At 39.4% G+C, this 121,896-nt stretch overlaps 1 protein-coding gene across 1 annotated transcript; it reads left to right on the forward strand.

Annotated features, from left to right (window-relative positions):
* The first annotated feature begins 53,760 nt into the window (after positions 1-53,760).
* Positions 53,761-120,866, forward strand: IL3RA (interleukin 3 receptor subunit alpha). The gene is made up of 12 exons (XM_036746635.1): positions 53,761-53,860; positions 66,934-67,037; positions 70,406-70,536; positions 74,684-74,804; positions 74,916-75,045; positions 75,138-75,319; positions 90,702-90,826; positions 98,659-98,688; positions 102,687-102,813; positions 112,107-112,206; positions 119,887-119,968; positions 120,643-120,866. Exons 2-12 carry the CDS (start codon positions 66,962-66,964, stop codon positions 120,727-120,729), a joined length of 1,191 nt encoding a protein of 396 aa, XP_036602530.1. The 5' UTR covers positions 53,761-53,860; positions 66,934-66,961; the 3' UTR covers positions 120,730-120,866.
* The last annotated feature ends 1,030 nt before the right edge of the window (positions 120,867-121,896 follow it).

The following is a 121,896-nucleotide window of genomic DNA, read 5'->3' on the forward strand; positions in this document are numbered from 1 at the left end:
TCATAATAACCCTGTGAAGTAGGTATTATTACTATTATTATAATACTCATTTTACAGCTGAGGAAACTGAGGCAAACAGCAGTTAAATGACTTGTCTAGGACCGTACAGCTAGTAAATGACTGAGGCTGGATGTGGATGCAAGTGGCTCAGTGGATCGAGTGCCAGGCCCAAAGTTAGGAAGTCTATTTTGTATTTGGGTCTTGCTCAGGACATCTACTGTGACTATGGTAGTCATCTTTGGCAAGCATCCATATACCTATCAGTGTCTTGAGTTTGAATCTGGCCTCAGACACTAGCTGTGTGACCCTGGGCAAGCCATTAACACTGTTTGCCTCAGTTTCCTCGGTTGTGAAATGAGCTGGAGAAGGACGTGGCAAACTGCTGTGGTATCTCTGCCAAGAAAACCCCAAACAGGGTCACAAAGAGTCAGACACGACTGAAGAACAACTGAACAACAATTTCCTCACTCCAGGTCCAGCCCTCTGTTCACTGTACCACCGAGGTGCCTATAATCTGACTGATGTGAGTGTTTTGTCCAGTCTCACCTTACTAATACCTACTCCTCCTATGCAATGTTTATCTATATCCTCCAATTAATCAGACACCGGACCACTCTTCTGTGTTGCAGGGCGTCCTCTGAGATGCCTTGTCAATACATGGATACCAATGGAGTTTGTGGGCTAGTCATCTGTTCTTCACACTTGCTGCCTCATGACTCCTCCTTTTCTGGTTATGCTTCTTGATAATAACTTCTAAGGCACTTCTACACAATTCTTTCTTGGTATTATGTTGCAATCTACTCATGTCCACAAATTACCTCCCTGTAGACCTCTGGGTGATGTGCAATTTAAATTCTTTGGGAGATGATATGTCATTATTCGTAGGCACACAGCTTTACTGTGTTTTCAGCCTTGAAAGTGACATATTCCCTAAAAGCACTGAGGGATTATTTTATATAAGACTTTTCAATAAGGATGATATACCTAAACAGTGGGAAAAACTATAGATTATACAATTACCAAAAAGGGGAAATTGGGTAGAATGGTAACAGTTACCCAACCCTACACCTACTTCCTCATCTTTATGAAATTTTTCTCAGAATGACCTATATATATGTATTGAAGGAATCATTGAGAAATAAAGAGGAAAGCTTTTGCAAATAATTTTCTCTTGCAGACCACATCCTTATAGTCAAACATCGACTGAAAGGTACAGAGATTTCAACACTATATTCATGATTCTTTGGTAAACAGCCATAGAGACAATTCTGTTACCCTTTGATTATTATCAAATAAAACACTAACAGGTACATGGATGCTTGCCAAAGATGACTACCATAGTCACAGTAGATGTCCTGAGCAAGATCCAAATACAAAACAAATACCTTATAGATAGTGAGGTTCTCTACACACTCCTAGTTGTGGATGATAATGAGCTGATTACATCAAACTCCAGAACATTAGCATCTATTAAGTGCCTCCTGTATAAATTTTCCATCTGGTTCTGCTTATATCACTTTGTATCAGATCATATAAGTCTTTGCATATCTCATTGAAATAATCTATTTCCTCATTTCTTACAGCAGAATAGCACGGTTATCCCTTCCACATTGTGATTTTCCCCATCACAGTTTCGGTATATCAACTATAGGTCAACATAAGAAATAAAATGAGAATTTGGGGGGAGTCTTGCCCAAGCTGCAGGTGATACGTGAAGGCCAGCAGATGACACAGAAAAAGTTTAGAAATGCATAAAACGTATGTATAGTATTGTATAATATAGCCTAATATAATACCAAAGGTACTGTAAAACCCCATAAAAGAAAAATGAAAAAAATTCAGACTTCTCTGGTTCAAAGGGAGGGACAAAAATTTTACTCAGATTTTCCGGATTATGAGGACACTAACCCCTCTCAGAGTATAACTGTATTCTATCACATTCACATCCCACAACTTATTCAGCCATTCTGTAATTGATAGGCATCGCCTTTTGTTACCACAAAAAGAGTTGCTGTAAATATTTTTTTTACATAAAGGACTTTTTCCACTTGATCTCTTCTGGGGATAGGCCTAATTTTGGTGTAATTACCTGCATAAGAAAAAGCAAAGGGGATTCACATCTTGAAGAAGAATTACAGAGTTTGAATGCAGATTGAAGCAAACTATTTGCTCTCTTTTTTGGGGGGCGGGGTTCTGTTTTGTTTCTTCTTTCTCATGGTTCATTTCATTGGTTAGAGTTCTTCACAACTTGACTATTGTGAAAATATATTTAGTGTGGAGGTATATGTAGAACCTATATGGGATTGCATGACATCTTGGGTTGGGAGAAGGGAGGAGAGGGAGGGGAAGAAAATTTGAAACTCAAAAACATGAGGAATTGAATGTTGTAAACAAAAAAATTAATTAATTAACTAATTTTTAAAAAAGAAAAGAAAAAGCAAAGGGTCAAAAAATACCTATGACATGTAATTGTGTAATTGTATTGGTAGTCCATTAAGTGAGTACATCAGCATATATGTCTGGGACATGCACTACAAATGGACTATGAGTTGGGCCCAGAATAAAAAAAAATTAATTTTTAAGGAAATAAGCTAAATTGCATTTGGGAAATTATTCAATACTTCCAATCTATGATCTCAAACTACTCCCCAGTGCAAAAACCCATCTCTTTATATAGCAGGAATGTTCTCCAGACAATCCTTCTCAAAACCGATTTGTATCAAATTCTTGAAGTCTACTCAAGACCCTCTCTTTCAGAAAATTCTACCCTGACATTTCCAACCCATTCTTTTCTTTCCTCCATTTGAATTTATTCTTCTTAGTACACAATGAATAATCTACCATAGTCTTACCTATTTTTTGTGCTACACATTTAAGCATTTTATTTCCAACCATCATTCTTTCTGCATATACTGTTAGCACCCTAGTTTAGACAATTGTGACCTCTTCCCTAGACAATAGCTTCTTAAATAGTCTCTGTCAACCTGAGAGTTTGGTTAAAGGAGGCAAACAGACTAGGTGAAATCAAATTCATATAGATTTATTCCCTTAGGCTAATTTGTACATGATCATGGAATTGGAAGCAAGCTTCTGATTAACTTGAACAAGAGAGACAGAAGATTTAAGTAACAATTCAGCAGCAGTTTATGATCTCCATACCAAAGAAAGGAAGTTCTCAGGTAAACAAATCAATTGACAAGGTAGGGCCACTTAGAGATGCAAATGTTTCTAGCCCACAGCTCTGGCTGCAGACTTTCTGTCACCACAGACAGTAAAGATACTCCTGGTCTTTGAAGTTGCTGAGACCGGAAAAGGGGATCTTTAGAATAGAGCAAAACCAGTTTGGATTATTGGGGTTCAAATAATCTGAAAGGTTTGACGTCTCCTAGATTTGAATTTCTCTCCCCTAAATCCATTCTTTTTGCAGCCCCCAAAACAATTTTCCAGATTCATAGATTTGACCATCCTCTTCTCCTCAAAAGGCTTAAGGGGCTTCCTGTTGCCTATTGTTGTGTTTGTCCTTCATTTTTGAAGAGGATCATGACGTTAGGGAAATGATGATGTGACTTGCAGTTGACTGATTTGAATGAGGGAGGGCTGTACAAGGTCACCAGCCTCACTTTCTCCTCCTAAGCCATCTGGGTCCAGTGACCAGATATTCACCAAGATGACTGGAGATGGTCCAGGATGCAATGAGAGATCATGGCCCTTTTAGGCTATGGACTTTTCAGGTTCTCTGTTGCCTGTGGAATAAAATACAAATTCCTAAGCTTGGTGTTTAAGGACCTCCATAATATGGTGCCCATCTACCTTTCCAGACAGTCCATATACTCCCCCTAAAGCTGAGTTCAGCAATGCTGAGTTTAAGGTTTCGAGCAGATTGAGTTTGGAGTATAGCTGAGCATAGCTCAATTTAGAGCTCAGAGAAGACCTCTGGTTAGATCTAGGAACAAACCTCAGAGCTTCAACTGACACCTGCTACCTGAGAGCCCAGACAAGGCAGCAGACCTGGCTGGAAAAGTTCTAAAGATCTCAGCCTTAGGGTGTCTATTTTTGCTGAAAGAACTTAAGCTTGCGCCAGAAGAGCAACCAGCAAAGAAACAGATCCACCTGGAAGGAGAAGAAAAGGAGAAAGGTGGCGGGGGGGAAAGGAAAGAAAGAGAGAGACAGAGACAGAAACAGAGACAGAGAGGCAAGGAGAGAGAGAAAGAGAAAGACAGAGACAGAGAGACACATAGAGAGAAGCACTTTGGCAATGACAGGTACCAAGTCAAGTTAAGCCAACAAGTGCTTGTCACGTTATGTGTTAGGTACTATGCTAAGTGCTGGTGTGACAGAGAGATAATATAAGGATTATATAAAGGATTTCCCAGGAAAACATAATGAATGCCATTTTTATAACCTCTCTAGACAACATAAGGATCATTACTTCTTAATGTTCTTAGTGAATGGGATAGAGATCTAATTTTTCAATTCTATACCCATTACTCCAAATTGTATAAGAAAATATATCACGGGATTTTGTGCATATTAATAACTTGGGAGCAAATTAGGTCCAGACCTGCTGGAGAAAGGTCTGTGTGAATCAAAAAAAAAATTGATCACAGTTCTTCAAAAGATCTTCTAAAGGAATATCTAAAGCCCTCTGCTTCCAGGGTGCTCTGGCAAGGCAGAGCTTCTAGGGGCTGGTCTGCTAGAGGCTTAGAAGCTTCCTCAATTGGAATGGCTGTAGCAGCCAGAGAATCTAATTGTTTTGGAAAACAGGGGTCAGATCCTAAGGACTGGATTAGAATTCCCAAAGCCTGTCCTCTCCTTCCTTCAGCAGAGTGAGTGAAGAGTTTTTCTAGATTAGGTAAGGCTAATGCTGGAGTGGTGGTCAGTTTAGTTTTCAAAGTCCCAAAAGCTTATGCTGGGTAGGGGCCCCACTCTAGAGGGAGTGAGTCAGGGCCTTGAGTGCCAATTAATGGTTGCAGCCCCTCCCAAGCCTTGGACTTAATTGGATATTGAAGGCAATGGAGGGGAACTATGGCTGGGGTGGCAGAAGTAGCTTGCCCAGGAATTCCCTGATCCCAAACAATTGGCTCAACCCTCTCCCATGCCTCTGGGGGAACATGGGGAGGTCTGGGAAACAGAGGGAAAAGGGAGTTATGAGGTTTAACTATAGAAAATTGGCTTCCCAACTTCACCATCAGGTCCCTTCCCCAAAAGGCAGGGGCAGAGAAGGAGTGTTCATCCAACAGATCCTTGATGCCCATGACCTGATGGGTCGAGGGGCATGTGGGGCCAAAGCCACTAGTTAAAGTAAGAGAACATAGCCGTGATAAAGTGGGTAACCTTACCTTCTGCCTCGATTTTGCCCAAGGCTCCGCGAGAGAGGTGGAGAAAGTGGGAGCACAGCCAAGCCCCAGGCTTTCCCCTCCTCCCGAGTACTGGAGGACAGGGTGCTGGGAGGAGGCTCTACCACTTTTCCAGCCTCGGGGACATGCTGGGCATGGTCCTGGAGGCGTGGATCCTAGAGGCTTCTTCCAGGGGGGCGCCCTAGAGGGGCACTCCTTAGACCAGTGACCCTCCTTGTGGCATCGAAAGCAGGTTTCCCTTTTGCCAAAGTTGCCAGAAGCACCCTCCGGCAATCTCCTGGCCATGGCAGCCGCCAAGAATTGGGCATGTTCTCTGTCTCTGGCTTTTTCCTCTGCCTGGACTAAGTCTCTATTATTGAACACTCCGAATGCTGTCTCCAGTAACTGGGCCTGAGGTGTTTGGGGTCCCGTTGCCAATTTCTGCAGTTTCCTCCTAATATCTGGGGCAGACTGATTAATGAAATACATGTTAAGTATTGCCACCCCTTCAGTAGAACCAGGATCCAAATTTGTATACTTCTTAATAGCTTCTACTAGCCGGGCTTGGAAAAAGGCAAGGTTTTCTTTTTCTACCTGAGTAATCTTCCTAATTTTTTGAAAATTTATTTGCTTTTGAAATGCAGTTCTTAGGCCTTCTAACAGGCAAATTACCCTATGGTCTCTCTTTTCTCTGTCCTCACTCCTTTGATAATTCCATCCTGGGTCACTAGTGGGAACAGCAGCTGTTCCTGGGGGATAGTTTATGGGGTTATTGCTAGCCAAACTGTCCCCAAATTTTTGAGCATGTTCCCATATTCTCCTCTTCTCCTCAGTGGTACAACAGGTAGAGAAGAGGATATGCAAATCACACCAAGAAAGTTCAAATTGCAGGAACAGATCCCTAAAACCCTCAGTAAACTTAGTGGGATCTTCTGAGTATCTCCCCAGTTTTTCTTTAATTTGGATGAGATCTGAAATGGAGAATGGAACATGCAATCTCCTTGTCCCAGCGGGGAAGGCAGGCATTTCCCTCAGGGGAAAAAGCCTTGAAGGCGCTGTGGGACCTGGAGCTTGGGGCTGAGGTAGATTAGACTGCAAGGCCAGGGCATCTGCCTGGCAAGGGAGATCAGCTAGTACCTGAGGAGGGGTAGAGGTCACAGGGGAAGATACCCCAGAGACCCAAGTGGGTGCTACCTCAGAGAGAGAGGCTAGGGGAGGAGATATTGCCGTGGGGGCAGGGCCCGAGGCTGGAACCTGAGTAGGGATTGCCTTGGGGATAGAGCCCATGGTGATAGATGTTTCAGGGCCTGCAGTAGAGGCAGGGCGTGGGGTCCCTTCGGCTGGAAATTCCTTCCTCCTTAGTAAAGGAGAAGTTAGGAGTAATTGTCGGGAGACAAACAAAATAAAACAAGAAAACAAAATATACAGAAGGTACCTGAAACTTTCCCAAATTCCCAGCGCCGAAACAATTGAAAGGATCTGGCACATGCTTCCGGATGGGGCATCCGTCCATGTCCTTCAACATGACCACTGGACCGAGAACCACCTGATAGCGTCAGGTTGAGTTGACCACGACAGCCTGGCTGTCTGACTCACTGAGACCACTGGACCGAGCTGTCCGAGTGGACCGAGAACCACCTGATAGCGTCAGGTTGACCAGGACAGTGTGACTGTCCGACTCACTGAGACCACTGGACCAAGCTGTCCAACCCACTGGGACCTGCTGAGGTCAGGCCTGAGAAGCACATCCAAAATGTTTGGAGAGCGAGGAGGGAGATTGGGAGAGGGGGAGGCTCACATACCTTCAGTCTTGGCTGGAGAAGAACTTGAGATTAGCAGTGCTTCCCGGTTCAGGGAACCATAAATGATGAGGGTTTGGGGTGAGAGGTGCTCAACACCCCAAAGTACCGACACGCCGGGTCCTGCCGAAAGAATTCAACTCAAGCCTTCTCAGCCAAGGGAAGGGATAAAGTTTATTAAGAGTTAGCCAAATAAGCCTGCCCCGAGAGATCCCATCCCTTGCGACACCTGTAAGGAAAAAGGGCCAGACCCATCTGAGCTAGATTGGTTCTGACCAACCTCATGGAGGCAAGATGGAGATTATATACACAAAGGTTGTGGGAGGGATTGAGGGGTGGTCTGGGGTGGCCAGAAGAGGGGTCTAGGGAGGGACTTAAGGACGAGGTCAGACTCCAGGGTGGGGGAAAATAGCTGAAGGCTATATGGAAATGACAACCCATCAAGGGCTGGGGTAGCAGAGCTAGGGTATAGATATTTTGATCAGGATTAAGGATGGGAAACAGGATTAAGGGTGGGAAACAGCTGGACGATAGAGGACTGGGCAAGGTAGGCATTTGGGCTTAATGTTATAGCCTCAGGCCAAGGCCAGGTCGAGTGGGAAGATTCAAGGAGAGTTCAAGGATTCAAGGGGTTCCCAGAGACTGTGCCCTCATCAATTTGTTGTGGTGGTTGTTGTTTGTCTTTGTTCTTGAAGAGGACCAATGACAACAGGAGGGTAATGTTTTGACTTGCAAGCGAATTGGATTTAAGTGAGAGAGCTGTGCACCGTCACAAGGCATGCACGCTCTCTCTCTCTCTCTCTCTCTCTCTCTCTCTCTCTCTCTCTCTCTCTCTCTCTCTCTCTCTATTTCTCTCTCTCTCTCTCTCCTCCGGAGTCATAGGGTGCAGGGGCAAGAAATAGGTCAGGATGACTGGACATAGAGGGGGTAAACTATGGGTCTTTCTCAAGTCTGGTTTTCTGAGGCAACACCCACTCAGTTATTAAAGGTTTGTTTAGAATTGAGACAAAATAAATTAATTAAAAAAAAAAAAGAATCAAGATGAAAGGTAGCCTAATTTGCCTTCACAAAAGAATCAATCAAGGAGGGGAAGACCCTCAGGGTTTCTGGCCAGAAAAGAAACAATTGCTATTTATACTCACTTTGAGCTGTCAAAACCCAAACTTCGAGCAAGTGAGGCTTGGGCTGGGACCAAAAGTAATTGGCCAATCAGTGAAAGCCAGAATGATTTGGATTTAAAGACATAGCCTAGTAGCTCCATTTGAATCAGAATGGGCTTTTTCCAAGTGTGATTTTCCAGAACTATAGTTCCAGAAGCCTTGGATAAATGAAAACCACATGAGGCAAAAGAGTTAATTGTCTCAGCTTTTTTTAAAAAGATAGTGACAGCATAAACAAAGAGGGAAGAAAAAAATCTACCTGCGTGAGGTAAATAAAATGTGAAGACTTCACAGGGAAGATACGTATAAATACATATCTATATCTATACTAAGAAATGTTTAAAAATCAAGAAATAGGGAAATAGGGAAGTGGAAAAATTTTGAGGCTGTGAGAGTCTGATGGCTCAGCCTCTGGGAAAGTTTACCCTGAAACTTTTTGTTCTTTCTTCTGGTTCTGGTTTAAAGATTTGCTCAGTAAGAATAGGGTCACTGTGACCTGCTTTCCTTTACTGTAAAAGTACTGTAAAAGAATGGAGAGGGTCTCCCCCAACCCTTATCCTATTCTCCTTCTTTAGATTTATAGGTGTCACCTCAGTTGTAATCGTTAACTAGAGGAATGGGAATTGGAGTTTCTGTGCCTCGATTTCCCGGTTCTTTGTCTAGTTTTTCATGCTCAGATTGTAAGCCTGCCTCTCAGCCAATGGTGAGAAGGGTCAGAGGTGGGCGAGAATTCTCTTGCCTTAGGTATACTTATGGGTGCTTTGCCCCTTGTACTCTGCCTCCTTTGCTAGATCTGTTCTGGCAGAGGATGCCCTATTCTCAAGAATTGAATAAAATTTATTTGTGTTCCCACCCTGAGATGTCTCCTTATTATAAATTTAATTGATGAGGATCTTTCATCCCACACATGCCCCATCCCCATCTCAATATGCCCTGCAAAGTATAAGCAATCAAAAATTATATTCGGTTGGAGAGAGCACTCACATATATGGGACAGTGGGAGAATAGGAGGAAGAATAGAAAGAAGAACAAAGGACTGTATATGTTAGACAACAAAATTATGACATTTTGTGTGATAATTTACCTTTATTCATTTCACCTCAAATTTGGTAATATTTCTAATTTTCCTTTGTGCTTATGCCAGGTAGGTTAGTATAATGTCTAGAGAGTTCAGCCTCACAGTCAAGAAGACCTCAGTTCAAATCCTGCTTCTGACACATATCTGCCTGCATATAGTTTAAATTAATTCACTCTATTAGGCAGTGCAGTGAATAGAATGCTGTGCTTAAAGTCAGGAAGACTCAGCTTCCTATCAAATCTGGCCTCAGACACCTACTAGCTGTATAACCCTGAGCAAGTCACTTAACACTGTCTGCCTCAGTTTCTTTATCTACAAAATAAGCCGAAGAAGGAAATGGCAACAAGAAAACCCCAAATGAGGTCACAAAGAGTTAGACACAACTGAACATTATTTATAATTTTGTTTCAGAAAAATACAATCTACCATCAAACTTTACTACAAACTACAATTAAACTGATTTGTTATACAGTGGGAAAATCCCAAACAAATAAATTTCATATCATACCTTAAAATAGCAACTTGAGATAAAAAAAAAAAAAAGTAAAAGCTTGCAACTTTTGAAATGACTCCATCAAAGCCAGAAGATTCACTAATGGATTTGATGGGGACAGGATCTGAACCTCTGAAAGGAAAAGACAATGTCCTTGGGATCTGGACCCAAAAAAGGAATAGTCCCTGGACTTTCCCACATGGTCCAGGTCTCTGGCATTTGCCTGGGGCACTTGGCCCTTCTTCATCCTCTTTTACCTCCCAGTCACTCCAGACTACTTAGCTGCTCCTAGATCCTTCCCATAGTCTTTCTGTACATAAGGTCCATCTTGCCCCCCATTAAATTGCTCAGATTTCTTAAGAATCTGGGCTATTTGCATTACTGACCCAAATGTTCAGATTCCTTAAGAGTCTAGCTGATGGCTCAGATTCAGTCTGGTCAGGTTGTCAACACAAGTGTCACAATAAGACAAATTCTTAAAATCTCACCCACTTTGACCTGTGTTCCAATAAACCTTGTCTCTGACTGAAAGAAGGCTTGGGTCAAATTCATCCGAGGCAGAACCTGCGTCATTTGCCCTTGAATTTCAAGGTCCCAGCACTCTTAGACTTCAACAGATTGATTTATTTTCATTCTGTTTTGCTTTGTTTTCCATCTCTGAATTAACATTCTCTTTCCAAGAGATCAGCCTCTTTATTTAGGTCTCATCTCTTCATCGTCAATGTCAATCTGTTTTAGGAAGATACCTGTTGCTTATTCTCACCCTTTGCCACACTGGTATCCCTAGGCTTTTTTGGTCTATGTAGACCTGTCTCTGAAAGAAAAACCAAGCACTAGAAAGTTCGACCGTGTGGCAGCCTCACATAGCTAACATGTGACAAGTTCCCAGCTGGGTTTAAAATCTGCATTCATTTATCCAGTTCTCCAAGCAGAGGCTGGGAGTTCACTAAAAATTGACACTGCAGAGAAGATTCTTGTTTGTGTATAGGTTAGACCAGGTAGCTTTTGAGGGCTGGTCCAACTGATGAGATTAAAGAAAAATGATGACAGTAGGGAACCATAGGTTTTTAGGGGTGCTCGAGACCCCAAAATGTCGACATGCCGGGTCCTGCCGAAAGAATTCCACTCAAGCCTTCTCAGCCAAGAGAAAAGACAAAGTTTATTAAGGGTTTGCCATAATGGGTTGTCTTAAGAAATCCCACCCTTTGTGACGCCTGTTTTCATGAGGGGGCTACTGAGCTAGATTGAATCTGAGCACCTTCAAGGAGGCAAGATGTAACTTATATACACAAAGATTACGGGGAAGCATCTAGGGTGGTCCTGGGGTGATGGGAGGAGAGGTTTAGGGAGGGTCTTGAGGAGGAGTCTAAGGAGGAGCTTGGTGGGACTGGGATGACGTCAGACTCCAGGGTGGGAAATAGCTGAAGGCTACCTGGAGATGAAAGACAACAGAAGGCTAGGGTAACCTGGCTAGGGTATAGATATTTTGATCAGGATTAAGGGTGGGAAGTAGCTGGACAATAAAGGGCAAGGCTAGGTAGAGATTTGGGCCTAATGATAATTTAAGGTTATAGACTCAGGCCACAGGCAGATCAAGTGGTAAGATTCAAGGAGAGTTCAAGGGGGTTCCCAGAGACTGTACTCCAGGTTCAAGGGGGTTCCCAGAGAATGTGCCCTCATCATTCCCCCCTCAAACAAATAAGACCCAAATTCTTTTGGAGTCCAAGGGGGTTCCCAGAGTCTAAACCCCATCACAACCACATGATTTTCCAGTTCTGTGATTGAATTTAGGGAGACTATGGTGTTATTTAGAGCTATCCCTGTAATAAACTATGTGACTTATTCATGAGATTTAGACCACCTAGGGACTTTAGAGAGGCAAAGTAACTTCATTGCATCACAGATTAAGCTCTGGATTATCTGACTTTGAAGACTGAGTCTAAGGCTCAGGGAGGTTAAGTGATTAGCCAAAAATCAGACAATCCATAAAATACAGAAGTACAGGAAACAATGGAGCAAGTGGAAATGAAGAGGTTTAAGCAAAATGATGGTAGTAGGGAACCATACATTTCTAGGGGTGCTCGAGACCCCAAAATACCGACACGTCGGGTCCTGCCAAAAGAATTCGGCTCAAGCCTTCTCAGCCAAGGGAAAAGACAAAGTTTATCAAGGATTCACCATAATGGATTGTCTTAAGAAATCCCACCCTTTGTTTTCACAAGCTGGCCAGATTCAATCAACTGAGCCAGATTGAATCTGAGCACTTTCATGGAGGCAAGATGGAGATTATATACACAAAGATTGTAGGAGGGATTGAAGGGTGGTCTGGGGTGACTAGAGGAGGGCTTTAGGGAGGGTCTTAAGGAGGAGTCTAAGGAGGAGCTTGATAGGACTGGGGTGAGGTCAGACTCCAGGAACCAAGGGAATGGGATTAAGGGTGGGAAGTAGCTGAAGGCATGGATATTGATAGTATCCAGGGTGGGAAGTAGCTGGACAATAAAGGGCAAGGCTAGGTAGAGATTTGGGTCAAATGATAATGTAAGGCTTATGGTCTTAGGGGAAGGCCAGATCCAGTTGGAAGATTCAAGGGGAGTTCAAGGGGGCTCCCAGAGACTGTTTTCCAGATTCAAGGGGGTTCCCAGAGACTGTGCCCTCATCAGAGGGAATTTACAAAATGTGGTATTGCAGTGAGCCCTTCCACATCACAACATTCCCATTAAGGTTTTGATATATTGAGGGGTAAGCATAAAAAATTATGTGGGAATTTGGGGAGTTTTGCAGAAGCTGCAGATGATACCAGAAGGCCAGCAGAAGACACAGGGCCTATAATATCTAGAGAGTTCAACCTAATACTTCACCCAAATTTTACAATAAGGTACTGGAAACATCCCATACAAAAAAAAAAAAAAGAAAAAAAAAATCAGACTTCTCTGGTACGAAGGCAGGGCCAAAAAATTTTACTAGGATTTTCCTGATCTCAGGGATACCAAGCCCTTAACCCCCACAATGTGGAAAGGATAACTGTACTTTATTTCTTAAATATATGGATAACTCAGAGATATCTTATATATTTAACCCAGCTTATGAGCATGCCTAGTTTTTCTAACATGGAGTTCTCTGTGTCCTCAACCATGTGGGTAGGAGTACCCTCCTTGAATAGCTGTCCACATATTTAAAAGTGGGCAGCTAGGTGGCTCAGCGGATAGTACCGGGCCTGAAGTCAGGAAGACTCATCTTCCTGAGTTCAAATCTGGCCTAGACACTTATTAGTTGTATGACTAAACCCTGTTTTACTTAATTTCCTCATCTGTAAAATGACCTGGAGAAGGAAATGGCAAAACCACTCCAATATCTTTGCCAGGAAAACCCCTTATGGGGTCATGAAGGGTCAGGCACAAATGAACTGCAGAAATCTTCAAAACTGGTACATGCTACCAAGCTGTTTGCTCTCTGCAGTGCTTTTTTCTGGGGTTTCTGTCCGCTGTACTTAGTGGAAACCATGAAGAACCATGAATGGAACCAGTGGGAAAGAAGAGAGATTCTCTTCCTGGGTTCTCCCTCTTTGACCCCAGCTCCAAGAAATGTGCCTGGGGGTGTTTGTTTTTATGTTCTTTGTCCTTAATTTCAGGTACTAGAAGTGATCCCTATAGGACTGAGAATCCTAACCTTGGAGACCTTGGAGTCAGGATTTCAGATAAAATGGCTGAGCCAGGCAGACTAGCATAATAACTCTGAGAAGCCAGAGTGACTGGGAATCAAGCCCCCTGGACTTTCACCTGGGACTCTGCTCTAAGGCAACCAAGCTAAACTAAGAACCTAATCTTAATCCCCTACTAGAGATTAAGGTGGTACAGGGAGGAAGGGAGTTTATGCCTCCCATATATTGGGGAGTTTGTATATTTGTGATTCTTTTGAAGTAAATATTCCTCTTTGTACAAGTTCCACTGTGTTATACATGGGGTCTGGTCTGGGATAAAATTAGGCCTTTTGCTTTTGTGAGGACCACCTGAGAGAGATTTTCTTCCCAAAACTCTTGCCTTTTGATTTTAGATAATCCTAGATTGTAAAATCCTGGAGAAATTTGAAAAAAATTCTTATGTATGTTTATTTTAAACTCTAATCCTACATCTGCCTGGGTTATACTTATTGGCAGATATAGACTAGAAGTGTCTATAATTATCAAGTGTCCACAGCTTTTCCAGATTCCTCTTCCCACTGGGAAAGAAACAGGTGCAAAAATAAGTTTTGATCAAATGTCAATATTAGTACAAGCATCCGAGTGGCCAAAGGGTCATCGATCAAATAGAGGAGCTGGACATAGGAGAAGCCAGGCCCAAGCAAATCTGAATGATCGTTGGGGGTCTGAGGTAAGCACACTACTCAAGATCTGCTCATGCAGGGACCAGAAAAGCCAGCCATGGAGAGGACAGGGCAACCAAGTGGTGTAGTAGTGTGTGGGATGAAAGACCCTCACCAATTAAACTTATAATAAGGAGCCATCTCAGGGTGGGAACAGAAATAAATTTTATTCAGTTCTCGAGAATAGGGCATCCTCTGCCAGAACAGATCTAGCAAGGGAGGCAGAGTACAAGGGGCAAAGCACCCATAAGTATACCTAAGGCAAGAGAATTCTCGCCCACCTCTGACCCTTCTCACCATTGACTGGGAAGTAGACTTAAAATCTGAGCACAAAAGCTAGGCAAAGAACTGGCAAATCGAGGCACAGAAACTCCAATTCCCGTTCCCTTTGTTAATGATTACATCTATAAATCTAAAGAAGGAGAATAGGATAAGGGGAGAGGGAGACCCTCTCCATTCTTTTACAGTACTTTTACAATAATGGAAAACAGGTCACAGTGACCCTATTCTTACTGAGCAAATCTTTAAACCAGAACCAGAAGAAAGAACAAAAAGTTTCAGGGTAAACTTTCCCAGAGGCTGAGCCATCAGACTCTCATAGCCTCGGAATTTTCCACTTCCCTATTTCCCTATTTCTTGATTTTTTAAACATTTCTTAGTATAGATATAGACATGTATCTATACATATCTTCCCTGTGAAGTTTTCACATTTTATTTACCTCACACAGTAGATAAAGCAATGGGCCTGGATTCGGGATACCTGAGCTCAAATCTGGCCTTAGAAACTGATTAGCTATATGGCCCTGGGCAAAACACGTAACCACTGTTTGCCTCAGTTTCCCCATCTGTAAAATTGGGATGATTATAGTACCCACCTCCCAGGGTTGTTGTGAGGATTAAATAGGATAATAATTGCAAAGCACTTAGCCCAGTGCCTGGAATATCTTTGGAGTCCTGTTCAGTCTATCAAATTCATCATGGCCCCATTCTGGGTTTTCTTGGCAGAGATGCTGCAATAGTTCACCATTTCCTTCTCTAGCTCATTTTACAGATGAAGAAACTGAGGCAAACAGGGTTTAATGACTTGCCCAAGGTCACACACCTACTAAGTATCTGAGCCTAGATTAGAACTCAGGAAGGTAAGTCTTTCTGACTCCACCATAGAAATGATAATTATTAATTATTATTGTTATTATTATTAATTATTATGTAGGTCTCTATGGTGAAGTCAGCAGTCAGTAGTATGGCAAACAAGTAGCTATCAGGGCACATTTACCCAGAAATTAGGTCAGGAGAAAAAGGATAATGTAGCAAGAAAGAGATCTGTTGCACCGGCCCTGGAGTCAAGAGAACCTGAGTTCAAATCCAGCCTCAGACACTTGACACACTTACTAGCTGTGTGACCTTGGGCAGGTCACTTAACCCCAATTGCCCCTGCCTTTCCCCCTTCACAAAAAAAAAGTTAAGAAAGGGATCTGTTAGGAAGTTAGTTTGAAGTCTAGAGAGGCAGTCAAGAGTCAAAGGATAGGGACAGTGAGGGACCTAGAATGTATTGAAGTGCCCCTTACGTGCCAGGCACTATGCTAAGTGCTTCACAAATATTATCTCATTCAATCCTCATAATAACCCTAAGAGGTAGGTGCTTCTATTACAACTCTTTTATAGTTGAAGAAATGGAGGCTGAGAGAGTTTTGGTGAATTACCCAGGGTCACAGAGCCCTGAGGCTAGATTTGAACTCAGGTCTTCCAAGACCAAGCCTGTTATTTCATTTTTATGGAGAACTCTCAAATAAAGAAATTCATTCTAACAATATAGGTCAGTCAGTACTTTCTGTGTAATTCAGTATCTCAGAGAGTTGCCTCAGGCCCTATGACTCGTCCCATGTTGACGTAGCCAGTTTGTGTCAGAGAGGTTATGACTTGAACCTAGCCCTTCCTGGCTTCAAGGCCAGCTTCCCTTCCTTTACTCCACTCTGCTTAATCGGTGTCTAGGCCCTTCAGGTATGAGAAAATAGGGCGGGATGAACACCAGCTTTTGGAAGGCAAACCAAGACTGTAATCCAGGTTAGGCCTGCAAGGTAAAGCTTGGAAGTGTTTGGTTCAATGATGCATCTAAATTTAATATAATTCTAACGTGACAAAGGTGTAGCAGGCATGTGAAGCTTACAATACTGCCATAAGCCCATCCTGAAACCTACACTGTAATTAGTTATGGGAAAAAAATGAGTACAATACCCATATTGACCAGCAGGTGGCTCTGTATTCCAGCCACCATCCAAGTGACTGTCAACTATTTTTGTCCTACGCTTCTCAAACTTTTTTTTTTCCTACAGACACAGCATTGCTCCTTGTCTGGAAAAATGGGGCCCACTAAGAGAGAACTGGGCACGTGACTAAAAGTGTAAATTCATGGCATGACCTGTGTAAATTCCACGTATTTACAATCCCACCCAGTACCGCTAGAAAGGACTAGAATCAAATCCCACCTCTGACATTTACTACCTGTGTGACCTTGGACAAAGCATGGGACCTCTCTGAGCCTCATTTTCCTCATTTGTAAAATGAGAAGATTGGACTAGATTGCCTCTAACTCTCTTCTAGCCCTACATCTATGGTCCTATGATATCTGACACTCTCTTTGAAAATTCCAGCTTTAGAACCTCTAAAGACTAATTTTCGTAAAAGTCCACAGGATACTATCTTGTCTGCAGAACACACTCTGAAAATGCTCCAACTTCTCCGCTTCAAATGTCCACTAGACCGTGGCACAGCTGTGCTGACTAGGTTCTGAATTTAAGCTCTAGGAATGATGTAAACTATGCTCAGGATTATGCAAATAAAGTAAAATCTATATATAGCTGGACTTCTGTCCCACATTTGGATTCTCCTTTTTTGGTCCAAAGGGTGAAAATAGGAGATGAAAGGTTTCAGCTCACCTGTAAGGGTTGCTATAGCTACAACCATATCCCCAAAGCTTTATCCTACTTATCCTTTCAGCATTTGGTTTTCTGAGTGCTGGGGGGACAGTCCCAAAGTACTCATATCCCAACACACACACACACTCTCACCCTCAAAGGCTGTGGGAAAGATCATGGGGAAGGATGGTATTTTGGGACCCATGTGGGTTTGTGACCCTACACAAGAGAAAATGGGGAGCATTTTGGGAGACCAATCTCCCAACCTTCTCACTGAACCTATGGGAGTCACAGTAGTAGCCAATCTAGCCCATCCCGGGCCTATCAGATACTTGAGTCTCTATATCACTTCCACAGCGCTAACCTCAGACAGTTTCAACCATGCAGTCATAGACAATCTGTTATTGGAGTAGCTGAGGATGGTGGATCACTTTGTCTTGGGAGTTCTGAGCTTCAGTGGGCATCAGTAAATCTGACAATTTACCCTTTACAGAACCAGTGAGCAAAATCGTTCTCTAATGTTTCATCCTGATGTGGATGTGACTTTGGATCAAAGCTATGGAAGGCCCTATCCAGCTGGAAAGTCTTTGAACATGGGCGCTGTGATAGGCTGAATGTCTCTTGTTTAAGGACCACCAGCTCTGCTAGGTCCAGAGCATCAGGTTCGCTTCAGAGTGATGAATTTTGCCCCTTCCTCCATCCCCAAAGGCCAGCTACTAATCTCTAGGGGAGTTGTTCTGTTTTGAGAGAGCGCCTTCGATTATGAAATCACAGATTCTGGAAACATCGAAGGGGCCGGTTGGGAAACTTCTGCTATTTCTTCTAAAATGGCTTCTAGGCTCACTCCTAGTGGTTTGTTTTTTGTTTTTTCTTTTGAAACTGGGTCTCCCTATCTCACCCAGGTTACTCATAGATAGACCTGATCCCCTGTGGGAACTGATCCCTTCGCTGATTTGCACAGAAGCTTTAGCCTGCCTCCTTGCTGACCTGGGTCAGTTTACTCCTCTTTCTTCAGCCTCTTCACCACCACCACAGGGAAGGGGAAGGAAGGGGTGAGGGGAGTTAGAAAGGGAATTAGCTCCCATAGGGGACCAGTTCTGTGAGTAGCCTGGGTGAGACAGGGAGACCCAGTCTTAAAACAAAATAAAACATAACAGAACACTAGCAGTGGGCCTTGGAGCCAATCTAGAAGAAATAACAGAAGTTTCCCAATTGGCTACTTCCATATTTCCAGCACCTGTGATTATTATCATTGAAGGCACTCTTTCAAAGCAGAACAACTCCTCTAGAGCTTAGTACAGAGATGGGGAACCTGTGGCCTCAAGGCCACGTATAGACCTCCAGGTTCTCAAGTGTGGCCCAGTCAGGGCCACAGGAGACTGCAGGTTCCTGTGGAACATTTTACACCATTTTGTATCATTTTTGTAATTTCAATAAGACTCAGAGCCCGAACTAATTAACCAGAAGAAAAGCCTGATCCTAACAGTCTCTTTGTGCTCTGAGTAAGCTCAGAGATGTCTCTATCTTATGTTAACAAACGCAGATGGAGCATTCCTTTCTCTGTCCATGGCCACTAAGGGTGAAAACCTTAACCCCAGACACCATCTTGAATTGTGTGACTTTTCCTTATCTTAATATTTTATGGGCATATACTATGTTATGGAATGTTAATGGTAAATTAAACACAGAGATCCTGGGTTGTTATTTCAATTCACACCTTGACAACTATCTGATTTGTTGTATTTACAATCTATTCCATTAAGGAAAATCCTTGTCTTGTGTCATAATTAACATACATGGGGGTCATAAAGGTGACATAATGCAGGCTGCTGTGTTGGGACCAAAAAAATATATTTAAGCTTACTCATTTCTTTGTTCAGGGAGTCAGACTTAGTCTGGCCCCCATGCATGCATGTATCCGCTAAGTTTAAAGGGAATGAATCAATGAATAAATAAATAAGCAATATGAATTTTTCTGTCACCTAGCTTGTTTGCCTCCTTCAATCAGCTTTCAGGTTTAACATTCCCCACCCTGATCTTAGTAGATGGCCTTTGGGGATGGAGAAGGGATCAAAATTCATCCCTCTGAAGCCAACCTGTTTAAGGACCACCAGCTGTCCTTAAATAAGAGACATTCAGCCTGTCACAGAGCCCATGTTCAAAGACTTTCCAGCTTGATAGGGCCTTCCATAGCTTTTGTTCTCTACTGCGTCGGATTCAAGGTCACATCTACACCAGGATGAGACATTAGAGGAACACTTTACTCACTGGATCTGTAAAGGGTAAATTACTTGGCCTCTAGGAGTTCTAATCGGCCTGTTCCCCCTTCACTGCCCCAAGCTTTCACCTCTTCAGGGACCCAGGTAAAAATTTTGGCCTTACCAGCAAAATGTTTAGCTCCCTCTATCATACTAACTCTTTAACTAATCTTCAATCTCTCCTTATCTACTAGTTGCTTTTCTACTGCCTATAAACACAACCATGTCTCCTTCATGATTAAAAAACCCTCACTTGAGCATTGTCTTTTCCCATTAGAGTGTAAACTCTTTTGAGGGTATGAACTGTCTAGTCTGCTTGTTTTCATGTTTATTACAGTGCTTGTCACAGAGAGGGCACTTAATAAAATTGGTTGAGCCGAAAATCAAACAAATTGTAAAAAAAAAAAAAACAGGATTTCAGCTACCTTCCAATCCATGAACTCCTAGGGTAGAATTTTCAATTACAAAGAAGACATATTTCCCCTCCCCTCTTTCTTTGTTATGCAGGGTTTCAGGGGAGGGTTATATTTGAAAAAGAAGGTGCTCTGAAAAACAAAAGATATTGCTTTAAAAAAAAAAAAAAGGAAGCCTCTGTCAGGAACTGTCTCCTCTTTGCTTTTGGGCTTTTCTCCAACAGTCTAAAGATCTGGGAATAATGAAGGTTTGCATAGCCAAGTGACTTACTTATCTTTAGCAAAAGATTGACTTTAATCAATATAGAGACAAAGTGCATATCGTTTGTGAAGGCAGTGTTTTTTGTAGTATTTGAGGTTTCTGGTGATAAAACTGCAAAATTTTAGTATCTACTTAACGAAAAACCAGGACTAAAGAGATTGTCAGAGGCAATTTCTTTAAAAGGGCTGGGAGTGGAGGGGGGGAATGGGAAACCTTTAAGAGGTATTGTTTATTCTCTTCCTAAACAGGGGAAAGCATCAGCCGGTATACAAGCATTTGAGAGTGTACTTTCTGCCACACTGAATGAATCAGAAGTCTGTGATTTCAGAAGTACCAGGAAAGCTGACTATGTGCTCACTCCTGGAGTTTTGATGCTGCTTATGTAACTCATAGCTTAAAGCCCACTTGTGTACCGCTTTGAGGGTGATTGATTATTTAGGAATCCATGCATTTGGTGAGAGCTTGAGAGAGAAAAGAGATCAATCTCTCCTACCCTGAAGAGATTCTGGAACCAATCTGTCTTCTTTCTCAACGACGGAAACCAGAGGCCCAGGATCCTACTCTTTTCTCCTCCCCTTACATGGGGCACAGGACCACTTCCAAAGAATAGAAGGCATGAAGCTAAATGCCTCCAGACCATGCTGGTTTTACTCCTTAGCAGAAGAATTGAGTGTTGGAGGATAGGTTTAGAACTAGAATGTTAAAGGAACAATAGAAGATCCGTTGAGGTTTAGGGGTGCTGAGACCCTGAAGTAGCAACACGTGGGTCTTGCCCAAATGAATTCTACCCAAGCCTTCTTTCAGCCAAAGAAAAACAAAGTTTATTAAAGATCTACCATATTGGGTAGATTCTTCAAGAATCTGAGCATTTATGTTAATGCAAAAGGGCCAGATTGAATCTGAGCACTTTTCATGGAAACAAGCTAGATCTTATATACGGAAAGACTGTGGGAGGGATCTAGGAGGTGGTTAAGTAGTCTGGGGTGATTGGCGGAGGGGTCTAGGGAAGATCTTGATAGGAGTGGCCAGTACTGTAGGCTGACTAGAGGTCAGAGGCCAGGAACCAAGAGAATGGGGTTTAGTTAGCATCAAGGGTGGGAAGTAGCCAGAGGGAACCTCAGCCAACAGACTATGAAGGCCTGGGCTAGCTTTGGGGTAACAGAGAATTGGGTTTAGCAATAAGAAAAGGTTTAAAGCCTCAGGCAAACACCAGATCAAGTGGGGAAATTCAAGGAGAGTTCAAGGGGGTTTCCAGCCCCTATACCCCAGCAAATGATCTGCCTCAAAATAGCTTCCAGACCCATTTTACCTCCTCTTTTAGAATCATATTGTCATTATAGTATGGAGAAAGTGGGATACAATGGCAGAAGAGAGAGCAGACAGTACCAGGTGCTACTGGGAGACAGGAGATAACCCTAAGACACTGACTGTACTGTAAGAAACTATGGGCTTGATTGGTAACTAATTGTACCATGACTTCTGTTTAAGGCAGCCAGATGATGGAAAAGTTTCTGAGGTAAATTAAGGACAGAAGTAATTAGATTAGTGGATATGGTGGAGAGAAAAGAGTAGTGGTGAAAATGAATCTTGGGAAGGGTCTGTTAAAGCCCCCTAAAACCACCATACCCACACTGTTAGGTCCTGGTTCTCTTTTCCTTACATCGTCATTGTGGTGTATGTGGGTTTTCACACATGGCTTGACACTGTTCTAGGGCCCAAAATTGGTTTACACTAGAGGTAGGGAAGTACAAATGATGAGGGCACAGTCTCTGGGAACGCCCTTGAACTCTCCTTGAATCTTCCCTCTTGATCTGGCCTTGGCCTGAGGCTATAACCTTACATTATCATTAGGCCCAAATCTCTACCTAGCCTTGCCCTTTATTGTCCAGCTACTTCCCACCCTGGATACTATCAATATCCAGGCCTTCAGCTGCTTCCCACCCTTAATCCCATTCTCTAGGTTCCTGGAGTCTGACCTCATCCAGGTCCCATCAAGCTCCTCCTTAGACTCCTCCTCAAGACCCTCCCTAAACCCTTCCTCTAGTCACCCCAGACCATCCCTCGATCCCTCCCACAATCTTTGTGTATATAATCTCCATCCTGCCTCCAGGAAGGTGCTCAGATTCAATCTAGCTCAGTTTAGATTGAATCTAGCCCGCTTGTGAAAACCAGCTTCAAAAAGGGTGGGATTTCTTAAGACAACCCATTATGGTGAAAACCTAATAAACTTTGTCTTTTTCCTTGGCTGAGAAGGCTTGAGTTGAATTCTTTCGGCAGGACCTGGCACGTCAGTATTTTGGGGTTTTAAGCACCCCTAAAAACCTATGGTTCCCTTACCATCATTTTTTCTTTAACCTCATCACAAAGTCATAGAAATTTAGGTCAGATCTAATCCAATCCTGCTTGCCTGGATTGGACCAGTAGCACTTATTCCTAATTTCTTGCCCCTAGAGAAAAGTCCTTTGAGGTTGGGCCTCAAGCACACTTGACCCAAATATTCCCTGTGGGTGGTGTCAATGTATGAAACACTTAAATCAGAAAGGCATTCAAGCCTTCCTAGTAACTCTATCAGAGCTCCTAGTCTCAGTCACCAGCGGTTTTGATTAAGGAGATTTTAAACAGATATTATTTAAAAGCAGCATGGCTTAAGTCAAAGGACTGACCATCATGGTTGAAATCTTGAAGAGGCTAGTGGTAGCCACACTGCCATATATAGGCATTTCAGTGTCCCTTCAATTATCCTACCCAAGCAACTCTCTATTCTGTTCACTTAGGACCAATGTGGGTTTCAAAGACTTTGCCCTTGAATTCTCAAGAGTGCCGCTGGGTGCTTTAGACTGGCTCCCAGGGCCGTGTGAGGAAAGTAGTGCTCATGAAGTCAGGGAACCATATGTTTTTAGGGTTGCTCAAGCCCCGAAAACACCAATATGCTGGTCCTGCCTTTGACTCAAGCCTTCTCACAGCCAAAGAGAAAAACAAAATTTATTACAGATTCGCCACAACGGACAGTCTTAAGAAATCTCACCATTTTTATGCGAGCCAGATTCAGTCTGAGCACCTTCATGGAGGCAAGATGGAGCTTATATTACAGAAAGATTGTGGGAGAGATCTAGGGTGGTCCTGAGGTGATGGGAGGAAGGGTTTAGGAAGGGTTTTGAGGAGGAGTCTAAGGAGGAGCTTCATGGGACTGGGGTGAGGTCAGACTCCAGGAACCAAGAGAATGGGATTAAGGGTGGGAAGTAGCTGAAGGATACCTGGAGATAACAGACCCTGTAGGGCTAGGCTGGGCTAGGCTAGTTTAAGGGTAACAGATTTGGGCATAGACACTTTGATAAGATCAAGGGTAGAAACTAGCCAGACAATAGAGGGCTAGGCTACATTAAGAGTAACCTAGGGATTCGGGCCTAGACTTAATGAAAGGCTTATGGCCTCAGGCAAAAGCTTCATCTAGTGGGAAGATTCAAGGAGAATTCTAGGGGGCTCCCTGATCCAGTACCCTGTCATTGCCATGCAAAAACTGGGCTTTAAGGCACCTAGATGTGAAGAAACCCATGAGAAATAATCATCTTACCAAAAAATTCCACATGGCCCTCAGTGAATTAAGGAAAGATTTTATTAATTGGTCTCTTACCAGAGATACTGAGACCCTGGAGACCGGCACTTTCAGACAATTATAAAGCCTTTTAAGACCCATCCTGATTCATATTTCCCTCCCTGTATTCCATTGGCTAGGCATTTCAGGGTTCACAGCCTATTCGAAAATACCTAAACCCCAACCCCACGTGGGTCTACACCCCTGTTTACATCTCTCATTTCCACATTCCAATTCCTTGCCCCTTTCACCCTCATTTTCTTTATCCTTTATTTAATAAAGGAAATGCCAAGCCATAAAATGCTTTTAGTCTCATCCCAGGTTGTCTGCATCAGATTTTATGATCTCCATAGCATGAGAAAGGAATTTTCTCAATTGCTAACAGAGTTGACAAAAGTTATGAGTTGAAGATTCAGCCCAGGATATCCATAACAGTCCTATTATCTAAGACAGTGTCTGGGTCAATGGACCTCATCCTTGGTGAGCCACACCTGGTCTTTATTTATTTATTTATTCGTTTATTTATTTATTTATTTATTTATTTTGTAACGTTGGAAAAAGGCCTTCTCAGAACAAAAGAAAGTGTCTGCTCTCAACTTCTGGGCTACATCCCTCACTGCTTTCTTCTGCAACCAGTTTATCTCTTACATTAGCTATCAGTATGATTTTTTAGGTTTCACAAATCGTGTTTCATATAATTTCTGTGGAAATAAAATTCAATCATCTCTTACAAATCTATTCCCTGGGGCAAAAAAATGTCAACTTTTTCAAATTCCATGATAAAGAATTAAGCCTCTGAAACTGAGTCATGGGATTTAGAGCTGGAAAGGACTTAAAGATCATCTATGAAACCCCTTCTTTCAGATGAGGAAGCTGTGGCCCAGAGTGGCTTGTCTGAGGTCACAAAGATAGTATATTGCAGAGCCAGAATTTAAGTCCAGGTCCTCTCTGAAACCAAATTCAGTGTTCTTTCGACTTCGCCATACCTATCTCCACCTCCTGATCCCATCACCTGTCTGGCCCAGGAAGTTCTCATTCATATTCAGAAGCTTTTCAAACACTTCTTAGAAGTTGAACTCCCCAGACTTCATCTTTGGAGGAGGGAAATGCTGATTTACCTCTGGAAAGTTCCCAGAAGGGAAGTTTCTTCACTAGGAATTCCCCACACAGCTGATGTTGTACCAATTAGCCATAGTGTTGGAAGCAACTCATAAATTTACCAATGTTACCTCCCCCTGGTTGTTTTCTTGGATCAAATCCCAAAGTGATTTTCCAATAAAGTCAACTAGAATTTTACATACATGCATACATATACATACATACATGCATACCCACACACGCACATATGCACATATACCTGTGGGTGGTGTACACACATATACATGCATGTTATATGCTGAATATGCATTGCTTATTATTTAAATTTTATTACATGTTTATGTTATTTTACTATGCATTGATCAGCATCGATTGTTATTAAATATTATTTAAATATACGTATATTTATATATCATATATACATATGTATATTTAGCCTTACTATTTATAATGTACATATGTATCTACATGTGTGTCTATATGTATGTATGTACATACGCATATATACATATATATTCCCAAGAGTAGTGTATATAATGTATTATATTATATATTTATTATTAAATTTTATTATTTAAATATACATGTGCTTATTTATATATTATATATACATTTATTCATATAGATATGTATTTATTTTGTCTTACTATATATTATGTACATATGTATCTGTACATGTGTCTATACATATGTGTGTATATGTATGCATACATGCATATTCCCAAGAGTAGTAAAACAAATGTACGTGGTTTTCTGGAGGGAAGAGAGGCTTGAATAAATTTCTATTTTCCAAATCAAAACCCTTAAGAATTTTCAGGTGAGCATTACAAATCTCAGTGGAATTGTCACAAAAGTGTCATTCCCATTCCTAGTGCCACCATCCACTTTGGTCCAAGCCATCTTTACCTCACAACCTCTTGGATGGCCATCCAAAAATATATACTCTCAAATAACTTTTCTAGCTCTTGCCTTCCTCTCCATCTTTATTATAACTATTCTAGGGAATTTCTGGTACCTATTCTGAAAGCCTCCAATAATATGCCATTATGGGCTTCATAACTTAATAACAAGCTGAAGAACTTAAAGGGTAGTTCATGAGAGAGCAATTGGGATCATTCCAAGGCTAGGAAACAGGATTAGTAAAGAATTTTGTTTTAACTGAAATTGTTTACTCAATGGTAACCTGAAGATATCACTGGATTGGGAGTTTGAAGATAGGTATTTTGATCCAGAGTAACTCATTTTACCTCCCCATAAGCCTGAGAACTCTGTAACTCTATCACTCTAAATTTCTTTTTTAAAAAAACCATCCGAACCCCAAGGAGTTCTGAGCCTAGAAGTAAGCTATCTAGGTTTGGGAAAGTGACTAACTTATAAGGATTCTACCAAAAGTTGTGATTTTTTTTTATCATAATGAAAACTAATGTTCTAGCCCTTTGAAGTGTCATTTATACACTATCTTGTCTAAGTGAACTATGTATAAGAGACTAAAGTTACAGGTGAAAAAGAAAGCATCAAATTAATTCTCCTAACAGCCTCACTATGACATTTGAGATAAAATGGTGTGTCCCTGATATTGGTCCCAAAACATCTGGTTTGTTGATTATTGCATGCTTGGGGGTGATGAGGCCAGACAGAAAATGGAGGGAACAGGTGTAGGTTGGCAAAAATAATATTTAAACCTTAGAGTCTTTGTTTTCTTCTTTCTTGAAAAGTATTTGTTGATGGAGAGATTACACCCTCCCATTGCACATATTAAAGCCAGAACTAAGGTAGATAACTCCAACCGCTCCCCCATATCCTACTCCCAAGGGCTCTAGCATACCCAGTTCAAATGGGACTTGGGGATGGAGGGTGGGCTTAGTTCTCTGCAGCACTACCCTAAGGAGATATACCCCTCTTTCTCAATGTCCCACTTAAGTGATCTACAGACCTTTACTTGTTCATTCCTTTTTGCCTTCTCTCCCCTCTTATACTTGCCCTTGGATATTCACTTTCTTTTACACATGAATGGAAACATAATCCATCATTGTCATCTTACCCTACCCGTCCTCAGTGAGCAGTAGCTTCACACAGGTGGAAGGAATGACAAGGGGAATAAGAGAAATGACATAAGTCATATTTATATGAAACCTTGCTGCCAAGATGGTTTACATTACAGTGTTGCATTTGATTTTCATGATAACTTTGTGAAACAGAGTTGTAGGCTCATTTGTCTTATGCAGCATCATGCAGCATCATGGGTAAGAGCAAGAAGGCCAGATATGTTATTTCATTGATGTAGGGAACTCCACATGAGGAAATTCCCTTTACCTATGAAGATAAGCAATTCATACTCTTAAAGGAATTGTCTGAGGGTTGAGAGGTTTGATAGTCACACACTACTTTAATGCAAATAACATAGCTAACAATGGATAAGATCCTAGATCCTCTGATTCCAAAGTCTTTTCTATATCATACTTCCTTCTTTCTCCATAGCAGGTGGGTAACTACAGAAGCAAAGTGATAGACACAGAAGCAAAGACCCAGGGGATCACGACTACTGGGAAAGCTGCACACTGAAAATAGCACAAATGAGAAATTGTAGACAAGACTCTGACAACAGTCACATGACCTTCTGCAAATCACAGCTTTTACAGACCTGAGTTTTTAGACATAGAGTAAATGACGGAGTTGGATTATATGTTCTGTAAAGTCATTTCCTGTTGAAACATTCTAGGATTTTCTGAGATGACACTTCTTTGAAAACTACAGAAGGATCACATGACAGAGAATAGATTGGGCTTGGAACCAAGTCAAGCTGCCCTTTTACCAAGCAATACCACTACTGGATATATATCCCAAAGAAATCAAAGAAAGAAGAAAATGATTCATATGCACAAAAAATATGCACAGCAGTTCTTTTTATGGTGGCAAAGAATTGGAAACTAAGGGTGCCCATCAATTAGGTAATTGCTGAACAAGTTATGGAATATAAATGGAACGTTATTTTGCTGTAAGAAATGATAGGGATGAATTTTTTTTTTCACAAAAACTGGGGGAAATTTATATGAACTAATGAATAATAAAGTAAGCAGAACTAGATGAACCATTTATGCACCAACAATATATGGTAAAAACAAACAACTTTGAAAGACTTCAAAAATATGATCATCCATAATTCCAGAGAATTCACCTCTAGTTGGAAGGAATCAGAATTCACACTAAGGCATTTTTTTAAAGTTGACCAATGCAGGAAATTGTTCTTGATGGACTATACAGGCTTGTAATAAGGTTTTCCTTGGGCAGTTGGGAGGAGGAGGGAGGGAAAGGGGAAAGAAAGAATGTAGGTATGAAAATAAGACAAAATTGAATTTAAAATTAAAAGAGAAAGAAAAGATCAGATAAAGCTGGATTCAAGTCCTACATATAATGGCTATGTGGCTCTGGACAAGTCACTTAACCTCTTAGTTTCTCCCTCTGCTTCTAAACTCTCTAAGACAATAAATTATAGATTTGTTTTGTTAATGAGTGTCTTCACTGGAAGCTCCATAAACAAATTAAATCACAAGTTTGGACTGATCTTCAGCATCTAAAGGGAGGAGTATTGTGGTCAGGCACCTGGAGAGAACATGAATATTCTCCTTTCATTGAAGGGTTGTTTGTTTGTTTAATTCATAAAAGAGATCAAAAAGCCACACACACACACAAAGCCACACACACACACACACACACACACACACACACACACGAGACAAAGCAGGACTACTTTGAAAGTTGTATGTTAAATTGCATATTTTTTAAAATAGAAGTTTTACACAATTGAGATGCTCCGTTTCACAAATAACACTCTTTTCTAGTTATACTATGTATGTAGAAATACTCATTCTATTAGTTAAGATAAACTTTTTAAAAAATTAAAACACAAATATCCTCCTCACCGTTCTTGATGAGTGTCTATCCAGTCTTTACCAGTTGGTCAGGATGTAAATCAAGACCCAGCTTCCTAATGCAATTCGCTGAGGCAACCAATGCATATTTTGGGGTGTCTGGATAAGAACACTATCACTAGAAAGGAATGGATTAAATCTCCAAGCTCCTTTTCAACTCTAGATCTAAGATCCTATAACCTTTCCTCCTTTTCTTTTTCCTCCTGCATTCATTCTTAGCCCATCAGGACGCCTGGATCAGGATTTTTCACCACTTTCTGTCCTGATAACAATGGTTATTCTGTACACAATATGATAAAACCACCTGCCAAAAGACTGGGTCCCTCTGCCTACTCCACCTACCAGTATCTAATCATTCCACCAGTTGTAGTGCCCTCTCCTTAGCCCCATTAAAACAAGACATTGCATAGTCCCTGAATGTGTCAAGATCTCAAGTAGTCTGTATCACCAATATAGTTCTTGAGGCAGCTAGGTGGCACAGTGGGTAGAGAGCTAGACCTGGAGTTGGGAAAACTTGAGTTCAAATCTAGCCTCAGACACTTCCTAGCTGTGTGGCCATTGTTTAGTCAATTAACCTATCTGCCTCAGTTTCCTTAACTTAGTACCTCCCTCCCAGGCTTGTGAGGATCAAATATTTGTAAAGTGCTTCCCACAGTGTGTGGCACATAGTAAGCACTATATAAATGCTAGCTATTATTATTACTTGAGAATAGGAGTATATGCCCATGGAGAAGAAAAGCCATAAGAAAGAAGACAGTGTTCCTGGTAGGGATAACAGTGGGAATAAGAGGAAGAACACCAGTCATTTATACAGGACCCTGTTGCCAAGATGGTGTACATTACATTATTGCATTTGATCTTAATGACAATCTTGTAAAACAGAGTTGTTGGTTTATTTGTCTTGGGGAGGGCAACATTTTGGATGAGGGCAAGAAGGCCAGGATTATTTCATTAATGTAGGGAATTCCAGACAAGGGAATTTCATCTACCAACGTAGACAGGCAACTGTTCTGCAACTTATGTTCTTTAGAGAGTTTTCTGGGCACTAACAAGTTAAATAGTCATCTATTAACCCAGGGTCACACAGCTACTATGTCAGAGGTGGGCTCTGAACCCAGATTTTCCTGATTCTAAAGGCCAGCTCTCTATCCTCTATACAATTAGTCTACAAACTTTTGATCGTGCATCCCTATCCATAAAACTTGTTTGAGCACATACCCCTAATATATGAGTATTTACTTACTTATTCATAGCATATGTAACATATTACAAAAAAAGTTAAAGATAATGTTTGATCCTATAGTCAGTTGGGAACCACTGGAATTTACTAAGTAGGAGAACGACTGCTTTAGGAAAATCACTTTGGTAGTTAGTAGAGAATGGATGGGGGAACGGACTTGAGGAAGGGAAATCGATTAGGAAACTATTGCAATAGCCCAGGTGAGAGATGAGGGCCTGAAACTTGTTAGTGGCTATGAGAGTAAAGACACATGGAGGCAGCACAACATGATGTAGCCATAGATTGGCTAAAGAATCAAAGAAAATGCCAAGGTGATTCATCTGAAAGATAGTGGTACCCTTAACAAAAGTGGGGAAGTTTGGAAGGTGGGAGGGTTGAGTGAAGACAGTGAATTCTGTCTTGAACATGTTGACTCTGAGATGCCTAGTTTATAACCTCTCGTCACATAATCATCACATTTGTCAAGCCGCTTAAAAGTTAAACAGAGCAGCAATGTATTGACCAGTGGCATATGGATACACATTTATCTCTTGCACATTGTGAGCCATGAGCCTAGGCTTCTCAGCACACATTCAATTTCAAGGTATATTGAAGAGAATTCTTTGCATCCTAATCTTGCAGCAAACCAATGTACAGGCATCTCCAAGTCCAACAGGTAGTTAGTGGTATGGGATTAGCATTCAAGAAATTAGGTCTAGATATAGGAATCAGGGTCATCTGCATATAGAATCACACCTAAGGGAGCTAATGAAGTCACCAAATGACAGTGCAAAGAGAAGAAAATAATACCCAAAACAGAGCTTACTCCATAATCGTCACAAATTTTATACCAAATTTTTTTTTGCAAAAAAATGGGCTGTGACCATTATGTGAAGCTTTTAAAAAAAATGTTCTAGTATTACTTAAGAATCATTTATTACTAAACTGTCTTTGGTGCAAGATTAGGATGCACAGAATACTCATGGATACATCTTGAAATTGAATGTGTGCTGAGAAGCCTAGGCTCATGGCTCACAATGTTCAAGAGATAAATGCGCATCCATATGCCACTGGTGAATACATTGCTGCTCTGTTTACCTTTTTAAATGGCCTGCAGAATAGAATTATGCAACATGACAATTATGCAACGAAAGGTTATAAACCAATTTTTGGACCAAAAACACAGGGTACGATGATTATGCAATGAAATATGGTATTAGAAATTAGCAGAAGGATCTGAATAATGACTCCTCCCCCCCCCACACACACCCCAAGGATATGGGGAAAGAGAAATCCAATAGGTAGAAGAAGTGGCAAAGAACCCAAGAGAAAAAGAGGTAGTCAGTGTCAAATGCTGCAAAAAAGTCAAGAAGGATGATGATCGAGCAATGACCATCTAGGTCACTGACAACTTTTAAGCAAACAGTTTCAATTGACTGAGAAGTCAGGGATCACCGGGAGAATGGGAACCTAGGCGATGAAAAGGATAATTATACCACTGAAAGAAAAAAATTAGGTAATTTCAAAAGTGGGGGAGATATTAGAGAAGAATTAATACAATTGCAACCATCTGAGTCTGCTTGTGCTGTGCTACTCTCTATCCCACCAAAAAAAATGTCAATCTGTGTTTGGGGCACTGTGGGGAGGAGGGGAGTTGAGGGGGGCCAGGTTGAAGTAGGGAGGGTACTCACCAATATGCACGGTTTATATGCTAAGAGTAGCTGTGCCTGCCATGAGATGACGTCATGTGTGGCTACTTTGGCTGCCTATGTTCAGATTAGGTTAAAACTGACCTAAGAGTGCTCTATTTGTTCAAGCAGCGGCAGGACTAGCAGTTAATAAGTAAAGACCAAAGGAGGAAGGTAATCTACATCAGGCAAATCTGGAAACTGGCATAAAGGACACCAAAATAGAAAGGAAACTTAAAAAAAAAAGCAATCACTAGAAATCAAGGGACAGGGCAGGAAGGCAGTTATATCCGAAGTGGAATACCAGGAAAGGATCTCAGTCACAGTGGCATATTGTTTATATTGCTGGAATTCTGAGCCATTTTCACGAAATATCCGGCACCAATAGAGAATCATACCCTTGAGAGAATGGTAATTCATCAAGTCCATTGTTATTGCCACCCAGAGATGCAGAGAGATTGGGAATTGTTATAATAGTGCAATTCCCTAACAGGTCCTTTCCTTAGGTACTTGCCACAGGAATGAACAAACCACCTAAGATTACATGCGAGATGTGATCACCAGAATTCAGGGCAATGGTGTGAGAGGTCACAAACAGCCTCATGTGTCTTGCCACATAGCTTCAATATCAGCCTTTCAGTCATGGGGGAGGGAGGAAAAGACAATGACTCCTAGGTGAATAGATAGCTAGACCTGAGGGAAGTCCTGTGTCTATCGGACTAACTCAACAAAGCAGGGCTGTGGGGCTACAGAGTTTTCTGGACACAGTATGGCTTGTGCAGGTGACCAGGTAGTGAGTAATACAGTGGCTTCTGAGATAGATTTGCTTCCTGATAGCAATGACCTGACACACAAGATGAAGTCTAAATGGCTAAATAGCTCTTGTCTTGTATATTGGAACTGAGTTTGAGGGTCCCTTGGAGATACTGCAGGTTTTGTGATCCAACTGGACTACTGAGCTGACCACAAAGAAGAGTATCAAGCCAGAACTGTACTTTCCCAAAAAGGATCTTTTTGTCAGCTGGAGGGAGGGGAGAGGGGAATAGGAGGGGAGGAAGTAGAAATACAACCAAGACTAAAGTACTTCAGGGAAGAGACTACCTTGGAAGCTCATGCTGCTCCATTCCCCACCACTGTGAGTCAGTACACAGCAAAGAAAGGACTTTGCTGGGCCAGGTGCTAGGGTGAACAGTCTTTTCAATTCCCTAAAGGCATTCTCTGCTGCCTGAGATGAAAAATCTTCAGGTGCCATAGGCCTGTGAAGGGAGTGATCAGGGCAGGAAAGTACTGGATAAATCTGTAAGAATTGGCCAGCAAATCCCAGGAATTACTGGAGATAACAGGTGACCCCTATTACCTCCCTCTGCCTCTTAGGAATCCATTTCTAATTCTCTACTCCAGACCTATTCTGCACATCAGAAACTCTAGTTTTGCTAGCTCAAACTTTTGATTCTGGAGTTTCCTAAACAAATGTCTGTCCCCCAGAAGCCTAAGGATAAACTTTACCAAAGAGATATTCTGTGTTAAGTCTTCAGAATGCATGTCTATCTCCATAATGTCTTCAACAACTCCCTGATCCAGCAGCTCTTAGAAAGTACATAAGGCCTAGTTTGGAATAACAGGATTGAAATGTGTCCAAATGGCACGATCACACCTAGAGTTTTTATGTTGAGCTGGTGGACAGGGATTTCTGAAAAAGTAGCCTTCCATTTGTTCCTATTAATCCAGTTAAGATTCAAATCTACAAAAGCCATTCACAAATACATTAATAAAGTACCCAAACAAATCTTAAAAGAAAAATTCTTTGTTATAAGGAATTGCTGGGGGTTGAGATGTATTATATAGTCAACAACAATAAAAAGATAGCAATTTTTTTTAAAGGATGTAGGTCTGGTTTTCATGCTTTATAGATCATGTGCAATAGGGTACCATCCCTAAGAGCAATGAAGGACTAATAGTTGTGACAGAGACCTAGATCAGCTTTTTTTATCCCATATACAAAACTGGAGGGAGAAAACTGGTTGATTCCCTTTGAGGCTTTCTTTGTCTTCTCCCCACCCCACCCCTCAAAAAAATTTATAGTTCTTTCAGAGACCTGATCAGGGAATAAATAACTTTTGGGGGAAGGTGAAGGGAAGCAAGGAGAAAAGGAAACCAAAATAGTAGTATCTGCCTCACTGGCACTCTAGTCTGTATACTAAGGTAGCAGTAGATCTCTGGTTTTAGGGAGGTGGCTTGGCATTAAGGTCTTCACCCATCTTTCATGAAATCCTGTTAAGAGTAAGTACAGTGGAATTCTGTGGACCCAAGAAATAAATGTCTGGGTTGTATTGACCAGTTTCTAAGACCAGCAGCAATAATAGGGATTGTTTGACATAAATAATGTGATATATTCATGTTCTAATCATCCACAAAAATTTAATCTTGAGACATTGGTCCCAACCCAAAGCTAGTCATCTATGGTCTTCATCAACACCAGCCTAGGCTGGGATTTCTATGGGAGCTCCTCCCGTTGAGTGAATATGTCCAAAAAATTGGAGGACATCCCCCAGTTGTAGAGTTTAAATACAGGTTACCTGGTGCTCCTGATAGTTCCAAGTTAACAGAGTAGGGGTATTGTATTTGGGGAGACCAGGTAGTTTTAGTTTTCTTAGTGAAATGTATAAACCCTGTTCTTCTCCTGTCCTTTGGGCCACTGGCCAATCACATCAGTGCAAAATGTCCAGTCATGTGCTAATATAAACATGGCTAGTTTATTTTTTTATTTTAATTTAATTTTCCTCTCTTAATAGTATTTTATTTTTCCAATTACATGTAAAGATAGTTTTCAAAATTTTGAGTTTCAACTTTTTTTCCTCCTTTTCCCCTCCCCTTTTCCCAAGATGGCAAGCGATCTGATATAAGCTATACATGTACAATCGTATTAAACATATTTCCACATTAGTCATTAAACATGGCTACTTTCACAATGCATTAAGTTCATTCTGACTGTATCAGTTTAAGCCAAGCTCCTTTGAGTTTCATGTGTTGGGAGAGGAGAGAAGGAAGAAAAGGAAATTGATGGTCTAACAGTTTCTCATTGCCCTGACAGTAGGTTCTCCAAAACTAGTTCATCAAAGTTTCTGAACCAGCATTCAACACCAATTCCCTAAGAACCCACAAGTTAATTAGAGATAGTTCCTGCAGGGTTATCCAGGGAGAATAGCCCCGTGTCTCAAGTGTCTCAAGAAGGGTGTAGCACAACAACAATCATGGGAAAAGTCACCTAAGCAAGCTTAGCAGGAAACTCAAGAAGAGCCATGACTCAAATGAGGACTGTCTTGTAGGTCAGGAGAAGGAAAGCACTCAGCACACTCTTCCCTTGCAGGGTCACATAGCTGAGTTCATAGAGAAGCATTCTCTTTGCCTAGAGCAGCCATTTGGTTGGGAAACCACCTCCTCAGATGTCATCTGGTCTAGCTCTTGCTGCCCTCCAGCAGTTTCTGTTCCTGGACTCTAAACCAAAAGCAGTAGTTGAGTTCTTATCAGCAGCATTTGTTTCTTCAGTGAGTAGGGAAGGAGGACAAGGCTTTGTGATGTCCCATAAAGATTCCGCTGTGCTGACTAATTCCTGTCCCATCCTGGAATGGAGACATTAGATTGAAGGCAGAGTTCCCAACCTAGCAGGGGGCTGGAAAGGGCCATGGACAGAAAGTGGAGTCGGAAGTAGAATCAGAAGCAGACACTGCAAGGTCCATTATGGTCAAGAGGGAGAGATAAAAGCTGAAATTTTCCTTGGGAAGGAAACTTAGATTATCAACCCCAACTGCTTCTTCATGTGAGTTTTATGCCTAACCTCATTAGCTCAATCCATTCAGCTCCCCACCAATAGGGGAATTCTTCCTTCCATTGCAGACTGTCTTGGACTTCTTGGACTCTAGGGGGTACATATGTTTCTACTTAGAGCTATAAGCTATAGCACTCTCCATTCTGGGTCCAGCCACCTCATCCTCTGCTGTGCTGACACGGTGGTAGACACTGGAAGGTAATTGAATAGAGGTTTAGGCTACCTTCTTCCTGCTGGACTTGTAGTCTTGTGAGTAATAAGATCCTTGTTTTGTTATGTATGAGATAGGTCTCTATTTGCTGCTTGGCATTACCTTCTCCTGCTCTCAGCTTCTCTGCTCAACAGTTGTGTTCTCTTGAGGGTGGGTGTGAGTAACCCCAATCCAAATAAGTGCCTGGTGTATTTGACATGGTGTCTGAAACATTCTCTCCTCTTCCCCTTACCCCATCCCATTCCAGCAGCTGATGGTGGATTCTAGTAACCTAATCAGTAACAAGGTGGTATTAACTTGTTATTTACCATACATATAAAACAGTGCCTTCCTACATAAAATGAATCTGCCTTAGCATAGTTCTTTGAGCAAAGTAAAGTAACTTTATTTGAAGCATAATGCCCTGTCTACTCTTTGTAATCCCTTGGATTTCTGGCTTTGACTATGTGATTGTGCCTATAGTTTTTCTTTTCATCCCAGGAAAGGGTTTTCTTTTTAGAATAAGTCTTCTTCTTACCTCAACTCCTCAATCCCACCTGCACCAACCTTGTTGGTAGGGGACTTGACATTGGTTATCCTGAAAGCTGTTTCTTATGCCTTCATTTGATCATAATCCTCATTTGCTTAGAAATTTTAGTCACAAGGAAAAGGACCTACAAGTACAAAAATATTTATAGCAGCTCCTTTTGTCATGGCAAAGAATTAGAAATTGAGAGGATGCTCATCAGTTGGGGAATGGCTGAACAAATCGTGGAATATGATCGTGATAGAGTATTGTTGTGTTATAAGAAAAGATGAGGGAGGCGCAGCTAGGTGGTGCAGTGAGGGAGTAGAGCACTGGTCCTGGAGTCAGGAGGACCTAAGTTCAAATCCGGCCTCAGACACTTAACACACTTACTAGCTGTGTGACCTTGGGCAAGTCACTTAACCCCAATTGCCCTGCCTTCCCCCATCCAAGAAAGAAAGAAAGAAACAAAGAAACAAAGAAAGAAAAAGAGGGAGAGAGAGAGAGAGAGAGAGAGAGAGAGAGAGAGAGAGAGAGGATGAGAGGGATGGTTTCAGAAAATACCTGGCAAGATCTGTATGAACTAATGCAAAGTGAAGTGAGGAGAGCAAAGGAATCACTGTGCATAGTAATAGCAATGCTGTAATAATGATTGCTTCACATAAAAAAAAACCAATCCTTAAATACTGGTAACTGGTCCCATCACTCCTGAGGAAACAGAGAGAGAAGAAATGGAAATAGTGTCGTATTTTATCTATTGTTGTACATTCTCGAAGAGGACCAAAATGACATCACTATGTTAGAGTCAAGTTACAGTGCATCTGACTATGGCTGAGCAGACCAATACAAGCTTGGAATGCTCTGCCATAGGTCAGGCACAAATAGTCCATGTGATTATTTGGGGTGGATTCTTTAAATTTGCTCATGTCACATTTCATTTGAGCTACTTCAATTCTACTTTGCTTATAGAGCATATCACCTTCTCTGATGAGGGCATGCTATGCTGGGTGGTCCTGTGCCAGGGCTTACCATGTCACACAATCAATTCCAAAGTTAAGAGAGACCTTGAGCGTATCCTTGTATTGCTTCTTCTAACCACCACGTGAGCGCTTGCTCTGTGTGAGTTCTCCTTGTCAGATTTTATTTTCTTGGGCTCAAAGATCACTGCAGATGATGACTGCAGCCATGAAATTAAAAGATGCTTGTTCGTTGGAAGAAAAGGTGTGGCAAATCTGGAAAACATACTAAAAAGCAGAAACATCACTTGCCAACAAAGGTCCACACAGTCAAAGCTATGGTTTTTCCAGTAGCAATGTGTATGGCTGTTAGAATTGAACTATAAAGAAAGCTGAATGCTACAGAATTGATGCTTTTGAATTGTGGTGCTGGAGAAGACTTTTGAGAGTCCCTTGGAAAGCAAGATGATCAAATCAGTCCATACTTAAAGAAATTAATTCAGACCATTCTGACTATTATTGGCTATGTGATTGTGCCCTAGTTGTTTCTTTCATCCCATACTTAATAAATATATACTGGATTAAACAGGAAACTGGTTTTTTTTCTATTCTGATGAAATTTATATCTTAGAAGATCAAATACTGAAGTTGAAACTTTGAATATTTTGGCCACCTATTAAAAGATAGGACTCATTGGAAAAGACCCAGATGCTGGGAAAGATTGCAGACAAAAAGATAAGGGGATGGCAGAGGATGAGATAGATGGATAGTGTCATGGAAACAAGGAACATGAACTCAGACAGACTTTGTGTGACATTGGAAGATGGAAAGGCCTGGTATGCTATAATCTGTGGGGTCATGAAGAGTCAACTGGACTGAACAACTGAACGACAATACCAACGATGATCAACTGTGAAAGACTTTGTTAATCTGACCAATGTAATGATCCAAGACAATTGCAAGTGACTCATGATGAAAAAAAAAGTGCTATCCACTTAATGAGAGAGAACTGATGAACTGTGAGTGCAAATTGAAGTAGAATTTTCTCAGGGATTTTTTTTTTGCTTTTTTTTTTTTTTAGCAATATGGCTAATATATGGAAAGGTGCTTTGTATAATTTCTCATGTATAATTAATTGATATTTTGCTTGTCCTCTCTGTGGGTGGGAGAAGGGTGGAAGGGAGGGACAGACAATTTGGAACTTGAAATTTAAAAATAAAAGGATGTTTAAATATTTTTTTAAGAAGCAATGGGTAGGATCTACAGTATCTAAATAGCCTTTAAGTTTTTCATTTTTTTAATTAGTAGGATACAAATGCTTAAAGCACATATTAGTATTTCACTTTCATCTCATCTTTGCTATCCTAAACAACTTACTCAAGGTCTATATCTTTTCCCAGGGCTGTCCAACCTTGGGTTTTTATTGAAACAATAGACAATATATTTTGATTTGCCATTTTAGTGAGAGCTCTGCCGTTACTAAAGCATTTATGTAAATTTCTATGCTTGTAGGTGGGCTGCACAAATCGCACTGCTGGCCAATTTGAGCTGGTCCTCTTGTCAGTGGGCATCTCCTCCAGATCTTTGCAGTCCACGAAGTAGCCTCCAAAGCTAGAAAAGTCTATTTCAAGGCACATTAGCATTCCATCTCTCATTTCTTTGCCTTTGCGGCTTTCCCTACACTAGGAATGTCCTCTTCACTTCTGTCCTTATCTTCTTAAAGGCTTAGTTCAGGTGCCTTTCAGTTACTGGTATACTCTTCCCCCTTCAAATGACTCCCTATTTACGTTCCTATGCTCATATTATACTTCAAAAAGAACATATGTAAAATATTACTGTTTTCTTTGTCATTGCATCCCCAAAGCCAATTAGAGTGCATTGCCTTGTTTAATAAATATTTATTGGGTAAAACTGAAAAAAAAAGGAGAAAGGGTTATAGCCTTGATTTTTTTTTTACTCTGGTGAAATTTATATCTCAGAAGACTCCAGATTTTGACAAAGTCACAAGTGGAAATAGAGAAAGAAATATAGACATAGCATGAATAAAGTTACTCCAACTGAAATAATTTATTTAAATTTTATTATTCTGAATTTAACAAATACCAAATAATAATAACATTTCTATATGCAAAGCAGAAGAGAAAAAGATTATTATATGTAAAATCATAAATTTGATACATACAGCCTGCTTTTCTTTTTTAAGTATTATAATAAACCCAAAATGCAACTTTCAAAGGTATTCTGCTTGTCTGTTTCTGTCTGTCCTTTCTTTTGTTCTCTTCTATGAATTTTCTAAAAATATTTCAATGATCCTCTTTTCTTTCTTGTTTTTTGTTTTTTTTTTTGATAATACTAGCATTACACACCCTTTCTCTTCAACTCTGCCCCATGGGGATAAAAAAGAAAACCTTTGTAATGAATATGCATCATCAAGCAAAATGAATTTCCACATTGACCGTGTCCAAAAATGTTTGAGTCTACATCGTGAGGCATCACCTCTCCATCAGAAGGTAGGCATTCATCATTAGTCCTCTGGAATTGTCCCAACCAAAATCATTTCGATAAACATGTCAATATAGTATATCTAAACTCCTTTGTTCTACTGCAATATATTGTTGTAATATCATTCAGCCAAACCTCCACTGAAAACAGCTCTTCATCTTCCTTAAGTTCTGTATAGTTCCTAATGGGAATAAGTGTCATGTTATCTTTTGGTTCAAAGATTAGGGGACAACACTCTTTATGGATTCCCTTGCTTTTCTCAGAGCTTTCATATCATAAATCATAAAATCTCGGCATTGGAGTTGATTTGACTTTCTGTCGCTGTTGTTTTTAGTATTTAATGACCCAGATCAGAGTGAGGATTAATAGGGGATAGTGAAAAGAAATACTCCAATTTAAAATAGGAAAATATAAACATGTAAGTTTCAAGTTTCTCTGGATCCTAATTCCAATAAGGCCAGTTATTCTTTTCCAGGAACTATGGGCTTAGTTTGTTTCATGTCCTTAAAACACTGATTAAAACCATCTTATCCAACCTAATGATCAAAATTAATTTAATTATCCAGACATTTGCTAAGTACTCAGATGATGCCTAGCCCTACCCTGGGTGTTATAGAAAATACAAATTAAGTCGGTACATATTCTTTACCTTACAATGTTTTACCAACTCAGGCAAAAGGCATTGGAACACAAATTTAAAAGTGAGAGAACATAGTAAGTAAAACCAATATAATAAAAAAATGACAATTTTACCTAACTAATCTATTTTTAATGCCATCCTAATTAAATTACTAAAAACATTTTACTGAGTTAGAAAAAATAATAATAAAATTCATTTGGAAGAACAAAGGTCAAGAATTTCAAAGAAACTAAGGGGAGGAAATGTAAAGGAAGGCAATTCAGCAGTACCAGACCTTAAACTATATTATAAGGTGCGAGAATAGTTGAAGTGTAAAATGGACAATTTTGATTATTTTAAATGAAAATTTTTTGTATAAATAAAACTAATGTAGCCAAGAATAGGGGGAATGCAGAAAATCGGGCAAGGGGGAAACTTTCATAGACAATCTCTCAGATAGGATACGACCATATTTGGAATACTGCTATAATATAAGAAATGATGAGCTAGCTAATTTAGGAAAGCATGGAAACCCTTAAATCTGTGCAGGAAGATGCTTTCTACCTCTAGAAGGAAAAAAAAAAGTGACAAATGGAAATATGCATAGTATGGTCTTACATATATGTATATGTGTGTATATAGATATATATTTACATATATTTATATCATATGTATTTATAGATACAGATATCTTGAGAATATGTACATATATATGCATGTATATGTGTGTGTATGTGTATATGTATGCATATGTGTGTGTGTCTGTGTTTAATTGCAACCTTCGCTAGGGTGGAAGGATGTAGAAAGAGGAGGAAGGGAGAAAAAAAATCAAGTAAAAAATGTACAGTGGAGAACAAAGAAAACCCAGGAGGAAGTAAAGAAAAGCTTTGAAACGATATGTTGTATTTATTACACAGGTTTTCTTGAAATAGATATTTGTTGTTTTATATTGAATCTTTTCTTATATTCTGCTGTATACATGGAAATATTCTTTTTTTTTCTTTTCTCATTTTGCATTTGTTAAAATGAATAAAAAAATGACACACACAATAAAAAGAGAATATGAGCAGGTAGGAGATGATGTAATACAAACTACGTGGCAGTATTGATTAAAAATATATGAGGTATTCAAAATGTTCTGTATAATTTTGGCCTTCACACTTCAAACAAGGTTCTAGATTGCAGAATATACCATTAAAAGATCACTGACCCTGATTTCTAAGGTACACCCACATCAAGATTGATGGAACCAGGTAGCTTACTAGCTAGCTAAGATCTATGATGTCTTCCAGTTTTTAAATAAAATTCAGAAGCATAGCAAGTTTGGAAAGTAGAAAGTGTTGAGTCCCTGAAAAAAAATCAATTAAAATTTAGTGATTGAAAACAGGCGGTAGCCAAGACTCAGATTAATCTCAAGAGTTATTCAATAACAACTACAAGAACTCCAACTAATATAAAAATAACAGGTTTTGAAATGCGGCCAATGCTATTTAACAGCCTAAGCCAAAGAAAACATAGTTCTTGTTTAGGTCCTAATTCTGTTTTTGAGGCATATGTGGTCTCTTAAGGGAGGTTGCATGGCATCTGTGTAGCGTGTGATTGAAAACCAGGAAAACCAGGCAAAGTGTGTACATACCAAGAAAACAGCTGCATTGAAGGGGCTTACAGAAATAGATCTTCTCCCCTAAGAGCTGGAAGGAAAGAAAGACGCAGATTAGCTTTGGACTCAGGGATCAGTGACGTGAAGAAAGGGGCTTGAAATCTTGCTGGCATTTGAGGATTTCTCAAGATGTAGTATCACTTCCCCTCAAATTCGTATCTGCTATAAAGATTTGTTATCCAAGATTAGCTAGGTAGGTAGATAGATAGATAGATAGATAGATAGATAGATAGGCAGATAAACAGATAAACAGATAAACAGATAGACAGATAGATAAGAAATTGATACAAATATATAAGAAAAAGAATCATTCCCCCAACAGATAACTGGTAAATGGATATGTACAGGTAGTTTTCAAAAGAAGTTCAAGCTATCAACAATCATGAAAAAAATGTTCCAAATTACAAATAATAAGAGAAATACAAATTCAAAGAACTCTGAGGTCCTACCTCACATCTATTAGATTAGCAAGTATTACCAAAAAGAATGACAATTGTTTGGAGGGGCCATGAGAGAACAGTCACATTGATGCACCACTGATGGACCTGTGAAGTGTTTTGACCATTCTGGTAAGCAATTTGGAATTATACCCCCAAAATCACCAAACTGCATATACCCTTTGACCTGGCACTATTCTATTAGGCATATACCCTCAAATGATCAAAGAAAGAGGGAAAGGATCCATTTGTACAAAAATATTTATAGTAGCACTTCTTGTTTTTGTGAAGATCTAGAAACAAAATGGGTGTTCATCAATTAGGAAATGGCTGAAGAAATTATGGTAAAGTAATATAACAAAATGTTATTGCACCCTACAAAAGGGTGAAAAGGATGTCTTGAGAGAAACATGGGGAGACTCGTTACAACACAAATTCATTTTGCTCGATTATACTCATTTGTTACAAGAGCAAGCTTTTGTTTGAATGGGGAAGGTTATCAGGGTAATGGGGAATAGTGATAATGATGTCTCCCCTAAAAAAAAGAAGAAAGGAAAAAGAAGAGATCAGCAAAATATTTCTGAAACACAGAGAAGAAAACCAGGAAGTTCAGAAAGAGACACGGACAATAACAGTAAGGTGGATAGCACTATAGAAAAGTTGACATATGCTTTAAAATCAAACAGAGTAGATTCAAGTTTTCATATGCAATATTTTTTTCTGTTTGTTGTATTTGGAAACAGTCACATTTACTAATGACTTTCAAGTTAATAATTTTTTTTTTTAAATCTTCATATCAGCTACTCAGGAGTCTAAATTCCCAGAATGTTTTATCAATTCTAGGTATTGCCACAGGATCATAGCATTTTAGAGCTCAAAGAAACCTCAGAGATCACCTAGGACAAGTTCTCCATTTTGCAGATGAGGAAACGAAGACCAAGGAAGATGAAGTAACTTACCAAAGAAAAAAGGAAAACAAACATGTTTCACAGGAAAAAAAAAATCAGTCACAATTGCTAGTAACAAATGGTGTGCGTGTGGAATGTGAGGTCAGGGAAAGGAAGTTTCTTAGATGAGCAAGCATGAATTAAGCTTTAAGGAAGTGTTAAGTGCACACATAAGCATTTTCTTCTTGAGTCTTTTTTAGCACATATAGCAATGGAAAGGTTTTATATATTCATACATGTTCATACATGGATGATATCAAGAAGGGCCTTGGGGAGTTCACTTCAATTTATTTCCATTTTACCAAATGCGTTAAGTATCTACTATTGGGAACCTATGAATAGAGACAGTGGAAACCCACATTTCAGAGTTGACAATCCAATGGGGAAGGGAGGGGGAAGGAGAAAGAGGGAGAAACAGGAGAGAGAGGAAGAGAGAGGGGGAATGTTTATACATATATGTGATGTGACAGAGAACAAGACCTGAACTGAAATAATTTTTAAAATTTATTGTCCATCCAGCAGTGAGGAGAACCACAAAAGGGTTGGCCCACTCCCCTCAAATGTCTGTAAGTTTCATATTATATAAGATTCGAACAAAGAATTTATAGCTGATTGGGCAGCACAGAGGCAGTTTCCAGATAAGACATGTGGGTTGCTTGAGATGTATAACAAGAAAAAACTTCTTACATTAATCTTGATATCTAACTGAGTTTCTGGTCAGCATAACCCAGGTCCTGAGTAAATCATTAAACAAACCTGGTGTTGCAAAAATTCGGCTAGCAGCTGCTGCAGGGGTGAAAGACCAACACAAGGGGCAGCTAGGTGGTATAGTGAGTAGAGCACCGGCCCTGGAGTCAGGAGGACCTGAGTTCAAATATGGCCTCAGACACTTGACACGCTTACTAGCTGTGTGACCTTGGGCAAGTCACTTAACCCCAATTGCCCTGCCTTCCCCCCTCCAAAAAAAAAAAAGAGAAAAAAATAATAATAAAAAAAAGAAAGACCAACACCAGCCCAACAACAAGAACACTGCCGGTACAGGTTATTTTGATCTCCTTTACTAAGGAAAGCAACGTTAAGGGGTTAACAATCTTATTTCAATCCAACATACAAATATCATTCACTTAGTTCAGGGGAAAAAGCCAGCATCCTAAGGTTCAGAGCAAATACAAACAAATTACAAAGATATATTATAAACAGACCAAATACAGTTCATAGTTACCAAGAAACCATCTGGGTTGATGAGCCAGGAGGCTCTTATAGCGGCAGCCCAGAGTCCCATGCCAACAGTCTTCCAGTAAGTGAGAGCCCCTGAAAATAGCTCTGTTCTCTCTTTTTATACACTCTTTAGCCCTCATCAGATGTCATCTGAGCCACCAGAATTTAGGCTCCTGTTATTGGCTCTGGTCTTAGCAATTCCCCTTAGGACCCTGAGGGCTTCACATCCACATAGGCTTTGCACCTAATAGATAGGGCTTTGGGCCTGGGGCTTTGCACCTGGTAAGGCTCAATCAAAGATACTTAATTAATCTATCATTCTAAAACAGTAAAAAAAGTCCCAACTTAATTGATATTACACCTGGTCTCTAAGCGAGAGTTCTGGTTCCTCAGCCATGCGGGCTAGGTTCAAGCAATGTAACAGTTTTTATATCCCTGCTTTTACATACTTATATGTGCACATACATATATATTGTGTTTTTTAAAAGAATTTTATACAAGGAAGAAATAAGTACAATAGGCAAATCCAAGGAAAATATCATGAGAAATTTTGGGAAAATAGATCATTTTCACTTGTTGGGGGAGGGGGGCGGCAAGAAAGGCTTCGTAGAGGCAGAGCCATAACTAGAAATGTTGACATTTGGGACAAGGTGGGGGAACCATTTAGGAGGCGAGGCAGTACAGAAGAAGGACAGAGAATAGCGGGGTGAAGAGGGGGTGGAGGAAGTCATCCTGGTTGTTTACCTGGTAAAGAATTTATAAAGCATCTACTACTTACAAGGTATTGGACTATGCATGGGACATACAAAGACAAAACAAAAAACAACCCCTGCCCTCAAGAAGCAGGGATGCCTACTGGGGGAAATAGAACATATAAAGAGCTCCCTGTATGCATGTGTGTTTAGAATGTGCAAGCAAAGGGCATGCTAATTAACGATCAGGGAATTCAAGAAAGGATTGCTATAAGAGGTGGCACATGAAGAGACAAAGAGATAGAGACAGAGAGAAGTGTGTGTGTGTGTGTGTGTGTGTGTGTGTGTATGTGCAAACTTCTTGTGTTGTTGTGTTTGTCCTTTGTTCTCGAAGAGGACAATGACATCAGGGAGATGATAACATGACTTGCAGTTGACTTTGATTTGAATGAGGGAGGGCTGTGCAACGTCACCAGCCTCACTTTCTCCGCCAGAGCCATCTGGGTCCAGTGGCCTGATATTCACCAAGATGACTGGAGATGGCCCAGGATGCGTTAGGAGACCCTGGCCCTTTCAGACTAAGGTCTTTTCAGGTTCTCACTTTGAGTGAGGTAACACCCATTCAGTGAATAGGCCTCTTTAAGAAGTGAGTCACGGAAGATGGCGGCTGGTAAGCAGGGACTAGAGTGAGCTCCATACCGAGTCCCTCCAAAAATCTATAAAAAATGGCTCTGAACCAATTCTAGAACAGCAGAACCCACAGAACAGCAGAGGGAAGTAGGGCTCCAGCCCAGGACAGCCTAGATGGTCTCTGGGTGAGGTCTATTCCACACGGAGCTGGGAGCTGGGAGCTGGGAACGGAGTGGAGCAGAGCCCAGCCTGAGCGGCGTGGACCAACAAGACCAGCAACCGGGCAGAGCATGCCCTAGCGCCCTGAATATGTGAGCTGCGGCAGTTACCAGACCCCTCGACTCACAAACACCAAAGACTGCAGAGAAGGTTAGTGGGAAAAGCTGCGGGAGTGGAAGGAGTTCGCGGTTCGGCTTCCAGGCCCGGGGGCAGCTGAGGTGGGGCAGCTACAGTTGCTGCTGCTTCTGGCCCCAGGCCCACCTGGTGGGAGGAATTAAGTGGTGGATCAGAGCAGGAGTGCAACAGCCTGCTGAAGATCTAAGCCCAGCCCGGGCTGGGGGTTCTTGGGGAAGGAGCAGTGCGGGTCTGACAGAGCTGGCACCTCCCCCCCAAACGTGGAACATAGAACTCGTTAGTCTACAAGCAGTCATACCCTACTGAAAAACTCAAGGGTCAAGTTAGTTGGTTGGGAATATGGCCAGGCAGCGAAAACGCACCCAGATTCAGTCTCAGACTTTGGATTCTTTCTTTGGTGACAAAGAAGACCAAAACATACAGCCTAAAGAAGACAACAAAGTCATAGAGCCTACAACAAAAGCCTCCAAGAAAAACATGAACTGGCCCCAGGCCATAGAAGAACTCAAAAAGGATTTGGAAAAGCAAGTTAGAGAAGTAGAGGAAAAATTGGGAAGAGAAATGAGAAGGATGTGAGAAAACCATGAAAAACAAGTCAATGACTTGCTAAAGGAGACCCAAAAAAATACTGAAAAATACACTGAAGAAAACAACACCTTAAAAAACAGACTAACTCAAATGGCAAAAGAGCTCCAAAAAGCCAATGAGGAGAAGAATGCCTTGAAAGGCAGAATTAGCCAAATGGAAAAGGAGGTCCAAAAGATCACTGAAGAAAATACTACTTTAAAAATTAGATTGGAGCAAGTGGAAGCTAGTGACTTTATGAGAAATCAGGATATTTTAAAACAGAACCAAAGGAATGAAAAAATGGAAGACAATGTGAAATATCTCCTTGGAAAAACCACTGACCTGGAAAATAGATCCAGGAGAGATAATTTAAAAATTATTGGACTACCTGAAAGCCATGATCAAAAAAAGAGCCTAGATATCATCTTTCAAGAAATTATCAAGGAGAACTGCCCTGATATTCTAGAGCCACAGGGCAAAATAGAAATTGAAAGAATCCATCCATCACCTCCTCAAATAGATCCCAAAAAGAAATCTCCTAGGAATATTGTTGCCAAATTCCAGAGCTCCCAGATCAAGGAGAAAATACTGCAAGCAGCCAGAAAGAAACAGTTTGAGTATTGTGGAAACCCAATCAGAATAACCCAAGATCTGGCAGCTTCTACATTAAGAGATCGAAGGGCTTGGAATGCGATATTCCGGAGGTCAATGGAGCTAGGATTAAAACCTAGAATCACCTACCCAGCAAAACTGAGTATCATGTTCCAAGGCAAAATATGGAGTTTCAATAAAATAGAGGACTTTCAAGCTTTCTCAGTGAAAAGACCAGAACTGAATAGAAAATTTGACTTTCAAACACAAGAATCAGGAGAAACATGAAAAGGTAATCAAGAAATGGAAATTGCAAGGGACTTACTAAAGTTGAACTGTTTTGTTTACATTCCTACATGGAAAGATGATGAGTATGATTCATGAGACCTCAGTATTAGGGTAGTTGAAGGGAATATGCATATATATGTTTATGTATATATATATAGGTGAATGTGTATGTATGTATATATCTATGTGTATATGTATGTATGTGTATATATATATATGTAAAAGAGAGAGAGCAGACACAGGGTGAGTTGAAGATGAAGGGAAGATATCTAAAAGAAATAAAATGAAATTAAGGGATGAGAGAGCAACATACTGAGAGAGGGCGATAGGGAGAGATAGAATGGGGTGGATTATCTCGCATAGAGGTGGCAGGAGGAAGCAGTTCTGTGGGAGGAGGGGAGAGGGCAGGTGAGGGGGGAATGAGTGAACCTTGCTCTCATCGGATTTGGCCTGAGGGGGGAATACCATACATACTCAGTTGGGTGTCTTACCCCACAGGAAAGAAGAGGGAGGAAGATAAAAAAATAAAAATAAAAAGGGGGGGGGATGATGGAGGGGAGGGCAGATGGGGGTGGATGTAATCAAAACAAACACTTTGGAAAGGGGACATGGTCAAGGGAGAAAATTCAATAAAGCGGGATGGGTTGGGAAAGAGCAAAATGTAGTTAGCCTTTCACAACATGAGTATTGTGGAAGGGTTATACATAATGATACATGTGTGGCCTAGGTTGAAGTGCTCGACTTCTTAGGGAGGGTGGGTGGGAAGGGAAGAGGGGAGAGAGTTTGGAACTCAAAGTTTTAAAATCAGATGTTCAAAAAAAAAAAGTTTTTGGCATGCAACTAAAAAATAAGATACACAGGTAATGGGGCATAGAAATTTATCTTGCCCTACAGGAAAGGAAGGGAAAGGGGGATGAGAGGGGAGGGGGGTGATAGAGGGGAGGGCTGACTGGGGAACTGGGCAACCAAAATATATGCCATCTTGGAGTGGGGGGGAGGGTGGAAATGGGGAGAAAATTTGTAATTCAAACTGTTTTGAAAATCAATGCTGAAAACCAAATATGTTAAATAAATAAATTTAAATGAAAAAAAAAAAGAAATGAGTCACGGGATGGCTCCTTTAATTAAAAAAAAAAATCAAACTGAGAGGGGAAGACCCTTAGGGTTTCTGGTCAAAAGAGAAAGTTACTATTTGGTATTTACATTCAGTCTGTGCTAGGAGGGCAGGGAATTGTCCAATCTATGAGTTCCAGAGTGAATTGGGTTTAATGCTTGGTTTTTCAGAAAGAAATCTAGCCAGTAAACCCCAAGTTAAGGAGGCAGCTTTCAGCCATTGAAATGGAGCATGGAGAGGAGGCTGAGGCAGAGGCAAGGCCTGAGGCAGAGGCAGAGGCTCCTCACAGGTTGTGTTTGTCCATTCTCAAAGAGCACCATGACATCAAAGAAATGTAAGCTTAAAGGAAGCTAGGCATTCTAATAGGCAGAAGTAAAGACGGAGCATAAACCAGCTATGTGGGACAGCCAAAAGGAGCTTACATCTACTGTTAAACAGCCCAGCAAAGGTCTAAAGATGTACTAGAAGGACCAATGAAAAAGAAAAACAAAGAAATTGTTCATAGAAACAGTAGGAAGCTACTGAAAATTCTCAAGCAAGAGATCAACATAACAAGCTGTGATTTTAGGAAGATCTATTTATTTACTTATTTTTTGGCCAGTAGTAGATGGATTCGAGAGGCAAGAGACTAGAAGCCAGTATTCCAATTAGGAGTCGGGTGCAAGAGTATAAGAGAGATAATAATCATGGTGATAATATGAGGCTAGAAAATGGAGGAATGAAATCATTGTCATGGAGAAGAATCACCCTGACTTGACACCTGAATGGATGAGCAGATTGGGAGAAGAAGAGCCAGTGATGACTAATTTGTTCAGCCATTCCCCAATCGATGGGCATCACTTTGTTTCCAGTTCTTTGCTATAACAAAAAGTGCTGCTATGAATCATGGCATGTGTATGGGTCCTTTCCTGCTGTCTTTGATCCCTTTCGAGTATAAGTCTAGTAGTGGTATTGAGAGAGAGAGAGAGAGAGAAGGGAAGAGACTCAATCACGTGATTTTTCACTTTATGGATAACTAATCACCTCCTGGGGTACCTATGACATATACGGACAATATTTTAGTGACTTGATCAAAAACACATAGGAGACTAATAGCAAGGTCACTGGAGTAAAAGGTTGTATATAATACTCCTCCCCCACAATGCCTCAAAACAACTAGAAATAAAGAAAATTTTAAAAAAGAAGAATGCCAAGATCCACTATCAGTGAAAAGAAGAAAACAAACAAACAAAAAAATTCCCACGCAGAAGTCTTGACAAGAAAATTCAGCAAAGAGTTTGAGGAAATGAGCAAGCAAAGACACATCCCAAAAACAATTAGGCAAGAGAATCCCAGGAGAAAATTGGAGAGGACACTGCTTCAGTAAATTCCACCTCAGATACTTAACATGAGTAACCTTGGACAAGTCAATTAATCTCCCTGTTTTCCTCATCTGTAACCCGGACCAAATGACTTGAGATCCCTTCTAGATCTAGATTTATGATTCTATAAACTACAATTTAAAACTGAGAAAAGAAAGAGGAATGACTGTCAGAGCCTCAGAAGAGTGATTAAAAAGCCAAATAAAAGAATTGAAGGAAGGGAGGAGTGAGATTTGCATTGTTAATGAAAAGCTTGGAAAGAGAATAGAAAACTTGGGGTGAAAGCTGCAACATGTTAGCAAAAGAGTGGACACCCTGGGGGAAAAAAGTGGAAGCAAGAATTAAAAAAAAAAAGAATCAATGATATGACAAAAAATTTTGGAGTGAAAATCAAAAGATGTCAAAATTAGAAGAAGCCATGATGAGTCAACAAAACAATTGATCTTGAAAACAGTGTTCAAGACAGTTCCTAAGGATGCATGATGAAAATGCCATCCAGATCCAGAGAAAGAACTGATGGAACTAATGAAGATCGAAGCATTTTTTTACTTGCATTATTTTTTTGTTCTGCGTTTTATTTTACAACATAACTAATGTAGAAATATTTTGCATTAACTGCACATGTATAACCTATGTCAGATTGCTTGCCTTCTCAACGAAGATGGAGGGAAGGACAGAAGGGAGAGAATTTGGAACTCAAAGTTTTGAGAAACAAATCTTAAAATTGTTTTTACATGTAATTGGTGGAAAATGAAATACCATATAAATTTTTTTAAATGGCCAAGGATCCTTCTATCCACCTTCAAAATAGCTCCCTGCCTATGTGTCAGAAGACAATTGGGATTAGGAGCTAAACATGTTGATCTAGTAGAACCTAAAAACTCCTCTGGAGCACAAACCTGATGGCATGTTCCCAGATGTTCGGTAACATTTCCAGCCTTCACAGATAGGCTCAGGACAACTTACACACTTCTGCACAATTTCTGGCTATTATTACTGACCTAGAACAGCACTTCTCTGCTACTCCCAACTTATCTGATCACAATTTGACTTGCTGACCAGGACTCCTTCAGGACCAGCAAGAGTTTTAAGTTTCAGAAAATAGGGGCCACTCTGTTTACATCTGTGGGCAACACAGGTGCCAAACAATAGCAGAACAGAGTTGATCAATGCCGGGCAAGGACATGATTAAGATCTGGGAGTTCTTTTTTGTTTGTTCTTTTCTACATGTCAAAAGAGATAAATTAATGATGTTTGAGTTACTGATAACTTCTGACCACTTCTCACTTTAACTGTCAAAGTCAGTACCTGAAATATGTGTGTGGTTTACTGCAAACAAAAGATACAATTGTGGATGTTGGGGAGCTGGGGGCGGGGGAAGAAAGTGGTTATCATGATCACAGGTGCGACCCATTTCTAATTTCCCTAACCTTTCCCTTTCCTTGTTGTTGTTCAGTCATATCCATCTCTTCATGACACCATGGATCATACTGTCCATGGGGTTTTTATGGCAAAAATACTAGAGTGGTTTGCCATTTCCTTCTCCAGTGGATTAAGACAAACAAAGGTTAAGTGACTTGCCCAAAGTCACACAGCTAGTAAGTGCCTGAGAGCAGATTTGAATGCAGGTTTTCCTGACTCTGGGCCCAGCACACTATCCACTGAGCCACCTAGCTATTTGCCTTTTGGGCAAACAGAGGCTGAGTGACTTGCTCAGGGTCACAGAGCTATTAAGTGTCTAAGGTCAAATTTGAACTCAGGTCTTCCTGACTTGTAATGGCAAGCAAAGTGGGACTTTTTGCTGTTTTTTCTTTTGGAGTGCTTCTCAGCACTAAGGTAATCAAGTGCCTTTGATTGAGCCTTGCCGTTGTTTGAATCAAGAGTCTTTGATGACCTGCTTAAGTCACAAGAAAGCCTAGGCTGACCCTGAAGAAATGTATATATACTCTGAGGTTAGCATTTTGCTTTGGGGCTCACTCATTTGTTTATGTGATTTGGCCGGAGGAGACTCTGGGTAGCTGTTAACAAGCCCTCTGGCTTTGAAAACACAGATGTTGGTGCTTTTCTCTCTGGTAACTATGTATATATTTTTATGGACAGACAGTTAGAAGCCCTGTCTGCTGTTTGTGTTATTTGCTCTGTTTATATAATTTCTGCTTGTAATTTCTATTTGTGTTTTCTCTGAAGTTCAGGATGCTGACTTTTTCCCTTGAACTAAGTGAATGATATATGCATGTTTAATTAAACTGAGATGGTAAACCCCTTAAAATTGCTTTCCTTAGAAAAGCAGATCAAAGAACCTGTGCTAGCAGCCCTCCTGTGTGCTGGTATTGTTGGTCTTACCTCTCCTCAGCAGCTGCTAGTAACATTATCGCTACATGACTCCAGGCCCAGCGCTCTATCCATGGAGCCATCTAGCTACCCCTATTTCTAATTTCCCCAATATCTCTCTCCTCCTGTATCCAGCATTCTTTCTTTGCTTCTGTTATTTACTTCATCTCTAGCTCTAGTTACAAATATGGACTTCTTCCTTATTTCATCATATTATCATTGCTGTGAGCGCTGACCCAGCTTTACATGGAAATGAAGTAAGCAAGTAATGATGTAAGTTGAGGGGGACTGAAAGGCCCTTCTGCCCAAGATATCTCCACCTATTGACCTATCCAAGATGCATGAAAATTCTACCACTAGAGATCCTTTCTTCGTAGTTGGTACTACCCTGTTAAACTGATATAGTCTTAGAAGAGATTTACACATAGAATCAATAACAATAGAGTATGACTCCTTTCCAATATAAAAGCTAACTGAGATGGAGAAGTAGGAGATATAAGTCAAAAGCATAGGGCAATACCTATCAGAATCATCTCATAATTTTCAACAAACATTTACTCAGGTACCTTATTAAGAACAAGATAGTGTGTTAGGTACCATGGAGGATACAAAGATGAATCTGGAACAATCCCTTCCCTCAAGGAACTAGCATTGTAGTTGTAAAAATAAAGCAAATACACATGAAAATAGCTATAATATAAGAAGGTAGGCCTGCATCTTTCCCCTAAGAAAATGGAGGGGAAGAATCCCTGTGAGGGGACATATCATAAGTATATAACAGCTAATAACTTAGTTATCAACTATCACTCTCCTAGAAATTAGCAAGACTAGGATATAGGATAACTTGAGGGTGAGGGGAAAGTACTGAAGAAAAGGTAGAAGAGATTAAAGTGATTTTTGTCAGAAGAAATAGAATACCAAAGACAAACTTTTCTTACTTTACAGTTTTTCTCAGGGCTAGCCTTATCTGTATACAATCTTTTTCCCCTTTACCTTCCCTCTCTTTTCCTCCTTGTCCTTATCTTGCCTCCTTCCATTCACACATTTTTTCCCACTTTTGTTTTTTCTCATTTTCTGCTCTTCTCAATCTCTTTTGGTCCTCCATGTTTTTTGTCCTCTCTAGCCAAGGTGGCATCAGTAGTTATTAGCAGAGCCCAATTCTATCTAGTTCAAGCCCATTTCTTCTGGTTCCTAATTCCTTGCTCTTTCCACTTTCCCTATTCCTTTAGTGGACTGGGAATTTTAAAACAATTCTAAAGTCTTAATGCAGGAAATTCATACAAAGGGGTGGTAGCATTAAAAAAAAAACAGGAAGCTTCAGAGGATATAAGGGGAAAAGAAATTCTCAGGAGGGAGTGGCCCAGTTCTGCTAGTGCTCAGAAGACAGAAAGCCTGCCTGCACGGCTGCACTGTTTGACCTTAAGGAAAGGAAGAAGTCCCTAGTACTAAGGAGTAAGTTCTTTGCCTTGCAACTATACTGCACATTTTCCATTTTGAAACTCAATTAGAGCTGCTTCTGGGACAGCTTCTTCTCAGAGGTCACAGGCAGCCAGGGGTTTTGTTGGATGGGTGGTGGGAAGTATGTTATCGGGGTATAACAGAGCTGTTGAGAGAATGCAAGGATGATGGGAAATCCCAAGAGAGCTTCAGTGGGAATTATAGTGTAATTAGTTCATCCTTTTTTTAAGCTGACACTTTCATTGTAAGAGAGCTGACTTGTAAAAAAATAAACAACTAGGCAATGGAGTAAATTTTCCCTTTTTCAAATTTTGACAAGTTGACAGACAATCAACATGATTTCGGTAAAGTTACTATATTTCAGGTATGGTGCTGAGCGCTGAGGATACAAAGAAAGGCAAATACAACCTAATGGGAAAACAACATAGAAACTATGTCCAAACAAGATACACATAGGATAAGTCTGCGGTAATCTCAGACGGAAGGCACTAGCATTAAAGGGGACTGGGAAAGACTTCTTGTACAAAGTGGAATTTTAGCTGAGACTTGAAGGAAGCCAAGGAAGCCAGAAGGAAGAGACAATGTAGGGGACAATCAGTGAAATTGCCCAGAGTTGGGAGATGGAGTAAGAAACAGCAAGGAGTCCTATGTCTCTGGATTGTAGAGTACCTGCAGAGGAATAAAGTATAAGACTGGAAAGGCAGAAAGGGGCCAAGTTATTATGAGTTTTAAAAACTAGTCAACCAATTCATCTTAGGAATTTACTAGCTGCTAATAAACTCTGACAACAGTGTATAGATCAAGCTTAAAGGTAAATTATTGATTTCAGTTTACTATGAGTCCCTGAGCCTCTGATTCAAGTTCCCAATCCCCATGAGAGTCTGCAGATTACAGCAAGTATTATCATTTCAACTCCCTATTATCTGAAGCCTGCTTGAGCATTTCAGCCATAGGCAATGATCTTTATAGTTTATGGAAATGAGAGGTGATATGTTGAGAACGGGAGAACTACAGAAGGTCAGTTTACATCACCTAGTCCAAGGATGGGGAACCTGTGGCCTCGAAGCCACACATGACCCTAGACTAGGTTCTCAAGTTTGGCCCTTTGACTGAGTCCAAACTTCATAGTTCTGTTCAGATTTAGAAGTTTGGACTCAGTCAAAGGGCCACACTCGAGGACCTAGAAGGCCACATGTGGCCTCAAGGCTGCAGGTTCCCACCCCTGGACTATTCCCTTTGCTGGCAATTCCAGAGCACAGGAAAGAGTACTAGAACATCCCTAGTTCTTTGTATCTTGGAGAACCCTAAATTCTAGCCTGCAATCCTATATATTACCCAGATAAGTGATAACAAGCAGAGTAGGCACTTGCCTGTATGATATGACTCAAAATGCATCAGGAAACTTTTCTCTTCCTTAAAGAACATCTCTCTCACCTGCTTTCTAGTATCTGAAACTCCAATAGAAATTCATTCCTAAAAAGTCAACTTTTTTTCCTTGTTCAAATCAACTCAACTCAACAAGCGTTTATTTAGCCCCTAAGAAAAAACTTAAGCTGTCTCTGCCCTCGAAGAGCTTGTATTATACTCAATGGATATGACATGTGCACAGATAAGAATAATACATGATTCAGAATGAAAGAAGCAAAAGAGACCTTAGTGAAATATGTCAAGGTTGTGAGTGATACGTACAAGATACTATAAATATTGTGTAAATAAGTTTGGTGCAACTGCATGCCATCTCGGAGGGAGGGGGGAGGGAGGAGGGGAGGGAAAGGAAGAAAATTTGAAACTCAAGAATATGTAAAACTAAGTGTTGTAAACTAAAAATAAAAAATCTAATTAAAAAAAAGATACTGTAAGAGTTCAGATAAGGGAGAGATCATTTCTGGCCAGGGCAATAAGGGAAGGCTTCCTGGAGGTTGGATTCTAGCTGATGAACTGGCAAGGGAAGAAGTGATCAAAGTGTTCTAGGAATTCTGGACAAGTGAGAGCACTAAGAACTGAGAGAGAAAGGAAGAAGTGTACCTGAGCTGAGTCTTGAAGGAAGATAAGGATTCTAAAAGGCAGAGATGGGCATGTATTTCAGTCATGGATGATGGCCTGTACAGGGGCATAGGGGTAGGAGATAGCGTGTTGAGTGTAGAGGACAACTAGAAGTCCAATTTCATTGAATATTTACTGCATGAAAGGGAATGGCGTGAAATAAATCTGGAAAGTTAGGTTGGAGCCATATGGTAACATATCAAGTGACATGATAAAGTATTTGTATTTTATCCTATAGACAATAGGGGGACTCTAAAGAATTTGGAGCAGGAAAGTGACATGATTAGACATGTGCTTTGGGGAGATTATTTGGCGTCTAGAAGAAGGATGGATAAATGTGAATATACTTGAGAAAGTTGACAATTTAAGCCTATCGGTTATTTACATATTAGCAGGAATGACTTCATTGAGTTTTTTTTTTCCTGAGAGGAGGTCTCAGTACTGAAGAAGATAATGAGAGAGTTTAAAGGCACTGCATAAGTTATGCAAAGTGGAGAGATAGAAATTGGGAGAAAGTATCATTTGAAAGAGGTTTCTGGGAGCACCAAACTTTATCCTTGCTTGCTTGATAGTTTTGTGTAAAGTTGACTTCCAAGACTAGGAATGCAGTTAAATCCATAAAATTTAAGAGACATCCTCTATTTAGGATTCTTATCACTTTACAAGAACTGACTTGGGTCACTCTATCAATGTTGCTCAAATTGTATCTCTCCCTCCACATCCTCTCAGGTCGTATTTCTCATTATGCAAACCATGAATGGCCGCAGGAAAGGGCCTGCCTTTGCCACTAAGTAAATCAATATAATAAACAATCAAATCTATTTGGTAACTTGTGGGATATCCTTTAAAAAAAAAAGCAGTTGTGGCAGTTGCAGATGTTTGGCCATGAGCAGAAGTCTGTTGGGACTTTTTTTAAAGTGGAAGAGCAAAATTAGGATGAGAGTGAGGAACAGAAAGCAGGAGAAAGGGAAACAAAACTAGAGGGCATAGAAAGGGAAAGGGGAGTGGTGCTAGGAAGCAGGAAAGAAGGATAAAAAAGAAAAGCCCAAAGTCACAGCTGAATGACTTAGAAGGAAAAATAAGAACAGCATGCATTATGAACACAAGCCTCATTTATACAGTACTTTAAGATCCTCAAGGCTGTTTCTTTGGAACAATCCAAAGAAGAAAATAGTATGTATGAAGATAGGGCAGTTTTTCCCCCTGATCAAAATGCTGCTCCAAAACAGAAATGGAGTAAAAAGGGGATATTACTCCTGACAGATTAGATAGCTAGATAGATATGTTTCATAGATAGGTTCGAAGACAGACAGACAGGCAGGCAGGCAGGCAGACAGATAAATAGTAGATGTATAGATGGATGGATGGATAGATAGACAGATATGATACAGATAGGTTCAAAGACAGGCAGACAGACAAGCAGGCAGGCAGACAGATAGTAGATGTATAGATAGATAGATAGATAGATAGATAGATAGATAGATAGATATGTTTCATAGATATGATACAGATAGGTTCGAAGACAGACAGACAGGCAGGCAGGCAGGCAGACAGATAGATAGTAGATGTATAGATGGATGGATGGATAGATAGACAGATATGATACAGATAGGTTCAAAGACAGGCAGACAGACAAGCAGGCAGGCAGACAGATAGTAGATGCATAGATAGATAGATAGATAGATAGATATGTTTCATAGATGTGATACAGATAGGTTCGAAGACAGACAGGCAGGCAGGCAGGCAGACAGATAGATAGTAGATGTATAGATGGATGGATGAATAGATACATAGATATGATACAGATAGGTTCAAAGACAGACAGACAAGCAGGCAGGCTGACAGTAGATGTATAGATGGATGAATGGATGGATAGAGAGAGAGAGAGAGAGAGAGAGAGAGAGAGAGATGTTTACATAGCTATGATACAGATAGGTTCGAAGACAGACAGTCAGGCAGACAGGTAGATAGTAGATATATGTATGTATGGATAGATAGATAGATGATAGAAAGACAGACAGGAAGATACAATAAAGGCAGGAATCTGGGGCAGGAGGATAGAGAATAATGACCTTGCCACCTTCACTTTGCTTTTATTTTGACTCAATTTCATTGACTTGCCAAGACAGAGAGAACCTTGAGAGCAATGTGGTCTTTGGACCCCAGCTTTCACGCAGTTCCTATGAGGGCCTTGTGGCAGAGTCTTCCGAAATTGGTTTGAGGCAGGTATGAGGTCTCCATAAGGAGTTGAACAAGAATCAAAAGGATTTTCTAACCCCAAATCAGACAATTACCTGTGACAATAGACTACAATTCAACACCAGATGTAAGGCATTAAAAAGAAAAGAATCAATCTAAGCCTATGGACACTGTGTCTTACTTTTGTTCAGCAGACCCCTCACTTGGAAGTGGTAGCTCCATTTCTTTGGTCATGATTTAATGAATGAGGTGTCAACCTGTCCTTATTGGGGAGAGGCATTCTAGTGACTTCACCTAATCAGCTAGAGTCAGGCTGATAGTAGGTGGCTACAAAGAGATGAAGCCCAGAAGCTGGTAGCAGGGAGGATGCCCACCAGTGACTCTGAAATCAACAAAGATGGAAACCCCAAAAAAGAAGAGCAAAGAGCAGCATGATGTCATTACCAGAGGACATCAACAGCCCTGTCGTGTTGGAGGCATGAGCTACCTTCAACACACAGATTGCTTGACAATACATGTTTGTAAAGGGCTTCTCTCACACAAACCTTCTACATTAGGAAAGGCTGCCAAAACTGAGATCAGAAGATCTGAATTCAATGTCTCATATACATATATATATATATATATGTATATATGTGCTCTTCACACATGATCCTTAGATACCCTCTTGGTATGTGCCTCTTCATGTACATTCCCTGATCACAACTTTTTCCTACATGTATACTCTCCATTTGTAACTCCTGGTCATGTATGCTTTCTGAGTATGTGTCCTCTTTGTGGTGGTACGATATCTTGTTGGAGAACGTATCCTATGTCTAAGCAGAAAGAATGCTTTTTTGTCATTTTATTAACTATGTTATTTCATTAAATATCTTTTGTTTGAACAACTATGTTTGCTGGCAGAGTGGTAAAAGTAAACCCACAAGTTGGGGCTTGTGAGTTATAATTTTGGAAGCTGCTGACCCACAGAATTTGTCAATTCTGGGCTGGCTTTTGTAGGATACTAACTATGAAAGGGATGATCCAGGAGCAGCAAGTGCAAGCATTATTAAGCCCTTCCCTTTAATAAAGGTTAAGTAATTTGCCCAAGATTGCAGAGGTACTAAGTGGTATAGGTGGAATTCAAAGTTGAATCTGAGTATAATTTCAAATCCAGCATCTTTTCTTAGTTCACAGGACAGAATAGGGGAAGTACTTTGTAAGCTTTAACATGCTGTAAAAATGTGAGTTATTTCCACTGTATCACATGACCTTCCAGGAAAGGCATGTGTTAACACACGAGATGTCTCTAACAAACTGAACATTCAGTATAGTGCAGTATATATTATATTTTACCAGATTCTCCTTTGGAGTTCTAAATAAAACTTTTATTTGTTTCTGTTGTTGTTGTTGTCTAGATCTGTGAGCTAATCAACGTGAGGATCTTCCAGAGTGGAAACTTCTTCCACTGATACAGATCAACAACTCATCTGTAACTTATGGTTTTAGAGAGTTGTCTGATGCGCTTCAAGGTTGTCACTTGCTCATGGTAATACAGTTAGAAGGTATCAGAGACAGAATTTGAACCCCCACCATTCCTGACTCCAAGACCTTCTAGCCATTGTCATGCTGCTTTTCCACCTGTAATTAAGACCAGGGAAGTCTTTTGATCACCATTCTGATATGCTCCTATGTAAATAGGAACTCCATGTTTGGTCAAGAAGCAAATAGAATCCCTTTCTCCACCACCCATTGTTCCAACTCCAGTCTAGATAAAGGGGATAATGATGTTTTCTTTCTTGATTCTTTGTAGTTCATTTGTAGATTCATCTTAGTCATGCCTAATGAATCCCAGGAGTCACTATGTAAGGGGGTTGCATTTTAAACCAGAGAGTCCCTGGTGGCTCCCTGCACCTACTATTTTCAAAAATATTTTTTAAATTTACAAATATTTAAGTTTTTTTTTCCAAACTAACACATATTTATTTTTTCTCCCCTTCATGCCTCTCCCCCTCACTGGAAAAGAAAAAAAAAACCTTATAACAAATACACATAGTTAAGCAAATGTAACAACAAGGTTGCTAGCAGCTGTTGTGGGGGTGAAAGACCAATAATACCAGTACACAGGGAGGCTGCTAGCACAGATTCTTTGATCTGCTTTTCTAAGGACAGCAAATATAAGGGCTTAACCATCTCACTTTAATGAAACATACATATATCATTCACTAAGTTCTGGGGGAAAAGCCAACACCCTGAACTTCAGAGCCAATACAAACAGAGACAATATAAACAGAGCAAACATATACAGTTATCAACAGACAGGCTTCCAGCCGTCTGACCAAAGAATTACATAGTTACCAGAAAGAGAGGCACCAACATCTGGGTTTTCAAAGCTGGGGAGCTCTAGTGGGGCTCCAGCGGCTACCCAGAGTCTCGTCTGGTCAAATCACATGACACTCTTCCAGTGAATGAGAGCCCCAAAGCAAAACGCTACCCTCTGAGTTTATATACCCTGTTCAGGGTCAAAGGGTATCACAACCATGTGATTCAAACCTATGTGAACTAGGCTTTCTTGTTTCTTAAGCAGGTCATCAAAGACTCCCAATTTAATCAAAGAAACAAACGCCAGACTCATCAAAAGCACCTGATTACCTCAGTGCTCCAAAAGAGAAAACAATAAAAAAAAAGTCCCACCTTAATCACCATTACAGCAAAAAGAAACCTCACAGCAGTCATGTCAAAAGCTGAATGATTCAGTATATTTAGTGCATCACCTTTCTGTCAGGAGGTAGGTAGCATTCCTCATCACTGGTGAATGATTGACCATTGTGTTGATCAAGGGTCTTAAATCTTTCAAAATCATTTGCTTCTATAATGTTATAGTACATATTATTCTGGTTCTGTTCACTTCACTGTATATCAATTCATACAGTTCTTCCCAAGTTCTTCTGAAATGGTCTCCTTCATTGCTTCTTACAGCACAATTGTATTCCATTACATTCATAGACCATAATTTGTACAACCATTCTTCAATTGATGGGTATTGCCTTAGTGTCCAGTTCTTTGGCAGCATTTCTGAAAGACTCATGATGGAAAAAGCTATTCACATCCAGAGAAGGAACTAGAGAGTCTGAATGCAGATCAAAGTATACTATTTTAATTTTTTTTCTATTCTTTTTAATGGTTTTTCCATTTTGTTTTGATTCCTCTTTCACAACATGACTAATGTGAAAATATGTTTAATGTGATTGCACATGTATATCCTATATCAGATTGCTTCCCATTTGGGGGAGGGAGAAAAATTTGGAATTCAAAATCTTATTAAAAAAATGAATGTTGAAAACTATCTTTTTTTTTATAATTTCTTTATTTATTTTTAGTTTACCACACACGGTTCTACATAGTTTTGAGTTCCAGATTTTCTCCCCTCCCTCCCCCCTCCCTCCCCAAGAAGGCATGGAATCTCATATAACTGTCATGTATAACTTCGCATTGAATTAATTTATGCACTAGTCAAGTCGTGGAGAAGAATTTTGACCAATGGAATGAATCATGAGAAAGAAGAAACAGAACCAAAAAAAAAAAAAAACCAACCCAAAAAACAAAAGAGAAGCAAAAAAAAGGCGATCATGTAGTGCACCTCGATCTGTATTCAAACTTCACAGTTCTTTCTCTGGATGAAGATAGCATTCTCCATCGTGAGTCCCCTGGAGTTGTCCTTGCCCCTTAGGTTGCTGAGAAGAGCGCAGTATGTCAGGGTTGGTCCTCACGGGATCCATATATCTGTGGCTGTGCATAACGTTCTCCTGGCTCTGCTCCGCTCACTCAGCATTATGACGTGTAGGTTTTTCCAGGATGTTATGAAGTCCGTATCATCCCCATTTCTTATGGCACAATAGTATTCCATCACCTTCATATACCACAGCTTGTTCAGCCATTGAAAACTATCTTTACACGTAATTGGAAAAAATTAAATAGTATTTACAAACAACAACAAAAAAGGGAGGGTATGAACAGTTTAGTAATTTGGGGGGCATAGTTTCAAATTTCTTGGAAAAGACTTTCACCCAGTTTGACCCAAGAATCATTCTTCTGCCTCTTGGAAATAGGTCCAGTGGATTACTATTCTAATCCCTAAGGGTACCCAAAGAAAGAGGGTCTAGAACACCTGACTTTCTGGTTTAGAATGGTGTTCTTAAGTGAGAGTATCTATGAAGATGTGAAATTAGTTGGGACAAGAGTCTGGGTTTGGTGGCAGCTAGGTGGCACGGTGAGTAGAGCACCAGCCCTGGAGTCAGGAGGACCTGAATTCAAATCCAGCCTCAGACACTTGAAATGCTTACTAGCTGTGTGACCTTGGGCAAGTCACTTAACCCCAACTGTCTTGCCTTCTCCCTCCAAAAAAAAAAAAAGAAGAAGACTGGGTTTGAGTCCTCGTTCTGCCACCATTGAGCTGTGTAACCTTATTCAATTTATTCATCCTCTCTGAGCTATAGTTTCTTTATAAAACATGATCTAGAAGAGGTGAAAGGTTCCTTCCAGCTCTGACATTCTATGAAAAGTTTAAGTGGTTTTTGTTTACTTTTAAAAAACAAATAAGCTCTTTCCTCCCTGTCGTTGGTTATCTTGAGGTCTAAGGGTGCTAGAACCCTGAAATTCAAGGGCAATAGACATGAGTCCTTCCTCAAAAGAATTCAACCCAAGCATTCTTTCAGTCAGAGACAAGGTTTATTAAAAGACTGGATAGGGTGCATGAGATTTTAAGAATCCAAATATTTGTGGCACTTGTTTTGACAAGCAGGCCAGACTCTTAAGGAATCCTAGCACTTTAATGGAGGCAAGATGGACCTTTTATACAGTAAGATACATATGATCTACGAGTGCCCAAGTAGTCTGGAGTGACTGCGAGGCAACAGACCTGGAGGTAACAGAGAAGGGGTCTAGATAGAATCAAGGAGTGGTGATCTAACGTGGAGCCAGGTGCAGACAATGAGGGCCACAATTGAAGGGCAATTGAAAGTATTAACTGGGAAGGGCCAGGTGCCTCAGGTGAATGCCAGGGACCTGGGCCACGTGGGAAAGTCCAGGGCCTTTTAGGGTTTCATCACCAGTGCCCCATCAGTTAGAGAACAAACTAAGAGAAGAGATGATAGTTTTGAGTTCATAACATGCAAGCATTTCAAATGTGTAAAAATGACATGAGTGTAGGAAAAGAAGAAAAGAAACATTGACAGGAATAATACCTAAAAATCCCAGATCCAATACTGTGGAATTGGCATCTTCTCTTTTGACCTCATTCCCATCCCACCAACCATGGTTCTTTCATCTCTGTTATTGTTCAATCATGTCTGACTCTTGTGAATAGTCCCAGCTGCCCCACTGGGGACCCAACTAGCTAGTTCCAGTTGGGCAACACAGCTTCCTCCCTCCCTTCCTTCCTTTCTTCGTTCCTTCCTTCTTCCCTCCCTTCCTCTTTTCCCTCCCTCCCTTATCCATGGGTGCTCTCCCAAAGGAATGTAGATGTTGATGGCTAAAACCTAGCAAGATATCTTGGGGTTTAGATTTGGGGGCTAGATTTCTTTCTTAAGGACCATGCTTTAAACCCAATTCACTCTGGCTCTCATTGGTTGGTGAACAATAAATCCTAATATGGCTCAGAGTGTTTTTGCCAGAAACTCTGAGGGTTTTCCATCCCAGATTTATTTGTTTGTTTGTTTTGTTTTGTTTTGTTTTTACTATTATTAGGTAAAAGGTACCATTCCTTGGCTCTTTTCTTACCTACCCTTTATCACTGAATGGATGTTGCCTTTGTCAAAGTGAGACCTCAGAAAGACTTTAGCTTAAAAATGCCAAGGTCTCCCACTGCATCAGGGGCCAACTCTAGTCATCCTGATCTATATCTTGCCACTGGACCCAGATGACTCCAGAGAGAAAGTGAGGCTGGTGACTTTGCTCAGCCCTGCCTAACTTAAATCCAATTTACTTGCAAGTCATGGCATCACCTTCCTGATGTTCTGGTCTTCTTTGAAAACAAAGGACAAACAACAACAACAAGACTTTCAAAACTGTTTTTCTTTACAATGTTATTATCTTTGTAAAAATTGTTCTCCTGGTTCTATTCACTATGTTCTTCAATTCATACCACCCAGGACTCTTTTCTTATGGTATAATAACAAATAATACAGTAGAATATATTCCATTATATTGTACATCACACTTAAATACACTTATTTACACTTATCCTACACACTTCTTAAAATGGAGGTTCTAGGCAGAATCAGCCAATTAGAGGGAGAGGTGGTAGGGGCAGAGGGTGCTTCCAATGTAAATAGTTCAGGGGTGTAATGTTGCAGCCTACTAATGTAAGTGCAGGAGAAAGGGAAGAGAGAAAAAAATGCAAGCTCTCATTGAGAGAAGAATATTTTGGAGTCTAAGTAACTACTATCAAGATCCGGATTGGGTGAAAATTTGGATAGCATGAATCTCAAAGGAATATCTAAAGAATGCTAAACACCAGACACTCTCAGAAGGGCATTTGACAAAAACTTAAAACAGGATTCAGTAATTTAACTACTATTACAATCTGATAGGAGACTGATAAACTTTACATTTCACCTTGGCACTGCACTGTTCATACTATTCCTTATACATATCTACTGGTAAAATGGCTATACTTGGACCAATTTCCTTGTGAGTATTTTCTCTGATACAGAAGTTTTCCATGATATAAACTCACTCCTGGCAGAGGGTAGAACAAAGAATTCCTACAAAGCCTCCATTTAAAGAGAGAGGGCTCATGCATCAGTCAACTCTTCATTTCCTGCCAGCTACCCTCCTTGGACAGACTCTCTTGCCCCATGCCTTTCCTCTTTCCCTTGCTTTTCAGCTTTCTTCTGTGTGTTGTCTTTCCCCATTAGACTGTAAGTTGCTTGAAAAGGCCAAGGTCCCCCACTACATTCTGGGCCATCTCCAACTGTCCTGATCCATATCTGGCCACTAGATCCAAATGGCTCTGGAGGAGAAAGTGAGGCTGGTGACTTTGCACAGCCCTCTTCTTTCTTGAGGGGGACCATAACATCAGGAATATGATGTCATGACTTGCAAGTGAAGTAGATTATGGTGAGGGAGCGCTGTGCAAAGACACCAGCCTTACTTTCTCCTCCAGAACCATCTGGGTCCAGTGGCAAGATGTAGATCAGGATGACTGTAGATGGCCCAGCTCCTAATTGTCTAAGAAGTTATCTAAAGCAGTCCCTTAGATTTAAGTTCTTCTCCTCCTCCTTCTCTGTTACCTCAAACCCCATTCCTCCTCCCTTAAGCATTGAGAAGTTTATTTTGTTTGTTTTCCACTTACATTTCTCTCTATATATATGCCTCATAGGGAGGGAGGAAGAGAATATGAAACTCAATTTTTTAAAAATAAATGTTAAAAATTGTTTCCACGTGTAATTGGTTAAAAATAAAATATTAAATTCAATTTTAATATGCTTTATAGTCATCTTTTGTATTTATATCATAGTTTTTCGTGTGATCCAAAAAAAAAATTAAGTAATCAGATACTGTGACCACATATGTATTCAGTATTCTGTTCTAGTAATTCCTGGCCTCTCTGTCACAAGTTACTGCTTCCCTTTAACAACTCAAAATTGGACCCAGCACAGGGTCTTCCCTGTACAGGGAAAGGCCAAAGGTCAGAGAGAGCACTTTTCCTCCCCAGCCCAGAGCCTCAGATCCAATGACTACCACTCCTCTTCTGCCCTAAAACTGGTTGTACTGGCCAAAATAGGTCACTGTATATTCACTGTATATCAGGGAGAGATGAAATAGCCCCATTGTTTAAAAAATTCATAGCTCTGCCTCTGTCTGTGGAAAGAAAACTGGCTCCAGGAGAGCTATAGGAAGAATGACTACAATGATCAAGGCACTTACCATCTACCTGAGGAGCTAGCAATCCTGCTCAGAACACAGTAACTGCCAGATGAGTGATCCAGGAAGCAGATGCTTTAAGAGGCAGTCTCCAGGGCAGCTGGGTGATGCAGTGGATAGAGCACTGGCCCTGGAGTCAGAAGGATCTGAATTCAAATCCAGCATCAGACACTTACTAGCTATATGACCCTGGGCAAGTTATTTAACCCTGATTTAAAAAAAAAATTTAAATAGAGAGAAGTAGTTCTAAACCTTGCATTACTCACTGAAATGGAGTTGAATCCAAGTCAGTCCCTTGTGGTGTTGTCATCACCCTAACTGCTATAGTTTGCAGGGTAAGCAAGATGTATAACAATACAAATCTGTAAAAAACTCCCTATACCGCCTCTCCTCTTTGAACAGACGTTTCTTAACTATAGTTAATTGCCTATACTGTATGTCATCTGGGCAGCTAGGTGGTCCAGTGGATAGAGCAGGGCCTAAAGTGAGGAAGACTCCTCTTTGTGAGTTCAAATCCAGCCTCAGATACTTATTAGCCTGGGCAAGTCACCTGTTTGCCTTACTTCCCTAAACTGTAAAATGAGCTGGAGAAGGAAATGGCAAACCACTCCTGTATCTTTGCCAAGGAAACTCTAAAATTAGAAATTAGACACGATTGAAAAATGAACAAAAATTGAATGGGTTGCCTCAGGAGTTAGTGATGTCCTTTCTCCTGAGGCCTTTTGGCAAAAGCTAATGGAAATCTAGTCAGAGAAATTGTAAAGGGGATTCCCTTTTCAGGTATGGTTTGAAATAGAGGTAACTTCCAACTCAGAGATTCTGTGAATGTTTCCATGATTTCTGCTGCCAAGAAACACAGCCAGAGACCAGGTCTTGTGAAATCCCAGAGGTATACCACCTGTTACCTCTTTCTGTTTTAGATCTTCAGATCTCCGAAGGAGTGGTTCCATGGCAAACTTGATAACCTTCCTTTGGTTCTCAATGTTACTAACCCTAACATACAGCCAAACACCAACACCGAATGGTGAGTATGAGGTTATAACAGTGATTTTGCCAATGTTTTTATTTATCCTTGAAGTTTTGAAGTGTTTTCTTTTTTCCAGGAATCTGGAAATGTCATTCTACCTTGATTCGGTATTATCATTCTAGCATCAAACTCGCAGATGTTTCTTATTATTAGTTATTGCTACTTATCCCTCACTGGGATGACTAGGAAGTTTTGAGATGTTGATATAATAGATACAATTGTCTCATTGGGCAGTGGAAAGAACACTGGATTTGAATGACATCGGTTCAGATCCCAGCTATTCCACTTACTACTTCTGTGACCTTGGGTAAGTCACTGAACTTCTCTGAGTCTCAATCTTCCTATTTGTAAAATTAGGGAAGGCTGACTAGGTTAATTAAGATCCCTTTTAGTTCAAAATCTGTGATAAGATCTTGGCTCTCAGGGGTACAAAGCCAAAGGACTAGATTTGTACTAGTGAGAACAAAGTCCATCATCTTCAAGATAGCATCTGTACTGTGACAAATGCTGATTGTGTGCCTCTATCTTTATCATTTTAAAATTTTAAAGATGCCTTAAGAGAAAAGAAGGAGTAGTAGCTGTGTCTTTAAAAAATAAAAATCTTATTGATAACTTTTATTTTTACATCACTTAAATCCCCCCCCCACTTCTCCTAGTGAAGTCTCCCACATAACGAAGAATTTTTTTAAAGGAAAAAAAAGAAATAAGAGAAAAATCAGGAAAACCAATTAACACAGTGAAAAAGTATACGTACAATGTTCCACACCCACTTCATATCTCTGCAAAGGAGTATAGGGTAGTGTCTTTCATGTCTCTTCTTTGGTGCTAGCTTACTCTTGAGTTCCAAATTCTTTTTTTTTTTTTTTTTTGCAGGGGGAAGGCAGGGCAATTGAGGTTAGGTGACTTACCCAAGGTCACACAGCTAGTAAGTATGTCAAGTGTCAGAGGCCAGATTTGAACTCAGGTCTTCCTGACTTCAGGGCTGGTGCTCTACTCACTGTGCTACCTAGGTGCCCTTAGCTTATTCTTTATAATAAGAATAAATGGGTCAGGGAGATAGGGCAGTGTATAGAGCACTGGGCTTGGAATTAGGAAGATTCATCTTCATGAGTTCAAATCCAGTCTCAGACACTTACTAGCTATGTGACTCTGGGCAAGTCACTTAACCCTGTTTGCCTTAGTTTTCTCATCTGTAAAATGAGTTGGAGAAGGCAATGGCAAGCCACTCCATCACTTCTGTCAAGAAAGCCCCAAAATGGGGTTGTGAAGAGTCAGACACAACAGACCATATTCTTTATAATTTTGGCAATATTCATTTTTATTATTTTATGGTAATTGTTATTATGTTGCTGTAGTCATTGTATGTATTGTTTTCCTGGCTTTGCTTATTTCATTTTGCATCAGTTCATGTAATCTTTCCCATGCTTCTCAGAACTTACATTTGACAGATTTGTCATTTCTTAAAGCGCAGTAATATTCCATTATATTCACATTACATAATTAGTTTAGCCATTACTACTTAACCTATGGGTACTTACTTTATTTCCATTTCTTTGCTATGACAAAAAGTGCAACTGATTTTTTCAAATGAACTATGCTCCTGCATTTCTAAATACACAGAGAGGTGGATATATTATATATGAGTTTATATGCATGCTGGCTCACTTAAAATGAGCCCTGCTTTGAACTTCATATTTTAACCCATTGGAATTCATTTTTCCCATTGATGTTGAAATGAATACAACTATTGATAATATCCACATGTGCCATTCTATATAATCCTGTGTATTGTTCGTTGTCTTATCTCCAACATTAGGCTGTATGTTTCTCCTTTGTAGGTCCTAACAATGCTTACTCTAACATTGGAACTCATTAAATATGATAGCTTGGTTCCTATGCTCATACTCTTCCCCAAATGCTAATATGACAGAACTACAGAGACGTCAATCTGTTCCATTTTCTCCTGTTCACTGAGTGAATAGGAAAAAAGGAATATATTTGTATTATTTACATATATGTTTTTAGTTTTACATATATACATATGTTATATATGTCTATATGTGACTTTTATATATATACACATAAATATATATGCACATATATATATATATATAATTTTTACCTTTATGTCATATTTCAATTCTGAGAGGACTTTAACAAAACATAATATTATAGAAAGACATTTGGGTCCAGTCTCAGCCTTTTGCTATTTCTGTAAACTTGGACAAAGCATCTGCCCTCACTGGGCCTCAGTTTTATCAATGATAAGATGAGGAAATGAAAAATGCAATCATTTTTCTCATCATATGCACAATCCCATTGATCTACTTGGCACAAGTTATACATTCTAAATGGCATGGCCAAATCACGGCCATCATCACTTAAGTAACTTACTGACATTTCAGTTAAGATACTAGCTCCATCAATAGAGCCATTCCTAATCAAAAGGAAACTGTAATGATGGTAAGGTATTAACCATCATGGGACATTCAAACTGTATTTGGAGTAATATTCTGAGTATGCTTCTATATGCTGATGGATCCATGATCTAATCAATATTCCCGTTACCTGTATAGATCTAGTCTATCCATGCATGTAATTCTTATCTATGCCATTTTATACATGTTGGGACCCTTTCCACTGCCCCAGCCCCATCCTTCTGGTGCATCCAAAGACATTCTTTCACTGCTTTCAGGGGATCATGTGTATACTTTGGTGGCTGACTTCTGTCCATGTACAACTCATTGCTGAGAGTTCCTTTATTACCTGCTGAGCTGGAAGAGCTGAGGACTTCTCTATGTTATTCATTTGTCTCTCTGTATATTCCTTAAGCATTCTCACCTGCAGACCTTTCTTCACACTATGCCTTATGCACGACATCTGACCTTTCAGCTCAAATTTTAAAGTCCTCTCCATCTCATCCAATACGACTGCCTCCATGAATCCTTCTTTGAAACTCTCTCCACAAATCAGAGATGAAATTTCTTCCCATGAACTTCACATAACATTTTGTTCAACCTTAGAAAATCATTACTGTTTTACATTTTAATTATTCATGTGTGTTTTATCAGTCCTTCTAGATTCAAGATTCATGACAGCAGAAATTTTTTATTTGGAGGGGGGAGGGCAGGGCAATTGGGGTTAAGTGACTTGCCCAAGGTCACACAACTAGTAAGTGTGTCAACTGTCTGAGGCTGGATCTGAACTCAGGTCCTCCTGATTCCAGGGCTGTTGCTCTACTCACTGTACCACCTAGTTGCCCCAATGGCAGAAATTTTATACCTTCCTCCACAGTACTCTTCACATAGCATGTACTTTGTTAATACTGGTTGGATTGAATTTATGTTATTGTTGAAAATCTTCAGCTTCAGATTCGCCAATTAAAAACATAAGTTTTGATGCGGAGACAATGTGGCTGAGATGGACCAATGTGAAGGATGTGAATGACGTCATTTGTTCTGTTATAGTGCTCTCAAATACCAAATATAAAAAAGAGGTAAAAATAATTTTATATACATGTGCATATATATAAAAGTCATGTATGGATATGTACATATATACACCTATTATGCATATATATATAAAACTAAAAACATATGTATGTATATAATACAAATAATATATTCCTTTTTTCCTGTTCACTCAGTGAACAGGAAAAAAGATTATTTCAAAGAACTAATGGGCAATACTAGCAAATTCACACAGGAATTTTTTTACTTGGCATAAGTACTACAAACAGTCCCTTGAGGCCAATGCCACCAAAGTGATGGGGGAGGGACAGAATACCAACCAAAGACTTGGGGACAATCTAAGGCTGCTGAGATGCTACTCATCCCTATCAAAGGAAGTGGGCTATTTGGTAGCTTCTTAGTTTAAATAATTATTTTTGACATTTGTGTGCTAAAGTTAGTTGTTTCTTCCACTTGGCATCTCAGAGCATAAATACTTGGTGAGGTACATGTAGACTAATAACTTTTATAAAAAAAAAAAACACCAGAGAGACTTTGGGGGGAAGAACCTGAAAGAAGACTTGAAGTCAACCCTGATACCTCCTCACAAAAATAGTAGCTAGCATTTGTATAGCACTTTAAGTTTTGCAGAACATTTTGCATATGTCACTTGATTGTCAGGACAACTCAGTCCCATTTGGCAGGGACAGAAAGGTTAAATGTCTTGGCTAGAGTTTTACAGCTGATAAGGCAAGATTTGAATTGACTCTCATGTCCTCCTGACTCCAAGCCCAACACTCTATCCACTGCATCATTTAGTTGCCTTCAAAAAGAAGAAAAAAGCTAAAGTTAATTAAAAAGGTTTCTCAAGGATAATCTAATGCACCTGCCTCATTTTACAGGGAAGGCAATTGAGGAAATTGAGAGAAGGGAAATGATCAGAGAGGATGGATCACTTAACACATTTCAATTGGAGCTGAGGAGAAATAGAACCATGAGGAGGCCAAATCTCATGGATTCATATGGGGGATGGGGGTGCGAAAGGGAATTTTAAATGCCATTTCGTTCAGCCTCCGCACTTTACAGAGGAAGAAAAAGAGAATAGAACTAGAGTCAGGGGAAGGAATAGAATCCAGGTCTTCTGATTCCTCATCTAATGGTCTTTCGACAAGTTTGTTGAAATACAGTCTTCTTCAAAGAGATTGCCCCCTGGTCTCAAGACTTAGAACCAATAGTTGACCACTATAAGACCTGCCTACTTCTTAACAAGTATCAAATAATTTAGATTGTCACACTTTTGTAATATTGCTGAATATCTAATATTGCCAGGTACCCTACATTCGCAATTTTTGTTTCATCATTTCCTTTGAGATTCTTGACATGTCATTCCAAATGAATTTCAAAATTATTTTTCAATGATAATAAAGTAATCTTTTGATACTTTATTGGTAGTTCACTGAATAAACACATTAAGTAGTACTTTCATTTTAATACATTATTTCATCCTAATAAATGATCAATTAATATATTTTATTTAAAAAAAAAGAACCAGTAGTTGAATGGATAGGGCATCCCTGGATCCTTCCAGGTGCGTCCTGGCCCTAAATTCAGCCCTCAGGTTCCACTTATCAGGAAAGTTTGAGCATCTTGGAAGAGCAAAGCTTCCATGGAATGCACAGACCCCTGAGATGATAAGCAGAAGTAGCCCAGAAGGAATGGCCCTAGAGAAGAGCTAGGGAACTAGATCCCTCCCCCATCTTGCCCGAATTGAAGTATCCCCTACCTCTGTCTCCCTTCATTGGTGGTTTTACATCATCATCTCATCATACTTTCAACCTGGTATGCCCACATCAGAGAAGGTGCTGTGCTCTATGAGCAAAGCAGAATCGAAACAGCTCAAAGGAAACGCAGGAGGCGCGAGTTTAGAGTACCCACCCTAAATGTTCACACGGACTATTTGTTCCCCGACCTGTCATAGAGCATTCTGAGCTCATACCGGCCTGATCGGCCACAGGAACACAAGGAATCTTGACTCAAGCATGATGTCATTTTGGTCCTCTTCAAGAACGAAGGACAACAACCATCGCCTATTGGAATGAGAAGCCAGGGAGACAGGTTTCCAGAGAATAGATAATGAAACATATTTCCCTGCTCAATGCAGAGAGGTGATAAACTACATCAGAGGGATTTTTCGTATTTTGTCAGTTGCTATATCATTGTCAGATGTTTTTGTTTAATTTTTTCCCTTTTTTTCAGTCTGAATAGGGGATTTGAAATGACTGTCAGGTAAAGAAAAAGAAGGGGCATCAACAAAACTTTTAAAAACAGGCAAAACTTCAATGAGAAAGGTCCCCATGATTTGGGAAGAGAAAATCATCCCCAACTAATTGTGGCCCTCATGTAGGGGCTGAATTCCTTATGACACTTTATCCCAATTTGGGATCCCCCTCTCTGAGTTCCAGTTGTGAGTTCAGCTGGTTCCCAGCTACCTTCAGATCCTCAAAGGAAGCACAGCTGCCATTCAGCTCAGAGAGACAAGGGTCACAGTCCCTGAAGCCAACACCATCCTCCAGTAATTGGATGTGGGGCTTCTGATGACATTGAGGGCATCTCCTTAAATTGTAGTCACTGCCTAGACAATTCCATTTCAGGTTAATCGTTCACCTAAAGTTAGGAAGAATAAACATAAAAGATAAGGAGTTCGTAGACATATGGTCTACGTGTTCATAGGCAGATGAATACACAGCTTCTTTTACCAGCCTACCCTGCAGCAACTCACATCACTTCTCACCTCACTCACCACCAGCAAGGAAAAAGGTACTAAGAGATCATGGGTTGTCCCTTCTGTATTTGAACAGAAACTGTTTGCTCTATGAGCAAAGTAGAATTAAAACAGCTCAAAGGAAGTTTAGGATGCACAAGTTTGGAGTATCCATCCCAAATGTTCACGCAGAATATTCATGCCTGACCTGTGGTAGAGCATTCTGAGCTCGTATTGGTCTGATCAGCCACAGGGACACATAGAATCTCTACTCAAGCATAGTGATGTCATTTTGGTCCTTTCCAGAGCAAAGGACAACAGCCAACCAACCAGCCTCAAGGCAACTCATTAAGACTATAAATTGCAGATTAGGTGCTCATCTACACTCACTGGGAACTCCCCACACCAATGAAATCACAAGTTCCTCCCTCCCCCCCCCAAAAAAATTACACACACCTATACAAATATCATAATTATGAATGAAGGCATTAAAAAACATTAAGTGCTTACTATGTGCAAAGCATGGTTCTAAGTTCCAGGGGTACACATGGAAAAGCATGATAGTCTATGCTCTCAGGAAGTTCACATTCTAATTGGGGGAGATATCACATGTAGATTTAGGCTGTAAGCCAGATGGGAAGGCCCAAGGATGTTTAGGATACATAAGTAATTCATCTTTTTAAACACTCTTTCCATTGATAAAAACATATCAATATCTGATGTTAAACCATTTGACAATGCCAGGGACTTTGATAGTGAAACTTACTTTTCCAAGTCATAAGTAGCTATAATTAATGTTCTCATGATATGCTATGATTGAAAAAGTACTTCATACATAATCAAATCATTTGATCTTGACAAAAGTCCTGTGTAGTACACAGTGTAAAGTATTATTTCCATTTTTCAATGAGAAAATTAAAATGTAAGAGATATTAAGTAATAAAGCACAGGAAGACCTGAGTTCAAATCTGGCCTGGACACTTATCAGCTGTGTAACCCTAGACAAGTCACTAACTTCTGTTTGCCTCAGTTTCCTTGACTGTCAAATGGGGATAATAATAGCACTTACTTTGCAGTGTTGTTGTAAGGATCCAATGAGGTAATATTTGTGAAAGGAATTGGTAGACTGCCTGGCACATAGTAAGAATTATATAAATGCTTGTTCCCTTACCCTTCCCTTTTCCAGCATCATATACCAAGTAAGTGACTATGCCAGAAATCTAGACTAGATCTTGACCCTCAAGTCCAATAATCTTTCCAGTAAAACATGGAGAAGAATTCTGGGAAGCAAGGTGACTGAGTTTTCAACAGTTATAGAGTTATAGCATATCACAAATAGACAAGACCTTAGAGGGTATTTAGTCTAATTTCCTCATTTTATTTGTCCTGTTTCATGATCAATTAACTAATGATTGTGTGATTTTTGTTTTTAGGCAAAAAACAACAGTGCATGCCCAATAAGAGTATATGCTCCTTGGTGCCAAGGAGTAAACTTTAAAATTGAGGGATTTGCTGGGGAAAGATTTACAGAAACATTCCAGATTCCCAGAAGAGGTGATGTAGCATCATGTTTAACATATTTTTTGATTTGTCATCACCCTCAAAACCAAATTTTGTCTGCACACAAATATGCAAATATATTTTCTTTCATTTCTGTTTTCCCAGGAAAAGAAGGGATCACTAAAGAAAATGTATCCTGCCAGGTTCATGACGCAAATCTCATGGATTGTGAGTGGACAGTGAGAGAAACTCCAAGCGATATCCAGTATCAGTTTTTTTACTCACAAAAGTCAGAGTAGGTTTTGGTCTTAAAGGGGAAAACCCTTTACAATTTTGCCATACAAAAAGATTTTTGGATCTTTCACAGCAATGCTTTGGCTATTTCAGTGCTTTTGCAGATATAGAATGTCCAAAATACAAGACAGATTCTGAAGGAAGACGTGTCGGATGTCACTTTAATGACCTCTCAGGATTTCGTGAAATTAGACCCTATCACTTCCTAGTAACTGGAACCAGCAATGGAACGGAAGTCCAGTGTAATGATGAGTACATTGATCTAAGTAAAATTGGTAAGAATAATTCATGTCTCTTACACATTCATGCTAGTGAGAAATGGGTCATGTTTTTATTTGTAGTGATTGGATGAATGGTTTGGCTCTATAGCATCTCATAAGATGTATCTCAAGTGTCCTTTCTGCCAGCCTGTTCTTAGTACAACTGAGATAAAATGTGTCTTCCTCATTGATACGCTTCTTTTTTTAACGAAGTCTGTATCGATAGTTTTTGTTTCTATATCATCTTGACTTTCAAATATCTTTTCCCCTCCCCCTTCCCAAAGAGCCATCTCCTGTAACAAAGATTTTAAAAGACGGGAGAAAAAGTAGTTCAGCAAAAACTAACCAACACAACTAATGTTGTTCAGTAGTTTCAGTCATATCCAACTCTTTGTCACCCCATTTGGGGTTTTCTTGGCAAAGATACTGGAGCATTTCCTTCTCCAGCTCATTGGACAAATGAGGAAACTGAGGCAAGGAGGATTACATAACTTGCCCAAGGTCACACAGCTATGAAGTGTCTGAGGCCACACCCATAGTTTCCTATCTCTGCAAATTCAGGAGGGAAATTCATTTTCATATTTTTTTCAGAGATGAATATGGTCATTATAATTGCATGATGTTGCTGTTATTGTTTCCACTTATATTGTTGTAGTCAGTTGGCATACTCTTGGTTCTGCTTACTTCACTTTATGTCACTTCAGTTCATGTAAATCTTTCCATGTGTCTCTGTACTCTTCATGGTCTTGTGGTTCAGTAATATTCCATTCCATTCATGTACCAGTTTAACCATTCCTCAATCATTGGGTATCTACTTCATTTCTAGCACTTTGCTACTACAAAAGGTACTGCTATAAATATTTTGGTGTATATGGGACTTCCTTTTTTCTGTCTTGGGGTATATGTTTAGCAACGGGACACTTTTTAGTGTGGAATAAAACAGTGCCTTTGCATGAAGGAGAAACCTGAAAACACGTGAGAAAAATCAATCAGTCAACAAGCATTTTTTTTTTCACATTCTTTTTATTTATTTATTTATTATTTTCCGTTTTCAGCATTGATTTTCACAAGAGTTTGAATTACAATTTTTCTCCCCATTTCTACCCTCCCCCTCCCACTCCAAGATGGCATATATTCTGATTGCCCTGTTCCACAGTCAGCCCTCCCTTCTGTCACCCCACTCCCTACCATCCCCTTTTCCCTTCCTTTCTTGTAGGGCAAGATAGATTTCTATGCCCCATTACCTGTGTATCTTATTTCCTAGTTGCTTGCAAAAACTTTTTTTTTAATATCTGCTTTTAAAACTGACTTCCAAATTCTCTCCCCTCTTCCCTCCCCACCCACCCTCCCTAAAAAGGCAAGCAATTCAACATAGGCCACATGTGTATCATTATGGAAAACCCTTCTACAATAGTCATGTTGTGATACACTAACTATATTTTGCTCCTTCCTATCCTATCCCCTTTAATCCAATATTCTCCCTTGATCCTGTCCCTTTTCAAAAGTGTTTGCTTTTGATTACCTCCTCCCCCATCTGCCCTCCCTTCTATCATCCCCCCTTTTTTATCTCCTTCCTCCTTCTTTCCTGTGGTTTAAGATACCCAATTGAGTATATATGGTATTCCCTCCTCAGGTCAAATCTGATTCACTCATTCCCCCTCACCTGCCCCCTCTTCCCTTCCTACAGAACTGCTTTTTCTTGCCACTTTTATGTGAGATAATTTACCCCATTCTATCTCTCCCTTTCTCCCTCTCTCAATAAATTTCTCTCTGATCCCTTAATTTGAGTTTATTTTTTTAGGTATCATCCCTTCATATTTAACTCATCCTGTGCCCTCTGTCTATACATATGTATGTTTTCATATATATATATATATATATACATATACATATATACACACACATATGTATGTGTACATTCCCTTCAGCTACCCTAATATACTGAGGTCTCATGAATTATACACATCATCTTTCCATGTAGGAATGTAAACAAAACAGTTCAACTTTAGTAAGTCCCTTAGAATTTCTCTTTCTTGTTTACCTTTTCATGCTTCTCTTGATTCTTGTGTTTGAAAGTCAAATTTTCTATTCAGCTCTGGTATTTTCACTGAGAAAGCTTGAAAGTCCTCTATTTTATTGAAAATCCATATTTTGCCTTGGACCATGACACTCAGTTTTGCTGGGTAAGTGATTCTTGGTTTTAATCCTAGCTCTATTGATCTCCGGAATATCGTATTCCAAGCCCTTCGATCCCTTAATGTAGAAGCTGCTAGATCTTCTGTTATCCTGATTGTGTTTCTGCAATACTCAAATTGTTTCTTTCTGGCTACTTGCAGTATTTTCTCCTTGATCTGGGAGCTCTGGAATTTGGCGACAATATTCCTAGGAGTTTTCTTTTTGGGATCTTTTTTCAGGAGGTGATGGATGGATTCTTTCAATTTCTATTTTACCCTCTGGCTCTAGAATATCAGGGCAATTTTCCTTGATAATTTATTGAAAGATGATATCTAGGCTCTTTTTTTGATCATGGGCTTTCAGGTAGTCCAATAATTTTTAAATGATCTCACCTGGATCTATTTTCCAGGTCAGTGGTTTTTCCAATGAGATATTTGACACTGTCTTCCATTTTTTCATTCCTTTGGTTCTGTTTTATAATATCTTAATTTCTCATCAAGTCACTAGCTTCCACTTGCTCCAATCTAGTTTTTAAGGTAACATTTTCTTCAGTGGTCTTTTGTACCTCCTTTTCCATTTGGCTAATTCTGCCTTTCAAGGTATTCTCCTCATTGGTTTTTTTGGAGCTTTTTTGCTATTTGAGTTAGTCTATTTTTTAAGGTGTTATTTTCTTCAGTATTTTTTGGGGTCTCCTTTAGCAAGTCATTGACTTGTTTTTCATGATTTTCTCGCATCACTCTCATTTCTCTTTCCAACTTTTCTTCTACTTCTCTTACTTGCTTTTCCAAATCCTTTCTGAGCTCTTCCATGGCCTGAAACCAGTTCATGTTTTCCTTGGAGGCTTTTGACGTAGACTCTTTGACTTTGTTGACTTCTTCTGGCCATATGTTTTGGTCTTCTTTGTCACCAAAGAAAGATTCCAAAGTCTGAGTCTGAATCTGAGTCCATTTTCACTGCCTGGCCATGTTCCTAACCAACTACTTGACCCTTGAGTTTTTCGTGGGGGTATGATTCCTTGTAGAGTAGAGAGTGCTTTGTCGGAAGCTTGAGGGGATGCACTGTTGTTTTCAGAGTTATTTCTACACAGCCAGCTCTGCCACACCAGCACTCCTCCTCCCCCAAGAACCACCAATCCAGACCGGACTCAGATCTTAAGCAGGCTCTGCAGCCCTGTTCTGATCCACCACTTAATTCCTCCCACTAGGTGGGCCTGGGGCCAGAAGCGACTGCAGCTGTAGTTCTGTAGCTGCACCTCCTCTGCTGCCCCTCGGGGTGGTGGCCAAACCACGAACTCCTTTCACTCTGTCCCCGTTGTTTTGTTGCTCTGAAGTTCAGGTTGTTGGCTTTTCCTCCTGAACTAAGTGAGGTATATATGTATGTTTTGTTTGGGGGCTTTCACTCACTGGAAGAGCATGACTGGAAGAGACTCTGGGCAGCTGTTGTTAAGAGCCCCCCAGCTTGTAAGCCCAGATGTGGATGCTTCCCTGGTAACTATGAATTGTGATTTGAATCAGACAAGGTCTGTCTCTTGATGTTTATAATTTCTATTTGTATTTGCTCTGAAGTTCAGGGTTTTTCCCACTAAACTTCTCTGTTGTCTTTGGTGTTCGTGGGTTGAGAAGTCTGGTAACTGCTACAGCTCACTGACTCAGGGCGCTAGGGCCTGTTGTGCCTGGCTCCCAGTCTGGTTGGTCTGAGTGTAGCCCACGCTGGGCTCTGCTCCCCTCCACTCCCAGCTCCGTGCGATAGACCTTACCCAGCGACCATCCAGGCTGTCCTGGGCTGGAGCCCTGCCTCCCTCTGCTATTTTGTGGCTTCTGCAGTTCTAGAATTTGTTCAGAGTCATTTTTATGGGTCTTTGGAGAGTCCTAGGGGAGAGCCCTAGGCAAGTCCCTGCTTTCCAGATGCCATCTAACAAGCATTTTTTTAAACTACCTTCTAGTTGCCAGACATTTCTTTCACTAATGCATATTAGCAATTCATTTCTAACTTCTAGTCTTTGAATCTCTTTAAGAAGATTGGAAAGCTCCCTGGGCCCTGAAAGGTTAAATAACTTGTCTATGGTCACATTGAAGGGCAGCTAGGTGGTGCAGGGAATAGAGCACCAGGCCTAGAGTCAGGTCACTTAACCCCTATTTGCCTCAGTTCTTCATTTGTAGAAATAGGGACACAGTGGAGAAGGAAATTGCAAACCGCTCCAGCATCTTTGCCAAGAAAACTCCGTGGACACAACTGGACAGCAACGGTCACATCACTAGAATAGGGTCCTAGAAACAACAACAAACATTTATTAAGCACCTACTACATGCCAGGCAGGCTTAAAACTGTCCCTGTTCTTATTTGTTCACAGTCTAACAGGGGAGACTACACGAAATCACCTATGTACAAACAAGATACATACAGGATAAACTGGAAATATAATCAATCAGAGGGAAGGCCACTTCATTTAGAAAGACTGGGAAACACTCAAAATCTTCCATAACCAGACCCCTTCCAATTCTAGTTTTCTTACATCTCCCTCCCCACACCCATGGACTCTGGGATCCAGTGACACTGGCCTTCTTCCTATTCGTTGTGGAAGACACTCTACCTCCTACTCATATGCATTTTCCCTGACTGTCCCCATGCCTTGAATCCTACCAATCCTCACTCTACTGCACTTCTAGAGTTCCCCAGCTTTCTTCAAGTCACAGCTAAAATCCCACCTTCTAGAAGAACTCTTTCCTAATTTCCCTTAATGCTAGGGTCTTTCCTTTAGTGAAATAAAGGACTTTCATGCATTTCTGAAGAAAAGACCAGAGCTAAGTAGAAAATTTGACATACAACCATAGAATTCAAAAGTAGCATAAAAAGGTAAACATTGGGGCAGCTAGGTGGTTCAGTGAGTAGAGCACCAGCCCTGGAGTCAGGAGGACCTGAGTTCAAATCCTGCCTCAGATGCTTGACACATTTACTAGCTGTGTGACCTTGGGCAAGTCACTTAACCCCAATTGCCCTGCCTTCCCCCATGCAAAAAAAAATGAAAAGGTAAACATGAATGAGAAATCATAAGGGACTAAAGCAGATTAAATCATTTGCATTCTTACACGTGGAGACGGTACATGTGACCCCTCAGAAATATATCATCACCAAAGCTCCGATGTGATTTGGTTATGTTTGAATGCTCCCAAAAGAAGAATGGAAGGGTAAATGTAGCAACAACGTGGCCAGCAGTTGCTTTAGGGGTGTAAGACCCAACAAGACTAGCAACAAGAGCTGCCAGCACAGGTTCTTTGATCTGCTTTACTAAGGAAAGTAACTTTAAGGGGTTAACAATCTCACTTTAATCAACCATACATATATAACTCACTTAGTTCAGGAGGAAAAGCCAGAACCCTGAACTTCAGAGCAAATACAAATAGAAATTACAAACATCAAGAGACAGACCTTGTCTGATTCAAATCACAATTCATAGTTACCAGGGAAGCATCCACATCTGGGTTTACAAGCTGGGGGGCTCTTAACAACAGCTGCCCAGAGTCTCTTCAAGTCACACAACACTCTTTCAGTGAGTGAGAGCCCCCAAACAAAACATATGTATATACCTCACTTAGTTCAGGAGGAAAAGACAAAAAGCTGAACTTCAGAGCAAATACAAACCGACATCTGGGTTAGCAAAGCCTGGGGGCAGTTACAATGGCTTGCTCAGAGTCTCAACACTCCTAACACGAGTGAGCCCCAAACAAAACATCTGGGTTTCTTCAAAGCCAGAGGGCTCTTAACAATGGCTACCCAGAGTCCCCACACCAACACTCTTCCAGTGAGTGAGAGCCCTAGACAAAATACTAACCTCTGAGTTTATATACCCTTTTAGGGCCTGAAGGCTTCATACAATCAGCAGAAGGGTGTGGGCCTGGGGCTTTATACCTGGGTAAAGCTTAATCAAAGGCACTGGATTACTTTCGCATTCTAAAAGAGAAGAGAGTAAAAACAAAGTCCCACCCTGCTTAACCTTACAGTGAAGAAGAGGAATACACTGGGAGAGGAGGAAAGGGAGAGGAAAATAGGGAAAACCATCTCACATAAATAGAGTGCCCAAAGAAGAGTTTGTACAGGGGAAGGGACAGTTGGAGGGATCAGGAGACAATTGAACCTTACTCTCATCTGAACTGGTTAAAGGAGGGAAGAATACATACAGACGTAATTGAGTACAGAAATTCATCTTATCTAACAGAGAGTTAAGAAGGAAAGGGGTGGGGTGGGGGTGGATAAGAGAGAGAGGAGACTATGGGAGGTAGTAGTCAGAAGAAAAACAGAAAACATTCTACTTTTCAAGTGCATAAATCCTGCTATGGTCTAGCTAGATTTAAGTAAAGGATTTGTCAAAGTCTAGATCACACACAATATATGAGATAGATTATGGTACAAATTGTTATATTCAGAGCTGATTAAATAGCCAGAACCAAAGAATGGTCAAGTTCATTGTTTAATGTCAGATAAGGAGGAGATTTCCAGTGGAGCACTCTAGGAATCTGTTCTTGGCCTTGTTCTATTTAATATATTTATCAATGACTTATATAAAAGCATAGGTAAAATGGTATGCTGGAGTCAGCTGGTAACTGGCTCATGAGAGAGACTGTTAAGCGTTTAGTGTGCATATTCACACTTCAAAAATCAGCAAATGCTGAAAGAATCATTCAATCATTTCCTGGTGAAATCAAGACTTGATTTCTTATTTTGTTGTTGTCTAGGCTTAAGAAAGTAAGAGAGGAATTTTTAATAATTCTATTTAAACTTAAAAGTGTACATCCCCTCACCCAGGGCTGGTTGTTAAACATTTATAAGTAAAACTTTGCATAGATGTTATGTTCATACAATTTGTGGGTGACCCAAAGTTGGGAGGAATAATTTTTTTTCCCTTTGGCTGAAAGGGACCTAGATCTTTTTTTCAAATTAATTAATTTTTAGTTTTCAACATTCACTTTTATAAGATTTTGAGTTCTAAATTTCCCCCCTCCCCTCTCCCTTCCCCAAGACTGAATGCAATCTAATATAGGCTATACATGTACAGTCATATTAAACATATTTCCACATTAGTCATGTTGTGAAAGAAGAATCAGAAAAAAAGGGGAAAACCATGAGAAAGAAAAAATAAAAAAGAGAGAGAAAATAGTATGCTTCAATCTACCTTCAGATTCCATAATTCTTTCTCTGGATGTGGATAGCATTTTCTATCATGAGTCTTTTGGAATTGACTTACATCATTGCATTGCTGAGAAGAGCTAAGTCTATCAGTGTTGGTCATTGCACATTACTGTTGTAAAATGTTCTTCTCCTGGTTCTGCTCATTTTACTCAGCACCAGTTCATGCAAGTCTTTCCAGGTTTTTCTGAAATCTGTCTGCTCATCATTTCCTACGGAGCAATAGTATTCCATTACGTTCATATACTACAACTTGTTCAGCCATTCCCCAATTGATAGGCTTCCCCTCAATTTCTAATTCTTGGTCACCACAAAAAGAGCTGCTCCATATATTTTTATACATGTCAGACCTTTTCCCATTTTTCTGATCTCTTTGGGATACAGACCTTCAGACCTAGTAGTGATATTGTTGGATCAAAGGATATGCACAGTTTTATAGCCCACTGGGCATAGTTCCCAATTGCTTTCCAGAATGGTTGGATCAGTTCACAATTCCACCAACAATGCATTAGTGTTCCAATTTTCTCACATCTTCTCCAACACTTATCATTTTTCTGTTTTGTCACATTAGCCAATCTGACAGGTGTGATATGGTACCTCAGAGTTGTTTTAATTTGCGTTTCCCTAATCAATAGTGATTTAGAGCATTTTTTTACATATAACTATAGATAGCTTTAATTTCTTCATCTGAAAACTTCCTGTTCATATCCTTTGACCATTTATCAATTGGGGAATGACTTCTCTTCTTATAAATTTGATTCAGTTCTTCATATATTTTAGAAATGAGGCCTTTATCAGAGACACTGGTTGTAAAAATTCTTTCCCAGTTTTCTACTTCCCTCCTAATATTGGTTAAAGGAATCTTAAGATGCATTGAGATGCATAATGTCTAGGACTAGGGAGATGATAATTCAGCTGAATTCCACCCTGGTCAGACCAATCTACATTTATTGCTTAGTTTGGGGCACCATATTTTAGGAAAGATATTCAATAGCTAGATAGCATCTAGAGAAGAGTGACTAGGATGGTGCAGGGTCTTGAAAATGAAACCGGAGCAGCTAGGTGGCACAGTGAGTAGAGCACCAGCCCTTGAGTCAGGAGTACCTGAGTTCAAATCCAGCTTCAGACACTTGACACACTTACTAGCTGTGTGACCTTGGGCAAGTCATTTAACCCCAATTGCCCTGCCTTCCCCCTTCAAAAAAAAAAGAAAAGAAAATTAAACCATACGAAAATTAGTTAAAGGAACTGGGGATGTTTAGCCTGGAGACAAGAAGAACTGGCTACCTAAGACATGATAGCTGTCTTTGAGTATTCAAAATGCTATCATATTAGAGCAAATTATTCTGCTTGATTGGACCAAGAATTGGTTGGTCAGAATTAGGAGCAATGGATGAAGATTTCGAAGAGATGAATTTAGAGGAAAAAATATGTATAATTACAGCTATCACAAAGTACAGGGTCCTAAAGTCTGGGCACGTAGACAAAAATGCATATTTTCAAGAAATGAAATGAATACAATTTTCAACAACATTTTATTGAATTGGAATATTAACAAATAACATCTTCAATATGATTTCCATCATTTGTGATGCAAAGGCTGATGTGCTTTGCAATATTCACGTGAACTCAATGCAATAACATTGCCATCAATTTTCCCATGTGTCCAGACTTTAGGGACACCCTGTAGAACAGGCTCCCTTGCAAGTTGTAGGCTCCCCCTGACCCCAGATGCATTCAAGCAAAATTTGGAGGACTACTTATTCATGGTCTCTGAGGTTCCTTAGAACTGTGAGTTTCTATGATTCTGTTTGAGATATATCTTATTCTACCAAATCAGATACTTTGTTGAAATCAAACATTATACAAAGTAGGATTCCATATTCTCTCAAGCTCTCAATCAACTGTATGGCTGAATATATGTCTTGCTCTTGGAAAATCATCCATGAAAGACCACTGGTTCCCTTCTCATGTTTTTATCAAAGATATGTTCAGTGTGGCTATAGACCATTTTTGTAAAGATTTTATATAGATGAGAAAGTAGGTACATGGGTTGAAGTTATTGATGTCTTCTTGGTTGCTTTTTTTGGGATAAAAAAATGTTCAATCTATAGTATTTTCTCTTATTTTAGAATTTCCCCCATTTTCAGATTTCTTGAAAAAATCAATTCCCATATGTCTTTAAAATTTTATCATTCCCTTTATTGGAGTTTTTTTTTTCTGTTTGTATCTCAATAGTTCTAGTTATCTTCTCCAATTTCTTAAATGAATTGGCATTTCCTCACATAGGACTTTGGGGGTAGAACTCAAAAGTAAATTAAATGGTACAGAGAGGTGTGGAAGAGAGGAATTAAGAGCTGATATCAGATAGCCTCAGTCTTCCCAGTAAAGTAGGAGATAAGATCATCTCACTGGGAACAAAATGGGGAGACCCAAAAAGACATAAAATAAATCTCCCCTCAGATCACTGGGGTTTGGAGTTAAGAGATATCAATCTGTATAGATGGAGTAATGGTTGTTCCTTAATCATGAGTACATCTCATGCTAATTGGCTTTGTGAAATGTTGAATCACTCTGCCTGTTCGATTCAACAAGTATTTATTAAACAACTACTATGTGTATGGTACTTTTCTAAGGCTGAAAATTTTTCTTGGACCTGCACTCCCAGTGTGGAAACTCCTTCACTGATGCAAATTAGCAATTCATATGTAACCTCCAGTCTTAGAAAGTTCCTTAGGGCATTGAAAAATTAAATCTTTTGTCTACGGTCGGATCTCTAGTATGAGGTGATAGAATCAACAAGCATTTATGAAGCACCTGCTACATGCTAGGCACAACACTATTTATTGGAATTATAAAGACAAAAACAAAATAGCTCCTGCCCTAAGGAACTTAGGTTCTATTATGGGTTATACAACACAAACATAGATAACTAAAAGCAAAATAAAAAGCAAAATAGATAGAAAGTAATTTCAGGATGGGGGACAACACTCACCACTAGGGAGATCAGGGAAGGCCCCACATAAAAGGTGCTCCTGAGTGGAGCTTTGAAAGGAGCTAGAAATTCTAAGAGGCAGAAGTGAAGAGGGTGAACACTCCAGGACTAGCAGCCTGTACATAATGTTGGTCAAAGTAAATTTTCTGGGCCTCAGTTTCCTCATATGTCAGATGAGGTAGTTGGATCAGAATAATCTCTGTCTCAGTTCTATGATGCTATACAATGAATGAATATAAAGGCTGTCTCTCCATTCTTTTTTTCAAACTCTTTCTCTGGAGTTGGGTGGCCTAGGTATGTGTATATATATATATGCTCAATTATCTTAAATATCTAACAAGTTCTGTCAAGCCTCCTGCACTTAAGCAACACTCCTTGATGCAAAGACTAGCCCGGAAATCATTGAACAGATCATTTGAAATAGCCTCCTTCTTCTGCCTGTTCAATAAACCAGTTCTCCTTGCCACTGAACTCCCCCATCACAGGTCCTGTTTCTTCAGTCCAGTTAGTACAATACTCATATATAATTTCTGGTGAATAGCCATGCCCAGTTGAAATTTGGGGGAATGAGGTAGCCTGGATAGAAGTGCTCTTCTATGCCCAAAGGGCTATAAAATCATGCATACCCTTTGACCTAGGAATACCACTACTAGGTCTGTATCCCAAAAGAGACAAAAAACGAAAAGGAAAAGGAACTATATCTACAAAAATACTTATAGCAGCTCTTTTCTGGGAGCAAAGAATTAGAAATTGAGGGGATACCCATCAATTGGGGAATGGCTGAACAAAGTGTGGTATGTGATTACGATGAAATGATGAGCAGGATGCTCTCAGAAAAACCTGGAAAGACTTGCATGAACTGATGCGAAGTAAAGTGTACTGTGTACAAAGTAACAGCAATATTGTAAGATGATGAGTGTGAATGACTTAGCTATTCTTGAAATACAATGATCGAAGGCAACTCTGAAGGACTTAAGATGAAAAATGCTATCCATCCCCAGAGAAAGAACTGATGGTTCCTGAATACAGATTGAGGCATACTTTTTTTTTAAACTTTCTTTATTTTTCTTAACTTTTGTTTTTGTCTATGTTTTCTTTCACAACACAACTATTGTGGATATGTTTTGTATGACTACACATGCATAATCTATATCGAATTGCTTGCCTTCTCAATGGGGGGGAGGGGAAGGAGGAAGGCAAGAATTTGGAACTCAGAGTTTTAAAAACAAATACTAAAAATTGTTTTTACATGAAACTGGGGAAAAATAAAATACTAAATAAAGAAATATATTTTTTTAAATTCTCTTCTCTTAATGCTGAAACATTAGTGAAGGATTGAATGTGTTTTGCCTGGCCTAAGAGAGAACTAGGAGCAGTAGACGAAAGTTTAAAAGAGGCAAATTGAGGATTGATTTAAGGCAAAACTTTTTAATAATTAGGTTTAGCTAAAAGTGGAATGGGCCTTCTCAATAGCTAGTGGGGTGGTTTTCCCCATACTGGAAGTCTTTTGTGGTTAGCTCCAGGATTTTGTAAAAGGGAATCTTGTTCACCCAAGGATTAGAGTGATTGGCCTCTAAAGTCCCTTTTGTGATTCTACGATTCTGGTACCCAGACAATCCAGGTTTATCTAGGAATAATAAGTAGTCTGTGGCAATACAATAATCCAAGACAGTGCCAAAAGACTCATGACGGAAAATGCTATCCACATCCAGAGAAAAAACCATGGAGTCTAAATGCAGAGTGAAGCATACCATTTTCACTATTTTTTTTCTTTCTTGTGGTTTTCCCTTTTTGCTCTGATTCTTCTTTCACAATGTGACTAATATGGAAATATGTGCATGACTGTACACGTATAACCTCTATCAGATTGCTTTCTGTCTTAGGGGGGGTGGAGGGCAGGGAAGAGGGGAGGGAGAAAATTTTGCAAAATTTTACAAAAACGAATGTTGAAAACTACCTTTACATGTAATTGGAAAAAAATAAAATACCATTAAGGGGGAAAAAAGAAATAGTCTGTGGAAAATATAGATAGTTGTAAGTAGAGACTATGAATCTAAAAAGAAGGGGGAAACCTTTTGATATTTTGTATCCAAAAGAAATGGGTTTTCTTCCAAGAAGCTGGGTTTTATAACAATTGGATAGGTGAGAGGAGAGAATGGCAAAGAATGATTTGTCCAAAGAAGAGTGAGGCAGATATCAGTTACGTTTGAGGCTGAGAGCTTCCAGAGACTCAGAATAATAATGCGGGTCTGGATTTGTCAGTGCAAAGGGATCGTAATCATCATTTTGTTGTCCTCATGCATGATGTAGGCTAGTCAGATAAGGCATCTTAATCACAAGTGAGAGAAGGATAAGGAAAATAACATCAATAGAAGCAGCCAGAATAACTGGTAATATGTTATAATTACTTAATACCATAGAAATTCTATCCACACAGGAATGCTTTTTTTTTTTTTTTTACCCAGCATACTTATGATTGGTACATTAGGAAAGCACGCCAGAGTAGCTTGTTAATTTTCAAGCAGGACATCCCTTCCCATCTCTACCCTATTATATGTGTATGTTTTCTGAAATTGTCAAACATCAGCAAATACGATCACTAAAATACTTTCCCTGCTCATTCTGAATTCTTGGAATATTTGGCTTCTTTCAATTCTTTTTTTTTTTTTTGAGGCAATTGGGGCTAAATGACTTGCCCAGGGTCACACACCTAGTCAGTGTCTAAGGCCAGATTTTAATTCAGGTGCTCTTGACTCCAGGGCTGGTGCTTTATCCACCTGCTGCCCCTGCTTCAACTCAGTTCTAAAGTCACCTTCTGCAGGAGGCATTTTCCATTATGATTATGCCCTCTTAAAAGGAATAATTAGATAATTTCTCTCTGTCTCTCTCTTCCCCTCTCTGGCTCTGTCACTGTCTCCGGACACACACACACACACACACACACACACACACACACACACATATTTCTTTCCATGTTTCTCTACATTCCATGTTTCTCTACACTCTTCATATTAATATTATTACTTATTTTTTGCAGTACAGTAATAGTTCGTTATATTCATGTGCCACAATTTATGCATTTACCCAACTGATGGGCACCTTTAGGATAGGCACTTAATAAGACTAGCCTACCATCCTGGAAGAGCCAGCCAAACCCAGGCTGGGTCTTACATGTACAAGAGCACGTCCTAGGATCAGGACAAATGGCTGAAACCTAGAGTGCCCTTTGTTTTGAATTGTACCTTTTTCCATTGAATCTAAAAAATAGTTCAGTTGTGTGTGCTTGGATCCCACCCACTGCTAAACCTGAATCATCCTCTCTTGGTCATTTTGTTGTAGCATCTGTATATTTTGCTGAATATATTCTGCGTATTTGCTGAACACATACACACATATATGTGTTTGTATGGATATATACACATGTACACAATATGTATATGCAATTTTATATATAGATTATACTATGTAATATATACTGTAGTATTTATGTCATAATATACAGTATAGCATATAATATATACTATATATAGTATATGACATATTACCGTATGTCCCCATGCATGAGACGCACCTTAATTTTGGGGCCCGAAATTTGAAAAAAAAATGTATTACATAAAGTTATTGAACTCAAATTTTATTCATCTGCTCATAACTTTCAGGCATCTTTTGGGCAAGTCTGGTGCGTGTATACATGCTTAGTCCATTCCATTTCATGAACCTGAAGCACCAATTGTGTCCTCCTTTGAAATCAGTAACTTCTTTTTCATCAGCAATTCTTCTTGCCTCATGCTGAGCCATCTTTGTGGACACAAGAACTCCAATTGCCCTTTGCTCTTCAATCCATATCTTCAATTCCCTCTCTAAATCAGGCCATTTTGCTGACTTGCCTCTCATGGCCTTCTTCTGCCATGGGGTTTTTTCTTCCCATAGCCAGTCTTGGATTATTTTCTCAGCTGGAGGAAGACAAACTTATGTTCAGCAGCACAATTTCCATTCACTTTTGCAAACTGGATCACTTTTAACTTGAATTCAGCACTGTATGAAAATCATTTCTGGGCAGAACGTGGCAAAACGTAACCTAATATACTGGTAACAAATGTGAAACAATGAGCACAAAGACAAGTGTGAAAAAGTGGGAAATGCAAGTAAAAAAATCTATAACTACTGTATACAATGCACCCAGTTTTTAGACCCCAAATTTTTCAGAAAGGGGTGCATCTTATACATGGGGAAATATGGTATATATACTATATATGTAGCATTTATATAGTATAGTTTTTATGTTATAGTTTATACTATATATCGTTATAGCAAGTATATATATATATACATATATACACACATATATACACACATATATATATAATACTTTAACTCAACATCTGAACAATTAAATTACTTTTCTTCTACAACTATACAAGTTACAAAGAATGTACTGGTTTACATTGGTAGAAGGAGTTTCCTCACCTGCAAATTCACTGTACCAATGAAATCACAGATCTAGTTCCTTTCCCTAAGGACCTCGTGTATTATTGATTTATTTTTGGAATGAGAAGAGCTTTCCATCCATTAAGAGGACCATGTGACCTACCAGAGTCACATGGAAGCCTAAGTCACATGAGTTTGAGTCACATGCCTGTGGTGGGAGGAGCTTGCTGAATGGGTGGAGCAGGAAGGGCGGAACAGAGCCGAGAGGAAGTTGAACAGAGCAGGCAGAGATGGGGGAGAGAGAGGTTTTTGTTTGTAGGAAAGCCCTAACAGAGGGAAGGCTTGGGGATGGCGGTGCTCCCCGCATTGTTACTGTGTATAGACTTCTTGGTTATTATGATGGATTAGGCTTTCCGGTGTTTGAATCAATATTTGGCGTCTATCTTCCATGGAGAGAGTCTGTTATATTTTGTGATTCAGAATCACGCTGGCATATTCATAGCATTCACTGTGGGTATCGCATTGGCGCCACACTGTGGCAAGCATATTTCCAGAGTAACTGTAAGGAAAGCATTGACTTCTCTATTATCCATCACAATGTTTATGTTTCTATTCCAGAAATATTCAAACCACCAAATATCACCGTAGAGTGCACAAATACTAATTGTACCATGCAGTGGCAGGTACCCGAAAGACGAGAAACATGGGACGCTGAATTTCTATATCAGCTTCAAATTCAAAAGGTAATTTTTTTTTTGGCACTTCTGAAATCATACTCCATGATTTGTCTTCTTTATATTATGTGTGCTAAAGAATCTTTATCCTTCAATACAACTTTCTTTATCAGAGTAATTCTGTTGTACCAAAACTTCCTCCAGTCTGAACAACTTTCCCTTCTTTTCCTTGTTACTTCCTCCTCTCTGTCTCTTTTCAAAATGGAAACCAGCCATCAGCAATGAGAAATTAATCCTTGGGCAATATAAAAGAATATCCCAGCAGAAAAAAAAATAGTGCAAGAATATTTATTGTCAAATAAATAACAAGGAATAATCCCTCTTCACCACCACTTCTAACCCATTTTCACTTCATTTACTCCAATCCTTCTGAAGAAGTGGTTTTCCTTCTTGCCAAGGCTACCTTTCTCTGCTCATGCCCTTGTTTTCTCTCCTGTCCCATATCCTACAGGATTTTGCCACTTCAATCATTTTTCTGTCATCATCGATCTCTCATTATCCACTGGCTCCTTCCCTGCCACCTACAAAAATGCGTAGGTCTCTCCAGGCCTTAAAAAAAAAAAAAAGTCCATCACTTGAACCTGCCAGACCATCTTCCTACACCTCTTATTCCTTTCACAACCAAACTCCTAAAAAAGATGGGCTCATTTCCTCACCTTTTATTCATTTGTCATCCCTGTATTATCTGGCTTCCAACTCCATCACTGCACTGAAATTTTTCTTTCCAAAGTTTCCAGTGATCTCTTAGCAGGCAAATCCAATGGCTTTTTCTGTGTCCGATTATTCTAGTTGACCTTTGTGCAGCTTTTGACTTATAAATTACCATTTCCTCCAGGATGGTCCTTGTTGAGGTTTAAATTTGGGAGAGCTGATTCAGGTGTGAAAGAATTCGCTTAGACCTTCTCTTTTAGCCAATGCAAGCCTTTTAGTTTATGTGAAAAAGCATCCTGGGCCTCCTTAGCAAAAAAAGCTAAGTGAGATCCCAGTATTTGAGGGAGTTACGCTTATATAGAGGTTTCAGAATGATGATGCAGTTTTAGAGGTTTTATGGGAGTTAAAAGATTAGGAACAGAATGAGGAAAATGGATGACAAGATAGGAGATACAAGATAAGGGAAATTTTATGAACCAGGATGGGGGGATGCAAGGAATTTTATCGTCCAGGATAAGGGGGAAGTTTTATGATATTTCAAGATAAGGGGAAGAGACTTTAGGACACCTTCAGGTTAGAGAATAAACTAGGGGCTTCACAAAGTACTGGAAAAGCAACACTTAACCCTTAAGGCCCCATTTATATCCTCATCACCCCCCTCCATTTGTTTCTATGATACTTCTTTCTCCTGATCCTTATCCCACCTATCTGGTCTCTTCTCAGTTTCCCTTACTGAGTCATCATCCTTCTCCCAAATACCAAATACAGTTTTCTCAAGGCCCTATTGTGGGTCCTCTTCCTTTCTCTATTTCTAGATCCTCTCCCTTGATCATCTTACCAGCTCTCATAGGTTCAAATATCATTCTTAAATATCTATATCTCAAATCTGTATATCTAACTCTTGAATTAAAATTCCATATTATTTTCTTCCTACTAGACATCTCTACTTGGATGTCCTGATTAGAAACTCAATGTTTCTTAAATGGAATTCATATTTCCCCCCAAATCTTTCATCCAAACATCTCTACTTTTATAGAAGAATCCTTCTAGTCACCCCGAATAGCAACCTCACAGTCACGCTTTACTTTTCCCTCTCTCCTTCCCCCAAATCCAATTAGTCCCCAAGTCTTTCCTGCCCCCCACTACATCTCTCTCATCTATCTCCTTCTCTCTATTCATATAACCTCTATCTCAGTTTAGTTCCTCATCCCGTTTCACCTGGCCTAGTAAAATAGCCTTCAAATTCGTCTCTCTTCTTCAATTTATGCTCCTCACTGTTCCTGAATTGATATGCCTAACATACAAGTCTGACCATGCCACTCTCCTATTTGAAAATCTTCAGAGCATCCCTACCACCTGGAGGATAAAATACAAAATTTCATTTAAAGCTCTACCCTAAGAAGCAGTGTGTCACCGTGGTGAAAGTGCTGGATTTGGAAAGACAAAAGAAAGACAAAATTCAAATCCTGCCTCTGACGTTTGTTAGCTGTGTGACTATGGGTGAATCACTTAACTTCTCTGAGCCTCAGTTTCCTCATCTGAAAAATGGACTGGGGAGGGGTGGGGTGAACTGAATGACCTCTAAAATCCCCTCCAGCTCTAAATCTGTGATCCTGTGAGCCTAAGACACTCACTTACCTCTCCTTACTTCACATTAGTTTTCATATTACTTCCTCTGTGTGTTCTCCATTTCAATCCAACTGACCTACTTGCTGGTCCAGATACAAACAACATTCTACTTCCTTCCTCTGGGTGTTTGCTAAGGACGTTTCCCCATGTCTAGAATGTGCTCCCTCCACTCTGCCTAGTAAAATCTGTGCCACCAGTCCCATCTGAGGCCTTTCCTAATCCTCCTATTTGTTGGCACTCTTTCCTTTTTCAAGTTGCTTTGTATTCCTTTGTGCATGTTCTTTGTTCAAAATCACAAAGCCTTGTGGCAGCCCAATTTAGTGGTGGAAGAATTCAAGCCAAATTCCTGAGAGGGAAGAGTTTCTTTATCTCTCATTTATCTCTTATTTTACTCTCCCCATCCCCCCTGAGGCAGCCATTTGACTTTGGGAGATCCAGAGGTCATCTTAGCTACCAGAAGTGGTAGCAGTGACCACCAGAATTGTAGTAGCCAAAGAGAGAGAAAAGGCCTGAAGACAGATATGGAAAGTCACCCAAGGATAGTGATTTTCAAGGAGTGAGATACTTGGTGACAGAGAAAAGTGCTGACTGGGAGCTCTTCAAAGGCAGGGATCCTTAGAGGCTAGTAGAGGCTACACCTAAGGCGAATTTCATGATGACTTTATGACAAGGGGAAAAAATTTTCCAGTAATCAGGGGTTGGGGGTGACCTCTTTTGTCACCATGTTCTCCACAAATATTCTTTACTACCATTATACTTTACATTTAAGCCCATTCTTTTCAAGGGAGAATGTGCCCCAGATTTTTTGGGGGGGAGGAGGATACTAAATGTTTTGTACTAACCACTCTTAACCTTCTCAGTAAATATATATTTTTAAAAGTTCATTAAAGTCTAGGTGACTGATAATCAAAGGGGAATATATAGGTGAAGGTTCATGAATAATGATATTAGAAACCCAATTTCTCAAGATTATCCCTGGAACCTCAAGAACCAGAATAAACTGAACTTCTTGGGACCTCGTAGTGGGAATAATATATTAACTTAGCATGAGCAGCTCCATTTCATTTTAGGCCTCCATTTTGTGATTAAACAGTTGCTATGTAAGTTGTTTTTCTGTAATAAGATGAGCACTTGTACATAAATTCTTTCATGCTTCAATGGTATGTTTATATGTGTATCCCCCAAGTCTAGTAAACAATCAATAAACACATGCTAATGACATTAAGAAACTAAAGCTTTGGTTGGTAGTTTCTATTCCTTCTAAGATTAATTAAGTGATCACCAATCAGAAATTAAATATTAGCTGCCTTTAGACAGAACTATAAAAACCCACTGGAGACAATAGCCATCAATCTGCTTCAGGATGGCCAATAGAACTGATTCCTAAATTCCCCAGAGACTCAAGCATCCTATGTTCACTAAGAACACTACCTTGAAAGGAGACACAGAGCTGGGCAGAGGGAAACCTTGGCCTGAGTACTGGTAAAAGTGCTTACTGGAATCTTTAGCAATCAGATTGATGATTTGTCCCTAGAGGGGTTAATGTTTATATGGTTGAGTAGATAATTACATTCAGTTGATTAATAAATAGTGGTGAAATGAACTGGTGAGTGTAAATCTATTTTAGTCTTTCAATTGCCTTAGTCAGTATATGTAATAGTAAATTGGTTTGGCATGTGCACCATGCATTATAGACACCAAACCACCAGTATGAGTGAGAGTTGGGGAAGTGAGCCCAGAGGGACTGCTACAAATATATTTATGCCCTGACTACTCAGGACCAATGACACATATTTGGAAGGTGGCCAACTAGGATATGAAGTCATGCCATAGACCAAAACTAACCATTTAGGCTTTCTAGGAATTAGATCTGCAACCCTAGCCTCACTGGCACTGTGGTTTTAACTCATCAACCTAACCTAAGCCACAGCAGTTTACTGCATTAGCACTAGGGCTCCCAGGCTATTATTATTACTCTGAAACTGCAAATTCATCAATGTAGGGAATATTAGCATATGGAAACTCCTGCCATAGATACAAATAGGCAACTTCCCTTTAAAAAGTATGAGAGTTACCTTAGAGGCACTGAGAGTTTAGGTGTCTTATCTATAGCCACAAGATCTGAATCTCCTTCACCCGCAGTTTCTCAGTGACTCTCAGAAACTCAACCATCCGTTCAGAGACAAAAGTAGCTTAAAAGCAGAGGGTTATCATCTCAAGGTGATAGGCCTTTCTTAGACGTGAATAACCAGAGGACTCATTAACCAAGGAAGTTTCTTAATGCTATGCACAAAATAAGGAGAGAATGGAAACCTGGGTCCAGCCCTTCCAGATCACAGGAATTGATAAGTCTTCTTCAGAGACTTAGAGGGACCTGCAGAGAGAGTCCGTATAGTAACAGCTCCTTGTGTATAAAACATAGGTTGGAGACCCTAGTAGAGGGACCTGAAGGAATGCCTCTCTATTCTCCAGATTAACATAAATAAGGAAAGATTTCTGGAAAGAACAGAAGTGGTCCAAAGGGGATACATTGAAGAAAAAGATTTTGAAAAGTCAAAGTGGGAAATCCTAACCCCGAGGTCAGGAAGTTGGAAGGTGTCAAAATATGGCAGAAGAAAGACCCATATAGCTTTGGAGCTCCAAATGGCCAACTTCATTCTCTATGGGATGCACTAAAGAAAATGAAGGTTTATTACTTCAAAGAATGATTCATAGATGCCACCATGAGAGAAATCATCTAGAACTCAGAGGAAGAAGTAGCAAAAAAGTGGTGGTTGAGAATTTTCCAAGTACACCATTATCTTGACTAGCTAGCCTACTTCTTTCTCAGTGAAATTTTTTGTTGCTACTTCCATAATCAATTTTTCCTTATTGATCAGAATTAGATCTAGAATTGTTTGTCTTGCCTTTTAAAGAAAGAAATTGTCATTAAGGCAAGTTGGGAATTTGTCAAATGCTTTGTTTTAGCAGAGAAAATGTGTGCTTGAAGACACCTTGATTGCTGAAAACTCCTTTTGCTACTTATGCCACATCTTAATTGTGGGTTTGTAAGGTTTCCTGAACTTGTCATTCATTCCTTTGGTCCAGATGGTCTGTAGCACAATCTGACCACAATAATTCTAGTTGTTCTGTTGATCTTGACCTAAATGGTCTTTCTGCCTTGCTTCCCCTTTTTGGTTTGGGGATTTCCTTGTATGTCTATGGGGACAGGAATTGTACCTATGACCCTGATTTCCTTTGGTTCCTTCAAGTCCAAGATAAAAAAAAAAATCTCACCTTCTACATGAAAGTTCTCAATTCCCCTTAATGCTAGTGCCTTCCATCTATTGATTTTCTCCAGTTTATCCTGAATATATCTTTTTTGTACACAGTTGTTTTCACGTAGTCTCTCCCATTAGAATGTGAGTTCCTCGAGAGCAGAGACTGTCTTTTACTTTTCTTGATCTGCCCAGCCATTAGCACAGAACCTGGCAAAGAGATGGTGTTTAACAAAGGCTTGTTGACTAATTAACTGATTTCATTGGCCAAAGGAACTCCCAGATGAGGAAAGGCCATTTACTAACACAGATTAACACCTTCTCTGAAATTTTTAGTTTTAGAGAATTGCTTACTTTTATTTATTTTTCCTTTTGAATAAGATACATACTTCTGTAATAATAATAGCTTTAATGTTTGCAGAGCTTTTTATTTCTATTAGCTTGTTGCTTCTCACACTTTTATAAATACAAACCCTTGAGGTCATGGATTTCATTGTGGTCCCTTCTTCTTCCAAGTTATCTTCTATGAATGACTGGGCTTCTCCACATACTCTTCTTCCTCTGCTGTAACTATAAATCTGGGTGGCATCTGACTTGGTGGATATATACTGGCACCATTCTTCTTTCTCTTCCCCTCTTGGCTAAAGACATAAATAGTATGATTGTCAAATTTTTAGATGACATGACATGATCATGTTGGATAACAGAGGAAGAATTGAAAAACATTTCATAGGTTAAAATTGTGTGCTGAATCTAATAAGATGAAATTGAATAAGGATCAGTGTAACATTCTGCTTTTGGGTTCAGATTCTCAACCGCAGAATTATATAGGATATGGGAAGTATATCTAATAACAGTTCATGTGAGGGGGAAAAAACTGAAGGCTTAGTAGACAGCAAGCTCAATGAAAAGGCAACATGAACGAAAAACAAAACAAAAAAATGCCAACAGATTCAATCTTAGGCTACATTAATAGAGGCATAGTTTCCAGAATGATTCACTATCAAATCACATCTAGAGTAATGTGTTCAAAATTACAAGCCTCTTTTAGGAAGGAATCTGATAAACCTAATTATCCAGAGGATATTGACTAGAATAGAGAACGGGATGCTAGCAGAACATGAGACAGAAAGATTGGCTGAAGAAACTGGACACACAAAACACGAAGAAAATTCAAGGGCAGTGTGTGAGCTGCCTTCTTGGATTTCCTAGATTGATAATAATATTTAGAGCTAGAAGAACACTGTCAAGAGGAAGAAAGTTTTGACTTGTTCTGTTTGATCCAAGAGGCCCCAAGTACAAAGATAAAATAAGTAGAAATCCCTGCTGAAGAAAACAACTGACTCTTGCATTTTAGCCAAATCAGTCATTACATTTTTTTTTAATTGATGTACCAACATACTGCCGGGAAGGAAGCTGGATGGCAGAGTGGATAGAACACTGGCCCTGGAGTCAGTTCAAATCTTGTCTCAGACATTAGCTGTATGTGTGACCTTGGGCAAGTCACTTAACCCTGTTTGGCTTAGTTTCCTTATCCATGAAATGAGCTGGAGAAGGAAATGGTAACCTACTTCAATATCTTTGCCAAGAAAACCCCAAATGGAGTCACAAAGAGTAGGACACAACTAATCAACAATAATTCTACTTAGAAAGAGAAATAGATATCAGAAAATTGATAGAGTTCTTCCTGCTGATCAGTCAGAAAAATCCATCCTTCCAGGCAATTTCCAACTCACATTTTATGTTACTCTTGAAAGAAAGGATGGAGAAATTCCTCAAATTCCACAAAAAGTAAAAATACATAAGTAAGTTTAGATCTGAAAATATTTTTCCTTTGTTTTGTCTTTTTTTCTGAATCTTTGCTCCTCCGAATTAATTTTTATTAGTTTGTCTAGCACTATAAAGTATTCCTTCTATCAGTTCAATTGGTATAGCACTGATTCTATAAATTACTGTCGTGTTTATTATATTGGCATGACCCCGTCAAAACTTGTGTATGGCTTCTTGACTCCAAGTTCACTGCTCCCTATACTATTGTATAATTCTCTGTAGAAGTGATCTGGAAAAGAATGGGGAAAGATAGCATAGTTAAATCATTTTAATTCACTTTGGGACTGGCTACAATCTTCCACAGGACGTCATAGCTTCAGAATTTTTTCCCGAACAGCCTACCACATTTTCTCATTTTGCGTTAGAGATTGTAATTCCTTTGCTGGAAATAAGGGAAGAAATCAGAAAGGCCATTTCCCAAGGAGATTAAAATTCAAGACACTTATTTGTTTTTGTTTTTTGTTGTTTTTACAGATTGCTGACAAAAATGCTGTAGAGCAAGAGGTGAGTATTACTTTGTCTAAACATCACTAAAATTTTTACTCCAAAAGCAAATATTATGCTGGATAACAACAAATCTTTCATGGCTGTTTCATTTCTATTGATAAAACCAAATTAGTTGAATTTATTTAGTATTATTAGTTAGAAAGTTGGGTCAAAATAAAATCAGGCTCTTCTGGATAGCTGCAGCTGGGTAGATGGAAAACTGCCCTGGAGGGACATTTTTCCCCCAGGATAACATAGTAAATCAAAGGCCTAAAGAGAGGCTAGACCTCCATCACTATGCTTGGACTAACTGAACTCTTATCTACCTTTTTTTTATGGTTACTGGGTAACTACAGTGAATAAGTCCTCATCAGGTACAATATCTATGCTGTCTGATGAGTGTGTTGTTCATAACTGTTGATGATATTGACATATCATTTAAAAATCCTGACTTTACTGTAGGGAAGCCCTCCATTATCTTATGAATGAACGTTACAGCCTTAGAATTGCCTAAAAGGTTAGTCAAACTGCCCAGGGTCATACAGCCAGTAGGCAAACAGAGGTAGGGCTTAAACCCAGGTCTTCTGATTACAATTCTGATCTACTATTCCATTCATTCACTTTCCATTTACCCTTAGAAAAGTGAAAGGTAACTTTGGATCGAAGCATAGTATCTTCATCTGCTTTAATACAATCCAAAAGTGTAATAGTAAATAAAAAATAGCACCTCATGTTTTCCTAGCTGGTAAGCAGTTCACTAGAAATTACTTTAGGCACTTTCAAAATGTACATCAACACAAATTAACCTCCAGGGCATGACTTACAGAATTGAAACAATAGTGGTGGACTCTTCTAGGACTCTTCAAGCAAGAAGAAAATCAAGCCCAAAGTCAATGTTAGGTTCATCTAAGGGAGAGATTCATTATTGAAGCTCCAAACTGCCATTATTGTAAGGCCTTCTAAACTTGGCTTAGGTCCTATGAGCCTAACAATTAATAATACTTATAAGAGACTTCCATGAACTAATTTCCTTTAGTAAAACCATAAGTGAGAAATTAATTATAAAAATATTTATTCTATTTGATACTTAAATGGAGAATAAAAATTAAAATTAATTTTTAAAGAAGTTAATTGTCCCTTTATCTTGCCCTTGAATCTTCTAGAGGTCATCTTTATGCTTACTAACTGCTCATAAGGGAATTTTACATCCAGTCCTGGTTTCTGGTATACTCAGTGGAGGCTGATAGATATTTAACAGCTGGCTCCCTGGAGGTGGGGAAGGGAATTTATACACATGACACACTTTTCACTTTAAATTTAATCTGAATAAATAAGAGAGAGAGATGATAATGGAGGGTTAAAATGAGTCATTTTAATTACCTTAAGTTTAAAAGCTTTTGCACAAACAAAATCAATGCAGCCAAAATTAGAAGGAAAGCAGGAAATGGGGGGGGAGGACGATTCACAGGAAGTTTCTCTGATAGAGGTCTCATTTCTTAAATATATGGGGAACTGAGCCAAATTTATAAAAATTAGAGCCATTCCCAAGTTGAGAAATGGTCAAAGGATATAAAAAAGCAGGTTTTTAAATTTAATTTTTTTGTTACATTTTAAATTCCAAACCATCTCCCTCCCTTCAACCTCACCTCATCCTAGAGAAGACCACCATTTCACACACACACACACACACACACACGCACACACATACACATATGTATGTATAGTATGTACTTATATTTATCAGTTCTTTATCTGGAGGTGAATACCATCTTCTTTCATAGATCCTTTGTTGTTTATTTGAGTATTTACAATACTCAGAATGACTTAATTGCTCACAGTTATTGTTCGAACAAATATTGCTGTTATGGTATACAACATTCTATTGGTTATGCTCATTTCACTCTTGTTATTTCATACAAATCTTTCCATGTTTTTTCTGAAATCAACCTGCTCATCATTTCTTGGGTTTTTTTTTTATTTGTTTGTTTTGGCAGGGCAATTGGGGTTAAGTGACTTGCCCAAGGTCACACAGCTAGTACATGTCAAGTGTCTGAGGCCAGTTTTGAACTCAGGTCCTCTTGATTCCAGGGCCGGTGCTCTACTCAGTGTACCACCTAGCTGCCCCTGCTCATCATTTCTTACAGCACAGCAGTATTCCACCACAATCATATACCACAAAATTGTTTGACTATTACCCAATTGATGATGATCTCCCCAGTGTCCGATTCTTTGCCACCACAAAGGAGCTGCTATAAATATTTTATAACATGTAGGTTCTTTTTATTTTTCCCTGATCACCTTGGGTAACAGAACTAAGAGTAGTATTGCCAAACCACTAAGCACTAACTTCTTGAATGTAACTGTCAACTTAACCACATTCTTCTTGTGCAACAAGCTTTTTTTTTCTTGTAAACATATCTTGCCTTTGATATAATCTTTGAATTAAGCCACTAACTTCATCATTGTTTTTCCTTCTTTACTTTGTTTTTATCTCTCCCACCCTCAAAGAACTGAGAACTCTACCTTTGACTGAATGTGTTCCTTTATAATGGGAGTTCATGAAATTCCTGAATTTGTCTTAGCAGGTATACTCCTAGATATTTTATGCTGCCTACACTTATTTTAAATGAGGTATCTCTTACTATCTCTTCTTGCAAGGTTTTGTTGGTGATATATAGAAATGCTGATGATTTATATGGGTTTATTTCATATCCTACTACTTTGCTAAAATTATTAATTGTTTCAACTAGCTTTTTAGTTGAATCTCTAGGACTTTCCAAGTATATCATCATATCATCTGCAAAAAGAGATAGTTTTATTACCCATTCTGATTCCCTCAATTTCTTTTCTTTCTCTCCTTGCTATTATTAACATTTCTAATACAGTATTGAATAATACTGGTGATAATGGGCATCCTTGTTTTATTCCTGATCTTTTTGGGAAGGCTTCTAGCTTATCCCCATTACAAAGAATGCTTACTGATGGTTTTAGTTAGATACTTCTGAAGAGGCAGTTTTCAGAAGAAGAAATCAAAGCTATTAACAGTCACATTAAGATGCTCTAAATTACTATTTACTAGAGAAATGAAAATTAAAACAACTCTGAAGTGCCATCTCATACCTATCAGACTAGCTAACACGAAAGAAAAGTAAAATGACAAATGCTGGGCGGGGATGTGGAAAAATAGGTACACTGATGCTCTGTTGGTGGAGCTTTAGACTAGTCCAGTCATTCTGGAGAACAATTTGGAACTATGCCCAAAGGGTGATAAAACTATGCAAAATTGAGATATCTATCAATTGAGGAATGGCTAAACAAATTGTCATATATGATTGTGATGGAATACTATTGTGGTATAAGAAATTATGAAGGCGATGGTTTCAGAAAAACTGGGAAGACTTACATGAGCTGATACAAAGCTAAATCAATATTGTGAAGATAATCAACTGTGAAAAACTTGGCTACTCTGATCAATACAATGATCCATGACAATTCCAAAGGACTCCTGATGGAAAATGCTATCCATCTCCAGAGAGAGAACTGATGAGCTCTGAATGCAGATTAAAGCATATTTTTTCACTTTATTTTCCTTGCTTTTTATTTGTTTGTTTTTTGCAACATGGGTATGACTTCATATGTATCGTGGGTATCTTATTTCTTACCTTCTCAATGGATGGGAGAGGGACTGGAGAAAGGGAGAAAATAAAATAAATTTAATCTGCATTTTTGACATTTTATCCATCACCTTTTTAAGCCTAGGCAAGCAATAAAGGAAAGAATCAGGTCTTGCCTTTTATAATTTTCTGATTTCTGAAATGTAAATGCTCACACTGAAAATTTAACAATTGGTTCTTAGCAAACAAATTAGAGCTGGCTCCAGCACACCCCTGAACCATATGCTCCTCCTTCTAGAATCACAGGGCTCTTTATCTGTCTGTTTCTAGCATCTAGAACATGCATGTATTGTTGTCAATGAGTATGTGAACAAATATTTCTAAAATTATTCTGTTTTCAAGGTCCTTGTTGATATAACAAAAACAAATTTCAACCACAGAATTAGTGAAGGAAAATTTACTGTGAAAATAAGAACAAAAAGGCCATATCATGGAAATTGGAGTGAATGGAGTAAGCCCCAAGAATTTGGTAAGTGTGCTACTCTTTAGTTCTAACACACATGTTGGGAAGGGGAAATTAGATGGAAATGTCTCCCAGAGAGCTGTCTGTGGCCACTTTGGCTCCATGGGGAGGGGCATATGAAGCATGTGTCACTTCACTATGCAGCCAAAGTTCTCAAGCCCAGCTCCATGGAAAGTGTTCTAATCTACGCCCTCATACAGTGTTGGAGAAGCATAAGGGATTATGGATTAAAGTGCTAGCCATGGAGTTGGGAATACCTGAGTTCAAATCCCTCTTTCTGCACTTATTAGCTGTGTGATCACAGGCAAGTCAGTCTCTCAGAGCCTCAGACAAGTCTTTAAGACAATCAATTACAGAAATGATCTTCAAAGATTTAGAGCTGAAAGGAACTTTAGAAAGGACTCTACATGCAAGGAAACTACTAATTAGGCCTTGCGTGTTGCTTAGTTTGGAAAACACAAATGTAATTCCTAATGTTCTATACTGAAAAATAAAATAAAACAAAAAAAAATACCAAGATGAAAACCCCAGATCTAAGGAAAGAGTTCTGAGATGGCCAAATAGATTTTTTTAAGAAATGATAATATATCTCCCAAGTTTTAAAAGAGAGGTAACCCAGAGTGCAAGCTCCCTCTAGTACAAGCATCTCATTTTTATAGTTGACAAAACTAACGACTAGAAGTAAAGTGACTTGCCTAAGGTCAAACATAAGTAGTAAGTAGGATGAGAATTTGAACTCAGGACTTTTGACTCCAAATGCAATGTGTTTCCGTTGCACCATGTTTCAAAATTGCCTACTGTTCTTCTAGGCACTAACTTCTTGAATGTAACTCTGTCAACTTAACCACATTCTTCTTGTGCTACAGGATTTTTTTCTTGTAAATATACCTCCACTTTGATATAATCTTTGGATTAAGTCCCTGATTGTTTTACTGTTTTTTCTTCTTTATTTTGTTCTTATTTCTCCCATCCTCAAAGAACTGGAAACTCTACCTGTGAATGCTTCTGTTCCTTTGTAACGGGGCCCAGTGCATGCACACAGTGCCTCAGATAGCATTTCTCTGTGGAAGATGCTAGAGAAGAATTGGCATTTCTCTTCATGGAGGAAACTGGGGAAGAGATAGCATTTCTCTGCATGAAGGACATTAGAGAGCTACTTCCAGGAGAATGGTGACAATGGGCAATAGAAGTGCCTTTGAGAGACAGACTGTAGAGCTTGGATAGACATTCTATAATGGATTCAGGTCAGCTAACCACATGTTGAAGAAGAGATACTGATTGGCTGCAGTGGCATTGAAAAAGACCCATCAGCTTCAGCTATGGGCAAGTCCTAGACACTATGAGTCTCTTAAGGTAGTCTAAGATCTTTTAGCTTTTTTTTTTTTTGCTGCCATATCACGTTGTTATCTCAAATGTTAATGAATCTATTATTCCATGATATGGATGTTCCCTCCAAAGACAGAGATCATCAAGACTCATCTACCCATCTTAACCACCCTATTCAGCTCTTATCCATATCTTCCCAAAAGCTAATATGATAGGCTCTACCCAATGTGTGTGGGGCCTTCTTTGCCTTCTCTTGACATCTAGTAGAGCCTAGTGGTTTATTCAACAGCTAATTCTTGCTCTTCCCACATTGACCAGCCCGTCTTCTTTTTTGATTATACATTTTTTAATAACATCCTTTACTCTGGTTTTCTGTTATAGTCCCTATGCATTATGAGTTGCAGCCTTCTCACATCCACTGTCCACCTCCTCACTGCCTTCTGAGCATTAGTCAGTTTTAATTTTTTAGTGACTAGTATTCCATAGCACCCAGCCAGCCAAACCAGACCAGTAGGATATTGGTATTCAAAAGACGGGCTACATTTCTAGGGAAAGTTTGGCATCATTAAATGAGTTTTGTAGTTTCCCATAAGTAATTCAATTTGCTCCTGACCTGATTCTTCAGTAATCAAGGGCTCAGGATAAGTATTTGCCAAAAGACTATCATTAAAAACATTGCAGCTTATGTACCAACATACTCTGTGTGTGTGTGTGTGTGTGTGTGTGTGTGTGTGTGTGTGTGTGTGTATGATCTTTCATCCTCAGCCACATAATGATGAAGGGTCCCAGCTTCCTATAGGATGTTCTTACCATTTCAATAGGAGTTTTCCTAGGAGACTCTATGGCAAGGCATTTCACCTTAATATGTATGTCTCTTTATCTGTAAAATGAGAAGAGCTAAAAATCTCAAGAAATTCAAAGATATCCTTATATAGTATTATTATTATTTTTGTTTTTCAAAAATCTGGGACAATTTACTTTTTGTCTGGTGTAGTTTTCATCTATGATTTCTTGAAGTATATCTCTGAAAGAAAAAAGAACAGGCTTTAAAAAAAAAAGCCTATTGTAGGGGTAGCTGAGTTCAAATCCAGCCTCAGATACTTGCTAGCTGTGTGATCCTGGGCAAGTCACTTAACCCTGAATACCAGCAAATAAATCCCATTGTCTTAAAATCCAGTTACTGGACTAAGCCTTTAAATCCAAATCACTCTGGCTTTCACTGAAAGGCCAATAGTAGGCCCAAGCCTCTGCGATTCATTGTTTTTGGTGTTTAGGATGAGTGTAAAGAGCAATAGTTTTCTGTTCTAGAAAGTTGGAGGGTCTTACCCTCCCAGGTGGATATTTTTGTGATGGTATATTAAGCCATCTTTGGTCTCAAGGCATTGAATGGGAGTTACCTCAGACCAAGGACACCTTAATTTAGAAAGGCCAAGATCATTCACTGTATTCAGGGCCATCTCTGGTCATCTTGACTTTTGTCTTGCCACTGAACTTCAATGACTCTGGATGAAAGAGTAAGGTTGATGACTTTGTGCTGCTCTGTCACATTTAAATCTGACTTATGAGCAAGTCAAGACATCACGTTCATGATGTTGTTGGTCCTCTTCAAGAACAAGTGATGAAGGGGCAGCTAGGTGGACACACTTACAAGCTGTGTAACCTTGGGCAAGTCACTCAACCCCAACTGCCCTGCCTTGCCCCCTCAAAAAAAAAAAAACCAAACAAACAAATGATGAAGAACAACAACTCTCACTCTCCATGACTTCATCACCTCCTGATGGGTTCAAGTATCGTATCTATAAAAATGACTCCTAATTCTACATCTATAGATCTCCTGCCTCTCCTAACCTACATCTCCACGTCTCTAACTTCCTGCTGGATATCTCTTCCTGATATGTGACAGAAATCTCAAAATCAGTATATTTAAAAGAGGACTCATTATTTTCTCCTCAAATCCCACCCTTCTTCCTACCCTCCCTGTCTCTGTCCAGGGCAACACCATCCTTCCATCCAGCTAGGTTCACAATCTCAGAGCCATCTCTCTGTCCTTATATTCACTCAGTTGTCAAGTCATGCTCCAATGCCCCTTGCCTCTATCCTCTGCTCTCTACTCACTCATATCACAACTAGTTTAGTTCAGGCCTCCACAACAGTCTAAACTCCATCACAAATCTCACCTGGAGTGTTACAGTAGCCTCCAAATTGGTGTCGTTGCCACTAATTTCTCCTCTCTCCAGTTCATCTTCTGTATAGCTATCAGTCAAATTTCCTAAAGCTCAGATCTGACCAGGCCAAGCTTCGCTGACTCTACCTTGCCAGGGACACAAAATACCCCTCTGGCACTTAAAATCCTTCATAATCTAGTTCCGTCTTGCCTTTGTAGTTATTTCACATTGCTCACTCTCACCTACTCCATGGTCCAGGCCAACTCCTCTACTTGCTGTGCAGCGGGCTTTTGCATAGGATGTCCTTGCCTGGAATGATTTTCCTTCTCATTCTTAGCATGCCTGAATACATTTGAACCTCAGCTCAATTCCCACCTCCTAATCAAGGCCTTTCCTTATCTTCCCATTTGTTGGATTCTCTCGCTACCCCTAACCTGAATTACTTTGTATTGATTTGTGTGTATGTGTGCTGCATTTCCCTAGCAAAGTATAAGTTCATGGAGGAAAGAAATTGCTTTCATTTCCTTTGTAGTCCTTAGTACATGTTCGGTAGAGAAGATTAGCGGATAGAATGAAGCATGAAGACAGTGGATTCAAGTCCCACCTTTAACATATACTGGTTGTGTATAGGCAAAGATTAACTGTTTAGTGCTCTAGACCAGGGCTATCTTAGGGCCGCATTAAAATAAAATAATTATTCGAGGGCCGCACCCAAAATAAAAAATACAGGACACTAATATAATAGTTAATTTGTAGTCTTACCTTAATTAGGTTTAGCAAGCGCTATGAAAACTCATGGTACTTTTAAAAGTCTTTATTGAAACAATAGGCAATATATTTTGATTTGCCCTTTTAGTGAGAGCTCTGCAGTAGCTGGGCTTCATTTACTGAAGCATTTATGTCAATTCCTATGCTTGGAGGTGGGCTGCATAAAATCACACTGTGTACTGCATGCCTACTTTGGACAGTCCTGTGGACAACTCTCTAAGGCTCTGAGTTGTAGAGAAGGTGCTGATCTGTGTTGGTAGGAATTTTCTCATCTAGAGAATTCCCTAGGCCAATGAAATGATAGGTCCAGGATAAAACCCTATCCCCATTGCCTAGTACGGTGCCTGGCACATATTAGGCATTTAATGAATGTCTATTGAATTAAACTTATCAATCCTGATAATAAATGACCAAAGAACCGCAGCAACTCTGTCATTGCTATTAACTCTAAAAAAAAACAAAAAAAAAAGCAGAGAGGTCACATAGATTGTTAAAACTATAGGTAACTCTAAAAAAAAAAAAGTAAAATAAAACAAAATAAAACCAAAGAGCTAACAGTAGTTATAAGTAAAATGCTTTCTTTATTCCATTGAAGGAGGGAAATTAGAGACATGTACCAAGGTCCCCTCTAGTAGGAGACCCACTTTAGTGTGGGCAGATCTCAATACTTAAACCAGTGGCTATGCAGTGAGCTATAGCCCTGACAATGAGGGGTAATAGGAACAACAGGACAAGTTTGATTCATAGCAGGACTTCATGACCGGAACATGGGTACTGCAGGTTCTTATCTAAGCTCTGAGAGCACCTGGTGCTGGTGTTAAACAATTCTGGGATTTTGTTGTGGCTGAGCCCATCCAGAGGGTGAGTGTAAAATACTGTTTTTATGCCAAGATCAGGGCACAGCTTGCTTGCTGGACCTTAGCTCTCCCTAATAGTAAAAAAAAAAAAAGATTAAAAAGAGAGGGGTGGTATTGGCATGGAGATCCTGACAAACTCAATTGGCGTGGCAAAGCAAGGGTGTATACATGGGCATTTATTAACAACGATGTGATTGTGGCAAAGGTTTTAAATTCATGTGTAGGTTTTTAGACAGATCTGGCTATGGAGAGGAAGACAATTTCTTTCCCTGCTTTCCTCAGTGTATCCCATCAATTTCACATTTATAAAAACCCTACTGTACACCATTTTAAAGATGGGCACGCATTTGATAAAAATGGACCACTAAGCAGAATTAGAAAGACAGTGGTTTATTCTTAGTAAATAGATGTAAGCTATTTTGGTAAACCCCCATGCTCTTTGAGGTCAGGGCTTGTTCTTGTCTTTCTATTTCCAGCACCTACCTAAATCAGGGAGTTTGATGTTTGAGAGAAAATAGATAAGAATATTTACAAAGGCAGGGTCCAAAAAGCAAATTAATGGAGCACAGATAAAACTCAGAAGTGCTGGGAGAAGATAAAGAAAATTGACAATCATACAATATGTGATTCTTTCATCCACTAATTCCTTCAACAAACATTTGTTGAGGGCTTACTATTTACAGAACACCGGGCTGAGTTATGGGAGAAATCTAAAATTTAGGTAAGATGTGATCCTTGCTATCACGTAGCTTAGAAAAGGACACAAATAATAACTACAACGTACAATAGAATGTTAAAAATGCATTAGGGGGGAAAAGTGTATTAGAGAGGTAGAGAAACAAAGTGCTGCATGATACTTTAAGGAGAAAGGTTTTATTGACAGAGGATCAGTGAAAGTTTAATGGAGAAGAAGAGATTTGAGTTGGGCAGAAATCCAACATTTGGAAGGACAGAAGAAAGACATTCCAAACACAGAACTGCATAAACAAAGACCTCAAGCTTGGAGTGTGTAGTGACAATTAGTGTACTTTAGGAGAATTCTAGGCAATTTTGTGTTCTGAAGGTGAGACATTCATACTTATCATGTCAGCTTCCACATTTGTGATTGGCACAGATATACCAATGCTATTAGTATTTAAGCATTCAACCATGCAAAAGTTCTCTCAAAGGAACTAGTCTGATTTACAAAATAAACACACTCGCAAACTGACTTTTCAATCACAGTCTAATACATGGGGGAAAGTGCTAATCGTTTCTTTTCCCCCCAAGAAGCAGTCCCAGGTGGAAAATTTCTCCAATGTATCTCTGAAAATGTGTAAGGGACCAAAATATATCTCAGACAAACCTCCCCTGGTCTATTCCCTACTCACTCTTTGCAGGTTGGTTCTCTAGGTTCAAAGCAGTTAAATGGTTCTCTAACTCACAGACGTGTAGTGTGAAGGGCAGGATGCAAATCCGGGTCCTTTGATTCCAAACACAGCACACTTTCCACTGTACCTCTCTGGCTCCCCCAAAGTAATCTGGTTTTACTGGGGCATAGAAGTAGTAATATGAACTAGTGTGGTACCAGTTTGTAGAGGGCCTTGAATGTCACGCAAAGTAGTTGGAACTTTACCTAGGGAATACCACAGAGCCTGTGAAGATTTTAAGCATATGAGTAACATGAAAAGATCTATATTTTGTATATTTGAGTTGTTTTGATTAAATGCAAAAGCTAAAGAGTATTTTTATTTATTAAAATGAAAAATGTCTATGAGCTTGCTTCCCCATATCTGAAATTAATTGACATGGCAGTTGGAAGCCTGATTCAACTAAGTTTTTAAAACAAAGCAAAAAGTTGGGGGGAAAATCTATGCCTTAGAAAAATTATTCTAGCAACAGTTTGAAGGACAAATTGGAGAAGCGAATAGAGGTAGAAAGAGCTGAAGATTTTGACTCGATATAAAGAAAATGTTCCTAGCAATTAAAACCATCCAAAAATTAATTCAGCTGCTTTAGGAGGTAATGGATTCCCTGTAAGTGAAGGCTTTTAAATAGCAGGTAAGGCTGGAACAGGAAAAGAAAATTAATCAGCCTTCTAACTTGGGTATGCCTCATTCTAAAATATACTATAAATTGTTTTTGTTTATAACTTGATAGGTTTATTTGACTTCTTTTTAGATTTATATATTTCCTGTGTGCTTTTTTAATGTTTAATATTAGGGAGGTGAGCCAGTTAACACGTTAATAATATCTGGGGGAGGAGGAGGGTAAGCTGTTTTCATTTGAAATAACCAACATGGGACTATGGAATTTTCATGAATATTTTATATGTTTGGCATACTACTTTGGACATAATGTGATTTCAAAAAGCCAAGTTCAGCTTCCAGGTTCAAGCAAAGAGAACTGTCTACCTATTGGCCTTTTGTGGTAGAGGACAGGAGAAGGAGAGGGAATAACTGGTTCTAGCCACAGGGGTTATTGATGTGGGTAGGTTGCAGTCCTCAAGCATTCATGGTTGTAGTAGAAACAGATGTGCTATAGTCAAGCATGTGTATCTGTGTAAAACATAGTCTGAACATGTGCCCCTTTATGATTGTTAGTGGCAAAAGTGTTCCTAAAAACAAAGTTTAAACCCAGTCCCTTTACTCTAGAGAAAGGAAGAAGTATTTTGCATTCCATTACTTGTAAAGTTATCTTCTATTCACTTACATTATTTTTGCTATACTCATTTTGCTTGTATTTAAATAATTTAGGCTACTACTATAGGGTCACTATCAAACACAACAGTAAAACAATAACAAAAGAGTAATTAACTTTTTCTAGTTTTTTTTTTTTACTTTTTTGATTTTAAAAAATATTTACTTAGCAGGTATGTGTTAAAAAAATAATTAATAGGGAAATACAATTATCCCTTCCATGGGGGTTAGTGGTGCAGCACCCTGTGATCTGGAAAATCAGAGGAAAATTTTTTTGGTCCTCCCTTCATACCAAAGAAGAAGTTTGAATTTTTTCTTTTTCCTTTAGGGGGTGTTGGTGTTAGACAATACTATACATATATTTTACACATTTCTGAGTTTCTAAACTTTTGCTGTGTCGACTGCTGGCCTTCACATGCAGCTTCTGCAAAACTCCCAGAAAACTCCCATTTAATTTCTTATGCCGACCCAAGATATATTGAAACAGGGGCAGCTAGGTGGTGCAGCGAGTAGAGCACCGGCCTTGGAGTCAGGAGGACCTGAGTTCAAATCCGGCCTCAGACACTTGACACATGTACTAGCTGTGTGACCTTGGGCAAGTCACTTAACCCCAATTGCCCTGCCAAAAAAAAAAAAAAAAGCAAAAAAAAAAAAAAGATATATTGAAACTAGGATGGGAAAAGTCAAGATATGAAAAGTTTAGCTGTAATTTGAGATGCCGGTTAGGTTTGTTGAATGTCCTTTGGAAAGGGTGGCCATGGAGATTGTGTCATTGGGAGCAGTTGGGACTCTGTGAGAGTCAAAAAAAGAGGTAAAAAAGTTTTAAGATGAAAGCAAATTGGTTGCCTATGGAGCAGGTATTCCAGAAAAAATAGTAGAAAGGATGAGTAGCCTTAGAGCAGAGGAAGCGGGTAGGTGGATAAGAAGAGAAATAAAGGATTGAGTGGCAGCAAATGGAGAATGGATTTTGAATGATGACAGCCAAGGGATTCCGAATCACTGGAATGAGGAGAATATGATCTGCTGGGAGTTTGTTAATCATTGAGGAATTAGTATGGGTTAGACTAGATGGACCTACTAACTCTGAGATTGTGTGAAACATGGTATAGTAGAAAGAGAGGTGCATTGGAACCTAAGAGACCTGGGTTCAAATCTTAGCTCTGTCACTTGCTAGCTGACTTTGACTAAGTGTCTGATTGTTAATTTCTTCATATAAAAAGTAAGAGATTGTATTAGATTTCCAAAGTCCCAATAGTTAATGACTGTAAGCTTCCCCATCCCATGAAAATTAACAGAGGATTTATTACTAGCAGGGTAAGATGACATCTGCGAAGACAAACAGGCAATTTCCATGACACCAAACCAACAGACGTGTTCCAGGAGTCATGGCCTATTGGTGCTCCTTGCCCAAGTGAGAAAACTGAACAAACCGCAAGTTACTTCACAGGGAACAAGAGAAGTTTGAGACTGGCATTTGTGATAATCTAATACTCTTATTCTATCAGGTCATGAAGCCCCCAAAAGTATTCCTCTGGCAGTATTCATGTGGCCACTTTTTGGAATAGCCTTCATTATCCTGATCATTATAGGATATCTCTGTAAAAGGTAAAGTCACTGTTATATTACTCTTATAGATTTAATGTTATCATTAGCAATAGTATTTATTTTGTATATACTTAATTATGTACATGTTTTCTCCCCTGATAGAATGTAATCATTTTCATCATCGAATCCCTAATACCTAGCACAGTGCCTAGCACATAGTAGGCAATTAATAGTGCTTGTTGATTAGGTGATTGAAAAATAGCAGCCATGTAACAAATCATTTTCTTTAACAAATCGTTTTATAGGTTTAACCCAGGGTCCCCTCAGTGTGGACCCCCCGAAAGCTAAGCTAGGTTCAAGGCACATTTTGGCCAGTATCTACCTAAAACTATTATCTTATTTTACCAGAGGACTCATTATTTCAATGTAAAATACATTTAAACATTATATCAGAATAAATAACAAGGAAATCCTTCCCCCCCACCCCTGCACTTACAAATAGGGGTACATTCTCCCACAGATTGCCCCACCAAAGCAGAAAAAGGTACTAGGTCCGCATCCTTGCTGTTACCCATGGCTTCTTCCAATGTTACTGCTGCAGTTCCTTCAGAGAGACTGATCCCGTGACTTCATCAAATTTCCTGTTGTCATGCTGGACTTCTGTCTTCAGTGCCCAGCCATCTGTTGGTCCTCCATGGTCAAGGGTGCTTTTGGCTGCCACCTGCTGGACTTCTGCTGAATTGCCGAAGTTTTTTGTGGTCCTGTGATGACAGCTTTGGTTTTAACACATCACCTCCGGGCTATCACTCTTTTGTGACTTAAACCCCAAACCCACAGCCAGCCCACCAGCAGAAGCCCATAGGCTTCAGTTAAACCTATCTTTTGAACTGCTTTGATTCTATCTGAACTGTCATTCTATGAGTTCGTCCCTTATTTGATATAGAGCAATTCTTTCTATACTTTTCATCCCCATAGTCCACACAAACCACCACCTTAGGAACCTTAGTTAGGAGGCCTGGAGAGGTTCAGCAGAACTAACCATTGTTTGTTACAAAATTACTTCTCTCCCTCTTCAGATAGCAGCATGTAAATATTTGTCAGTCTCTCCTTTTTTGTCAGCCTGCCTGCCTTAAAAAAAAAAAAACAAAACTTCACAACTAAAATATAGTATTTTTTTTTCACTGAAAAGTTTTAAATATTTCCTTTCAGTTCTTACTGTCACAGGGAGTAAGGCAACAAGCATTTATTAAATCTTTACTTATTAAATCACAGGCACTGCCCTAAGTACGGAGGATACAAATATAATCAAATAGAAAGACAAATACAATCCCTGTCTTCAAGAAGAAGGGCAAAGGGGTTAGAAGGGAGTAATTGGGGCAAAGTCTGGAAAGTCAGAAGCATAGCCTGCAGGGGAATAAAACAAGGATGGCCTGGTTCCCTCCCCAAAATGAAGACCCTGAAAGGAACTCACCAATGGGAGAAGGGAGCCATGGTACCACAGCTTGGTGTAGTGAAAAGAGCATTAGTTCTGGTGGTGTTGGATCAAATCCTGCCTCAGTTGCTCACTAGCCCTGTGAGCTTGGTCAAGTGCTGTAACCGACCTGAGGTTCAAGTTCCTCATCTATAAATTAAGTCACTAGTCATTTATTTGTTGTCTCCCCCATTAGAATGTGAGCTGTTTGAGAGAAGGACTGTTTTTGCCTTTCTTTGTACACCCAGGTTTAACAAAGTGCCTGGCACATAGTAAGTACTTAATAAATGCCTGTTGACTGACTAAAAGGGTTGAACCTCATGGTACCTGTGATTCCTACTAACTGCGTGTGTTCCTACTATGCTGATGGGATTATATATTTCTTCATACTGAAGAAACAAATTTCTGAAGCAGAAAGTTGGTAGAATAGGTTAGCCATGAGCCCTCTGCTTTACAGATAGATTGGATCAGCTTCACATGGCAACTAGGATATACTCCCCAATTATTAGTCAGTTCCTGGCCGCTTCTCCTAGAGCTCCCATAAGTCTTACATATAGGCTGTCCTAAATATCTTAGTTCAGTTTTAAGTTATTAAATCTTAATATCCAAGCAAAGATATAGTAAAAATTTCAATCTACTAAATTTTAAGCTACTAAAATTGAACTAAGATGTTTGGGACAGCCCACATACTTATCTTATGAATGCACGATATTATTAAGATGGCTACTGTCTAAGATCTACAGATCACAACCTATCTATGCCCTCCCATCTTGCCTAACACTCGTCTATGTCCTTCTGAAAATCTTTCACAAGAGGTCCACTCAACATTCTGAGGGGCTTCCTCTAAATCTAACATTACTTGGATATTCATTGGATACATCGGTTCTTGCTATGTGATGGGCCACCTCCTTAAACAATCGTACATTTCCCTAATCATACCCTTTATATCGCTTCCTCTGTGCAATTCTTCATTGGAACCTACTCATCCCCAGCAGTCAGTCAGTTAGTATTTATTGAACACCTACTGTGTGCCAGGCGTTGCACTAAATACTGAAGATACAAAGAAAGACAAAAAAAAATTCCTGCCCTCAAAGAACTCACCCAGAGCCCTCTGTTAGAAACATATTTAGTCTAGGAATAAACAATACTCGTTGGAAAGCCAGGAAGGTTTTCATTATATTTTAATATTTTTTTTCTTTAGGGGGGAGGGCAGGGCAATTGGGGTTAAGTGACTTGCCCAAGGTCACACAGCTAGTAAGTGTGTCAAGTATCTGAGGCCGGATTTGAACTCAGGTCCTCCAGGGCTGGTGCTCTACTCACTGCGCCACCTAGCTGCCCCCTAGTTTTCATTATATTTTACATTTATTCATTCTGAATAACTGGGTACGTGCCCAGAACGGAATACAGGAGAGTACAGGACTCAGACAAATGCCAGCCCTTTTATTGGCTCCCAATTCAAATCTCCTGCCTGGCTCTCTATTGGCCAGATGCAACTGCCCATATCAGGTCCCCCTCTAACAGCTCATTAAGCTTGCATACAAGCTTCTAACCCCTCACCCATCAGAAGCCTGGTTCTGCTAGATCACAGCTCTGATTAGAACCAGTAACCTCTGGTTTACAATCTACTATCACTATCCTGTGGAAACAAAGTTCCTCCCACCATTTCTCACACCCTCCATTGTCTTTTGGGTGACCCACAACTTTAATTCTCCACAGACTATGGTAATCCATGATGGATAGCAATATGGCATCACTGGACCTTCATTTCATAAAAACACTTGTGGTGATTAAAAGCACTGTGCTGTTAGAGGCAATCCAGTCCATTTTCATCCTCTTGTTAATCCATCAACAATGCCTATTCAAGACAAATATATGGATGGACCAGCTCTGTGGGCAGCTTGGCTAGTAGCATATCAGTCTAGATAACAGGCATTTTTTATGCACTTAATTTGCTTCACAAAGATAACAAACTGGGACATTTCCAGATATGCCTTGCATAGATTAGAGCACCTGGTGTAGATGCTAAGATCCAGAAGCCTAGGGCAGAGGAGAAAGGGAGGCAGAGGGAGAGAGAGGAATCCGGTATAAATTACTAGCTTATGAGTAGTCCAGGAGGGGAACCAGAACCCAAATACATTGCATATGGCTTTTATATCCATTGTGGAAATAGCAAATTTCAAAGAAAATGATAATAATATGCAAAATTCTCTCAATTATCAGCCAATATAGACCCTAGTGAAACCAAAGAACTACAAATTTCAGAATATTAATTCTGAATATAAATTCAGAATTAACTAATTTTGGAAAACAGAATATGATTTTATTTTAATGTAATTCTTGGATATCTATACCCATGTTCAATCCACATACATTTCTAAATAGTAACCTGCAAACTTATGTTACGTAGCACGAATTTCCCAGTATTTTTAACTCTGTGAACTTTGACTTCTGCCCTTTGACAGCATGATGGTGCAATCTCATTTTATTATGCTCAGGTGCAACTTTTCAGAAATCAATTGTTTTCCAAATGTAGCTTTTATGAATAAAATTGTAATTTGGTGCTTGAGTTTATTTTATTATTAAAAAGCATGCATTTTAATTTTTAGCTATTTATGATCACAATAAGTTAAATGGATGATATGCACATTTTGTGAAAATATAATTTCTTCAAAAACATTTTTCTCTTAGTTTTCAAATAAATAAGAAATATCAAAATTATAAAAATTTAATATTCTAGCAATATGCAAAAAGCAGTTGTGTTTTGGGAGTATTTAATTTTAAATGTTGCATTATATCAGGGTTGTGACTTGAGAAGAGCTGCAGTTTGCAAAGGTGCATTTTTGCAAACATTTACTGCAATGTGAACTAGAACTCTATGACTTGTGATTTTGGTTTTTATGTGTTTTTATTGTTATTTTTGTATGCTCTTAAACGCTGTTTTGTTTTGTTCTTTCCTGTAAGACAGAGAAGAGTTGGGTTGTATTTTTTTTTGTGCATCCATATTAAGATTTTTATTCAGTTTATGTTGAGCTTTTTACCCTTCCTTTCCCCCTCTTCTCTCTTTTCTTTCTCTCATCTCCTCTGCTTCCTTCACTTCTCTTCCTCTTCCCTGTTTTCTACTCTTGTTGGGGAAGGGAGTGCTGCCCTGAAGGTTTTTCTTTTCATTGAGCTCAAACCCACTTTCTGTAGCCCATTATCTTAGCTTCTCTAGCTGCCAAAATGTTATTACTGAAATGTAAGTCTAACTATGTTAATCCCCTGCTGAGAAGCTCCAGTGACTGCCTATTACCTTTAAGATCAGATACGGTGGCAGCTAGGTGGCAATGAATACAGCACCGGCCCTGGAGTCAGGAGGACCAGAGTTCAAATCTGACCTCAGACACTTGACACACTTATTAGCTGTGTGACCTTGGGCAAGTCACTTAACCCCAATTAACTCCCTGCAAAAAAAAAATGTTTAAAAAAAAAAAAGATCAGACACAAACTCCCTTGTTTGGTATTTAAAGGCCTTCACAACCTGGCTCCAAGTGTCCAGGCTAATTGCACATTGCTGTTCTTCAGGAACTCAATGGTATTCTATATTCCAACCAAACTGGACTACTTGTGATTCACCAACACAATAGTACATGTCCTGTTACCATGACTCTAAACAGAATGTTCTTCCTTACCTAGAATGTATTTCTTCCTTATTGCCACCTCATAGAATCCCTAGCTTCCTTCAGGCTTTCCTTGACTGTATTCTTACATGAAGCCTATCCTATTCCACCCTTCTTGCTAGTACATTTCCTTCTCACCCACCCCACAATTGCTTTTTGTTTACTTTGGGTATTTTTTTCATTCATGTCTCTGTATTCATATTGTTCCTCCAATAGAATGTAAGTTCCTTGAGAGTAGGGATTGTTTCCTTTTTTGTCATTGTATCCAGTGCCTAGCAAAGTGTCTGGAATATAGTGGGCATTTAATAAATTCATGTTGAATGAAAGAATGAATTAAAATGAACCACTTGCCCACCTGCAGAAGCTGTAGTTCCAATTCTCAGCCATGCAAATGCCCAAGGATTCATAACTCTGCTCTGAGCCTTGAGAGTTCTCACTAATAAGTCCAGAGTTACTGTCCAGTTATTTTTCAGTTGTGTCCAACTCTTTATGACCCCCATTTGGGGTTTTCTTGACAAAGATACTGGAATGTTTTGTCATTTCCTTCTCCAGTTCACTTTACTGATGAGTAAACTAAGGCAAACAGGATTAAACCACTTGGCCAGAGTCACACAGCTAGTAAAGTGTCTGAAGCCAAATACAATCTCAGGAAGATAAGTCTTCCTAACACCAGGCCTGGCATTCGAGCCACTGTACCACCTAGCTGCTCTGAGCCTTGTAAGTTCCCTCTACTAGCCCAGAGTAGATGATGACATTTGCATTGACCTCCTCATCAGAAGTGACCTTGATTCCATCCTTTCTCCCCAGGTTACTGTGGAACTATAGTGTATAAGTGCCAATTTTGAGGATGCTAGTTTGCTGACTCCTAAAGAGACAAGCTATGAGATAACTGAATTAAATCCTTTTGTCTGATTTATTATAATATTTACCAAATTAGTGTTTGAATTGTGGAGTTCAGTCCCTAGTCATCCAAACCTAATTTTTTAAAAATAGCTGAGAAATACATACTCATCATCACTAATGGTACCCATAGATTCTCTGAAATCAATATGCTATCACTACACCTTGGCATAGGCTGTCCTCCATGCCTGCAATGACCTCTCTCCTCATCTCCTCCTTTTAGAATTCTTATTTTCTTTCAAGGCTTAGCTCAGACATCACTTCCTACATGCAAAGCTTTTACAGATAGCGGGTCTGTCTCCACAACATGCTTTATTCTCTTCCACCAAAATGATCTTGTATTTACTGTGCATGTAAAGTGTTTCCACAACTCCGTGGAATTAAATTTTTTATTTTTTTTTTGTCTTTTAAAGCCTAGGAACTAGCCTAAGACTTTGCACATAGTAGATCCTTAATGAATGTTGAATTGAATCAAATTAAAAGAAACAGATCAAAGGTTTTCACACACACACACACACACACACACACACACACACACACACACATGCTTGGGCAGTTCAACCTATTCCACCCACTTTTTCATCCAAATAAGGAAAGGGGGTTATTAATAGTTTCTTTTAATTACTTTTAGATGCACTCATGAAAACAATTATCTGGTACTGTACCTCACATGGATAGCTATCAACTTGGAAAAAATAGAAGGTCCTCAATGAATCCAATTAAATGACTTACATCAGGAGAAATCAGCAAGAAAATTCTAATCAATAATCAAAAAGTGATGTGATAAGAATCCAAACTTACGCTGTAAGAAATAGAATAATTCAGGCTAATGTCTTTATGTAACAGGGATCCCTGCCATATTTGAAAAGATACCTGTTGAGGACAGACTGAAAAAACCTTTCCATTAGGAAACTAAGTGAACAATTCTTCAAGAGAGGGAAGATCTATTTAGAGCTCAAACTCAGAAGTCTGTATGATATCCCTAGGGAGCTGGCACTCTAAGGAGTAAAACTGGCTCCTCACACCATACGTCATCTCCTCTCTCTGTGTTTGCACTGGTTATTCCTGTATACCTGAAATTTACACTCATCAAACCTCCACTTTTAGAATTCTTCTCTTCCTTCCAGAGGAAGATCAAACCTTTCCTGATCCCCTATGCTGCTATTTTATTTATTATTTATTTATTATATTTAACCATATATTTACTATATTTAACCATTTTGTATTTATTTCTATTTAGTTTCTATATACTTAAACAATGTGTCCCAAAAGTCTTGAAGGTTTAATCTTTGAGGATGCATAGTGCATCTCTCTTTGTCTCTCCCCTCATTAGAGCGTAAGCTCATTGCAAGAAGGATTATTTCATTTTTTGTCTTTGCGTCCCCAGAGCCTAAAACAGTGTCTGGCACATAGTAGGCAATTAATAAATACTTGTTGATTGATGCATAATAGGGTTCAAAATGAGCACATTAATTATTGGGAGGATGGACAGAACTCTGCTTTGCTACAAGGAGTAAAAATAGCTGTGGCCTGAGGATACTGAGTTGGGAAAATAGGTACACTTAAAGAAGGCTCAGGTTTTTAATCAGATATTGGCCCAAGTTCAATGCTATCCTTTCTCCAAGGGCCTGTTCCTCCTTTTAATGCATATTATTTTGTGCTCATTTCATGTGATTATTATCCACAGTTTTACATTTACTTTTGTTTTCCTAGGTATTATGTGATTCAGAAAATCCTGCCTCCTGTTCCCCGTGTTAAAGACCAAGTTAGTGACAATTTTCACAAATACACCCAGGTAAGTTGTGTTACTAAAATTTTACAGTATTAGTTTTAGAGGATGTGAGACAAGTAAATGAGAGAAAGACAGAGAGGGAGAGAGAGAGACAGAGACAGAGAGAGTTAATCAGTCTGTCTGTCTGTCTAAGTTCTCCATATTTCCCAAACTAGAGAATGCAGGCTCCAGGAGGTGATGGAGAACAGAAGGTAGAAATTCTGAAAGCTGTTTGGTAATAGTTTGACTTTGAAGAAATCTCTTATTCTCCTTCTAAGGACTTCACCACTGTTCTTAACACAATTGTTTTTTTTTTTCTTTTAAATTATCTCATCTCATCATTGCTTACCTCCCATCCCTATTAGCTTGTGTTTTTCTAAACAAAAATTAGTGTACTAAGGCATGTGATCTTCTTGGGCAAGTCACTAAACTTCACTGGGTTTCTTCAAGTACAAATTAAGATAACTTTAGATATCTGAAGTAACTTATGAACTCTTAACTAAACTGTTAACTTTTTCTAGTGAGCTAGCTGCTTCTATCTTCCTATCTCCTGATTTTACGTATATTTTTCCATGTCTGTCTTATGCTTTTATAGAAAAATAAAATGATAGGAATTTAATAAACAAGTAAACTTATGAAATTGATTGATATACAGAAGAATCTAATCAAATAACCTATTTGTCTTTTCCTTTCTTTAGGTGGTCTGGGAAGAAAATAAAATACCTCCGGAACAATGTAAAATTGAAGTGATACAAGTCATAGGAAAAAAATCAAACTGTCCATAAAACTAAACAAGATATTTCACTGGATAATGTTCTTAGAAATTTCTTTTCTGATCTTTTTCTTATTTCTATTTTTTTTTCTTTTCTTCCAAACAATGTTATAGTAACGCACAAGGAGGAATATGCTGGCAAATGTTTAAAAATGCTCTTTGGGGGTGGGGTGGGGTGGGGGTGGGGGGATAATGTAATCAAAACATACTTTTAAGTTAAATCCACATTATTAACATTTTCTTCATCACTTTATTAATTCTAGACAACTAATACAATAATAAATCAAGCCCTTGTTCATTTCTAAGTTTTAAATGGTTAAACAGAAATTTTAACAATCAATGCTCACAAGCCTCTTTGAGCTCACTGCAGCATACCTTTGGATATGTCCACTTACCTAGGGTTAGATTTTTGGAAGCTTCAGTAAGAGAATCTGGTGGCAAATCCCCTTATTAGCTAAATTAATTCTTTTTCTTTTTTTTTCTGAACTTAAATTCCAAAAAGAAGAAACTATTTCCATGTAGACAGAATACAAAAAGAGGATTATATGAAAACTGTGAATCCTTATTTCATATTGCTTGCTTTAAAAAAAAAAAAAGTATACGTTACTTTTAAAACTGCCCTGCTGGTCTGTGATTCCTTCTATACTCTCATGTGCATTTTTTTTTGAGCTTCTATGCATTTAAAAAATGCTTCAATGGCCCTCTTTTCTTCATTGTTATTGCCAATTCTCCCCTTCCTCTCCACCCTCCCCCCCCTCCATTAAAAACTGAGAGAAAGGAAAACAAAAGTCCTTGTAATAAATAAGCATAGTCAAACAAAATGAATCCACACAGTGGCCATTTCCAAAAATGTATGTCTTTCTGTATCTTAAGGCCACCACAATCTTTTGTCAGAAGATGGGTAACATACTTCGTCATAGATCTTCTGGACACATGGTTAGGAATCTCATTGATCAGAGTTCTTAAGCCTTTCAAAGTTTTTCTTTACAACATCGTCCTTGAATAAATTGTTCTCCTGGTTTTTGCTCACCTCACTTATCAATTCATATTACCCAAGACTGTCTATAATTGCATCTTTTATCATTTTTATAATAGAATAATATTTCATTATATTCATATAACATAATTTGTTCAGCCCTTCTACAACTGATTATTGCCTTCCCCTTAAATTCTAGGTCTT

This window comes from Trichosurus vulpecula, chromosome 2 (genome assembly GCF_011100635.1).
Source record: "Trichosurus vulpecula isolate mTriVul1 chromosome 2, mTriVul1.pri, whole genome shotgun sequence".
Lineage (NCBI taxonomy): Eukaryota > Metazoa > Chordata > Mammalia > Diprotodontia > Phalangeridae > Trichosurus > Trichosurus vulpecula.

Coding starts and splice junctions, on each gene's coding strand:
- IL3RA (XM_036746635.1), top strand. CDS start 66,962: ATGGCAAACTTGATAACCTTCCTTTGGTTCTCAATGTTACTAACCCTA. Junction 98,689..102,686: donor AAAATGCTGTAGAGCAAGAG/GTGAGTATTACT, acceptor TCTGTTTTCAAG/GTCCTTGTTGATATAACAAA. Junction 112,207..119,886: donor ATAGGATATCTCTGTAAAAG/GTAAAGTCACTG, acceptor TTGTTTTCCTAG/GTATTATGTGATTCAGAAAA.